The sequence below is a fragment of the Pteronotus mesoamericanus genome, unplaced genomic scaffold (assembly GCF_021234165.1).
Source record: "Pteronotus mesoamericanus isolate MK-2021 breed Mesoamerican mustached bat unplaced genomic scaffold, CSHL_Meso_final scaffold_85, whole genome shotgun sequence".
Taxonomy (NCBI): domain Eukaryota; kingdom Metazoa; phylum Chordata; class Mammalia; order Chiroptera; family Mormoopidae; genus Pteronotus; species Pteronotus mesoamericanus.
Window position 1 is genome coordinate 4,954,345 of NW_026555329.1, and position 124,797 is coordinate 5,079,141.

The 124,797-nt window shown below is 41.7% G+C and overlaps 2 protein-coding genes across 4 annotated transcripts; one reads left to right on the top strand and one right to left on the bottom strand.

The window, feature by feature from the left end:
• The first annotated feature begins 578 nt into the window (after window positions 1–578).
• On the top strand, window positions 579–104,289 carry IGF2BP3 (insulin like growth factor 2 mRNA binding protein 3). 2 transcript variants are annotated; one of them, XM_054564415.1, is made up of 15 exons: window positions 579–753; window positions 2,156–2,216; window positions 39,526–39,574; window positions 70,898–70,949; window positions 71,045–71,108; window positions 81,170–81,451; window positions 85,091–85,225; window positions 86,584–86,706; window positions 88,870–89,005; window positions 90,494–90,619; window positions 98,149–98,265; window positions 98,947–99,021; window positions 101,529–101,660; window positions 102,877–102,990; window positions 103,909–104,289. In XM_054564415.1, exons 1-15 carry the CDS (start codon window positions 579–581, stop codon window positions 104,005–104,007), a joined length of 1,740 nt encoding a protein of 579 aa, XP_054420390.1. In that variant the 3' UTR covers window positions 104,008–104,289. The 2 variants fall into 2 exon arrangements, with proteins under 2 accessions (XP_054420390.1, XP_054420391.1); XM_054564416.1 differs by lacking the exons at window positions 81,170–81,451; window positions 85,091–85,225.
• A 2,394-nt stretch (window positions 104,290–106,683) lies between these two features.
• On the bottom strand, window positions 106,684–116,145 carry MALSU1 (mitochondrial assembly of ribosomal large subunit 1). Of its 2 annotated transcripts, none has more exons than XM_054564535.1 (4): window positions 115,866–116,145; window positions 114,395–114,573; window positions 108,301–108,382; window positions 106,684–106,887 (listed from the first exon to the last, which is right to left on the bottom strand). In XM_054564535.1, exons 1-4 carry the CDS (start codon window positions 116,104–116,106, stop codon window positions 106,700–106,702), a joined length of 690 nt encoding a protein of 229 aa, XP_054420510.1. In that variant the 5' UTR covers window positions 116,107–116,145; the 3' UTR covers window positions 106,684–106,699. The 2 variants fall into 2 exon arrangements, with proteins under 2 accessions (XP_054420510.1, XP_054420511.1); XM_054564536.1 differs by having other exon boundaries at window positions 106,684–106,883; window positions 108,297–108,382.
• Window positions 116,146–124,797: the final 8,652 nt, after the last annotated feature.

Sequence of the window (124,797 nt, forward strand, 5' to 3'; positions counted from 1 at the left end):
CTCACGTGAGACGTTGATTTGTAGTTTGAACACGTGGCTCATTCAAAAAGCCGGACACTCGGAGCGGATTTTTTCCGCCTCCTCCGCCTTCCTCCCTCCACCCCGTCTCCCCTCCCTCCTGCCAGTCACCCTTGTGGGTTTTTTTATGGGGAGGCGGTGCCTGCCCTCACGTAGTGTGATATTTTCACAGTCCGCTGGCCGATGCCAAAGGGGTTGGGGAGGAAGAGACAAAAAGTAGTTTTCCCCCCTCCTCCTCCCCCTCTTCTCCTTTTTCTCGCTAATCCCGCCTCCTTCTCCGAGTTAGGAAGACTCGTTGATGCGTTTGGGTTGTAGGAAGGCTTTTTTCTTTTCGGGTTTTTTTTTTTTTTTTTTTTTTTAATACCCAGAAAGGGAAAAACAACCCTCGGATCTGATTTTTCTCTCCTCGTTCTTGTCCTTGGTTCTTACTGTGTTTGTGTATTTTAACGGCGAGAAGACAAGGGGAACAAAACCCGCCGGATCCATCCATCCCCTGGGGGTGGTTTTAATTTTTCGTTTTTCTCATAATTTTTTTTTTTTTTAAACCACCACTCTCCACAATGAACAAACTGTATATCGGAAATCTCAGCGAGAACGCCGTGCCCTCGGACCTGGAAAGTATCTTCAAGGACGCCAAGATCCCGGTGTCTGGACCCTTCCTGGTGAAGACGGGCTACGCGTTCGTGGACTGTCCGGACGAGGGCTGGGCCCTCAAGGCCATCGAGGCGCTTTCAGGTGGGCCCCGGCCTGGTCCCGCCGGGCGCCTGCCCCAGCGCTGCGCCTCCGCCCGCCCGGGCCTGCCGGGGTCGGGGGCCCGGAGTCAGGCCTGCGGCTGCCGCCGCTGGTCCACGCAGGGCCCCAAGCCTGGGCGAGGGCGGGGAGAGGGGCCGAGGCCCGGGCGCCCGCACGCGTGGGGTCCCGGCTGCTCTCGCAGCTTGGACTCCGACCCGGGACCCTGCCGCTCTACTCCCCGCGCCGGGGCTTTGCGGGCTCAGGGCGGACGCGCTGTCAAGAAAGCCCGGGCGCGGGCTCCGAAGGGAAGCGGGGACCGTGGCGGAGCCGGGGAGCGGGGCCGGGGGAGGGGCGCCGCCCGCGCTGGACCCGCCGCGCTCGCCCCGCGCCCCGCCCGGGCCCAGGCGCGTGCCCCAGGCTCCCGCACGCTGGGCCGCGGGCGCCGAGCGTGGACGCGGCTTCTCCCGCCTATCTTCCTTCCTTCCTCCCCTCGGCTCGTTACTTGGCGGTGTTGGATTCGCTGACCCCGATCCCACCGCAGGCCCGACCGTGGGCGAACGCAGAGTGGCCTCGACCCCACTGCGGAGCGAGGCCGCGGGCTGGTGCCTCGCACCAGCGGCCCCGCGCTGCCTCCTCACCCAGCGGGAGGCGGGCGAGTGCGACCCGGGTTCCAAGTTCCACCTCGCCCGTGTCCCACGAGCCAGAGGGGCAGGTGGGTGGGGGCGGCGGGTGGTCGCCGGGGAGGGAGCCGCCGCTCTCCGCGCCCGGCCTGGGGCTGCGGCCGCGGGGGGCGGCGGGCGCGCTCGGCGAGGACAGGGAACGCCCCAAGGGAAGGCTGCTCTCCGGTCCCTCCGGGAGCCCGAGCCTGTCCGTGTGGTGGGCGCCGCACCGCCCTATGCGCGTTGCCCATTCCGCGCGGGGCTGTGCCGCCGGCGTTTTCTCTGCGCGCACCCCACTGTCCTCCCGCCTTTCCCGCCACTCCCTGTTCCCCACGGGCCTGGGCTTGAACCTGGAGAAGGGCTCGGGCGCCCCTCCCCCAAATTTGTATCCCGCGAGTGTCGGGAGAGGTGCATGGAGGGGCCTCGTCCGTCCAGCGACGGTCTGGGGGTTGGGTGACCCCCTGAGGTGGGCGTTAGAGCCCGAGGGTCGGGAGGAAGAATGTGACCGAAGTAGCGGGGCAGCCAAGGGACTCCCCGCCCCACCCGTCTGTAAGTTGCACTGCTCGGAGGGGGTGAGCGGCCTTCCTCGCGCGGCCCCGGGCTTCTCCCTCGGCCTGGAGTCGCCTCCGGGGGCCGTTCTGGTTGTCAGGAGGCCACTGGTGTCGCCGCTAAGGCCGTGCGGGTCCTTCGGGCCCGGAGAGCCGCTGAACGCTGCCAACTGTCTTCCATCTCTTGTGTGTCCGCAGGTAAAGTAGAACTGCACGGGAAACTCATAGAAGTTGAGCACTCAGTCCCCAAAAGGCAAAGGTGAGTTTATTTATTCTGTTCTCGTCGATTCCGTGCTTACCCCATGATTGGGAGGAAAGATTGTCAACACAGCTGAAGACAACTTTTCCTCTTAATGCTTTTTGGGCTGCTGGCTCTATGGCTTGGACTCGTCTTTTTCGTTTGCATTTAAGTGTGTGGCAGGTGTGCGCGCGTGGGTAATGCTGCGAAGGACAGAGGGTTTGTTGGTGGGTCCTTGACACTCAATTAGTGTCCTTGGTGTAGAAGTCTCTCAAGGAAGCTCTCACAACTAAAACATTCCCCGGCAGAGGAAGGCAAGTTGCATCAGGAAATCGGTCTCAGAGGGCAGTTTTGGGGAATCTGTAGGACTTTAGGAAGCCAAGGGCGACCCCCTGCCCCCCTCCTACTTATAGGGGCAGGGCGGGCGAAAGCAGCTGCAGACACTCGCGAATGTGGCCTGCCTTTCCTTGAGAGGCCTGGGAGCCGCCTGCACGTCTGGGAGGGGAGAAGTTGCCTTTCCCCTGTTAGCTGGCCAGCGAGGGCTGGGACACGTGAGTGAACGCCTGGCCTTTTCCTGCCCAGAAGCGCTTTTCAGTCACTCCAGAGGTACCCAGGTTTCTGCGAACCGCCTTTGTCTCCTGCTCCTCTCTCCCCCGACCCTTTATAAAAAGTATTTTTGCTTACAAGTAACTACCCAGAGATCGTGAAGACTCAATATTTGGGCCCCTGCAGCCAAGGCATTGCACTTTTCCGAGAGCATGTGTAGTGTGTCACTTTATAGAATGTTTGGAGGCTGGGTTTTACCCTATGGAGCGTTCTGGAGATATGGCTCCTTTCTCAAGATCAAGCCAAGATCCCCGCTCGCTCGGTAACCCTAACTGGGAGGGTGCTGCTCCTCCCCAGGGGTGCTGGGGCTGGCCTCTGCCTTGCTGGGTTTCCCAAGGTGAGGTTGGGGTTCCTGGTTTTTTCCCTCCTATCTCCCCACTCCCAGCCCCGGCCAACGAATAACCTGGAAGTTAATTTAAACTAGGACTGTTTGTGTCTGATTAGGTATTGGTGATAGCGTGGGTGCTGGAGGGCAGGAGGGGCCTGCTACGTATTTCCCCCTTGCTGTGCAGAGAGAGAGGTGGACAAAGACAATGTTCTTGTTTGCTTATTTCTAGATTGAGTTCTCTTCCAGGTAAAGCATTTTCACCAACTGTGTTTTTGTTAGCAAGTTGGTTTGGATTTTTGTGGATTTCTCTTGTTCATGTACTTAATTTTCATTAGGATATTTGGAAAGACATTTGCGTGACCAGGTAGATTAAGTTCTAGTTGGGAATTTCGTAGGGGGTCAAATAATTTTATATAATAGAATGGAATTCTTTTTATAAATTTACTAACATAGTAGAATGTGTACTGAAAAGTATCTAAAGTGATCTTAGTTTAATAGGAATTAAAAAAATTGAGGATGAAGTCGTATTTCCTTAAAAAGTTTAAAGACATAGTCTGAATTGTTTACCCTGAGTGGGGGGGCTGTAAGCAGGTTCTGCAAATTCTAAATGGTTTCATGTTTAGCGAGTGTGTCTTAATTTTCTTCAAATATTGAATAAAAAAATAAGCAAATGATTGCGTTGAAGGACTGGCATTTTAACATTTGAGAGTTTCTAAATTTAAAAATCAAATGTCTATTGCTTCTCAGATATAACTCTTTGACCTGCATGCAAATGCAGATTACTTTCCAACTTGGTGTTAATTTCTCCCCATGTGTAGGGAATTGAATTTAAAACATCTGGTAAGGACTGCCTGTTTTATTCTTAAAGGCTTTTGTTTAACCTAAAAACATAACTTAGTTACTTGCTACTTTATAAGAGCAGGTTCCTCTTTATAGGAAGGCACATAAGGTAAAATGTTACCAGTGGATGCAAGAATTTATCCATGGAAGTCTCTTCAGTTTATTAACAATGTAGATTAAATTAAAATGCTCAGGATTTTAAATGATACTATCTTACTAGCAAAATAAATAGGAGTACACTGGAAACAACTTTTTACTGGTTTAGGGAATTATCAAGTAACTCCTTTGCTTGTATTGAGATGGTTAAAAACAAAAGTGGAGTTTTCTTTTCTGGAATTTTCTTAAGAGAAATTTTCTGGGAATCCATCTTATAATTTTGTTTGAACTGAACCTTGGAGCTGAGAGGCAGCTTCCCTTATCTGAACACCTCCCCAGTCTGAATGGGCTTTGGGAGAGGGCGGAGAAGGAACCCCAGTGACCCAGCGCCCAGCGCCTATAGGAAGATCAGGAGGAGGTACTGGTGACAGTGAGTTCACTGCCGCAGACCAGTCCTTGCCAAGTGCGCCTGCTGGACTTTGGGTGGAGTTCTTTGTGCTTAGCAGTCATTGCATTCCATCCCATCATCATGTAGGCATCTGAGGCAGGCACACCCACATATGCAGCGATGACCTTTATACCTGCTTTGCAAGGCATGTTGGGAGCCCTGTGCTGAAGAATGCTTATGGCAGCACTCTGAGATGGATGAATGGTCTTGCAGCGACTACACAGGGGAGCGGGCCTGGGAAGTGATTTGATGCTTGGCAGCCTCGCCCAACTCTGACTAGGAGCAGAGCTGGGAGGGGACCCTTTCAGGAAGGGGTATTGTTGAATTTGGTTCAGACCAGGCTTAGCTCCTGATTACCGAAGTCTCAAGGGAATGTGAAAGGAATGTTGCTTTTCTGCATTCAGATACCCCTCCATTGGGGAAGTTTATAGCAGCGCTTAACAGAGCTTGAGGTCCCCTGCATCCAGAGTGAAGAGAGGATTGCACTGAATATTGGTGATAGGGTAGCCTTTCTGTTCCAAATCTAGAAGCTCTAGCACATGGAGATGTGGCTTCACTCTGAGGTATAAGCTTAACCCTTCTACTTGGGGGTTAAGTTTAAGTTAAGGATGGGTGTGGAGATCGTAACTTTGGAAGACTGTAGCTGAGTTTGTTGGGAAGAGCCACTGGTATCTTTGTGGGACCTTGTATGTGCCCCTATGTGATTATGTAAATACTGCTGATATTTTTGTTGTTATGTTGTGGGCTGTTGGGCATGGGAGAGAGACCAGGAAAGTCGCTGACACTGGGGAACTGAGAGGATGGTGGTTTTACTTCACTTTCCATTACTTTTTTAAATTAAGAAAATGTTTTATATTTTCAGTGTGTTATTGCTTCAACTTCCTCATGGTTTGGCCGTTAAGATGTATCGATGAGGCTGTATAGCCAAATATATATTTGATTAGAGGAGAAAGCCACTAGGATATTATAGTTAATATTTTTTTCAGGAAGAATTTGTTAGACTGCGGTGCCTAAGCTCAAATGTCTTTTTTGTTTTGTTTCATTATTAAAAAAAATTAAAGAAACAACTCACTTCCATATTAGTCTTGTGTCTAATGTGTAAATCAGATAGAGCACATATAAAACTTACTGGGGTTTTCAGTGTACCTTACTTTAAATGGCTATTTAAATGCTAGTGCTGCATTGTAATAGCTTCGTACAGAATTGGTGGGTGCCATGACCAGCTGTGTGCCCCTTAGCCAGGACATATGACCCTGTTGTCCCAGGACAACAAAAGCTGTTTTTAATGCAGACCACTCAAACATAGGTGGGGAGAGCGGTGGGGCTTCTTGCTTATCAGACCGGTGCAGGTGAACCTTGTAAACTGGGAGATTTTTCACACATGCAGAGACGTGACATTCTGAACGGTAGGAAACCTCTGCGGCCGGTAAAGATTCTTACGCAAAGTTATCTTTGGCGTGCTCACTTTCAGATCAGCAATGCATGACTGCGTAAGTGATTGTAGCCAATGAGATTTTTCTTGCCTTCCTATTGTTTTCTCAGTACAGTTTGAAAGAGTTGAAAAGATTTCTTACTTTGGCCTTATTAGAATTTAAACAAAAAATAAATGTTAAGTGTGTGTGTGTGTGTGGCTGTCCACAGTAACAAGGAAGATGGTAGGGAAACATGACATGTGCCTGGAGCCGGTGAGGGCTGACACTCTTGACTTGTGTTTCTGGCTCTCCTTTTGACTTGTGTGATCTGTTCCTGCCAAATCCATTATAATAAACTAACAAGGGGCATATTTTGTTCTGATTTGCCATTCTGCTTGAAATAAATGAGTTAGCAGCTAAGGCGTAAAAAATACCTATTGGAATTACAGGGATCTGGGCTTTCCCCTGTAAGAAACTTGACTTGTGTTTCTTTTCTGTAGTTTGGTAGCTCAGTTGCTTGTGCACGTGTACCTCTTTCAGGCAGTCAGCAAGAGGGAAATGATCTTTGCCATGCTTTGAAATTCTTTTATGAGCCATACCACTGCAGTTAATGTGTTCTTACAGGTCTGGGATTTTGTATGAAAATGAAGCTGTTGAACTACCTTGATGTGTATTGAAAGCAACTCCATTGTAATTGTCTTTAGCAGCATTAAGACAGCAACTCTTCCAGCAGTAACATTTTTGAAAGGTATGAATTACCCATTCAGTAACTCTGGTGGTTGATTTGGTCTAGGAGGAAGGAGACAGGCTGTGCTATTCTTAGCTAAGTTTCCTTTATCGACTCTTGCCTTTGATTAGAAGCAATAAGACAGGAGGTGGCAGTGTGGTAGCAGTGGCCAAGGGGTGGATTGGCATTTTTAGTTAGGATCGCTGCCCCATAAATCTGACGTTTAAAAATTGGCTTAGACGGCCAGGGTTTTGCTTGAAAGCTGGTGGCAAACATAGTTTTCAGTGCTCTATTAAAATTGAGGGCGTAATTTCTCATGGTCTTAAATTGCTGTTTGGCAAGTGTTCAGTATTGGTAAATAAACACAGTTATAAATTTTAATATACTATGTGGATTTTGTTGCCCTGAAGGGGAACACATAGTACATAAATTATATATTTTAGAAAATTATCCTGAGACCATTTAACTTGATTAGGGAACAGTTTGAAATTATGTTAGAACTATTCTTGGAGGGCTCTAATTGAGCTATAAGTGGAAAGAGGCCTAAATCCTTAGACTATCTGGCATTATCATTTAATTGTTTAGGAAGTTGATCCATAACAAACCACCACAAAACTAGCAGCTCAAACAAGTTTTTCTTCCTCATGACTCTGCGGTCCTGCTAGGTGGTTGGTTCTGTGCCCTTGGTGCCGTGTTGGGTCAATTACTCAGCTGGGCGAAAAGGTCCATGAATGCTTCACTTCCATGCTTGACCTCTCAGTGCTCGCCCTCCTGACCTCTCTCCACGTGGGGTCTCATCACCCAGTAGCAGTAGCCTGCAGCTGGCTACCCCAAGGGAAGGCAGAAGCTGCTAGGCCTCTTACAGGGTCAGCCGCAAATGGGCACCATATTACTTCTGTCCCATTCTGTTGATCAAGGCAAGTCACAAGGCCAGCCCAGATGCAAGAGGGGCATGGAAATAGACTCTACCTCTTGATGATAGAGTGGCCTGCCAGGTGCAGAGAGGGAGAAGTTGACAGGTGTCCATCTTTGTACATTATCTTCCATCAAATGGAGGAGGGGAAGAGTTGTGGCTTCAGAATGCTTAGAACGTAAAATATCTGAAAACTGCATGTAGCGTTAGAAATGGAGAGCCAATCCCTGCTGTAATATCCTGGCAAGAGACAATGAAATTAGCTTTGGAGGAGATAAATAGTGGTTATTATCTGTGTATTTCTGAGGAACAGCCCATAGGATTTGCTGATGGAGTAGATGAGGGATAGGAGAAGAGCAAAGGATGATAAGAAGGCTTTTAGACCAGAACAGTTGGGTAAAAGGTGGTGCCATTTACCAAAATGGAGAGCATTGGAGGAAGAACAGATTTTGGGGTAGAAATCAGAAGCTTTATGTTGGCATACTGTGTTTCTGGTACTTACTAGAAATTAGAAATCTAAATGAAGAAGTTGAGTTGGTAACTGCATATATGATCTGTTGCTCAGGGAAGTGGAGGTGAAAAATAAGAGGCTTCATTAGCTTGTGGAATTTGAAATCATGGAATTGGACAAGGTCACCCAGGGACCGAGCCCGGGGCTCTAGGAAGAAGGAGGGACCAGCAAAGGAGAGTGAGTGAGGCCAGTGATGTAGAGGAAAGCAAACAGAGTGAACCATCCCTGGGAGACCAGTGAAGAAGCCTGTGGAGGAGGCTGGTATCACCAAATGTGTAGCACACCACTGAGAGTTTGTGATTTAGGTGCATGAATAAACAAGTGAGGGTGGTCTTAAACCTCAGCCTTCTGGCTCTGCTATAAGTAGATGGAGAGTGACTTGTGAATTTTGGAGCAACCTGAAGTGTGGCCTTTCTTCCAGAATTCATTTATTAGGACATTAGTTCATCATCTTATTTTTTTAAATAAAAATTTAAAAACTTTTTATTGATTTTTAGAGAGAACTGGGGTGGGGGGAGGGGAGAGACTGACTCATTTGTTTGTTCCACTTATTTATGCATTCATTGGTTCTTATATATGCCCTGACCAGGGATTGAACCCATAACCTTAGCATATTGGGATGACACTCTAACCAACCAAACTACCTGGCCAGGAAAGTGTTTCTAGAAAATCATTTTTAAAAATTTTCTAGAAACATCTATGAACACATTCTGTTTGGATGGAAGAGTCTAAGTTTGGGAGAGCCCCTTGTTTAATGGACAATGCTTGTTTATAATAGTGGGCCTGACCTCTGACATCTGTTCCAACATTTCTGGTGGCTGTGAGCCTACTTTCTTCTGGACAGTCCATTCAGCTTTTTATTCATGTGCATTTGGAAAACCTTCTGAATCTGTCCTAGGTTCTAAAACAATGTAGACCAAGTCCAGTGCTTCTATGGGGTTGTCTAAGTACTTGGTGATTTAACAAGCAAAGGTTGAAACTATTGGCGAAAAACACTCAAGGATATCACAGGCTAGGTTTTAACATGTTGGGTTGGCCAAAAAGTTCATGTGGTTTTTTTCCATAAAAGACACATTTTTCATTTTCACCAATAGCTTTATTGATTTGGATATTTTGAGTATGTCAGATATCTCCCATGTGGTATAACATTTATTGATCTCAATTAATGTCTCGATTCGATCGTTATCAACTTCAACTGGTCTACAGTACAGTGGAGCATCGTCCAGTGAGAAATCTCCAGCACAAAGCTTTGCAAACCACTTTTGACATGTTTGATCAGTCACAGTCATACTGAAGATCAGTGTGTTCTTCATATACTGCACAAATCTTTTTTTTGGATTTCAGTTGTGTTTTTACCTTTCTTGAAATAATAAAGTGTATATGCCAAAAATATCGCTTATTTTCTTCCATTTTCAATATTAAAATGGCTCACAAAAATTCACCAATTTTGGTAAGTTTTTTTAAAAATGCATGCTGTCACAATACAATCCAACAAAATTATTTCAAATGAAGTTAAAGACAACTAAGTCCTGCTAGAGCTATCTTATGGGGAAAACAAACAAACTTTTTGGCAAACCTAATATAATAGTCTAATTGCTTTATTTTAGGATCCTGAAATAAGTAAATCATTCCTTCGATTTTATTTATAAAATCTTAGCTATAAGAAGAAATACAAGAAGTCTTTTTTTAAAAAGATTTTATTTTTTATTTTTAAGATTTTATTTAGAGAGAGGGGAAGGGAGGGAGAAAGAGGGAAAAACATCTATGTGCAGGAGAAATATCAATCAGGTGCCTCTCACCCGCCCCCAACTAGTGACCTGGCCCGCAACCCAGGCATGTGCCCTGACGGGGAATCGAACCGGCAACCTTTCTTCTCAGGCCGGCGCTCAGTCCACTGAGCCACACCAGCCAGGGAAGATTTTCACTACTTCTGCAGCTTCTGCAGGACTCCATTAATATCAGGTCACTACTTCACCTCTCTACAAGAAACCTTTGTTAAGTACCCTAAATTTTCTCATTTTTGCATATTTAAAAATCTGATGCCTGAAGTAGCCATCTCCTCAAATTATGGATTCTGTCTTTTGCCACAGTAGTTACCAAAACTAGGTGATATGTTTGAACAATTGATTTTGGGGACAGAATAAGTCTTTTTACTTTGTGTCTACTCAAGTCCTTTGATCAACAGAGTACTACTTTCAACATGTTAAACACCTACTAACTTAAAAAAGGAAAACTGAAAAAAAATGAGGTAGCACAACAGGTTTTGTTTTGTTTTTTAATGGCATTAGTTGCTTTACCAAAGGCTTCTCCGGGAAGCCCTGAGAGAAGGAGTGGCTTGCCCAGGCGCTGCAGGTGCTTGGTGGGACCCAGTTCCAGGTCCCTGACTCTGCCTTCATTCCTCCCCTTTAAGCTGTCAAACCCTCAGAGGAGCTTATGCAGCAGCCCCATCATGTTTGCAATGGCAAGTCAGAGCAGAGGTGTCCTGTTTCTTCTTTCACACACAAAAAATCTCGTTTGGCTTCTTTGAAGGGTTGATTTGATATTATTGTCTTTCTGTAGGAAAAAGACAGACACTTACTCTATAATAATATATCTACACCCTGTCTTAAGACAGAAAATGAGGCTACTTTTCCTTTAAGGTAACTTTTAGCAGCTTCATCTTAACATAAATGAACTGCAGAGAAGGTGGAGGTGGGGAGGCTAAGGAGCTCTGTGAGGGGAGCAGAGGGCAAGGGGAGGCAGGTGCGTGGCTTTACCGCAGGCAGGTGATTGTGACTCGTGAGATGTGTTTGAGATTGCAAGAGGTAGCTGTGTCTGGATTGGAGTCCGTGGTGCCTGCCTATCCTAGCTTGTTACCAAGATTAGTAGGGTCCTGACTTGCAGGAGGAAGTCTCTCTCTCTCTCTCTCTCTCTCTCAAAGATTTTATTTATTTTTAGAGAGATGGGAAGGGAGGAAGAAAGAGAGGAAGAGAAACATGAATCAGCTGAGGATCTGGCCTGCAACCCAGGCATGTGTCCTGACCAGGAATCAAACTGGTGACCCCTTGGTTTGTGGGGATGAAGCCCAACCCGCTGAGCCACAGCAGTCAGGGTGCAGGAGGAAGTCTCTTAAATGTGGGACATTGTTAAGGATGAGAGAGAGTAGGAAGGAGAAGTTGTGGGGAAACCTCTTGATTAGGAGCCTTTAAACGGAAGGGTACAGCCAGAAGAACGTGGGATATGAGGTCCTAGATCTGGGTTTGAATCCCAATTCCACTTTATAAATGCATAATGTTGTTGGAGGATGAGGAAACAGATCCATGGAGGTTGGAGTGGAAACGTTGCCTCCGAGTTCCTGGGGGCCGTGTGGGCAAAGCATCAGTATGGCATCACTCGTAGCCGCTCCCATGGCATCCGCTTTTTTTTTTTCCCCCTTGAGATTCAAATGCAAAGGATGGAAGTGGATTATATTTGGTGATAACAGAAATACGGGAAAATCTTTGCTCCAATTTGGGATGTGGACTGATGTAAGTAGAAACGTGTGGGAGATGTCTTTTTGTTTTTATATACACTGAACATGTATTACCTTTTTTAAAAAATTAAGGTATACTCTAGATACAATAGCATATGTGTACAGTAAACAACGTACTTAATTTTTACATATGTATACATTCAAATTCATTCAAACCGCATGAAGTATAATGTGAACATGCTTGTTTTACAGTCCTCTCTATCCTCAGGTATTTCCCAGGCCTTACAGCTGGTACCTCGGTGTATTATTTTCTAGAAATTCTTTTTTTGCATGTATCTACAAACACCACTTTTTAATTATATAATGAAATCAGTCTGTTTATGTAATTTGTGCTCTTACTAAGTTATGTGTCCTGAAGAATCTTCAGTGTTGGTACACATAGTTCACTCTTTTTTAACAGTTGCATTGTTCAGCATAGGTGTGCAACAAAGTCATTGTTCTTTTTGTAGTAATTTTAATCGAGCATATTTATTTCATATGTATATCATAGGACTCTTGGGTATGTATTTTTATAAGGTAAATGCTGAGACCGGGAATTGCTGGGTCAAAAGACCTGCACATTTAAATTTCAAAGCGCTCTGCCTCAAATTCTGAGGTAACATAGAGTGTCTTGGTTAGTCATAACGGGACAACGGAGATAGCTGTTTCCAGTGAAGTGTGCAGTGAGACAGTTTGCTTAAAAACTATCTTTTCAAGCATGGAGGACTCTATCGTTCTAGGAACATCTTATTCTCTCTACCACGGTGGTTGCTTGCGCTAACTCTGACGACAGTCCGGGTCCCGATTCATTTGTGCCCCTGGTAGCAAGAGTGAGGTCAGTAGCTACAGAGGTTTAGTTTTGACACCTTCTAGCTCAAAGACCTAGTGCTTATGTTCTCCCGTATTTAGCACCTTGAATTTTGGATCTAACCTCAGAAACGAATGATATTTGCTTGCACTGGAAACTTTACTAAATCATATTTTGAAGTTAAATTTGATAAAAAAATTAGTTTCCAAAACAAAGTGCTGCTCAGCTTGCCACTGGCGAGGCAGACGATGATTGGAGAGCGTAATGAAGAGAAGCTACGATGCGGTTGAAACTGTCTGAGACGTGGCTGGGTTCTCCCCAGTGATCCCCAAATGTCTATTTTTAAAAAAGTGAGCGGTTGTTGCAGAAATAAAGCAGCTCTTGCCTTTTCTTTGGAGAAATAAGTGTGGTTGAAAATTATAATTTCCATAGTTTTGGGGGGGGGTGCTAGTTTACCCACTTCTGCATTTTTCGAGTTTCAGAAATGAATGTATTCCCTGTGGTTTATATCAGTTTTAGTTTAACAGGCATAGATTGAACATTTGTGCCTATAGTCCATCTCTGCAGGTAAAGAGAAGTTATGAACGTGGCACAGGGTATATGGTTTGCCCCAGAACACGGGGGGCGGGGCGGGGCGTCAGGCTTAGTTGGGTTTGGTAGCCCCGCCAGGGACAGGTTCAGACAGGGATGTGCAGGCAAATTGAGGCTAACCTAACCGTGTACACTGGGCATGGAAGAGGCAGAAGGGACCGCAGGAGCCAAGGCATGTCAGTGTGAAAATACGCTAGTGTGTGCAGGGAACTACAAGCTGTTTGGGATTAGAGAGGCTCATCTGTGAGAGGACGGTGGTTGAGGCTTCGTGCTTGAGGAATGACTACACAGGGTGGGGCAGAAGTAGGTTTACAGCCCTGGCTGGTGTGGCGCAGGGGACTGAGCGCCAGCCTGCAAGCCTAAAGGTCGCTGGTTTGATTCCCAGTCAGGGCATATGCCTGGGTTGTGGGCCAGGTCTCCATGTGGGGACATGCGAGAGGCAACCGACAGATGTTTCTCTCCCACATTGATATTTCTCTCCCTTTCTTTACTTTTAGAGAGTGGGGAGGGGAGCCCCTGTCTCTAAAAGTAAATAAATAAAATCTTTTAAAAAAGAAAGGTTTACTGTTGTTCGCATGGAAAATAATACATTAATAAATTATAATACAAGAGTATACTCGGTTGTGTTTCTCACACTTACCCCTGTAACCCTCCTTTTGCCCCCACCCTGGATTATTCTGATTCTTCATGTGTGTAACTTCAGGGGCTCAGTCAATGTAATTTATCAGATGGTTATTTCGGATTATCATGCAAGACTTCAGGCGTAGGTTAATTTTGGGATCTGCTCACCAGAGATCCTGTTGAACTTTTACCTCTTGTTTTTTGTGGGAACTGCTGTGCCCCAAAGACATTCCATGGAATTTGGAGCTCTCCTTGGTGCACCCTTTGGCAGAGTAATTAGGGTAAACAGTGCTCAGACCAAGGAACCCTGTAGTGAGGCTGACTAAGCCTGTGTGATTTTTTTTTTAAGGTCAGCTCTGACAAGACAATAATCAGTAGTGATGATGAAAGCACCTGGTATTATTTGATTTTTATTAAGGCCCCTCCAATGAGGTTAAGAACCTTTGGAGAAAGATGAGGTCAAGGCATCTAGTTGCACACACTGTGAACGGCAAAACAAGGGGGTAGCAGCACTTCCAGCACACTGATGAGGAGGCCCCGGGGGTGCCTGGCTTCGACTCATCAGCACCTCAGTTGTTCAGCTCTGTGATGCTTGGAAAACTGACAAAACTGAGCCTCTCAGTTTGTCTGTAAATATGGACCATAAAACCTATTGCACAAGATTGCTGGGAACTAAATGATAATGTTTGTGAAGGACTTTTTGAAGTATCTGGCAGCTACATGGCATTGTCTTATATTAATAAGCTTGTATATTTACATGTGACAGTTAGAAATAAGAGGTACATATCTATTCCTTTATAACCCGGTGGTTTGTGTCTCATATGTACAGATACATAGGAATATCTCATGTTTCCTTGAGGAATATAGGTTAGGCGTTGTAAGTTAAGAATTTGTACTTTTTGTTTAGATGCGTAGGTCTTAGGATCCCTAACATGGGTCTAGTTTTGAAATTATCTTGGGAGATCACACAGTTAAGAAGAAAAAGACTAGGGGATAAAGAATCCCTGTTAATTTCAGAGGTAGACAACATAGTTCAAAAATATACAAAGGATAAGAAGTAGAGGTTCAGAAGGGGATATCTTAAAAGCTAATCTAGTGTGGAAAAGACACCCATTCTTACTAGTTATTAGAAAAATGCCAATTGGGAAATGTGAACAAGATTGGCACTACCTGGTGTGGAATGGACTCAGACAGCCAGAGAGTAAATTGTCAAAGGCTTCTTGGCATGCCACTTGGCTGTGCCTGTTCGAATTTAAAGTGTGAATATCCTTTATGTATCACAGAAAACAGCTCAGTCCCCATGATAGTGTGTAGTCTGTAAGCGTAGTTTTAATCAGCAATATGGCAAAAGAGCTCCAAATCACCAGGCAGGACTTTGTGAAAAGGTCTCTGGGTAGGAGTCCATAATACATGGAGATAAACTTGTTGGTTTTATTACATCACTCATTACATTTTAACAGGTATTATACTGATAATCTGGAACTTTCACCATTGTCTACTTTCCAAGGAGCACATTGGAAAGGAGATGCCTAGCCCTAATTTGACTGTCTGAGGCATTTTGTAATTACCCATTTTTGAGCTTTAGAAGATAGATTTTTGAAAAGGAGGAAGATACCTAGAACCTTCTCATCTTTCGCATTTTTTTCCCTTAAAAGCACTTTGAAGTAATGTTAAACAATTTCTTACTTTTAAGCATGCTTACTGTCTCCTAGCAATTTCTGTTATTAAAGAAATACTTGGCAAAAGACTTTTTTTTTTTTTTTTTTTGCAGCATTGTCTCATAGAAAATTGGAAATAACTTACATGTCCTTCCAAGTAAAATGCACCTTATTTTAAGAAACTATGCTGTGGTAGATTTTGTGGCAGTTACAAAGAATGATATTAATTTATATGAGCTGACATGGGAGAAGCAAATTGAAAAGCAAGTTATGGGATAGCTCTTTAAAAAGATAGACATTTTGGGGGAAAAACCCCTTTCAGATGCACATGTCTGTTTAAAAACAAAAAGATCTGGAAAGTTATCCCTGGAAAAGAGTGGTTGGTTGTCTCTGCAAAAGGGAACTGAGGTAGAGGCTAATGAAAGATCTTTGGTTTTATGTCTTATTCTAATGGTTCTCAAATGTTGGTTTTGACCCTTTGACACTAAAAACTGAGGACTCCCAAAGAGCTTTTGTTTGTTTTTATTTATTGATATATACTTCATCAGCAATCAACTAAATATGTTTAAAATTATTTTTAAATAACTACAATAAAACCCATTTCATGTTAACATAAGATTTTTGTTAAAACAACAACAAAAGGCCTGGCCAGTTTGGCTTAGTTGGTTGGAGTGTTGTCTTGTAACCCAAACGTTGCAGGATCGATTCCCAGTCAGTGCACATAACTGGGTTGCAGATTTGGTTCCTGGTCTGGGTGCTCGCGACCCTCTTACCCCTGGTGCTGACCCTCTTATCCCTGGTGCTCGTGTGTGGGAGGTGTGGGAGACAACCAATCGATGTTTCTCATTTGCATAAATATTTCTCTCTCTCTAAAAACAAAGAAAAAAAAGCCCTTGGGTGCAGGTATAACAAAACAAAACAAAACAACAAAAACCGTCCTAAAAGCCAAATAAAAATTAGGATAGTGGGAATCGTTTTATGTTTGTGTAAATTTCTTTGATGTTTGGCCTAAAAACCAGCTGAATCCTCATAAGTACTTCTGCATTCAGTCTGTTGTAATTATTGTTTTGGTCAAAGTATGTGAGGAAAATCCAATCTCTATGCCTGGGTTGCGGGCCAGGTCCCCCGCTGGGGACATGTGAGGGGCAACTGATTGATGTTTCTCTCCCTCTTTTTCTCCCTCCCTTCCCCTCTAAAAAATAAATGAAATCTTTTCAAAAAAGAAAGAGGAAAGGATTATTTTAATAGTCTTTTTAGACAGTTGTGGATATTCTTTGTTCCTACACAAGTGGTAGTTTTTTAAAAGCTAGTTGAAATGTGGAATCTGAAATCATATCAGTGAATTTTTTTGTATCCTGTTACATTAAAATCCATTGGTCTCTCCACGCTTTGAATGGTTCTTTTATCCCTAATATTGGGAAACTGTCAAAGCTCATGGTGGTGGATATGCTTGCCAAAATTCAAGTTTTTACTTAAAAGCTCAAATTTAGTCATTAGTGACAAATACTGTTAGGTTTTCTAGAAGCAACTCGCTGGCTTTATTCTGTTTTGAGCAAATGTACACCAGATAATCTGAAGGTTAAACAGCCATACTTTGTCGATAGCATTTTTAAGTAAAAATGGTTCTCCATGAAAAAAGCGGCAGGTTCAACCTTGTGCTTCAGACAGCCGCACAGCGCTTTTTCTGCAGAGCGCCCTGGCAGGCAGCTGCACGCACAGTGTGCCCCCTGTTCTCTGCAGAGATGTGAACAAGGTGTGTGTGCTCCAGGGTCATTTAAGAAAATTAATAAATTTTACTGCTTCATCTAGGACACTTAAAAATGCAACTTGAATTATATTTTACTGCAAGTGAAGAATACGACTGCTCCTACAGCTTAAGTGTTACTGCCTTGATTCATTTTGCTCAGGTGCCTCAGTTTACCCACCATTGCTTTTATACCATCAGTGCAAATGTCAACATGGTGAAAAAACAAATAACTTAGTAGTATAAAAATAGTTTTTGACTTCTTGGACCTCTTGAAAGAGCCCCAGGAACACCCAGGAGTCCACATACTATACATCGACAATTATTGTTTTACACTCATGTGATATTTGAAATTAGTTGGATTAGGTATTTCTGTGAATACGTATTTACATCCTCATACGACAGATGGCAAGGACGAGTGAGGATTTTATGCCACTTCATGGTGTGTTAGCCTCAATAGGGAATTTCACACAAGTCAGTTTGTGAAAAACAGGTAATGAGAAGAGAAAAAAGGAAAAGGAAAAGGGAAAGAAACTAAACGCAAAGAGTCTAGGTGTATGAAAGATAACATTTAAAGAGTTAGAGACCACTTACAACAAATGCACATGGACAAGATGAGGTGAGTTTTATCATTTGGGCACCAGAGTGAACTGTACATGTTGACTACAAGCTTTGCCTAAGGAAATGAACAGCGTTCAGTATCTTTTGTTACTTCTAAAACATTAAAGAAATTTACTTAGGACCTGCTGATGTTTCTCTTGAGGAACTTTCTCTTTTTTTTTCTGTAGGCGAGAAGCTCACTTGTGGCGGCTCACTGCATTTGTAAGGGTGGGCGCAGGAGGAGCACTACCTCTGATACGTTGGAGTTGGCTTTCCTTGCCCTTAGTAACTGTTAGTTAGCTTTAAAAAATAACTACTTTTGTTCCTATCACAGGAGAGGTACTTTTCTTGTCTTAGTCGATATTTTTCTCTCCTCCAGCAATTATAATACAACAATTACCTTTCATGGTATTTCACCAAGTCTTTTCTATTCTGTATATAAATTTTTTTCTAGTGTGAGAAAGCTTGGGAGCTTGCTAGTATGTTTTCTTTTTCAAATGGCTGTTTCGCTGATCTTGGATTTTAGCAGTTTTTAAATTGAACAAATTTGAATGTTTACTACATGCCAACGTACTGCTCCAGGTTCGTGGGAAGACAGGAACTCGCTCTCATAAGGACTGAGGTCTAGGACTGCCCTGTGCGCCAGGGCGACCGCTGGCCACATGTGGCTGTCACACATTTGAAATGTGGCTGGTCCAAACTGAGTTGAGGTCTATGTACAAAATAGACTGGATTTTGAAGACTTAGTTCAAAAAGAGAATATGAAATATCTCATATTACTTTTACCTATCTTTACTCGAATTGGCTGCTGGGAAATTTAATATTATGTATGTGGCTTACATTTGCAGCTTTTGTATTTCTGGTGGACAGCACTGACTTACAGAGGAGAAGTGGGCGCTAGAGACGTAATGTGAGGCGTGTTCAAGGCTATAAAGGAAAATAAAACGGGGTTAGGAGGAAAGGGGACAACGGGCAGGGACTTGGGTTTGGTTACTTCATATCAGATGATCACAGAAGAGCCTCCCCCGTAAGGTTCTGTGTGTGAGCAGAGGCTTGTAGGAGGCAAGCGAGTGGGATGAGCAGGTAGACGCCGCCAGGAAGAGCGACCCAAGCAAAGGGGGACAGCGAGCCCAGAAACACCGAAGTCCGTGCGTGCTCGCTGCCCTTCTCGTCAACAAGGAGGCCACCGTGGCTGCGTTAGAGCAGCAGCAGGACAACGGTAGGAGGCAGATGCCTAGGCTGGTGGCAGGAATGGCATGGGAGGGAGCCATGGGTGGGTCTTTAGAAGGGACAGTTCTGTTGAAATTCAGGGAAGTCTCTGCTGGGAATCGACCGTGTTGGGTGGATACGGGAGAAAACCACACGTACACTGGTCAGTGGCGGTGGTGGTGGGCCGAGGGCTATTGGGGTGGCTCGTGCTCATGAATGGATGAGACCTTCTGTTCTGAAGGGGGAGCCACCAGCAAATGTGGGGGGACAGGGTGTGGGGAGTAGTGGGGCATCCAAGGGTGCCTTGGCCGGTTATGGGATAAGCCATTGGAAGGATGCAGTTTCCACTAATTGGGATGAGCAAGATGGTGGGAACAGCATGATGAGGGAAGGGAAGACAACGAGTTCAGTTTCGCTGGGTTAAGCTGGGATGCCTGTTAGACATGTGGAGATAGGACAGTGAATACACAGTAAGTGGAGGAGCGGGGGCAAAGGGATTGTGGGCAGGAGACAGGGAACCAGACATGGAGTCCAGGGAGTAAGCCCCTAAGGCAGGAGGAGCATCTTGAAAGAGGCACCTGGCAGTCCATGTGAAAGTGTGTGAGTAGGGGAGTTACCAGGTGTGGCAGTTGCGATAGAACAGGGAGAGGATGGGGCTGGCGGCATTGTTGACGTTGGTATCTCGACAGGTGCGGCTTTGCTGGAGCAGCGGGGCCGAAGCCTTGAGCAGAGAGGGTTTGTGAAGGAAGGACGGGTGGCGAGGAGCCAGGGATAGTGGGCGTGGGTCGGCTCTCACGCAGTTTGCTGTAAAGGCATTAGAGAAATGGGATGGTAGTTGGAGGGGTTGTGTTTTAAGGCTTTTTATTTCAATGTACAGGAAAGTTTTAAAAAACAGTACAGCTTATTCTTATATACTCCATCCAAATGTTAATTTTAAGTAATTTTTCTGGAACATTTGAGAATACATTGCAGAACTGCCGTTTCCCGCTCAATATTTCAGTGTGTATTTCCTAAAAATAAGGATATTCTGTTACATGAACACAGTAAAGTTACCAACGTAAGATACTGAAACCCTAGTGTTTTATCTGCAGATGTTATTCACATTTTGCCTGTCGTCTCCCTCATTTCCTTTTTCTGATCCCGGATCCAGTCCAACATGCATAATGCACTTAGTTGTGACGTCTCTTTGGTTTCTTTTAACTTGAGATAACACCTGAGTCATTTGTCTTTCAGGACCTCCATGATTTTGAGGACGATAAGCAAGTTATTTTGTAGAGTGTCTCTCATTTGCGTTGGTCTGCCGTCTCACCATGGTGAGAATCAGGTTGCGCATTTTGGGAGGAACGCCACAGAAGTGATGCTGTCCTCAGTGCGCCGAGTCGGAGGTTTGAGATGTTGATTTTTTTGGTCCAATAGTGAAGAAGTTAACCTTGATCAACTGGGTAAGGGAGTATCAGCCAGGCTTCTCCAGTGTAAAGTAACTGTTTTCTCCTTTGCATTAAGAATCTTTTGAGGGTGCATTAAGAATCTTGTGAGGCATCATTTAAAACAATGTAAAGATCTGGGTTCTCATCTTACTTTCACTAATCGAAGCAGTTCACTAATCTAATGCTTAGCTTAGTGAAACTAAGATTGCTGATTCTCACCTGAAACTGTTGTGGCTGTCAAATGGTGACTTTCTGTTTCTGTCATTGTCCTACATTGATTAGTTGCAGTTTTACTCTAAGGAAGTGCTTTCTCTTCTCCACTTAGTTTGTTTATATTAATGTGGACGCATTGATTCTTACTGTGCAGATTATAGCACGTTACTGTTAATTTGTTTCTCCGTCAAGGTGAGGGTTAAGGTAAGAGGCAGGGTAGTATGGTGGTGAGCGGAAGGCCCAGATGGGACAATGATTTGGACACTCTAAGGTCTAGTTGACATACAGCATTATATTAGTTGCAGGTGTACAAGATAGTGATTAGGTATGATGGAATCTTTGCGAGCTGGTACTTTATTGTGGATGAGCAGCTTCGTACTTCATTTGAAAATGGACTTTAGCTGCCTAAATGCAACAAACCTGATGTATTTGACTCTCTTCTGGTGATGTTTCATAATTTGTGAAAATCAGGCCATTCTTTTGTACGTGACACATCCCGTTTAAATTCAGGTCCTGTGCTGTGCACCTGCGAGTGGGTGATAACTGTTGTCTAGCCTGTGCATCACTTGTAACTGATAATCACAGGTAGGTTGTTTTCTCCCTACTAGTCTAACTTTATTTTAGCTTGTGACCAGGCATTTCCCCGTCTGTTGCATTTTGATGCACTGACTATAGTAAGGGCGGAATTGGTGGAACATGGCTGTACATCTCTTCAGTGTTCCTGTTTAATCCTCCGTCTCTTGGCAAGTGGTGTGCGCACTGACACAGATCGAATGGAATCTTAAACTATCTTCTTGAGGTAATTTAAGATACTGTATACAAACCCCGCACAGGAGTTAAGCAGAACTAGTTTTTTCTATGGTAATTTAAAAGGTTGGAAGATTAAAAATATATGTAGTTACCTAGCAAAATTTAAACCATAAAAATGATTAAGGTGATCTTTTTCTCTGTCCCCAAATGCAGTTACTGTGTAGCTACTCCTTGTGTTTAGAGGGAAAGATTTGGATACATGTACAAGAATCTATGAATGTATACTTTTTTTAAAAAAAAACACTACTTATTCAGCTCTGCTCCTTATTGTCTTGAAGTTTTAAAAAGCTGTTTTAAAAGTGCCTTGGAAGCTGGAGGGTAGGACATTGTGGTAATATAGTAGTTTAATACTATTAAAATAGCAGAGTCTTGATTTAAGAGTAAAGTATGTTTACCCTTATCTGGGCTGGTTGTATATTACAACTTGTTTAAATGTCTTTGTTATTAATAGGATATTAACAATATGGTAGGTTTCATTATTAATACTCGTTACAGATAATTCTAATTTTCTGAAAACTTCAACGTGTGGTTTACCTCCATTGTTAATATGGAAAGAAGAAACATGTTTTACAGCATTTAATCAAAGTGAGGTTTTCAGAGGTTGGGGAACCTTAGAGCAGTCCTTTTAAATAACACATACGTAATACACTATATAGTAACTACAACTAGTTCAGTGCTCCAAATTTCATTTTGTTTTTCTTCCCGCCAACTTTTTTGTGTTCTAAAACTGCTTAAGTAGTTCTTAAACTGCTTTTTTGGGGTTCTCAAAATGCTGTCTATTTTTTAAAGTATTTTTTTAAGTAATTCTTTTTCAGTTGCAGTTGACATATACAACATTATATTAGTTTCAGGTGTACACGATAGTGATTAGGCATTTATGTACCTTGCAAGGTGATCACCCTGCTCAGTCTAGTACCCGTCTGACGCCACACGCAGTTATTACAATGTTATTACCGCAGTCCCTGAGTTGTACTTTGCATTCCTGTGACTATTTTTATAACTGGCACTGTGACGTGTTGTTTATTTTTAAAATTAAAATTTTTACAGAAAAATTTCATTAAAATATTCTGGAAAACACTGAAAATTGATTAGTATAAGCATAAAGAAAATAGTTCAAGATTTTAAAGAAGGAAATTATTTTTAGTTTTTACACTGTTAACAATATAAATATTTTAAATTGAAGTGCACATTAGTGAAAGTCTAAAACTGCACATCGAAGTGGCTGATTCTAAATTTATAGACTTGTTTAAACTAATAACTCTTACATAAACTATATAATTAAGTGCTAAATATCTGATTAATGGAATTACAGCTAGCGATTCAGTCACTGGATAATACAAGATTTGTTGTATGTCTTGAAGTTTAAACAAGTTTAAGTTTATTAAAAATATCACTTTATATTGTCTAAATATCATCTGACAAATTTCAGTTGGTCATTTTAGTTAGATTTGTGTATCAGTATTCGTATTTAGCTTTTTCAGAACCAGTTTTAAATTTTTGTGATAGTATAATCAATTTAAAATGTTAAAATTTCACTAAACTGCTTCCAAATGGCTTGGTCAAACATAAAACTCTAGTTAGCTAGTTTTTTTGTAATTTTTAATTTGAGTTTAATCACTGCCATACTAAATCTCTAAATTTAATCAAAGGACTGGATGAATATTTTAATAAAATAACAGCAAAATACCTGAAACAAATACTTAAGCTTACAGATTAAATTTGAAACACTTAAACTTTTTAAAATCAGGAAATTGATCTCAGGCAAGTCTGAGAATGTATAGTATTATTTCTTGTTATTCCAATAATGAAAAAACACACACAAATGCTAAGAATTAAGATTTCTGAAAATATAATTCCTGTAGTACTAGTTTTGAATAAAACTAAAAAATCCCCAAGATGACATTAACTCATAGCTAACTGATAATAAATTTGTTCCAAGAGATTGTATTTTAGAGCTATTGATATTTGCACTTTGACCTTTGTGGCTTATTTGCAATTTTATTTTCTTTCAACTTACCTGTTGAGCCCTGCCGATGACAATGACAGCCAGTGTACCCAGGTGCTAGGGAGAGAGAAAAACATCATACCATTTTGAAAGAGAAAAACGAACATTTTGTAGTAATTTCATTCAAGTAAGAAAACAAATGTATATGAGCGATATGCATTAACATATTTTTGGCCATTGTCACAATTGGCAGTAACTTGAATTCATGGCTGGGCTGAGCCTTTGGGCTGCCTGGTGAGGTGGTTTGTGGTTTCTGGAAGAGGTGGGAGCTGTGAAGATTCTGAAAGTTTCTTTTTTTAATTTACAGAATATTAAGATGTGTGTGCATGTGTTGTTCCTAGTAAGTCAGATCTGGTTCTGGTTGGTTGTCTTGATAGTATTTGGTTTTATAACTGTGATGACAATTTACAGGCTCTTGAGAAGACCAGACTATTATATGTCCAGCATTGTTTCTGCTTGTATCAGAATGAAGGTAGAATTCTGCAACTAGTTTTTTAGTTAACCTCTTTGTGTATTTAACGCCATCTCAAATCCAAAAATACCTAAAGTTATAAACATAGGGGTAAATAATTATCTAAATAATGTCTAACAGATAAATCGTACCGGGAGGGTATTTAGAATTGCAAATGTTTGTAATTGATATCCTACTCTTAAATTTCAGATTTGTTCTAGTTTTAATCATCAGAATATGCTAAATGCAATTGTTTATGTATGCTGTAGGAATGTCTTTTTTTATTAAAAAAATGAAAACCTTGACTTTTTAGTTAAAAAAAGGAACAGATGTCTTGTGGTTAGGGGTGTATCAGAGTCATGGTGTGCTGCCCCCTGGTGGACAGTCCTTCCTGATAGCTTACCTTTTGCACTTGTTTCTACAAGTCAGTCTTGAGGCAATTAATTAAAGTGCTTGTCCGGCGTTTAACGCGTTCTTAAGTGCTTTGAAATGCCTAAGCTTTTATTTCAACATTTTTACAAGGTGTTAAAGTCTAAAGCCCAGCCCACTAAAATTTAATGCCCTGTACAGATTGTTAATGACAGGTTTAGTTTGTGATGGCTTTCCTAATAGTAAAGCTTTCAAAAGGGTTAGAGCTCTTGAGGGTGGGACAGGCCATTTAAAACTCTTGGTATCTGTGCTATGGAGGAAGCCTGAGGGCTGGCAGACATGCTCTGGGTACACGTTGAGGGTGAACGCTGTGCAAAGGGTAACTTTGGTGCTCAGTGCCCTCTCTCCTTTTGGCTTATGTTAAACTTTTTGACCAAAGACATCAATATATCAAGAAGACCAAGAGTTTCTTCCCTTGAGAAACTTGTGTTCTCCATGGCTTTGGAGATGGAAGTCATAGGTAATGTGTTCTTGCATGTAATCAGTGATTATAAGCATGATAGTACATTCTAGGTCGTTTTAACATGTCACTTGTTAAATTGAACTTGAATCATATGTAACATTTTTTAAAAAGATTCTATTTATTTAGACAGAGGGGAAAGGAGGGGGAGAGGGCGAGAAACACGGATGTGTGAGATGCATTGATTGATTGCCTCCTGCATGCGCTCACCTGAGGGCCTGACCGACCACCCAGGCAGCTGCCCCAACCAGGGATTTGAACCAGTGACCTTCCAGTTCGCAGGCTGGCACTGAGTCCACTGAGCCACACCAACCAGGGCTGTAACATTTTTTAGAATGTAATTGGAAGTGGGAATATATCATATTTTGCCATGGAAAATGCACACTATTTCTGCCAAAATTTTTGAGGGGAAAATAAGGATGCCCATTATACATGGGTAGTACTAATTCCATATCTATATAAATGTTTTTAATTTTTATTTATGCTTATGCATTAAGTGTAACTCTTGAAAGCAATAATGATATCTGTATGCAAAATAATACCATGGAATATGATAATCGGTTTTGTTTTTAAATATAAATAAATAAAAATTGAATTAAAATATTAAAACATGATCTTTTTTTTTCCCCCCTGAAAGTTTGGGACAAAACTATGGGTGTGCATTATACACAGGAGCACATTATGCACAGCAAAATATGGTTATTTAGAAATGTAAAGTACAATTACTGAAGTTCTTATTTTAAAGCTTATTTAACTTATTTAACTAAAAGACATAATTTTTAAGTTAGTCTTATCTGTCTAATAACTATGTAAGTATATAGAGCCCTTGAAAGCACTTCCTGGTAGAGGGGAACTTCTTGAAATATCCTTTCTTGTCAGTTGGTACGGCTGTTTGTCTTATTCAGGTGTCATGCTAGCTACTAGGTGAGGCTGGAGGTTTTGTTACCTTGAAATGATCATCTATGATTATATTGGACAGTTGTCTTGGAGATCTCTCGGTCCCCCCTCATAGGGAAGCCAAATAGCACACTTAAAATTATGGTAGAAATAGCACGAAAATTGGAGTTAGAAGTTTGAATTTGGTTTTTCATTTACCTACTTTTTGACCTTGGTTAAAATAATCTCTTGAGACAGTTTCCTTTATACGTGAAGTGGGAGCGCTAGGGCCTACTTAGTTCGGTTGGTATAAGGTACAATGAAAATGTATTTCAAGTGCCTGGTGTGGTTTTTTTAATCCATTAGGAGTCCCTGGATAAATCCGAGCATTTTATCATTCTTATTCTCAATACAACTGTCATTTAAAACTTATTGTTAATTTGTAGTTGTGGCCGAAATAACCTGGTAATGACTAATCTTTTTCTGGATGTTACTGCCTTCAGGCTTTCTAGTAGAGGGTGCAACTTTTCTGCAGCATCTCTTATTTGTATCAGAATTAAGACAGATGCGAATTGCATAGAATTTTTTAAAAAATTTTATCTATTGATTTTGAGAGAGAGAGACAGACAGACACCAGGGATGGAACACATAACCTTGGTGAATTGAGTCCACAACTTGGGCATATTGGGATGACACTCTAACCAATCGAGCTACTCAGCCATGTCTAGAATTGTTGTCCTAATGTGACAAAGGATTCATTTTAAATGAACACAGATAATTTCATTAATTTGCATTAAGTTATAAAACAAAAATTTTGTGAATATCCTGTGTTTGAAGTTACACTGTAGTTACAGCAGCAGAATGAATCTTAACTGTATAATCACCCCTGTGTATTCTCGGGAAATTGGTTCCAGGAACTCCCCTCAACCCCAGACACCAAAACCTGAGGATAGTCAAATCCCTTATATGAAATGGTGCAGCATTTGTATATAACCTACACACACCCTTCTGTATACTTTAATCTCTAGATTACTTATAATACCCAATACAATATAGATGTTGTGTAAATAGTTGTCATACTGTGTTGTTTAGGGAATAATGACAAGGAAAAAAAAGTTTGCACATGTTCAGTACAGATACAGCCACTGTAGGCTTAACTACATAGTACACATCAGCAACAACAGAACATTTTTTTCCGGAACATTTTCTGTCCGTGGTTGGTGTAATCCACGAATGTGGAACAGAGCGGCAAGTGTACTATCCTTCCCAGGCAAGAGAAGGAGATTGCTCTCTGGGGCACCAGTCTTAGGACTTGCCACTGTTTCCGCAGTGTGGAAAAGGCTAATGTGACTGAAGGTGATGTGTGACAAGTTCGTGAAGGTTCTTTACTACCAGGCAGTCATGTAAACATAAATCATCTTTTTCTTTCAGAATTTTCTTTCTGATGGTATAAAGAATTAACAAGCCCAGACTTTGATTTTGATGGAATTTATCACTTGTGAAGATGGTAACTTCTAGATTTTAGAGCGTAGGGGAAAAAATTGAGACATTTCAAAAATACAATACTATAGGAGAGACAATAGGACAATGCATTCTGCTATACCCTCACCTAGTTTCAAGAATCACCAGCTGATGACTGGCCTTATTGGATCTCTGTGCCCCAATGCCAACCACCCCTGCCCCTGAAGATTTTTGAAGCAAGTTCAAGACTTATTACAGTCCTGAGTTCTTTAGACTGTATTCCTAAAAGATAAGCACTTAACACATAGACAATACCATTATCACATATAAAAAAATATAGGCTCTGATTCATTGATATTAAATACTCCAGTCTTTCCTGGTTATCTAATTGCCCGAACCCCACCAGTTTATTTGAATTAGGATTTAAGTTTCATACACTGTGATTGGTTTATAGGTCTTAGGTTTTTTCCTGTCTTAATGTCTAGGTTCTTTATCTTTTTTCTTTGAAATTTATTAATTACAAAACTTACATATTTGTGCTGGAGAGTTTCCTGGGGTCTGCATTTTGCTGATGTGGTGTCTTTTAGTGTGTACTGCACCTCTCTCCCCGGAGGACGTGCTAGGTCTAGAGCAGCAATTTTCTACCTTTTCCATCTCATGGCACACATAAACTAATTACTAAAATCCTGCAGCACACTAAAGAAATGTACTTTTTGCTGATCTGACCAAAAATATAGGTATAATTTTGATTCATTCACATCATACATTTATTGTGTTTTGGCTGTTGTCATTTTTTAATTTGACAGTCTAAGGGAAAACGAGGTCAATGCTCTGACTAAATAGTCAGGTATTGTATGTTTTAAGAATTTTGTGGTACATTGGTTGAAAATCACAGGTGTAGAGACTTGATTATTTTCAGGTTAATTTTTTTTTTTAATTGGCAAACATAATAGCTAAGTCATAGCAGAATTTTAATATCTTGGCTAAGGTTTAATTTGTTTAAAGGAATAACAGGTTCAAATAGTTTATCAATGTGAGAGTTCAAGTTGGGGAAAAATTGATATAGATGAGGAAGCATGTTACATTTAAGTGAACATGTTACATTTAAGTGAAACGGGTACTAACGTATTCTCCCTTAAGTAGTGTAAATGTACTTTTTTGTTTTTAACCTTACTAGAAGGTAAAATAGCTTATTAAGCAGGAAGAATGTGCTGCTGTCGGAGACTGCTGTGGTAGTATTGCATTTATATTAAGCATTCTGCTGGGAGACGGATTCTCTGCAAAGTCCAGTGTGGTGATGTCTTGAAAGAAAAGCAAGGGTTGAGTTGCCTGGGATGAGGAATGTCAGGTATTTGGATCCAACTTGCCTACCTTCTGTGTTGTTGCTGTTTTGTTATGTAAGAATCCTTTAATGACATGAAATAGAATTTTCATTTTGATTCTCTTGTGAGCAATAACAATTGCTTATTTTATTTGCTTGATTATACAAAATATATTAAAATTGGAACATATTAAAATTGGAAATATAAACCATGTGGGTTGTATAACTACTTCTTGGAAACAAGGAAGCATCTGAACTCTCTTCCTTCTTTCGACTCTCAGGTGGTGGAATTATGTAGTTTCTGAAGTTGATGAGAAGGTGATAGAACTCAATCAAGTACAACTTTCCCACTTAAAAAACTAATTCAAGAATTTGCCCTAGAAAAGGACCACATCTAATTGACAGTAATGTGAAATAGAAAGTGTTAATATAGAGATACCCTATATTCAAAATACAGCACTTTAAAAAATTTTGTCATCTTAAAACATCTCTTCCTGCAGGTACAGTTCACTTAGTGATGGTGAAACTTTGTTTCTTAATTCTTGAAATTTCTTTGACAAAACTTTATCAATTAGTTTTCCCTTTGAGTATACTAAGTATACTGTTTTAGATCAGCTCTGTACAATTGAAAAAATGTGAAATTTTATATACATGTAAAATTTTAACCTTTTTAGTAGCCACAGTAATATGTAAAAAATAATAGGTGATTTTTTTATATCTCATACAACCAAATATATCTAAAAATTTAAATTTTTATCATGTGATCAGTATTAAAAACTTGAAATTTTCTTTATTTTTGGTGCTAAGTTTTCAAAGTCTGTTTATATATGTTACACTCATGGAACAGTGCAGTTTGGACTGAATTAGCCACATTTCAAGTACTCAGAAGCCTCATGTGTCTAGTGGCTAGTCCATTGGATAAAGCAGTTTTAAGATATTTAGCTTTGAAAATTACTCATTAAAAGTATGATGTCGTGCTGGAAAAAAAATGCAACGAAATTTATAAAATTAGTTTAACTCTGGAAAAATATGGGAATGATTAATTTTCAATGTGACTCAAACGAATTAGAGGTTTCTATCCGAATACTTGAGTCCCTTGTGACCACCCAAAATTTCAAGGAAGAAGCTCTGTAATCGGCTCCATTGTGTTAATGTTATGCTTTTGAAAGAACTACACTTGTGAGTTACATTCTCCCTGGTGTTCAACTCCCATGTGTTTCTGTTGTTGGTTGAAGTACTGGGAATATCTTTTTAGGTTAAAGACAATTTTCAGCTTAAATCTTAGTATGATAACTACAGAACTCTTTCGATTATTCAGGAATCAAGGATCAGTTTGTGCCCTATTAAATCAGCTATTATTTTTTGATCAGTATTCTGTTATTTTACCTTGCACATATCCTAAGGAAGTGTAAGAACTTGAACTGTCTTCCTCCCTTGAAGGGACATTTAGTTTCCTAAGAAAGAGAGATGGCAGCGTGTCCTTGCCAACGTCAGTAATAGGAGCAGCACTTAGAAGAACATTCAGTCTCCCTTGGACTTGACCAGCCCGTACCCCTGGCTTCAGTCATGTTTCCATCCACACACTAATGGTTGTCAGTCTGTTCTAGATAGATGATGATGAGAAGGTGTGCAGCTTTGAAAGATAAATATACTTTTGTTTTCACTGAGGATAAAACATGGATGTTGTTTCCATGGAGATCCCGGAGCTGGTGGATGACAGAGGAATCACCTTAGATGCTCACTTAGAACTATAATGTTTAAAGAGACTTTTCTTCCGTTATTCCTTGTTTAAGCAGTGTTGAGTTATTACCCATTATGAGCCAGGCAATCTGCTAAGCACTTGAATATACAGCAGTGAATAAGATAGAAATAATTTTGCCCTCAGGGGACCTGCCCTGTTGCAGACCTCGCTTGGTCACCCAACTTCAGTGTGAAATCACTTTTCCCACTCCCCACCTCGAGGTTCTGATTTTGGGAGTCTGCGCTGAGCCCTGGAACCTTCACTTTCAGTAAGCCCCCGGTGCTTCTAATATACATGGCTCTCAGCCCACGCTTGGAACGTCGCCTCGGCCTGTGCTGTGGAGGGGACAGCATACGTTGTTTTTCCCTTTCCTCTGTCCGGTATTCACTAGGATCCGACACCGCCTTTAACTGGTGCACAAACGTGCTTTTCTTTACAGTACGTGTGCTCTCCTGTCAGTCCAATAAATGGGATTCGATCTCTCACAGGGATTCTTTTAAACCTTTTTTTTTTTTTTAATTAAATGCTCACCTAAGGATATGTTTTTAAAAAAAAATTTATTTTAGAGAAAGAGGAAGGGGGGAAGGGGAGGGGGAGGGAGGGGGGAGAGAGAGAGAGAGAGAGAGAGAGAGAGAGAGAGAGAGAGAGAGACATAGATGTGAGAAACATTGATCGATTGCCTCCTGTATGTGACCCAACCAGAGATCAAACCTGCAACCTAGGTGTATGTGCCCTGACTGGGGATTGAACCTGCAGTCTTTCAGTGTACGGGGTGATGCTCCAACCAACTGAGCCACCCAGCCAGGGCTCACAGGGATTCTTAATCCAAGGTCTGCCTGATTTACTCCTAAATCTCAATGTTGTGTCCTCCTTCCTACTTTTTGCTAACACTTCTTTGAGACTGTCCTAAAGTGTCTAATTTCTTCGTTTAGACTGTAAAATCTTTGGGGAAGAGAGAGAACAGGTTACAGAGCCAGTTAGAAATCTCAAACCTATGGCTGGTTTCTCTTGCTTCATTGTGTGTTTTACTGCAGGTTGGAAGTAATACATGGCTTATTTCTCCCTTAACAATTGGTAAAGTGTATTTTGTAAAACACAAAAGCAAGAGGAAATTGAAAATTGCCTATGATTCTCATCCTGGTCGTTATTTTGGTGCTATATCCCTGCTTCATTTCTCTGTGTATGTGTGTGTACATATACACTCTTTCTGCTTGGGGAGATTTTATTTATTGTGGTAACACACACATTTTTAAATGAGGTCATATTTCATGTTTTGTTTTTGTAATGCACTTTTTTCAATGAAAAATGTCATGAACATATGTTCTCAATTAAATATCCTTTCACATTTATGCTGTTGCTATGATACTTTGTTGCATGTATTGTAATTTATTTAGCTAATCCCTTTTACTTAGACATGTAGTTTTTTCCTAGCTTTACCTATTTACATACTTCAGGCTAAGTCTGTAAGCATGTTACAGCTTTACTAAGGAAATGACACAGGAGAGAATCCTTGAATTCGAGACTGCACCTCCAGTCAGGATTTGATAAGAAAATGCCAAGTCAGTAATGAGGCAAGATTATTCCAGTTGCCAGTTTTTGCCAGCAATGTGCATTAAACTTTTTAAACATTGAGGTTGACCTTTTAAAGAACCAATTCTTTTCTTTACTGCTGTAAAAAATTAATTTTTAAAATTAAAATTTTTCAGTTATTGTTGAGATACAATATTGTATTATTTTTAGGTGTACAACGTGGTGATTAGATATTTATATAACTCACAAAGTGATCATCCTGGTGTGTCTAGTATGCATCTGACGTCATACACAGTTATTACAATATTCTTGATTCTATTCCCTGTGCGGTACTTTACTTCTCCATGACTGTTTTTATAGTTGGCAATTTGTACTTCTTAATTCTTTCCCTTTCTCACCCAATCCCCTATCTCCCTCCTATTTGGCAACCATCAAAATGTTCTCTGTATCTATGAGTTTGTTTCTGTTTTACTTATTCATTTATTGTGTTTTTTAGATTCTACATACAAAAGAAATGATATGGTATTTATTTAAAGAGCTAATTTTTAAATGTATAAAACAAGAAAGAATAGGTATAATTATATTGATAATATTGACAGTTGTAATTACCACCAGTAATTAGCACTGTTGAATTTGGCCAGGTTGAACAAATTCCTCCTTGGGCATAGATTGAGTTGGTTGGGCCCAGCTGGAATAAAAATCTGCAGCCAGTACAGAGGACCCCTCCTCGCCCCCCACCCCCAGTGGCAGGTCGAAGAGGCCTTGCTATGCGGTTCAGAGTCCACAGGCTTGGCTTTCTCTTTGAAAATGACCATGTGTCCAGTGTGGACCATGGGTCCCAGTTCTTTGCATAAGAAAACAAGGCAAAGAGGGACAGGTTACAAGCTAGATTGGGCTTTCTCTTCCTGTCTTCAGCTGGTATTAGCGTTGGATCATGATATGAACCTTAACCTCTTTCTCTACAAAGCGGGAAAACAGTGATTCCTTTGATTGTGTAAGTTAGTAGAAAGAAAGGGGCGAGACAGAGCCTTTCGGGAGAAATAATAAAGAAAATGTACATTCAGGACTTGCAGGTAGTTTGGATGGAAGGTCGCAAGTCAAAGACATTTCTGTGTGTTGCATTGAGACTTCCCATGAAATGACTGGCTTCACACGTGCCTGTGTACACATTTTTCATGATATCTTGAGGCAGTTGAATTAGCTGAGTTTTTAGCATAGCTGCCTTCCCTTATTGGTATTGATATGTAACCTTGTCCACTTAATGTCAATATTGAGTCTTGGTATGTAAATTATGGTTATTTAAGATGTGGGGTAAAGTGAAAATTTAGTTTCAGGATTAGCATGTCCTTGACCTTTTGGCTTCAATACTCAACTTGTATTTTTCTGAAGTTATTTGATATGGTTACATTATTGGTTGGATTACAGGTGAGATCAGTAAGACTGACTACAGTGCAGTTGAGAGGCCAGTCCTGGACCCTGCGTGCCCGGGTGTGGATTCTGACCTGGCCACATGTTAGTGTGTAATTGGATAAGTTAAGCTTTGGTTTCCTACTTATAAAACTTCAAGGGTTAAATGAGATAATAGACTTTGTCTTAGGCAGTTTGGGCTGCTATAACAAAATACCAGGGACTGGGCAACTTAAACAATTGACATGTATTTCTCACAGTTCTGGAGTTGGAAAGTCCAAGATCAAGGTGTGAGTAGATTCACAGGGAGCTTGGTGAGGGCCCTCTTCCCGGCTTGTAGACAGATGCGTCCTTAGCTGTAAGCACATGTGGCCTTTTCCTCAGTGGGTGCCAGTGGAGAGAGTGCTGGTTTCTCTTCTTAAGAAGATAATAATCCCATTATGGGAACTCCACTCTCATTAGCTCATCTAAGCCTAAGCATTTCCCTGAGGCCCTGCCTCCTACTACCGTCATTGGGGGTTAGGGCTGCCACATGGAATTTTTTTGGGGGGGAATGCATAAAGCATACTTGTTTATACTGTTGTTGAGCTTTGCAGTGGAAGAAAAAAATGCGAATATCAAAGACTTTGGGCAAAAACCAAGGAATCTAAAATTTGAATGGGAAATAATCATTATGAATACGTGGTTTCTTTCTCTTTCAAACATAATTTCTAGCTCTGCTTTAGGAGCAATGACCCAGGAACAGTGAGTACCCTAGTGACCAGATTGTGTGTGTCTGTATGATTTCTGATTAAAAGAGATCAGTGCTACGTGTAGATAAGGCTCACTGCAGATGGCGGCAGGAAGGGCACAAGGTAAAGCTGGATCCCACGTCATAACAGAGAGCAAAAGAGCTCTCCGCCATTACTTGAGTCTCATCAAAAGTTGCAGGGACCAACGTGAAGAGGCTTCCACTGCTGCATCAAAGACAGGGCAGTCTGAGCATCAAAAAGAATTGGCGCAATGGATTGATACATACCAAATATCTACGAATCCATGAATTTATAATGATACCAAAAAACCAAAACAAAAGCCAACACAGAGGACATTTGGTCATCTTCGCACAGTGCCAGGGCACCAACTGAACATTTTGAAATACTGATGTCTTTGAACTCCTGAAAAAAAGAGATTGAGGTGAGGACTTGCCCGAAGCTGGTTTATTTTGGAGATGGTTTCAAGGAGTAAGAATGAGGGGAAGAGGAGAGTGAAATGGGGAGAGGAAAAGCAAGTGAAGGGTATTTGACTGAGTTTGCAATAAGGAAACGGGGCCTTAGAGAAAGGTACAGAATGGCATTTATCTACGGGCTCCCACCCCCTTCCCCTGTAAATTGCAGTTTATCTTATGGGCTTCATCTCTCTGCCGCTTCTGGGCTGCTCCTGTCCTCTTCTGACACTTTGGAGAAGCCCTGAGGTAACAAGGCAAAGATGTATGCTTGGGGTGTGTGCTTAGGGGTGGGAGGAGGCACACCACGGCAGTGTGTGCGGATGAAACAGGTGAGCGAATGGATGCGACAGGGGACACAAAACTGCTACAGAAGGGAAGGAAACAAGTGCTTATCCTGCCTTCACTGTACTCACTGTGCTTCAGAGTATCCAAATATTGGATAAGGGAAAGTTGTTCTCTGTGGGAGAACTCCAGCGTAAAAAAACACAGAAGGCATGGCAGAATGAGAAAATCAGTTTTCAGCCTTGAATGAAATGATGTATTTAGGCACGATCATTAGGGGCTGCACCGTCTTAGGGCGGCAGCCAGAGAGAACTGGGTCTCAGCCAGGAGTATGAGACACCCCTGGTGACGTATTATTGACTCTCTCAAACAGCAACAAAAACCAAATTGGGTCTTCAGATCTAATTACCACTTTTGTAGGTGACAGGAACATATTAAACACCACCACAGGGGTTTAATTAGCAAACTCCAGACGGGCCAAAGATAGGTTTTTGTTTTCTTCCCCTCACGTAAGAGGCCAGAAGAAAGAGGAAATGCATAGATTATGAGACTAGAGTCATAATCAACCAAATGCAGTGTATGGACTTTACTCGGACACTGAACAAACAATTGTAAAAAAGATTTTTTTTTTTTTTTTAAATTGTGGCAGTTTGAACACTGACTGGATTTTCAGTGTGAAGTTTTGTTCACCTTTAAGGATTGATAATAGTATTTTGTCTACTTAGAGTCGTTTGAAGAGATACTAATACTTACAAGTAAAAGGCAGGAGAATGACGATAAATTGGGGGTGATGGTTACATCCTGGGAGGCGGCGGCAAGGGTAACTGCAGTTGCCTTATTCTGTTTGGTGAGGTGCGCTCATAGGTGTTTTATGCTTTATCACAAAAAATTATACATTCTGTATCAAATTCAACGTAGTAAACAATTACTAAAATGACAGGGGATGCAATGGATAAAATCCAGACTGAGTGATTGTGCAGGATTTATGACCTGGACTGCCAAATAAATGGTATGAAAACAGTGAAGGGAAACTTGCATGAAAGAGACCTGAAGGGATATCAACTGCATACGTGTGTGTCTTGTTCGAATTTTGATGTGAACAAACCAACTGTAAAAAGACAGTTATTAGGCAATTGGAAATAAGCAGAGCGGAAATACATGAAAGTCCTTGATAGCAAGGACTTTTTGTTACTATTGGAGCAATAATGGTGGTGTACGATTGTGGGGCTTGTTGGTGTGGTGTGAGTATAGATAAGAACGGGCGATCATACTTGATCATTGAAGCTGGTGTGGGCATATGGAGGTTGATTTCATGAGTTTGTCTAATGTGGTGTCAGTGTGAAAATTTCTCTAAAATAAACTTAAGTCAGCTCCACTGATTACCAAAGATCGAGCCCTTTGGAGTGAGTCTATGAGCTTTTCTGTTGGCTTGTTATCCTGTCATCTAAGTTGTTTTTAATAAACAACTCGTATTGAATTTTCATGGTAACTAATATTTCAAGCACAGAAAATGTTAAACTTTACCTTATTTTTCTCTCTGGGGGGGAACCCTTTGAATTCTATACGATTAACTTATAAACAGATTGTGTTCGAGTTGCTTTTTGTAAAAAACAGTAATTAAATCAGGATTTTTCTGGTTGTTATTCTCAAACTTAAGCGTGGCAGTTTTCACTTCCTTTATAATTTTTATGAAAATCATTGGAAATGTTAGTTTCTGGATGGTGGATCTGTGAGTCTTGTTCTTCTTCCCCTTCTTTATATTATAACAGAATTGAATTAACTGGGTGCTTCTCGGGTGCCAAGCCCGGTAGGTACCAGGTTCTGAACACAGCAGTAGATGAGGTCGCCTAAGTATCTACTCTTGTGGAGGGTGTGTCCTGTTACTACTGCTCTTTGTTTTAGGAGGAGGTGAAACTCCAACTTATTTTGCTGATAGTTAAGTTGAACTTTAATGATATGGTAATCATAGAGTAGAAACATACCAATATCCATTTTGTCAATTCTTAAGTATTCAGAGTCAAACCTAGATATAACTGAATTCTAGGAGCTCACATGGGAACAGGCACTCAGAGAAGAGGTGGCAGTGTTTTAGGAGCTTACAGCTGACTTGGAAAGCACAGCAGAGTGGTGTTGATTTTTCTCTACTACTTCTCAGACTGGAGGTTTGTTTTACATGTGGGATGATTAGAATTCATGCCGTTGTTTGGTCCCGTGTAACTTGGAGCATTTTGACTCTTGTACTGACTGATAAGAGTAGAGTTTGAGGTTAGGAGCTGGAGGTGAAACTGAGAGTTTAGGATTAGTTACTGAGTAAGCAGAAAAGAACAATTCTTTTTTTCTTTTTTAATTTATTTTTTATTAAATTTTTTCCCATGATCATTTATCCCTGTTACCCCCCCACTCCCCCGCAATTTTTTGCATTTCAATAGTGTTTTAATTTGCATTGCTTATGATTTTACTGTGATTGAGTATATTTCTACATGTTTTTCACATTTTTAAAATTAAATGTATCGTGGTAACATTGATTAATAACAAATTTCAGGTGTACACATTATAGTGCAACATCTGTAGAAAGAAATTTTTGATGTCATAACACTAATTGCATGAAAACAATTCTAATGTTTGTCTAAAGTGAAACTCGAGAGAATCAGACAATGAAACTGGACAGCCATTTAAGGGAAATAGTTATTCTGGAATAACTTCCAGTAAGTAAATGGGTGTTGGATGTACATTTTGAAGAATACATTGGGAAACATGGTTAATGGATTGCTTCTCATGTACAAGAGATGGAATTCTATTTAAAGAATTTATTGGGAGTCATGTGAAGTGGATATTTATTTTTGTAATATGAATAATTACTGGCTAGTTGACCAGAACTCTGTATGTACATTTACATTTGTACTTTGGGGGAAATTTTTCAGTAATATATACCCAGAAAACTTAGTCCAATGGTGATGAATGCTTAGTTTCTTAACATTGTGCTGCTAAACTAACCCTTACTGGGTCAGATGTTTGATTAAACAGATTAGTAACTTGCATATGTGTAGTAATTCTTACTTCCTTGGTTACCCAGGGTAAATATTTACATAATTTGAGTAGCTTTTCTGCTAGCTAAAGCTCTCTCTATATACACATGTGTATATATGTATATGTACACAACAGTATCGAAACCTGTGTGTTAGAAATCCTTGTATTACGGTATTTTTTAAGGCTTTTGTAGAAAATATAAAAACTTATACAAAAACTGAGCTATCATGCATATCCTGCAGCTTTTACAACTATGAGCACATAAGTTATTTTGAAACAAATCCCACACTAGCATTTCATATGTAAATTCTGAGCACTAGGTGGTGTTTAAAATCTTTTTTTCTTTCTTAAATTGACATTCTCACTATCTCTGTGGTATATTGCTCCTGATGATTACACTTTGTTTTATTGTATCAAAAATAATGTGAGAATGCTCCTTCCTTCCCCATTTTATGATTACACACAGGATGTACCTGATTTTGGCTAATCTGCATATTCTTTCGAGTGTCCTAAGGGACAGGTAGTACCTGTGGCACCTATGTGTTCTCATGTTTTGGGAGGAATAGCAGGGACAAATGGCTCGGCTATGAATCTTGTTTAAGGTGGTGTTTTGCTGTGGGACTTTAAAATAAGTGGGTTATTAGACCTGGAAAGGAAAACTAACTGTGGTTCTCATTCTAGAAGTTAAGTAATTTATTTCACTTGAGATGTCAAGCTTAATTACTGGTCATTTTTAAAATAGCCAGTTGACTGTGAATTTGTTTGCCTTCTACAGGTTTGACTGGTGTGTGGCATCTTCTATGCTATGACCTCATGTCATTATTGTTCCTCCCCTCCCCATATGTTCCCCCTCTCCTCATCTTCCTCTCTCTGACAGTGTTGAAGAGAGGGAGAAAAAGAGGAGTGTGTGAGTGCACGTGTATAGTAGATATTATTATATACAATATATAGTATACTATATGTGCATATTTACATATGTGGACATTTGAAATAAAGTGGGTTTCTTAAAAAAAAAAAATGTTTTCTATACTGAATACTCCTTTGACAGCCTGAAATGTATGGTGATTTCTCTTTAGATGTTTTTTTTTAAATTTTTATTTATTTATTTATTATTTGTATTTTTTAAAATTTTATTTTTATTGATTTTAGACAGAGAGAAAGGAGTGGTGGTGGGGGGGGAGCGCGGAACATCTGTTTGTTGTTCCACATCCTGATTCCTTCATCGGTTGGCTCTTGTGTGTTCCCTGATTGGAGATCTAACCGCAACCATGGCCTGTCAGGATGATGCTCTAACCAGCTGAGCTCCCGGCCAGAGCCTCTTACAGGATGTTTTTAAATGCGTAAAATAAAACACACAGGATTATGAGGAAATCAATTATTTTGAAATATAGTTAGCAAAATGTTAGAACTCATAGTAACATGTGCTTCTGAACATAATAAGTAACAAGCTCTCCCAACACATCTAAATTTCAGAGTAATGCGTGTAGATCTGCAACAACAATGTGATATGAAAAGAACTGATTTATGTGGATGTCAAAACTACAAGTAGCGTAATTCTGCTGTGGCTTATGCTATCATTTATAATTGAAAAGAGGTGCGAAATTTCAGGGGCTAGTGAAAATAAATGGATGGTTTCCCCCACGCCCAGCTCTCTCATCCAAGGCCCCTGAAGTGTATGCATGAACCCACCTGGCTGCAATCTCAGATTAAGAACATTCTGAACTAAGGCTTTGTTTGTGTCCTGCAGTGCTTAATGTGAGGTTAAAGGGTTTGAACTTAGAATATAGTCATCAGATGAAATGTGTTGCAAACATTATTATCTGCCCATTTTAGTGGCTTTTAAAATGAGCCATAACAATCTAATGATGTTGGGTCTCCAGACAATCTCATTATGCGCCCTGTGACGGACTCTTTTTTTTTTTTTTTTTTTAATTCTAGGGCTGCATTTTCTTACTATATATTGGTGTGTAGTTGGTATAAAATTAATGTTTTAAGTAGTTTCTAAACATCCACATTGGCTGTTAATGTCTCTTGCTTATATGTTTTTTTTTTTCCTTTTAAAAAACATTTTAATTCTTCTGCAGGATTCGGAAACTTCAGATACGAAATATCCCGCCTCACTTACAGTGGGAGGTAAGAATTTCTATATTTAAAATTAAGATTTTAGTATCTAAGCCTACTGTTAGCTCTTCCAAAAGTTGCTCTCCTTCCCCCAACTCTTGTGCTAGGACACAGTTTTTCTCTTAAGATTTGTGTCTTGCTGTGGGCTGTGCTTTGTAAGCACACCCTACCTCTTCTGAAAATTGCTCTTTGAAATACTTAAAAAAACAAAAAAGAGTTGAAAAAGCCTCTTGGGTATCTTCCCCATTCAACCTCATCCCAGCAGAACCTTTTTCTTTGAGATCTTCCTGATGAGTTTGCCAATTGTATTTAAATGTCAAGTTCCCTCCTCGGGAAATTTTTTGAAAGACAAATACCTGCTCCTTATGCTTTGCTTTAAAATGGTACTCTGCTTTCTTTTGCTCAGATGGTGGCACTGTACGGACTGGGTGTAAACACAAACTAAATATTTAGCACAATTGATTAGCCTGTGCCAGCAATGTTCAAAGCATAATAATGATGTCATGGGGGAAATTTGAGACACCCGTGGTTGAAGAGATAAAAGAAAATGTTGACTCTTCCAGATGATGGGACCTGAAAGTACTTAAAACCTGCCTTGAGAGAGGGCACAGGGAGAACTGGTCAGCTCTTACGTATTTGTAATATAAAAATCAAAAGTAACTAGCTTGGTGTTATGCACATTCATCTCTTAAAATGACATTTGATGAGTCACTAAACCAGAACCTTCATCAAAATGCCGAGGATGGTTAAAAGGTTTCTTTGGTGGTGAGTTGTGGGAAGTTGGTCTGAAGTCTGATTTTCCAAGGTCCCAGATGGTTAACAAATCATTTGTGCTCAGAGTATTTTACATAGCATTTATATTCAGAACAGTATTACTTACTGAGTTTAATATTTTGTAGGGTGAGTTGGTTCTTTGGAACATGCTTGAATATTTTTCAAGCTATATTATGTATAAAAAGTATGTTTTTATCAATGGAAACAGTGTAAACAAGGTTAAGCTTAATGCGTTCTTCTGTTTTAGATTAACATTTGTTTAGGGAATTGAGTACCTTGGCGGATGGGTCCCCAAATCAACTGTTATGGTTTGATCCCTTTGTTTTAATATGGGCCATGTTAAATATGATTTTTCTGCTTCTGTATTGTGGTTTTCAATGAAATTGTCAAATGGTAGCAGTCAATTTTAAGTATATGAATTGTTAGAGTAGTAGTATATCACAGTGATTTTGAACCTCTTTCATCTCATGGCACACATAACTAATTACTAAAATTCTGCAGCACACCAAAAAATATAATTTTTGCTGATCTGATTAAAAAAAGGTATAATTTTGATTTATTTATGACGGACAGCCATTGTTGTGTTGGCTGTTGTCATTTTTTTTTTATTTGACAATCTAAGGGAAAAGAGGTCGGTGCCCTTAATTAAATAATCAGGTATGGCATGTTTTAAAAATTCTTGTGGCACATTGGTTAAAATTTGCTGTTATATCAGATACAGGCAAGTGGCAACTTCCTTTTAATTGATTCATAGTATCTCTTCAAATGTAGATTGCAGTAGCTTCTCAAACATTTAGTTTATTGTATTTTTGGTGGCTTTTCAAGTTTTTAGTTTATTGCATTCTTATTCTGGGTAAAATTTAACCTCACTCATGTGTCTAAATCTTTATTTGCCATATCTAACTTTTACATTGCATTTTACCCTCCCCATAGTCCTTTGAGGTAAGGTGAAGTAGGTGACATCTCCATTTTTCAGATGGGCAAATGTGGGCTCACAGGGTTCAAATAAATAAGCAAGAATACATTGAATTCTAAGAAGTTTGGTACTAGACTTTTAACTTTCTTCCCTTAACTTTCTTGACTTTCACCTCTTTAAAAATTTTTAAATGATTGCTTGCACTATTGATCAACAACAAAATTTACTGAGAGCTTCCCAGGAGTAGGATAAGCTAGTATGATGTTTTCTTTCCTTGAACACCTGAATTTGAGACAAGTCACTTTGTAGAACTTACATGCACACACTGAATGTGCTGGCTGTTGCGTGCCAAAGCCTTATCTTAGACAGTGATGATTTTACACTTACATGTCTAGACTCCCTTTATATTAGCAGGATTAGACTTTGAACTCACTGATTAATCTTAGAATCACTGAATGTGGAAAGACTGGATATTAGCTGCCAACTGATTTGATGCAACAGGAAATACATAGACATAAATGAAATATTCTAGCCTAAAAATTAGAGGTTTGAGTCCCAGCTGGTGGGGCTCAGTTGGTTAGAGCATTGTCCCCTGTACCAAAAGGGTTGGGGTTTTTATTCCTAGTCGGGGCACATACTTAGGCAACCAATCAATGTTTCTCTTTTCACATTGCTGTTTCTCTTTCTCCCTGTCATTTCCACTTTCTATAAAATCAATAAACGTATTTTAAAAAATAGAAGTTAGACTGGATTCACTTTCAACCTAACTTTAAGTTTACAATAAATGTGGAAGATGGAGGCACAACTTAAATGATGTGACCAAGAGACAACTAGCCAAGTTCAGAATATGGGACGTTCCATTGGACGAAGAATACTATTTCACTAACCAAGCGGTAGCTTGTTAAAAGGGAAGGAGGCTGTTATGGAATTAGACTTATTAGAAAAACAAAAAAGCCAGTTATATCTAAATAAGTTATTTGTAAACTGTGTAAACAGTCCTTTGATATAGCATGAAGTATCTAGAAAGGCCTGTTTTTTTCTGGGTGGCCTTTGGGGTCAGACTCGGAATTGTATCCCAGATTCACAACTTTCTAGTTGTGTGATCCCTGAAGACATTTTCTGCCTCATCTTCCTCATCACTAACATGGGGTGATGATAGCAGTCACCCCATTGGGTGGCAGCAAGCATTAATAGGCTTATGCGTGCAAGAGCCCTTAACACAGTGCATGGTACATGGAAGTGCCCACTGCGTTTTAGCTATAACATGAACACGGCGCTCACCTCCTCTTGACCTTGTTCTCGTCTTAGGCAGATCCAGCCTGGAGCACAGAAAGCACCAGGCATTTCACTGGGGGGGAAGTTAATGTGGAGAATCACACAGGTGCTGGAGGGGCTGCAAGAGCAAAGAGGGACGCCAGGGGTGGTGATGCAGGGAAGCAGGGTTTGGGCAGGAAAAGCTTTGGGGAAACGAACTAGCGAAGGACCTGCTGTCAGGGAAGCGGGCAGTTTTGTTTTTCCCCACATATGTGGAGTGTAGACAGGAGATTGAGGTAACTGTCTCTTCTCCAGCTGCCACCCCCGTGCCTGAGGTGCGTGAAGAGGAGCTGTGACTAGAGCCAGAAGGGCTTCCCTGTGAACAGCCCTAACGGCCGGCACACCTGGTGCTCGGAGGCCCGGAAGGCGGGCTGCTGTGATGAGGACTGAGGGGACATCCCGGGCGAAGGACCCCGAGGTCGGGGGTGACGGAGCCCCAGCATGATGCTTGACTCTAAGTACCTTGGAGAATACTCTTTTTAAAGCATTATTCGGTGTCCCAGAGGGGCCCCCTTTCTAAATTCAAAGAATATTTTTCTGCATTTAAAACATAAATTTCTAAGGTGTTAGGAAAGGATTTCTTTGAGAGGTTTTTCCTAATCTTACTGTCTTACTACTGCTCTCATCAAAATATTCAAAAGTCCTAATAAGCACTCATAAAATGTCCCATGGGGTGCCCTCTCTGAAAGAAATACAAGACCCATTAATTATGTAAATGAAGTGTCGTAGCGGAAAGGGCAAGTTCAGTTTCCATTTTGGGGTCAGGTGATAAAAGTCGCGTGCTGTTTCTGGAGAGTTTCCTGTGTGAACGGTCTTGGTCACAGCATTAATTAGTTGTCTGCGTCCAGAGGCTCTGGTTGTGCAGTTCTGTGTGCTGCCAGGGTGCGGTGTTGCGCATGCCTGGAGTCACTGTGTTTTCCGAGGCAAAGATTTGACTCCATGGGCTGACAAATCCTTACGAGGAATGCATACTTTAAAATCACAGTCCTGGTCGGAAACTTAGGATGTATGTTGGCTTTCCCTCAAGGACTGGATATCCAATTTTTCTTGGATTTAGTTGAGCTGAGAAAATGAGTGTCTTGGGAAGAAACTCTCAGGAGGTTCGTGCAGTGCAAGACCCGTTTCTTCCACGTGTGTGGTCTGGTGTGATTGACGAAGGGAAGCAGAAGCTGTCTTCTGGGCTAAACATAGGGGACCAAACGGGTGGGTGGTGGGGTCAGCCCTTCACGACTGCAGCATCCTCCAATTGCATCCAGCTTTCTGACATTCATGAGCTGGTCTCTGGTTCTTGATGTGGAAAGCAAGTAACCAGTATACTAAAAATAAAACACCAAAGCTACAAGTTGGAAACTGCAGCATGAAATATTGTCTCCCCCCGCTCCCAGAGCAGAGTTACCCTAATGATTTCTTTCAAAGGTCTTTTTGGTGCTTCTATACAAGCTTGAAGCAATTTTTGGAAGTAAGTGGTTCTTAGTAGGAAATCTGAAAAGGCCCTTCGTTTGTAGGGCCAAAAGAGTGCCCTCCCATAACACTTCAGGGTTTGGCTTGTTTTAAATCCAGCTCCTAGCAACCAGTTTGCAGAAAGTTGGCTTCTAGGGTGCAGGGAGTGTTGGAAAGCCATAGGCTTCCTTCATGGCTGAGACTTGGTAGTTTGGCGGTGGCCGGTGTCATGATGAGATATCTCAGGTTTTGACCATGTTTGGAGATAGGGTCTTCACAGAGATAATCGAGGTAAAATGGGGTCATTCGGATGGGCCCTAATCCAATACAACTGGTGTCCTTAGAAAAAGGAGAAATGTAGACGTACACACCCAGAAGGTCACATGAAGATTGAAGTCATGGTGCCACACTCTTTGGAAGAGAGGCTAAAGCTTTAGGAAGGTGCCAACATTTCAGATTGTAATGAAAGATGCATTCTAATAAATAAGGTGGAAACCTCCCCAAATGGGCATTTTCTTCTGAGATGAGGCAAGTACTTATAATGGAGAAATTATATGATCCACATTACACTTAGAAGGATGCTGGATGAGGGTGAGGTGTAGAGGTCAGAAATTTCCAAAAGGTTAATAACAGCTTCTTAAAACTGGTGACATCTCAATGAAGTCTGTTATTTTCTTTCCCTACATACTCTGAGTATAGTAAGATAATTACAGGAGACCTTCGCTGGCTGTACTAGGAAGTAGAAATAGTCATATCATTAAGGTAGGCTCTGGCAGAAGGGAAACCAAGAGAGTTTTTATTTAGAAATAAGGAAGTAAGCAAGAAAGTAGCGATGCCCTGTGATCTAGTCTGGGGAGAAGACAAGAGAGGAACGTAGTTAATGTAAAATACAAGGCCCGGCAGAGGTAAGGCCTGCTTGAGTGTGGTTGGTAGGGAAACAACATGGGTGTAATAATTTGTAGTTTTCATTTGAACATTTCACCTAAAATGTCATATGGTGTGCTTGCATGTGATATTTTGTTATGTTACAGAATTGTCTGCTTATTATTTTGTAATAAAAGATTTTGTAATAAAAAGGGGGCGTTATTTGTGACGGACTCTGTAGTTCAAGGAGGGCCCTCACGGTGTCGCTTGCGATGCCTGTGTGCTGGGAGTTAGAAGACTGTCTCGGAGAGGAGCGAGAGGCGGAATGACTTCCGATTGAAGAGATTCAGGCAAAGGCCGTGGGATCTGTTGGGTGAAGTCCCTGGCAGATGTTGACATTTTTAAGGGAAGGAACTGCTGCTCATTTGCATCTTCCACATGCAGATTGCTAAAGGATTGCTGCTTCCCGCTCGGGTCAGATACTGGCTCACGATGAATTTGTGAATGACTGCAGAATAGAAGCTGGGTGAAACCAAAGCATTTAAGTACATTTGACAATGTAGAGTTAACAATATGAGATGCTTTAACTCAATCAAACAGAAAAAGACATCTGTAGGAGCAGCTGGGGTTGACATTAACCAGGTCCTGAACAAGAACTCACCAGAGGCATTGATGTGGAATGTTTAGAAATGACCCTTTTACCGGTTGCCTTCTGCAGTAGGACATCTTGGAGTTGTAAAGAAATTAGTAGCTGATAAACAGTGTTCTGGGTGGGTGCCTTCAAAATTCTCTTTCTTCAAAGACGATGATACAGCTGAAGCCTGGTGTGTGAATACTGACAAAGGCAGAGCTGGTCAAAGGTAGTATCGCCTTGCCTGGTGGTTCCCTGCTTGGTCCCCAGGATTCCTCTGGGGAGGTTTCGTGGGACATTGAGAATCACTGAGACATCAGCGGATTTGAATGAACAGTTGTTAGAGGTAGTTGATCTTAACCAAATAATTTTGAAGGGACGTAATAGGCAATTTAAGGAGACTGTTGATGCAGATAGGTGATCTTCACCACGGCCAGACTCCAAGCACTGGCTTATAAATAGCTGACATTAGTAAGTACCTGTGTGCTGGGTGCTGGATTAACTTACTTACTTTCTCATCAGCCCCCTGTCCCACTATACAGATGAGGCCACTGAGATACACAAAGGTGAAATAACTTGTCCGGGGTCATGCAGACGGAAAGTGGTAGAGTTTCTGCTCTTACTCAGGTTACTCAAACAGAAAACTTTCCCCAAAAGGCAAGTTTATGTTTCTTGTAATTATCAACATTTATATGCTTTCTACATGCCCCTGAGAGTTTGACAGTGAATCCAATAGAAACTGGATTCTCCCCAGGGCTAGAGGAAATATGTGGTTACATGTGATGAATGGACTTGGACAGATTATGTGAGGAAGTTGTTGGTAAACTCTTCCTTTTAGAGAACTGTGGTCAGTAGAGTTCTTTATGCATCGTTGCTCTTGGATGGGTCGGACTTTGCCTTATTAGCAAATGATCTGGTGAAAGGTGTAGGGAATACCAGGGCTTTCCTATGGCTTGTATGTGAAAGTATTTCTGCTCCCATGTGTTTACCATGCCCTTGCACTATGGTGCCTGGGCATTTGTCCCATGCCCCCATATTTCTTCTGAGACGACCATCTCAAGGTCTCCATGCCTTTTATAGAACCCTTCTATTACGAAAATATAAAACATACACAAAAATAGAGAGGCAAATATGACAGTTTCAACATCATCGGTATATGATCAGGGAGTCTCATTTTGTTTTTCACTCTACCCTCTCCACCTTTTGCAAATTATTTTGAGGCAAATCTCAGACATGTGACTTCATTTAGTAAATACTTCATTATGTGTCTCTAAAAGATACATGTCTTTATTAGTTTGCTAGGGCTGCTATAACAAAATACCAAAAGTGGATGCCTTCAACAGCAGGAACTTTTTGTCTCACAGTCCTGGAAGCTGGACATCTAATAACAAAGTGCTGGCACTTGTGGTTCCTCCCAGGACTATGTGGAAGGGTCTTCCTGCGACTATTCTCTTCTGGTAGTTCCTTGCTGTGTGGCACCACATGGCCTTCTGTGTGTGTACGTCTACATTTCTCCTTTTTATAAGGACACGGGTTATACTGGCTTAGGGCCCATCTTAATGACCTCATTTTAACTTAATTATCTATGTAAAGATCTTATCTCTTAATATGGTCCAATCTGAGGTGTTTCATCATGACTTTTAAAAAAATATTTTGTTTATTTTTAGAGAGAGAGTAAGGGAGGGAGAAAGAAAGGGAGAGAAACATAGATGTGTGAGAGAGAGATCCACTGGTTACTTCTTGTACGTGCCCAGCCAGGGATCTGGCCCATAACTCAGGCATGTGCCCTGACCAGGAATCAAACAGTTGACCATTTGGTTTGCAGGCCAGCACTCAGTCCACTGAGCCACATCAGCCAGGGCTCAACATGACTTTTAGGGGGACACAATTGAACCCCTAACAGTCTCTTTTAAATGGTCACATGTTAAATTAATAGTAACTCTCAAATACCAAATCAAGCCATTTACATTTCCTTGATTACATCAATTTTTAAAAAATGATTTTGTTTGAGTCAGGATCCAAACAAGATCTTTTTTAAGATATTTAATCAATAGGTTCCCCTTCCCCACCATTTTTTGTGCGCAGGGTATTTGTAGAATGTTCCACACTCTTAGTTTGCTGAGTTACATTCATGCGTGATCCCGTAACATGTTCCTCTGATGCCTGGGGGACTCGGATTAGACTCAAGTTCACTTTCTGTGTGGACAAGACAGAGTAATAGATGGTCATGTACTCTTCCAACAGGGGGTACAATATAATGTTTGTGCTGTGAAATGTCATTGATCATTGCTTACATTCATTACCGTGTGCTTGCAGGATGGTAATATTCCAATTCTACAAGGCCTACATTTATTAGTTGGAAGGCATTTGTAAAGAGGAACTTGTCGGTGATTTGACAACCCTGAGGTAAAATTTGAGACAGGAAACACGCTTGATTCTTTCCATTTGTTTTCTGCCTTATAATATGGGTGCCAGTCAGTTTTCGGGTATGTAATTAGGAGCTCACAAGTGCAAATATATTTGGGTTTCAGAATTATTGGAATCATTCATACTGATACTCAAATTATTCTAACCTGAGAGCCACTGGAACTTCAAGGCAGTGCTAGTGTCCCATTGATGCCACCTCAGTGGTTGGTAGCTTCCTTGATTTTTGGTTCAAGAAGTCACAGGTTGATCTTGTATGTGCTCTGTTCCAGGGATGGGAGTCAGCCCTTTCTCCAAGGAGCCCAGCTCCTTGAGAAATGGTGTTCAGAGACCACAGTGCGATCGTGCTTCTCTTGGTACCAAATCCATTAGCCTTTTCTTGGTCGTGTGTTTTCTCTGTAACATTTATGCCCTCAGTTCCTCTCTGTGCGGGGTTTTGTTGCGGCCATTCTTCTCTGTTATTCTCTGACACGTGCTTCTCTGCTCCTAAATGTGAACATTTCTCTTTTATTTATTTACTCTTTTTGTTTTTCACTCTTGAAAATGCCACTCATTTCAACTTTTTGCTTCCTGCTCAGAAGCAAACATCCACTGAACAACCCATTGAATGTAAGGTGTCTAAACCCAAATGTCTTTCCCTCTCAAGTCATTGCTTTGTTCTCTGAATTTTAATATTGCTCAGGTCATGTGGGCTTGGCCTTGCGGTCACCCTTGAGTCTCCCTCTCTCTTTTGCCCTCCGGCCACAGGACACCAGGTGTCCTTAGGGTTGATGTTCTTTCCTGTACCACCAGCTTGCAGAGGAGTCAGTCATCAGTCAACAGTTTTCAGCGTCTGCCCCTGTGGAAGTGGGGGAGACAGCAGGCAGGCACAGCTGCCAAAGATTGGCGACCACAGAGGGCTCCTGCTCGGTGTCCTCAGCTGGGAAACCCTCTTCAGATGAGCGCTAACTCATCTGAAGATCCTGTTTTAGTAATGAGATGTGAACTTGCTCTTTTAATTTCATTATCTGCAACTGAGTGCTCTAACTCTTCTAATGAAAACAACTGGTCACTTCTGTTTGAATTGTAGTAAACTCCCAACAGCCACAAACGGATTGTTTATGGTTGTAAAAAGAGACGTCTTTGGTTTCAGCAGTTTTTAGTTGCAGTCTTCGGCACACCCGAAGGAGAAATACGTGGTAAATAAATCTCTCAATTGTGTTGCAGGCAGGGCTTTTTACGTGATTCCTACACTCTTTCAAAGTTCAGATTGGCACTTAGGAATAAGTGTGGTCCCATGAACAGAGATTCACAGGAAAAGAAGTTAACTACTTGGGGGTGGGAAATAAAATTATGCAAACTTTAATATTCCATGGCCAAACAGACAAACAAGTAACATAAAAGCCTGTTTAAAAGCTGTCACCTCTCCTGTGTGGGACTGATGGATTCAACGTGCTGAACTCGGGGCCCTCACAGCTCTTGCTGTTTTCTGTGCGGAGTGGTACCTCACGCGTGAAGTAAGGCGTTTGTCGAACATCAAGTGAGGGGACCTGTGTCATTTTTACTTACAACACTTCTGACACCAAGTATCGTTTTTTTGTTGCTATTTTTTAAATTAGAATTTACATTCAGTATTTGTATTTGTTTCAGATGTATATAGCATAGTGGTTAGACAACCATATACTTTGAAGTGATCCCCCCAGTATTTCAAGCACCCACCTGGCCCTGTACATAGTTACCACGATATTATTGACTATACTCCCTCTGCTGTGCTTCACATCCCTGTGACCATTTTGTGATTAAAAATCTGTATTTCTTAATCCTTTCACCTTTTTCACCCAGCCTCCCCAAATATCTTTTGTGGCATTTTTTTCTAATACCACTTCTATTCTCCAGCACCAGGTTGGTGTCCTACAGTTCAACTCAGTTCAGGTCCTGAAGTTAAGGGTTGGTTCCACCTCACAAAACCACTGCCCACTTCAGATGCCGCATACAGTGAATGTCTATGCTATTCAATTTGTACCTGGCTGACGACAAATTTGGAGAATACTGTAATGTTCCTTCTCAACCTGTTGATAATTCACTAGACTGGCTCATAGAACTTAGGAAAGTGCTGTAGCAGCTTTTCCCAGTTTGTATAAAGGATACAACTCAGGTACAGCCAGATGGAAGAGATGCTTGAGTAAGATACGGGCAAAGGAGCGTGGCGCTCTCCTGCCCTCTCCGGGCACACCATGTGATTCAGCTCTGGAGACATGTATGCCATGCTAAAGAGAGATCACTTCAAATTTAAGTGTATAAAAACCTTCACTTGTTGCCCTTTTCCTATTGCCTCCCACCTCTAATGTTAATGGGCCAAATTTTTTGGCTGTGGGGGAAGGAGAAGTCCCCAGGCAGGGGGTTAGAACAGTAAACCAACTGGGAATGGCAGAACACTCGTAATTCTATTTCAAAGTTTAGCATCAGCAAGCAGAAAGCAGGGGAGCCTCAGCAGTCAGAACATATTCCCCTTTTGTGTTTTTGCATTGCTAAATGGCCTACTTTGTCTTAATCCCAAACATAATCTTACTATTCAGAGTTTCTTCCCATGCATGGATGAGAAAGGGTATAATTCTCTGGGGTCTTTCCTAGATGTGTAGTGCACATGCCCTGATGTCTTCTCAGAATTCCTCAATTATCAATTGGTCCTTGTCTGGTAGACAAAAGGAAGTGTTCAGTGAGCATTGGTTGAGCTGAGAATATAATGTGATGCTTTTCAGAACATGACCAAATCCAGACAGAGATCTCTGTGTTTATCTTGTGAGATTCCTTCTTGTCTAAGGTGGTTTGGTGTCACGCCTCCTCCAGGCACAAGTATCTGTCAAAAGGATTGAAATTGTTCAATTAGCTTACTCAGGTTGATGGTAATGAATTGATTTTTCAGACCTTTTTTTTTTTTTTTTTTTTTTTTGAAGCAAGGCCTATATTTGATTGTCCCATTTTCTCTTTTGTGCTTATTACCACTTTCCTAGTTCTCATTTCCTTTTTTACTTGAATACCATGCATTTATGTTTTAGATCAACTTTAGTAGCATGGAATGGGTTGGCATTTGGCTCTTCCAGCCCACCCTAGATGTAGAAAGGAAGTAGTGCTATTCCCACCTTGAGGCAGCCTGACCTAAAGCCCCCTGTCTTAGCCACTGCTGCATGTAGTTCTGTAAGTAAACTGTAAGTAGTTCTGTCATCTCATATGTGAAAATAAGAATGACCTTTAATATCCCCTACAATCTATTTATGGTTTTGAACACCAAACTTTGGGGGCAGGGACTATACCTGACTTTGAAGACCCAGAACAGTGTCTGATGTGAACTAGCTGGTCAATATTCACACAAACTTTTTCAACTCCATGATGTTTTGTTTTGTTTTGTTTTTTTATAGTTCACTGGATTTTTTTTCCTGGGGGGAGAGGTAGGGATGGTAGGTATAAGAAAATGGAATGTAATTTTTTTGTCCTAGATCACTGAGTGCTATTGACATGGAAATCACTGTGTTCATCTTGTGAGGTTTTTTTTTTTTTAAATGCTGTTATTTTTGTTTGCTTTTTGTTTGTGGTGGGTGTGTGTGTGTGTGTGTGTGTGTTTGTGAAACAAATAGAAATCTTTAAAGCTCTGTTGGGCCCTGCACTAGTATGGAACACATGTTTTAGAAAGCTATCTTGCAGCTATGCTGCTTGTTTTAATGTTTTAAGTAGTTTAGGTGTTTTGGGTTAGCCTTTCTAATAGTATTTTAGCTTAAGATTCAACTTCCTGTTTGAGGGAAGCTCAGTTTCTTATTTTTCTTTTTAAAGAGAAACCTCAAACCTTACTGTTGAAGAAATGAGTCACAAAGAAGTCAGACACCTCGTTGGGTATGCTCCTTATGGCTTTGTTATTGGGCGGGCTGTTCTCTGAGACGCTGGCCTCATCAGGAGGGATTATGCTAAGCCCTCCTGAGTTTACACCCATCATTACCTCCATATTCTTCTTTCTCAGCAAATCTGATGTCCATTAACTCGGAACATGTTCTGTGCTCTTCCAATATTCCAGTGTTGGTGAATGCTACTTGAAGTTGCCCAGCTGAACAAATATTTCTGATTTCAAATAATCTTCATCATCTTTTTCCCATAAGAGACATGACCTAATCATGTTAGTTTCCTTCTTGCTTAACTAAAGATGGGCAAGTCTTTCATCAGACACAGCTTTGTTTTTGTATGCTAGGATTTTATCCTGACTTACTGTTTGATTAATGTTTGTTTAATAAGAGGACCTTTGCTCATAGGCTTCCTTCTGCTACTAGAGACAGAGCTTTGTTGTATGTGATAGTGTTAGTTACTTTCTATAGACTATGTCATCTGTTACTGAGTTTAAGGGTCACCTCTACCTAACAGCATACGAGGTCTATCCAGAACATATTCAGTCATGTAATATGAAAAATAGAAATGTTTATTGAAGAAGATACAAGAAACATTGTACATAGGACAATGACATTTTAGTCCCCTTCAAAGTAGGCACCTTGGGACCTCACACAATCACCATCAGCTGCCCAGTCATATTTTCCTGAATCTCATCAATGGTCTGCAATCTCTTCCCTTTCAAAGATGACTTTAGTTTTGGGAAAAGCCAGAAGTCACGGGGCACCAAATCTGGGCTGTAGAGGGGCTGAGTCACCTGGATGATTTGATGTTTTGTCAAAATACTCTGTATGAGACGTGATACATGAATAGACGCAGGCATGTTGTCATGATGAAGCTGCCAGTCCCCATTTGCCCATAGCTGTGGCCTTTTGAATCATCTGAATAGTTTCTGGAGGAATGTTTAAGTATAATGCAAAAGCTGATAAAGATTCATTGCTCTACTTGCTCAGTTATTTTTTTTAATTAATTACATTTTATTGACTATGCTGTTACAATTGTCCTGATGTTTCCTCCTCTGCCCCCCTCAACCTTGCACTCCCTACTCCCTCAGGCAGTCCCCCCACCATTGTTCATGTCCATGGGTCATGTGTATAAGTTCTTTAGCTACCCCATTTCCTATATTATACCTTACATCCCCATGGCTGGCTCTTCTGTAACTGCTTGTATTTCTTAATCCTCTTACCTCTTCACCCATTTTCCCTCCCCCACCCATCTGGCAACCATCTGGTAACTAACTTCTTTTATCTTGCTGCTTTTAAGAGTCTCTCTTTATATTTAACCTTTGGCCTTTTAATTATGATGTGTCTTGGATCGGGCCTCTCTGCATCCTACATAATTGGGATTCTCTGTGCTTCCTGAACTTGTGTGTCTATTTTCTTCACTGAATTAGGGAAGTTTTCTTTCACTGTTTTTTCAAACAATGTCCAATTTCTTGCTCTTTCTCTTCTTCTGGCATCCCTATGAGGCAAATGTTGGACCTCTTTAAGTTGTTCCAGAGGCTGTTTATACTATTCTCATTTTTTGGATTCTGGTATCTTCTGGCTATTCCGATTGGTTGTTTTTTGCTTCCCTATGTTCCAAATCATTGACTTGATTCTCGGCTTCATCCCCTCTACTGTTGTTTCCCTATAAATTTTTTTTTATTTCAATTAGTGTATCCTTTGTTTCTGACTGGGTCTTTTGTATGCTGCTGAGGTCTTTTCTAAGTTTCTTGAGCATCCTTATAAACAATGTTTTGAACTGTCCATCTGAAAGATTGCTTATATCCATTTCGTTTAGCTCTTTTTCTGGAGTTTTGATATGTTCCTTCATTTGGGCCATGTTTCTTTGTCTCCTCATTTTGGCAGCCTCCCTGTGTTTGTTTCTATGTATTAGGTAGAGCTGCTTTGGCCCCTTGTCTTGGTAGTGTGGCTTAATGTAGTAGGTGTCCTGTAGGGTTCAGTGGCATAGCCTCGCTATCACCCAAGCTGGGTAATCGAGTTGCGCCCTTCATGTGGACTGAATACACCCTCCTCTTGTAGTTGATCTGCTGTTGGCAGATCAATGGGAGGGATTTACCCAGTCCAGTCAGCTGTGAAGACTGGCTGTGACCACTGACCACCCATGTCCACCCTTCATGGAGGATCCACGGTGCAGGGGCAGGGTGTTGGTGCTCTGATGTGGTCTGTAGTGGTCTGTACTGGCCCTGGGGTTTCCTGGGTCATGCAGGGCAAAGTCAGTCCCTACTTGTATTTTGCCTCGGGCCACACTGCCTGAGGTATAAAGCAATCTAACATGGCTGCTATTTGTGCTGGCCTTGGAGACTCCCAGGCAAAGCCAAGCTGTGAATCTAATCTGGCTGCCCATTGAATCTAGGGCCCACTGAAGCCAGTTGTTGCTTCTTTAATAGGATTTAGAAGCCAAGACCAGCCACTCTTATGGAAAAGCAGGTTGGTCCCCATAATTTGGATGGGCAGAGCCTCTGGGGATGTCTAAGGTGGATCAAACAGTGTTGGCCAGGTTGATGGAGTCTCAGATATGGCAAAAGCTTACTGGCTCTTTGAGGGGAGAGTTTAGCAAAGGGACAATGGCCTTTACTTGCCTTGATGCCAGACACATCAGTTTCTTCCTGCATGCCACTGGTGCCTTTTAAGCTGCTACTCTGGTGCTGGAACTCAGAAGGAGCGAGTCTTAAGTAGGTGAGTTCATGTGTGGGTTCTTTAAAAAGAACTGCTTGGGGCTCCAGGAGTTTCTTCCCCTGACTCAATACCCACTGGTTTTTGCAGCCAGAAGTTGTGGGGACTTATCTTCCTGGTACTGGAATCCTGGGCTGCAGGGCCTGGTGTGAGGTTGGGACTCCTCGCTCCTGGGATATCCGTCCCAAATTTTTATTCATGTGGGTGTGGGACCAACCTGTTTCACGTCTTTGCCCCTCCTCCTACCAGTCTGGATGGATGTCGTTTCTTTAATTCCGTAGTTGTGTCAGGCTTTCATTCAGCTTGCTTTCTCATGTTCCTGAGTGATAGTTGTTCTGTATTTTGGTTGTAATTTTGGTGTGGCTGTGTGAAGACATGAGCCATGTCTGCCTACACGGCCATTTTGACCGGAAGTCTTGCCCAGTCATTTTGAATGCAACTGCCACACAGTACACACGCTCACTCAAAATTTTTTATCGCCCCCCATTAACTAGTACAGTAAGTTGTCATTGTTCATGCATGCACAGGTCAGTCCACTCTCCTTGGCTGCTAGGTTACATCAGTGTTGTGCAAACTGTTCTCGTTATTTAACAATGGCTGTGCTTTTTCTGGACAGACCTCATATTTTAGGGTTTTAACTTTACTACTGATTTTATACTAATTTTTTTAACCTTTGATTTCCCCTGGCTTTATTTTTCTCTTATGGATATTAAAAAAAAATTTTGTGTTAGTTGTCTGTGGTAGGTTGCTTCATCCTTTTGGGAAGTAGTTGTTGTTTTTCAGTCATGCAGGTTTTTCTGTAGCTAACTAAGAAAACCTTGGTGTGTGAACGACATTCATGCTTCCCTACCTTTAGAAAAATGAGACTCCCAATAACTCTAATTAGTTTTTAACATTAAACAACCCATTTATGCACCCAAAAATATTCTGGTATACACATGAGTAAGACTCATTGTTTATTCAATTTATCAAAAATTCACAAAAACACCTATGGATTTGTGTACCCTGTTTCATAACTACCTCCTCTGAAGTATCCAATCCATTGATCAAGGATCAGTGATGGAAAATGTATGGTACTTGGATTCCATGCCTCCTCCTTTCCACGGCAGGAGGGCCTCTTACAGAGAGAGCTATTCCCATTGAGCCTAGATTAAGCCTCAGGATCCTTCTTAAACAGGACTCTGGGTAGTCACAACCAATCATTTGCAGCTGGATGCAGGGAGATCATTACTCCTCTCCTTGGGCTTGATGATCTGTTAAGAGCCTGTCCATTTGACTTCTGTAAATCCCGACTCTCCTGGAGAGTGCCTGCAACCTCTTTCACATATACGAATCCTACTGATGTGTGAGGAGAGCGCATTTACAGGGCACATCGTTCATCTGAGGTGCACGTCTCCAGGTCCCTCCTTGTGCCTCCTCTGAAGCACGTCCCAGCCCCTCACATCTTGTTCCCCTCGCTGGTTGGGACAGGGCCGGGCCAGGGTAGGGTGGGGACACAGTTTTTGTGTCTTTGAGGGTAGGGTGTGGAACCAACTCTAGGATTCGCACCTGAACGGTGCTTACTGCAGTGTAGAACCTTTCCTCTCTTTGACAGTTGCTGACTTTTGTTCAGTGAAGAAAAGGTTGTTATATACCCCCATTCTCAGGGCTTGAGACTTTCATTCATTACAATTGAACTAGCTTTTAGGCATTAAAATAGTAAAGTATTATTGATTTGCCTGTTCAAAGATACATGTGGTGTCTAACTAAACGGTGTTGCCTGGCCCGAACACGAAGGGCGGGACTGTTCAGAGCGATTAGTGGTGAAGTGATGGATGCAGGCTCTCTGTGGGGCAAGGGCTCCTCTGGAAGGCCACCCCTGTGGGCAGAAGGCAGGCTGGGATTGGGTGACAGCGAGTTCTCCTTGGCTGTGGAAGCTGAAGTGCGTTGACTCCACGCGTGGTGATGAGACATGCGCAGTGCCCACTGAGGAGCTGAGGAATTGAGTTATTCTCACTGTGAACTCCTAAGAAATTGACCATAGGCCATCTTGCAGCAATGAGTATTGTCCATTTGAACTTTTTAAATTACACATGTTTTGTATTTATTGTAGTGCTGTAATGCTGTCATCCAGAGGTCACTGTCCTTACTGGTTGAGTCTTTTTGTTCATTTTTGTCCCATAGGGTGAAGCTAGTTCACTGTCCTTGGACTTTTCCTCCAAAATGGCTTTCCAGGGTTATGGTACCACTGTCTGAATCAGCTTGTCTTAGGCAAGACTTTGTGCTCTGGGACTCATTGACAGGTTCACTAGAAGTGTTGCCTTTCTCATTTGAGGGTTAGTCAGGCCTTGGGATCCTTCAGCGAGGAAGGGTCTGCTGGTTCTGCTTTCTTTCCGGCCACATCTACCATTCCATGGGAACTATCGGCCATCCATTTACAAGCAAGCAGCAACGGTGAGTATAAAGGAGAGCAATTTGTGTTTTTACCCCTCCCCAAAATCATTTCTGGGCTCAAATACCTTGTCTTCATCTTTTTGGGGGATAGCTAGGCTCTGGAGAGTGTGTAGCAGACACCACCAGTATTGGGCATTTTAATCTGAGTGCACTCGACTTTATGTCACAAATATCCTAAAATGGCTGTCAGTGAGATTGGGTTGTTCAGTTTTAACTTTGTTTTCAGGTGCTTAGCAAGTTGTGGCTACACATGATGCTTAATAAACATGCCCATTGAAAACCATTAACATTCCCTCTCCTTGCCTCCATTTCTTACCTTGATTTTTATTGTTCTGCCATCTATGTGTTATAATGTATTCAACCACAGTGTTTATTGGACTTGCTTACAGACAGCTGTCAGTGTTTACTTTTACCCACAGAAACATTGTTTGTAGTCTTTTGGATGAAACATTTCTCTGATGTTCAGCCTTGCTTTGGTGATATTCAAATGTAGGGAAGGCACCTATAGTGTCTCGATCATTGTAACACAGTTCCCAGTTTTTAGTTTTGCTAGGGGCTTGGTCCTCAAGAAGTTAAAAGTAGATCCAAATGGGGTTCCAGTAATAGGTCAGAATGTCTGAGTGTCTTCAAAAGCCCATCACGGCTGTCACAGGTGCTCCGGCCCCCTCCGCCTCAAAGTGAGTGTTAAGGAGAGGCTCCCCTGCCATATATGGGTGACATAACTCCTATGTCAATAGCAGCAAAATTGCAATTGAGAAAAGGCAAACACAAACTCAAGATGAAGTGTGGAGGGTCTCGTGTGCTGAATAACTGGCCCTTTGTGCTGCACACACCGCCCATGAAGAAGGGGGGTAAGCGGAAAGGATGGCTGTGTGCTCGCGGCCCGCGTGTTTGACTCCCGCTGGCAGCTGAGGGGTTTTGTTCATGTGTAAGAATGGAATGTCCTGGAGGGGTTGCCTGCCGCCGGAAGCTTCCATCAAGCTCCTCCTGATAGGGGTGTAGTGGTGTGCCTCAATCTAATGGTGCTCTTTGCTTGCTTCATCTATATCCTTCCTGTCCTGGTTAGGCAAGGGACAGGTCAGCTCTTGTTTGGTTGGTATTTTCAGTTGAACTGCTTTTTTAAAATGAAGCTACAGCTAAAGAAATGACTTAACTGCCTCTGCTCCCATTGTAAGTAATACAGATTCATTGGATTAGACCTACATTCACATACACGAATGGACATGAGTTTTTAAAGGGCACTATTCAACCCGGTACAGGGGCTTAACCAAGAATTGGAGTTATTAGGGTTTGATAAAGTATAAAAAGACCTAAAATGTGTTCCATTTTAAAGGTGGCTACTAAGGAATTCGTTGGGAGTGGATAAGAGATAAGGTTGGAGAACAATACATGATAATAGCCTTGAACCATGTTAGATTACATGGATTTTCTCCCCCTTGAGAATGCTGGGGAACCTCAAGGGTTTTGAATTCAAAATTCACATAGCATAGTGGATTTTTGTTGTATTCATGACTGAACATTAATTTTGAACTAGCCTTTCTATAGCTCTTCTTTTGAGGAAATTACCAAGTTATTAATCTTAGAACTCACATTAGGATTGGCATTCAAATGGCCAGACCTCTCCCCACTACCAGCCCTGCTGCTAGGATGTATGGAGCTGGCCGCTGGCTGGCTGCTCAGAAACCTCTGTAGGAGTTTGATTCAGTTGTGAGCAATCATAGAGATGCGGAGTTGCAATGTGGATATATGTTTTGAATTTGCCAAGTAGAAGCCACAAGAGCATACAGTTTCCAAACTACTCATGTGCTGGGAGTGGCGAGCTGCAGAACGGGAAACCTGCCACTGGAGAGGGAAGTAGCCTGGGGAGGAGTAGTTTGAAGATTAGAAATTGAGGTTGGTTGGTTTGTTTTGTTTTTGCATCAGCTTTAAAACTCGAGGTGAATTGGATGGGTGAGAAAATAGTCTCTAAGAGGTGAACTTGCTGTTTTATAAGGTTGATTTCCTAAAAAGTGTGCAATTAACAAAATTGTCTTCTCTTACTATAACTTTTCCTTGACTATTGATGGACTTTTGTTACTTTTTAAACCTTTAAAATTATTCGAGCATTCCCAATTCATCAGTGATAGGTACTATCCAAATTGGTACTCAAATCTCTTCTAAAACAGCATGAAGCAGGATCATGTAACAACCTGAGGGGTTAGGATCTGTGTGATAAACTTGCTAAATAGAATTTTGGACCAAAAGCTGTACTCAAGGGCTTAATAAGCAATTTTTAAGTACAGCAAATACATGGCTGGGCTCCAAGGAACACTCTGATCTTGGATACTCACTACCAGAGACTGAGCGCGGCAGGTGGGTTTGGGAGGCCCCGGTTTGCGTAGAGGACCTCCTGGCCCACCTGGCCAATACATTTAGAATGGGGGAAACTCTCAGGGCATTTGTATGGGCTACTTTTTGTCACTAGCTTGGCAATACTGTGGTGATTCGTCCACCCCAAAAGCAATTGAATTTCTTATGAAATACACGTCCGTCATGGGAAACCAATAGTAGTGGATGGAGAGAGTCTACTTGACTTTTGTCCCCCGTCCACTCCCTTCTAGGACTCTGACCTTGTCTCAGCAGGGTTCGGGTCTGCTACAGTGGGTAGGTGGGGCAGGCAGCCTGCTTCCTCCGAACAGTGCCCGAATAAGCCGCGCTTCGGTTTCTGCCCGTTGTTCATTGGTTCCTCCAGTGAGAGATTTAAGGACAGGAGAGGAGAACTTAATTTTCTTGGCACCACTTTTTCATGAAAGAATTTAAAGGCCAATACAATCCAGTCTGATGTTCTCATTTTTTTTCTTGATTGTAAAATGTTCTTTGTAGAAAATAGGGAGAGTGACTAGGAAATAAGAAAAGTCTTCCAATGGCAACATGGTCATGATTCATAGTACAATCTAGTATGACAGGTGTTCTTCTGCACAGCTGTCATGTTGTAGGTATAAATTTATATCCTGCTGCATCTTCAACATCTTCTTTTTTAAAAAAAATTGAGCCATAATTTGCATACCATAAAATTCACCCCTTTAAAATGTACAATTCAGTGTGTTTTAGTACATTCACAGGTTTGGGAACCATTACCACTGTCTTAACTCTGGAACATTGTCATTATTCCAAAAAGTAACGCAATAGCTATTAACAATCACTGACCTTCCTGTCTTCCAGCCTCTTCTAGGCCCCTGGCAACTACTAATCTAATTCCTGATTCTGTGGATTTACTCATTCTGGACATTTCATAGAAATGGAATTATATAATATGTGGCCTCTTTCACATAATATTTTCAAGGTGCATCCATATTGTAGTATATGCTTCATTTCTTTTTATGGCCAGATAATATTCCAGTGTATAAATATGTCATATTGTTTATTCATTCACTAGTTCCAGGTATTTTATTATAAGGCTTTATAGAGCCCAGTAGAATAACTAATGCACATCTGAAGGGGTAATTTTTATGGGAAACATTCTTATCAGTATTTACTTTGGAACCTACCTTTCTTCTCCTTTTCTAGCTATTTTTATTTCTTAAAAGTAAACTTTAAGCAAGGGAAAGTGGGGGAAATGCCAGCCTCTGGGGTAGTCTGCCAGCACTTTGGGGGCTACTTAAATTGGATATTTTTCACCTCATTTAGATAAGTTACTTCTTAATCAGTGGCTGTACCCAGAATGGCATTGGAATTGTAATTAGGCTTTTGAACTGCTGTCTTGCCTCTTTCTTCTAGTCATTTGCAGCTGCTGAGACAGGTAATCCCTGTGGTTCTGCGGAAGGAATGTTAGTTATTGAAACTGGGGTTTGCATCTAGGATTCCTGCCCTAGCCTTTGAATTTCAAAGTCAGGGGTGGAGGCCTGGAAGCAGGGCTAGGCGGGCAGCTGCTGCCTCCCGGTTCCCTGCTGCACTCTCCTGGGGGGCGGGCCACACGGGGCTTGGGGATCAAGGACTGGGGGAAGGCCGTGACTGCGGGGACTGAAAAAGGAAGAGATTGGTGGTCGGGGCTGTGGAATTCCAGGTGGCAGTTAAAAAGAATAGGCTGAATTTGTGTTTGCCAACATGGATTGGCCACCAAGATGGCAGATGGCAGGGCGGGGGGCAAGGAGAGTAACGCCATACTAAGCAAGTTACTTAAAATCGGCCTCAGTTGATTCACCTGCAAAATGGGGATAATAGCCACATTCTGAGGAGTAAAGAAGAAGCTGTATAAAATGTTTAGGACAGCAATTAATATATTAGTTTTATAAAAATTAAAAACTCAACCAAGTATGTCTTCTATAGGTGCATGTGTGAGTATGTAAGCATATACATGTACTTTTTTAAAAACTTGAGTTAAAATTCACATAATCGTAAAATGTTACCATTTTAAGTTGTGCAGGACAGTGGTTTTAGCATCTTGATGCTGTCGTGCACCGTCACCACCAACTCCAGAACGTTTTCTTCACCCCAGGAAGAATCTCCCTGTCCGGTGGCGCCCGCTCCCCATTCTCTTCTCCCTCCAGCCCCTGGCAGCTGCTAATCTACTCTCTGTCTTTGTGGATTTACCTTTCTGATAAATGGAATCATACAATATAGGACCTTTTATGCCTGGCTTATTTCACTTAGCATGATGTTTTCAACGTTCACCCACACTTTAGCACGTTTCAGTGCTTCATTTTTTCCCGTGTGGCTGACTAATATTCCATTGTGCGTATATACCACATTTTGTTTATCCAGTTGGGTTCCCCTTACCTTTTGGTGATTGTGAATCATGTTGCTGTGAACATAGGTATACAACTACTTCTTCAAGTCCCTGCTCTCAATTCTTCTGAGTATATACCAGAAGTGGAATTATTGGATCATATGGTAATTCTATTTTTAAGTTTTTGAGGAACTGCCATATTGTTTTCCATAGAGGCTCCACCATTTTACATTCCTCCCAGCAATGTATCAGGGTTCTAATTTTTTCATATTCTTGCCAAGGCTTATTACTTCCCTTAAAAAAAAATTAGCCATTCTAGTGGGTATAAAGTGACATCTCATTGTGGTTTTGAAATGCATTGCCTTAGTGAATAATGATGTTAAGCATCTTTTCTTGTGACATACATACTTCTGAAAACATCTGGAGAGGCACAGCAAACCAACAGTGGTTTCTTTTAGGGTTTGGGGGAACTACATAGTTCGGAAGCAGGTGGTCAGAAGGAGCCCTATGTTTATATTATTTGGAGAGTTTTTACAAATATTTCTGTTAGTAAAATATAAAGCAGGTTAATGCTGGTCAGTACCTTCATCTGACTGAGTTATACAGAAATAGAGCATCTAGCACCCGGAACATGGGAGTTGATGAAATTCTTTGTCTGCCCAAGGATTGTGATTGTCCTGCAAAGTAAGCCTTGAACTGGTTATAGTTTGTATCATTATGTTTCAGTTTAATTGTATAAAGCAATGAGGCAACTTAGTCAATCATGTGGTGAGGTGCCTGGGCTCTGGCATCTGACAGTTTGGGCTTAAATCGTTCCTTAATCACTTAACCATCTGTGCCGTCAGTTACCCGTCTAGGAAACGGTGTTACCTCATGGGAGTGTGTGGATTAAAGGAGTTAAAATAGAAAAACTGTTTCAGACAGTGCTGCTACGAGAAAGCACCCAAATGTATCTCCCATGGGTCCTTACTCAAAGGCCAGTGTAGCTGGAGAGGAGAGAGTGGCATTAGGTGATGAGTGGGTTACGTGGGCCTCCAGACACTTCCTAGGGATTTGGGACGCTATCCCAAATACAAAGGGAAGCTCTTGGAGTTTAGGGTGTGAGTTGATTAGCCTCGCTTTAAAAAATCAGTCTAGTCCAGCAGCAGAGAGATAATGCAGGCCACTTATGCAATTTAAAATTTTATAGTAGCCATGTTTAAAAAAAGTAAAAAAGAAAACAGGTAAAAATTAGTTTTTATAATATTTTGCTAAACCCAGTATAGCTAAAATGTTACAATTTGAACTTGTAATCAGTATTTTAAAACTTTTTTTATTAAGTCTTCTAAATATGGTATATATTTTACACTTAAGCACATTTCAGGTGCCCAATAGCCACATGTAGCCAGTGGCTATCACTTGGGTAACACAGGCCTAGCTGTTATGAGAACAAGCAATTGGAAACAAAAATGAATCTGGGGAGACACCTTAGGAGTGTGTTGCAGTGGTCCAGAGAGAGAAGTTGGGGGCTTGGTCTAGTGGCAGCTGAAGAGAGAGCAGCTATAGGCCCGGAGCAATATGTAGGAGGTAAAATTATATAGGTGGATTTTAATAATGAGCTTCAGGAAAATGAAGGTTAAATTGTTCAGGTCGAATGCAAGATTTCTGGCATACTTACGTAGATTACTCGCAACACACTGGACAAAGTCACATCACTATAGTTAATAATCACTAGTCTAGTGGGAGAATAAGGATCATGGAGAGATTATAAAATGACATTGCTTTCATTTCCAGGATTAGGTGAGCTCGGGTGCCATGGAAACCGGGTGCTTTACCCTCCCTTGAGGGTGTGACTGGAGTGTAGGTGTGGGGAAGCATATTAAAGACAGGGGAAGAGGTAGGCTGACCAGAACACTGATGACTTCCTACACCATGTGGCAGTTTGGACAACTTCCATTGGCATTTTGGAGCCACTGAAGAGGAGTAACTTCTAGGAGGAGAAGAGCATGGGGCGGTGCGCGGGGGGCAAGGATGTCAGACCCTAGGTTCAGGTAGTTTGGAGGTGGTGGACCTGAGCAGCTGTGTAAAGAATCAGTAGTCGGGCCTGGCTGGTGTGGCTCAGTGGATTGAGTGCTGGCCTGCGAATCAAAGGGTCCCCAGTTTGATTCCCAGTCAGGGCACATGCCTGGGTCGCTGGCCAGGTCCACAGTTGGAGGCGTGTGAGAAGCAGCCACACATTGATATTTCTCTCCTTTTCTTTCTCTCTTCTTTCCTCTCTCTAAAAATAAATAAATAAAATCTTAAAAAATAATAAAATAAATTTAAAAAAAAATTAGTAGTCAGCAGGAAGTTTATCTGGAGAGCGTGAATGACTCCATGCCCACAGGCGACTGGGTGAAGTACAGCTTGTTTTGTCACGGGTGGAGGTGGTGGTGGTGTGGCAAAGGAAGTCTGATCGTGTGTGAGGTGCAGTGCTAGTTTTCCAGCCACCTTTATTTTGGTGTTTTGTGTATGGATAATTAGGCTGCTAGATTGGAGAAGGGTATGAAGAAACTTATTTTGATCATGGTGATGGTTTCATGAGTACATACATGATGGCAAAACTGATAAAATGTTATGCCGTGTATTGTATTTAATATTTAATACTTCAGGGGTTAAAAAAAAACCCCTAGATCATTAGGTAGTATTATTGATCCTAGTTATTTTTATGTTTTATTGAGATATAATTCGCATATCATATAATTGCCCCATTTAAAGTATGCAATTCTGGTTTTAAGTGGCTCACAGATAGGTGCAAGCATCACCACAATCAACTTTAGATCATTTTCGTCCCCTGCAAAGGAACCTTTAGCTATCACCCTGCCTCTCTGACCAGCTCTATGTGACCACTCGTTTACAAGGGGGATCCCCCAAAAATAAAAACCTGGAATCTCCCACAAGATGAGTGTTCTAAGTCCCCATCTGTATCAGTGTACCAGCTGGCATTGTTGTGAGAGGCTGCATTCAGCTTCAGTGACATTTTTGGAAGACTCTTTCAATGCATTTGCCCATTTCATGATGGGTGATTTACAAGTGCACCTGCTCACACCGTGCTGAGTGTTCAGTGTTTGACCCAAACTAGCATGACCGCTGTGGGCTCCCCCTGCCATTCACCCAGTCTCACCCCACAAGACTTGGTTTTTGTTTCCCTGTATGAAGAAGTCCTCAAAGGAAAATGTTTTGCCAATATGGAAGAGGTGAAACAAAAAACCCCCAGAAGCACTAAAAGCCATCAAAATCAACAAGTTCAAAAACTGTTTTTGAGCAGTGGAAAAAAAATGTCTCAATAGATGTATTGCATCAAATGGAAAGTACTTTGAAGGTGACTGAAGTTTAGACATGTAAAAATAATTTACACAATTTTTATGAATAAATATCATTTTTTTGCACCCCCCCCCCCACCCCCTGCCCCACTCCTCGTACTTTCTGTCTCTATAGCATTCCTTGTTCTGGACATTTCATTTGAATGGAATCCTGCAATATGGGGTCTTTTGTGACTGGCTTCTTTCGCTTAACATAATGTTTTCAAGGTTCATCTATGTAGTGGCAAGTGTCAGTACTTTATTCCTTTTTATGGCCAAATAATTTTCCATTGTGTGGCTTTACCACATTTTGTTTATCCATTGATCAGCTGATGGGCAGTTAGATTGTTTCCACTTTAGGTTATTATGAGTGATCTAATTCTTAACCAATATGTTAAAGAAAGCGGTAATCGTTGCATTTAATCATGTGATTCTTTCTTTGCTATTTCTAGTTTTGGATGAACTTTGGATAAGCTTTTCTTTTTTTTTTTTTAAGTGCTGAACATTTGAGATTTTTCAGTTTTAAATATATAAAAAGGGGAAATCCACCAAGGCCTTTCCTCTGAGCTTTAATTTGCTTTCATAGCTTCTTTTCCTCCCAGTTGGAGTTTAGACTTATCTAAGCATAGAGGAATGTTTTCTTTCCGGCTGGAGTAAAAGAAATTCATTTAGGAATAAGAGTTTTGGTTTGTTAGGAGATTGTGGAAATGTTGGAAATGTGCAGTGGAAGTATTTTGGGTTTTGTTTGTTTTTACCATTAAAACAAGGCTGTTTCAAAAAAAAAAACAATTGAGATAGATAGGAGAAAAGACTAGACACTCTAGGAACTGAGAGAAGGCAAGAGCCTAGGTAACAGGAACAGTTGCCTTATCTTCCCAGCAATACAGGATGAGTCAGAAGGGCAGAGTTTACCAAGAGAAGTATTTGCTCGGAGAGGTCAGTGGGTAGGAGTGGCAGGGTGCAGCTTGGTAGGCCTGCTGTGCAAGCGCATTTAGACACAGATGCCTTCCCAGTAGGTTAAAGGAAAACTGGTTACTTAGCATGGCTCAGTCGCGTGGGAGTTGGAAACCCTTCTGGGATTTGTGGAACCGATTTGGCTATATGGGCAGTCTTTCCCCCATCTCTCAGTTGTGATTACCCCCAAAACTTGTGCATAAAACTTGGAGTGAAGACCTCAGAGACCCACTGCAATCCATCCCTGTGTCTGGGTAAAAACCCACAGGTTGTCTGGTTAACTTGTCCTCAGCTAGGCACCAAGATTGATGGCGGACCTATTTTTCTTTTAAGAATTATAGTTTGCTTTTATGTTTTAAAGTCAGGTTTATTGAAATATAATTTACATACAATAAAATTCACCATTTTCAGTGCATAGGATTGTAGTTTCTAACTATTTTTCCAGAGATTTTACACACAGGATAGTTGATAATCAGTAGCATTTTCTTATTACTTAGGAATAGAATGTTTACCAGCAATTTTGTTTTGAACATATTAAACTTTATGCATTATATGCAGTGAAAATTTTATGTACATTTCCTCAATTTTTAAGTTAAAATTTTTCTTGTATTTATTTATATGCCTCTGTGTGTGTATTTATATATACATGTAAATTTATATGTACATATAAATATACATATAAATTTACATGTATATTTGTGTGTGCATATATAAAATAAATGTGTATATAATTTATGGCACTTTGCCGGAGGGCCTTTTAGAGAACATTAGTTTCATTAGAATTATTTCTGCAGGTTTAGTCAACATTATTTATAAATTATGGGCATTTAACTTTGTAATGTTTTCTCTATAGTAGCAAAAGTTAAGGAGATAATAAGCTAAACTATGTGGAAAGTAATGTATTTAATTACTGAACAAACTACTTTTAGGAAGAAGTGAGAATGATGTTTATTGAAATTAACATATTACACTGGCAGTTAGCCCCATCCCACTCCCTACCCCCTCTCCCCTCCAGCTCCACGCCCCTCCACACCCCTGCCTGTCTAGATACCCAAGTTGCCTTAAAGTGGCTTTCATTTAAAAGTTAAGTTTTAAATGGTAGATACACCTTTCCTGCTGCTTGTTACTTGAGATGGAATGAATTAAAATACCTTGTTAGAATTCTGTTAGGCTACATATAAAACATTTCTGGTATTGAAAAACTTTTGTTTTAAAAACATAAGTAGGTTTTATTATTTTTTAAGATTTTCAGGCATTGCATGTTGCACATTACCTCTTTAGATGGCATTATAAGAGGTTTCCTATTTTTTTTGTCTTTATAAAATGTCTGTGATCAACATTGCCTGTGTATCAAATTCACCTCTGAAACTATTAAAAAGAGTACCATTCATAAGAAGCTTTACTAGAATTTCTTCCTGAGAAAATTCACTTATGAACTGGTTAAATGTCTTTTTGTGCTTGTACATTCTAGGTGCTAGGGATAATACACGGAACAAAAAATTCCCGTTCACATGCATTGTTCATTCTAGTGGCTGAGCCAGACAAATGAAATTATATGTATAGTTAGTTAAGTGCTCTGAATTAAAAATTAAGCTTTATGATTTAACAGTAGCTATAATTAGAGACAAAGATTAGTGTGCTTCTATTAATAGGTCCCACTCAAAGGAAATTCACCATGCCAAATCTTCACTATGAAAAAATGTAACTATTCCATTCACAAATAGGTACTAACCTTATTTAAAATGAAAAAATAAATAAATAAAAGCTCATTTCCAGATGAACCTTACTATGTATTTCAAATTGGAGTCTGTAGACAAATTAAAATCCTGAAAGATACCACATAAGATTGATATTCCTTCACAAGAAATTGCTTAAAGTTTAGTAGAAAATTACTGTAAATATTTAGTGTATTTCTTTTTTTTAAATTATATTTTATTGATTATGCTATTAGAGTTGTCCTGATTTTTCTCCCTTTACCCCCTCCACCCAGCACCCCCCATTCTCTCAGGCAATGCCCCCACCCTTGTTCACATTCATGGGTCATGTGGGTCATGCTTCTAAGTTCTTTGGCTACTCCCTTTCCTATACTGTACTGTGCATCCCCATGGCTATTCTGTAACTACCTATTTGTACTTTTTAATCCCCTCACCTCTCACCCATTCTCCCACACTCAGCCTCTCATGTCTTTTTCTTTAACCCCTGACATTTTAATTATGATGTGTGTTGGAGTGGGCCTCTTTGTGTCCATCTTGTTTGGGACTCTCTGTGCTTCCTGAACTTGCATGTCTATTTCCTTCACCAAAGTAAGGGAGATTTCTTTCATTATTTTTTCAAGTTGCTCTCCAATTTTTTGCTTTTTCTCTTCTCCTGTGGCACCCCTATGATGCAAATGTTGGGTGGCTTAAAGTTGTCCCATAGGCAGCTTACACTAACTTTGTTTTTTTGGATTCTCTTTTCTTCTTCTTGTTCTGATTGGTTGGTATGTTCCAGATCATTGATTTGATTTTTGGCTTCATCCACTCTACTGTTGTTTCCCTGTAAATTGTTCTTTATTTCAATTGGTGTATCCTTCATTTCTGACTGGATCTTTTTTATGTTGTTAAGGTCCTCACTGAGTTCCTTGAGCATCCGTATAACCAGTGTTTTGAACTCTGCATCTGAGAGATTGCTTATCTCCATTTCATTTAGCTCTTTTTCTGGAGTTTTGATCTGTTCTTTCATTTGGGCCATGTTTCTTTGTCTCCTCATTTTGGCAGCCTCCCTGCATTTGTTTCTATGAATTAGATAGAGTTGCTTTGACTCCATGTCTTGGTAGCGTGGCCTATTGTAGTAGGTGTCCTGTAGGGTCCAGTGGCACAGCCTCTGCTATCACCCAAGCTGGGTACTCAAGATGCACCCTTTGTGTGGGCTGACTATACCCTCCTCTTGTAGTTGAGCCTTGGTTGCTGATGGCAGATCAATGGGAGGGATTTACCCAGGTCAGTCAGCTGCAAGGGCTGGCTGTGACCACTGATCACCAACTTCCACCCTCCGTGGAGGATCAGCTGTGCAGGGACATGTTGGTGGTACTCCAAGGTGGCCTGTAGCTGTCCACTGGGTGTGCTGGCCCGTGGGGTTGCCTGGATGGTTCAGGCCAAGGTCAGCCCCTACCTGTGTTTTGCCTGGGGCCACCTTGTCTGAGTTATAAAGCAATCCGACATGGCTGCTACTGAGGACGGGCTTGGAGATTTCCATGTAAAGCCAAGCTATGAGTCTAGGCTGCTAGTGTTGGGTCTGGAATTCACTGAAGCCAGCTGCTGCTTGTTTAAGAGGATTTAGTAAGTTGTGAAGCAAGAACCAAAGCTGTTCATATGGAAAAGCAGCTTGGGTGGGCCTATAAATCGGGGGTGGGGCAGGCAGAGTCTCTGGGGGATCTCCAAAGCAGGTCAAACAGTGTTAGCCAGGTTGACGGAATCTTAGATAAGGTACCAGTCTGCCCGATCTGTGGGTGGAGGGGCCAGAAGATGGACAATGGCCTCTTCTCGTCTTGATGCCAGACACCTCGCCCTCCCTCTGTGTGTCTCTGGTGCCCCTCAGGCTGCCACCCCATTGCCGGAGCCCAGAGGGAGTGAGTCTGAGTAGGTGAGTCCATGTGTGGGTTTTTTAACAGAAACTGCTTGGGGCTCTAAAAGTTTCTTCCACTGACTCAGTGTCCACTGGGTTTTGCAGCCAGAAGTTGTGGGGCTTATCTTCCTGGCACGGGGACCCTGGGCTGGGGTTCCTGGTGTGGGGTGGGACTCCTCACTCCCGAGATATCCTTCCTAAATTTTTATCCACCACACAGGGATGTGGGACCAGCCCACTCTGAGTCTTTGCCCCTCCTACCAGTCTGAATGGATGTTTTCTTTAGTTCTGTAGTTGTCAGACTTCCATGTAACTCAATTTCTTTCGGTTCTGAGTGATGGTTATTCTGTATTTTAGTTGTAATTTTGTTGTAGTTGTGCAAAGAGGCAAGCCATGTCTGCCTACACTGCCATCTTGACAGGAAGTCTGTGTATTTCTTAATGGTTTTCTGTGTTCTGGGGGCCAGAAAATATTCTCAAGGGACTGTCCTTTAAATTATGCAATTAAATTAATGAATAATTGGTTCACTCTAAATTAATAGAAACTTATTTTGTTTTACTTTTCAAAAAAAGCTTCTTATACTTATTGTAAGCTAAGGATAGTTGGATTTGGTTTATACCAATGAGGCGTACACCTGCAGTTTATAGTATAATAAAATTTAGTTACTATTTTAACGGCTCCGTAGAATAACACACACAGTATAAGAATGTGGTTACAGGAAAGATGGTAAAAATGGAGACAGTTTAAAACTGTACATTCTGTAACCTATATTGATTTAGAAACATTCACTTCTTTTTTTATACTTTTTACTGTCTAAGTATTGATATACCACTTAGCTTAGTCTTTAGTTAAAGATTCCAGGTAGATTATCTGTGATGCTCTTTATTCATTTTGCAAGCCTCCCTTGAGGGTAGTCTGTTCTGGTATACCCATTATATCTATAAAAGGAAGTTCTTTGAAAAGCAACATCTTAAAGATGAAACTTAACTCGGGCTCTTGTCTTGTGACTTTGTCTACAAGGAGGAAGTACGATGATGTGTTGGAGTATGTATGGGAAATAGATGCTTGCTTCCCCTCCAGCCTCAGGAAGCAGGCAGCTGTGGCTCTGAACACTTGGCTGAGCTGCCTTACTCCTTGGCAATCCACAAGCAATGAGCTGGAAGTTGGGGACCATGCGTAGGAGTGGAGAGATGCCCACTCACTGGATGCTCTCTCTGGTGCCCTTCCCTCACTACCAGAGCACAAAACCCCAGGAAAAAAAATTTTTTTGGCTCTCTTTCATCACAGTTCTTTGTGATTTTCAAACATATTTCTGCCCTTGTTAATAACTTGGGAAACTGAAAATCTGTAATTTTCTCTCCCCCTCCTGATAGGTGCTGGATAGTTTACTAGTCCAGTATGGAGTGGTGGAAAGCTGTGAGCAAGGTACATGTCTTCTCAATTGCTTTCAATTTTGTGAAAGGAGCGAAGTAAAAAGAAAACTAACTTTTTTTTCCCTCTTCCTTTTTCTCTCCCTCTAGTGAACACTGACTCGGAAACTGCAGTCGTAAATGTAACCTATTCCAGTAAGGACCAAGCTAGACAGTAAGCAGTTTGGAACTTTTTTCTTATCTATTTACAATAACTAGTTAAGTATAGTACTTATATTTTGGGCTAGCCGATAGCAGGAAAAACCTTTATTTTGCAATGTTTGACCCTGCAAATCTTTAACAATTGAATGCATAATAAGAATTTGCATTGGTTAAAGTTTTATTACCTTTTCAATATATCTTTAATGACAATTATAGCTTGATATGGTATGAAACTGAATTACTTCCTATTTGCAAAAAGCTGTAGATCTGGTATCATTAAATTACACAAAGATTTTTTTTTTCTTATTGGTATGCTAAATTGCTGGTTTATCCAAAGCCGGTAAGATGATCATGTGTCAAGCTAACAAGAGTGTTAAATGTTTTTTTGCTCCCTGATTTTTCTAATCATTACCATGGTCATTTAGGAGTGTACAGACATTGAATCAATGTAATTTGCTTTTAGATTAATGGAAAAAATATATTTCAATGCAATGAGGGGGTACAACTTTACAGATCAAAAAACCTCCCTTAGGAAAAGGTAATTCCTGAGGCTTGGGAGTGATCTAATGAACAGACTGAGCACTAGAGAGAGAGAGAATGAGAACCCCACCGATGTGGCTTTGACATTCCTGCTCAGATTGCAAACACAGAGCAATGGCGCGCACGGTGCTCGGCAGTGCAGTGCTGAGTGTGAGCATCCCGTGGAGGCCTGATCACGTCCAGGCACCGCGCAGGCAGGAGCAGCCCATCTGCTCTCTGGCTGAGAAAAGGGAAAGGAAGGACCGTGCTGGCTGACCCTGAGCCCGAAAGGGAAATGGTGAAATCAGCTGCAGAGTGGGAACTGGGCCAGTTTACCAAAGGCAGTACCTGGTCCTGGAGGAACTGTGAAAGGAGAGAGATGGCTGCGAAGGTGGGGGAGGGGGGGCGGCGGGGAGACTTATAGCACACAAATGGAACTTTATCTTTTAAGTTGGTGATATTTACATGGTTCAAAATTTTAATGGTACCTTCCTCCCAGTATTGTTCCCCAACTTTCTTGGAGATAACTATATGTAAGACGAGGGAGAGAGGGAGGAGAGAGAGAGGGAGGAGAGAGAGAGAAGAGAGGGGAGAGAGACCTCCTTTTTACACAAGTGATACCATAACCTTTGAGTGTTTTGTACATAGAAATCTATTTTTAATAGAATTTGATTGTGTGGATATAGAATGACTTAGATCCAAATTGGCTGTTTAGCTTTTTCTGAGTCTCTTGCAGTTATGAACAACGCTACAGTGCAGCAATTATCAATATTTTTCATCTCATGGCACACATAAACTAATTACTAGAATTCTGCAGCACACCAAAAAATATATTTTTTGCTGACAAAAAAATAGGTATAATTTTGATTCATTCATACCAGATGGCTATTATTGTATTGTATACAGATGGCTGTATATTGTATTGTATCATACCTGTTGTCATTATTGTATTTGACAACCTAAGGGAAAAGAGGTCAGTGCCCCTGACTAAATAGTCAGGGGTTGCATGTTGTAAAAATCCTGGTGGCGCAGCAATGGGCAGTCACTGTGGTAGCGGATCTCTTTTTGCACATGGCATTGTGCACATGTGTGAGTGTAGCTGTTGGTTAAATTCCTACAAGTAGATCTGCTGAATCAAGATACTTGTGCCTTTTTAAAAATTTTTATTAGTTATTGGCAAGTTATCTTTCATAGAATTTGAACTAAATTTCTGTCCATACCAGGTGAGTGCACATTGCTCTGTGCTTTCCCTAATATGGGCTTTATTGAACTTGGCTGATCTCGTGGGTGAAAAGTAGTGTCTAATCTTGTCAATTCCTTTTTTCCCCTAAAAATTGAGTGAGACCTCTGAGATTCATTCATAACATTTTAATGAGACTTTAAAGATGTTTAAAAATATTCTAATTTTTCTTCTCTTTGTGTCTTTCACTTATTTTGTTTAAATCAACAGTTTATATGAAGTTTTTTGACATCTTAGAAATTGTGGAATACATTGTAAAACTGATTTTTGCAAACTTTATTCATCAACCATATTCTGTAAGAGGAAAGAATGGAACATTTTCACACATTGTGCCCCAAGTAGACGGGAGCGTGAGCGTGAGGGCAGTGAGCACACAGCCGCTCCACCTGTCTCACATGCCTCAGGCTCCACAAAGGTCTACATTTTACAATAAATAATTGGTAGATCCAACTCTGTTGGATGGAAAATAGGGGATAACATGATAGACGCAAGGATATTTGGAGATTGTCAGGGGCCTGTCCTAGTTGTCTTGTTTGAAAACTTATGTAAGGATAGCTAGTGAAGGTGGGGGGAAGTGCTTAGTGTAGCAGTTATTTAGTCATATGGGAGAATGCATGTTGGAGACATAACCATCATCGCTTTGAACTTGAGTAGGAAATTCGTTGACACTTAGCACCTCCTCCATTCCAAGCACTGAGAGCACACACACACACAGGAAGCGAAGACCGGTTAGTCAAGGCCGAATTACTGCCGAAAATAATTCTAACCTGACAGCAAAGTGAATGTGGAGACATTTTAGTTCTAAAACTGTTGTTAGAGATTGGTAGCATTCTGTTGATACCAAGGAGAAAGGAAAAGACTGTTAGGAATTTGTAATTTTGGTAACAAAGTAACCTATACAGATAAATTGGGCATTTAAAATAAAAAGATTTTATTTATTTATTTTTAGAGAGAGGGGAAGGGAGGGAGAAAGAGGGGGGAGAAACACCATCAGTTGCCTCTAGCACACACCGCAAGCGGGGACCAGGCCCACAACCCATGCATGTGCCCTGACCAGGAATTGAACCTGTGACCTTCTGCTTTGCAGGACAATGCCCAACCAACCCACCCTTGCTGGCCAGGGCTAAATTGGGTATTTTAATGAGGGAAATGGTCTTTATTTCTCTTATTCTAATAGTTATCATTTAATCAGCAACAATTAATGACCAAAGGTTGCCAATGAATAAAGACAAAAATCCCTGTCCTCAAAGATGTGCCTTCTGGTGATGAAAGAGTATTTAGAGAGGGATTACCTGATTTTAATTCCTGCCCAAGTCGAGTTTCCTTATAAGAATATTGGGTTTTCTCTCCCTCAAAAATTCCAAAGATCAAAGGAAATTAGGAAGTAATTCTGAGAAAGTTAATAGATTTAAAGAATAGAAAAGTCAGTCTTGTGGTACAGTGTCATGATTTTCTATGAAAGTTTTCTAATAAGTTTAAAAAAAAAGATGTGGAAGACATTCTCATTTCATAAGGATAATTAATTTTATTCATGAGGCACTGCACGGAGTGGAGAAAGCGTGGGTGGCCTCTGACGGTAACCTTGACCGTTCTGAGCTTCCCTTCTCCCAGCTACAAACTGAGCGCTGAAAGGAAACAGACACATCCACTCATATAGGCACATAGTTATAGAAAAACAGTATTATCAAATGGCCTGGCACATGGGCACCAAGGAAATAGTAGCTCCTGTCCACCCCCCTGGTTCTGGCTGCCTGCAGAGCAGCGTGAGGTGCTTTGGGCTGGGAGTCTGGTCCCGCCAGGACGTGCCCCCTGAACCCTGCACGCCTGCTCCCTGGGCCCCGTGCAGCTATCTGCTGCCTGAATTCACATGGTATGGTTTTCCGTGCCCTTTCCCTGGCAGCCCATTCAAAGCTCATCTCTTCAAGTGACTAGGGCTGAGTTGACATTCTCAGTTGCCTTCTTTTCCTCCCTCAGCGCCGGTGACTTGGAGGCTGTGTGACTGGGATGTGCTTGCGCAGGTGTGGGTAGGACGTGAAGGGTAAGAGGATACATTGCAGAGTCCGTTCTGTGGAATGGACCCTGAGCCACTGCTTTCCCAGCTGTGACTCGGGTCAGGTTAGTCTGTTTTAGTTCACACCCCTCTGTAAAGTGGGAATAATTACACTTCTTAACTCATGAGGCTGTTGAGAGAACCTAACATAGTGCTTCCAAAAACACTTATCATAATACCAAGCAAGAACTCCAAAGTTAGCGGCTATTATGCATTTTCCAACATTATTATTGCTGTTGACTATACTCTCTTCTTGCTCTGTGTACTTCATTTCAGATCATGACTGGCCACTGATCCTCAGGAGTTTGGGACCTAGTTTAAAAGCTTTTGTGGCTGCTTCTTTTTGTTACTTAACACTCTATAGATCCCACTTTTGAGAAGGCTGATTCTTCAATAAGGCTGTCTCTCAGAATTTAACATGGAAATCCCTGCCACCTTGTGGCTAAGAAACAGCCAAGGTTAATAGTATTATATTGCTAGGAAATACATATTTATTTTAACCTTAAGTCTCAGATTATTAAATTTATTAAGATAATGAAGTGAGTAAAAATAATAAAAACAGAAAAGTCATTAAAAACAGAAGTATGTATTTAGTATCTCTTGTTCCTTGGAGCAAGAGAGGCTTGGGCTTCTGGTACACCTTCCGGACATGCTCAGATAACACTGTCAAAGATAGACATTACTCATTAGAAGATTGGTAGCGTGTGGCAAGGATAGAACCCTTTAGAATTTGTAGGCATTTAGTTTTTATATTTCTTTTCTTTAGGGTTCTTATTGCTGATGTTTCTTTTTGTTAGGGAGTCAAAGTGTAGTTTGTTTATATTTTGAAGCTATCATTGAAGATCCTTCTATGTCGGTTTCAAGACCTGTATCAGGCACACACGATTATGGTTAGAGGTGTTTGGAGCAACTTGGCTGATGGCTGAGGGGAGGAAAGTCACCCTTTAACTTTAAAAATTAAGTAAATGGAAGATTTATTCTGGAAAAAGAAATAACAGGTAAAGAAGTGAGACAAAGGAATTTCTTGCCATTTTGCCATTCAGGGATATCCAACATTAAACTTGTCATCAAGTTTTGTAGACTTTGTCCCATGCCTCATGACTTTTAAAATTACAAAGATCATTCTGTAGAGTTTTGAGGGTTGTCTTTCTATTAACTATACTTATACTGTTTATAATCTCTAAATAATATTTCATCCCTACCACAGCCTATGTATCCAGTCTTCTGCTGCACACCTAGGTTGTTTGTAGGGTTTGGATGTGGGTGTGTGCACTTTTAGAACCAGTTTAATTAATAAAGCTAGTTGGCCCTGTCTGGGAGGTCATTTGGTTGGAGCATTGTCCTGTAGACCCAAAGGTCGCGGGTTTGATTCCCAGTCAGGGCACATACCCAGGTTGCAGGTTCCATCCCCAGTCGAGGCGCATACGGGAAGCAACCAATCAGTGTTTCTCTTTCACCCCCCCCCCCCGCCCTCGTTTCCTCTTTCTCTAAAATCAATAAGCATGTCCTTGGGTGCGGATTAAAAATAATAAGAAGAAGAAGAAGAAGAAAACATAAAGTCCTTTTTAGGTAGTTCTTTGTCCACAATTATTTCCTTAAGATGTGCCCTGCAGCGGTGTTCCAAGCCTTTCGGTGATTATTACTGAGCTGTATGTTTCAACCTCTTATTCTTGGTACAAGCAGAAAACTGAATCATATGACTTTGCAGTCATGGTTAAACCTCATTTTGTTAGAACCTATGTTATATACAGCAATGAGGTCTGGGAATAAGAAAAGGAAAGTTTTAGACGTGAAGTTTTAGTGGTGAAAGGGATCACAAATCTAATCTCTGAGTTTTGTAGGGGAGGAACCTGGCAGTAAATAAGAAAATGGCCTTTCCAAGGCTACGTGGCTACTTACTGTTCCTGGTGGACCCGAGTTCCAGCTGCGAGTCCATCCATCCTCTTTTCACTGCTAAGATCTGTGTGGGCGCACCCCTGGATGAGTTTAACGTCATTGGGTCTCATTTCTTCTCTCTTCCCCTCTGCCTCATCCTTCATGTAAGCTGCCTATCCTCCCTTTCTCTCTCAGGGCCCTTTTGGCTCTAAACCGTGACCTACCCCAATAAACTTGTCAAAACAGTTAAGTGCTACCAACTAGCAAAACCACTCACTGTCTTCTGAATGACTCCAAATAGTGCCGGCGCGGAGTCGGGTAGTGAAGGGGAACAGCGCCTGAGCAGTGCACCTGTTGGATAAACATCCTTGGGTTCTGTTGAAGTGAATGCATAGGCTTTGTATAAGTATGACAATTGTTCATCATGATGTCTTTTGAAATTTTTTTTTTAAATTGAGGTATAAAGGATGTATAACATTATCTTAGTTTCAGGTATACAACAAAATGATTTAATATTTCTATACTTTGTGAGATGATCACCACAATAAGCCTAGTTAACAGCCATCACCATATCACCATACATGTTGTATATACAATATATTTAGTGAAAATACCATAATGTTTTCTCCATGGACTCAGCAAACCACCAAAGGACATAGCTGAATATTAAACTTTGTGCATAGAAAGGTTTTAGTGTTTCACTTAACAATCAGGAGTTTCGAATCTTCAGTCCTGAGAAAGTCATTGCTTGAAGTTAGGTTGCTCCTGTACATTCTCAGCTTTGTCCCAACGTGGAGCGTGGTGGTTGAGGGGTCGGAAGCCCGGCTTCATTGGCAGGTAGTCGGCGGACACACCGTGAGGTCCGCGGCCAGGAGCAGCCCAAGCCTGGGCTTCTGGGGCCCAGGCTGCGCACTGGCCACCGGGCGCCCTGCCTTTCGACCTCCTGGCAGAGAGAACCTCTCCTTTTCTCCTCATTAAAAAACAAGAGAGAGAGGGAGTGAAAGAAACAACAACAAAAAAATATTTTCAAAGCAGCACATTGAAGCTTGGAAGTTACAGTTTTCTGCCAGATTGAGAAAGCTGTCCCTTAGGACACGTGACTATTTAGAATACGTAGGCGCTGCTACTGACTTGCAGGTCATCTCCATGGAGAAGGATGTCTACCAGTGGTCCTCAAGCTCACTCAGGGAAGAAGAAATTACTTTTTTGTAATATTATGGACTGAATTTCACAGTCAGAGCTTACTGATTTTCTTCTGAAGCCAGCAGTACTGTTTTATAGTAGGAAAGGATATTGCAGTAAACGATGCTGCCTGTAATGCCCGTGGATACAATTGATTCCTTCACTGGGTTCGCGGTTCTGTAGTTTTCTGCAAGAACCCTTGGTGATCTGTTTCTTCTAGCCTTTAAGATGGTTTAAAGTTGTCTTGAATGAATATCTAATTGGTTGAAACTCCTGCAATTCCAACTTTTATAAAAAAATACATCATAAATATTAAGAAGACTTCTCAGTGGTTATCTTCCTTCAGAAATAACCAAAATATTTAATGCCTTAATCCACGTCCCCCTTAAGGAAAAGTGGGGGAAGGAGAAAGCAAAGAATAAGGGTGGTGTCAGGCTCTGTGTCGGGGACGTTGCTGTGAGCCACCCCATGCCCTAGGAAGCTTGTGACGAGAACGCCCTCTGACAGAGAAACCGCATGGAAACATCCCAAGATATGTCTGGAAAAAGAAGAAAAACAAAAAATTATGTCCATGATGATTCCACTTATGTTTTTGAGAAGGCACTGAACACATACACACGTATGTAAGCATATGGAAAGAACTGGTCTGTTTGCAGCAGTTACCACGGTTACAGTGATTCTGGAAGGCTCTTGGAGAGCAGGTTATGGTGACAGAAATGTCTTTTACTTCGTATTTCCGTGTGACTTGGGTCTGTTGTGCTAAGAGGTCCTTTGTGGTGTCGGCGCTGTAGGGCAGTGATGTGTGAGAGGATGGGGTGAGAGAGAAGGGCAGAGTTCTGGGTCCCGGCAGCATCAGTGTGCTTTGTCTGGTTGTCTAGACTTGAGTTCCGGTTCCAGGCTTCTGGGGCCCTTTTTGGTGCTAGGACCATCTCTTTTCTGTCCCCCTCTTTCCATCTAAGTCAAAAATGGAAAGATTTTCATGTACGGAAAACAATATGTGAGCTAGAAATGACCACTGAGCAACAAGAGAGAGACTGCTTCGTACCTGCTTTTCTTTCCCCTCCTGGGCTGAGCTCAAAACCTGCTGGAACAGAATCTGAACAAAGAATCTGAGTAACCTTAGGAAAAGTGTGGGGCCTTGATTTGTTTGTAATTTTATTGGGTACTTGGGAGTGTGCATTATTAAAAGCGTGTTTGCATGTGCTTTTGAAATCTTGAGGATATCTTTATCAATTTCTTACTGAGTTCCCCACTTTTACCTTCCTGAAGTATTTTAAAACAGCAATGACAACAACAACAATATGGGCGAATCTTACAAACCTGGTAAGTAAAAGATGTCAGACGTGGGAGAGTACGTATAACATACATACTAATCTGTATTTATGTCTATAGACCTTTAAAACAGGCAGAATTAATCTGTGGTGGTGGAAGGCTAGGGGAGGTTCTGGGGGGCTTCTGGGGCTTGGGCCTGCGTTTGGGTCTGCATGTCTACCTTACGGAAACTTTTTGAGATGTACGCTTAAGATTGGGTACTTTTCCATATTCATGTTCAAAATGGAAAAAAACCCCCCCAAAATCCACAACAGTAAATCACCTCTTAAAATAGAGGGATGGGTAGATAAGATAGAAAATAGCTTCATTTTGTTTTTTTGGTTCATCACCACCCCTGCATGTCTGTCCCAGATCAGACCATCAACGCTAGAAGGTCAGGGGCTGCTGTTTTTTGGGGCACTGGCCTGTGATAGGTACTGAGAACTTACTGAGTGATTATCCTGAGCATTAAAATCCCACCAATCTCCTGTGAGTATTTTAGAGAGATTTGTCCTCTGATGCTTAAGATGTTTTAATATTTGTATTTTGTAAGAGGACAAAGTGAAGGAGGTGTATATTTCTTTTTTTTTTTTAATTAGGAGTATTTTAAAAAAAGGTTTTATTTACTTATTATTAGAGAATGGGGAAGACAGAGAGAAAGCGAGGGAGAGAAACATCAGTGTGTGGTTGCCTCTCATGTGCCCTGCACTGGGGACTTGGCCTGCAACCCAGGCATGTGCCCTGACAGGGAATCGAACTGACGACCCTTTGGTTTGCAGGCCGGTGCTCAATCCACTGAGCCATACCAGCCAGGACAGGAGGTGTATATTTCTAACATCCTTTCCCTTCTGATTTGGAAAGACGAGACTGGACTGCCCCTTACTTGTCTGGCTGTTTGGGCACTCCTAAACAGTTACTAACCTCTTGGGTAAAAGTTTAATCAAGATTTTCCATTGCAGCATTACTTACAATAGCCAAGATATGGAAACAACTTAAGTGTCCATCAATGGATGAATGGATAACAAAAATGTGGTTATATATACACAGTGGAATAGTATTCAGTCATAAAAAAGGAATGAAATCTTGGCATTTACAATAGTATGGATGGATCTTGAAGGCATTATGTTAAGTGAAATAAGTCAGGAAGAGGTCAGAAAAAAACAAATTCTGTGTGGTCTCACTTATATGTGGAACCTCCAAAAACAAACAAACAAGCTCATAGATCCAGAGAACAGATTGGTGGATGTCAGAGATGGGTGTGGGCAAAATGGGGGGAGGGAGTCAAATGGCACAAATTTCTAGTTATAGGTAAAACACGAGGATGTAATGCATAGCCTGGCATTACTACTGTATTGCATACTTGAGAATTGCTGAGAGTAGAATTTAAAATTGTCATTACAAGAAAAAAATTCTGTAACCACGTATGGCGATGCATGTTAACTAGACTTACTGTGGTGATCCTTTCAAAATATATACCAATATCGAGTACTAATGTAATGTTGTATGTCAATTATACCTCAATTAAAAAAATAAAGTTTGATGAATTGTTTTTTCTTTCTATTTTTCAGATGGCAAGTATGTTTTGTTCCCTTTGGAAACTTGTCACTCTTTTCTTTCTTGTGTGTACCTCAAAGGAAGAGTGGGGGAGAGAGGGAGAGATGCGGGGGGGGGGGGAGAGAGAGAGAGAGAGAGAGAGAGAGTGTGTGTGTGTGTGTGTGTGTGTGTGTGTGTGTGTGTGTTGGGGTGTTGAATGTGTCCTGTGTTGTTTGCTCTGTGGCTTTATCCTGAAGTTTTTGGGCCAGTGATCCTGAGTGGAAGAAATGGGCATTGCTTTGCTGAAAGGTTTATAACATAGCTCAATTCCTTTTCTGACCCCGTGCTCCTTGTCAACTTTCAGAGCTTTAGACAAACTGAATGGGTTCCAGTTGGAGAGTTTCACGCTGAAAGTGGCCTACATCCCTGACGAAATGGCTGCCCAGCAGAACCCCGCACAGCAGCCCCGTGGTCGCCGTGGCTTTGGGCAAAGAGGCTCCTCAAGACAGGGGTCTCCGGGATCGGTGTCCAAGCAGAAGCCATGTGACTTGCCTCTACGCCTGCTGGTTCCCACCCAGTTCGTTGGAGCCATTATAGGAAAAGAAGGGGCCACCATTCGGAACATCACCAAGCAGACCCAGTCTAAGTGAGTGCTCTGAGTGTATGGTGCGCGCTCATGTTTTCCCCTCAGAATCTTAATAACCAAGTATGTTGTTCTGGTACCTGATGTTCTTGTGAACGTGGTTATGAGCCCTTCTCATACTTGGGAACCTGGAAAAACCTTGTGATTTTGAAATCTTAGTGTTTATTTTATAAAGATATGGGGCTAAATCCAAATCTCAAGGGAACCACAAATTTCGACACATGAATGGTAAACAAATGATACCTAATCCACTTGTGATAGAGGCGGCCCTGGAGAACCAAATGAGCAGCCTCTGGGTTATTCTCCGCTCCCCCCACCCACAGTGATACCTGCCTTTTTGTTTTTGGGTGTAATTTTCTGGGTGCAATACAGAGATAGTTTTTCAGTCTTGCTTTACCTGAGTAAAGAGTCATTCAGCCTATGGTCCAAATTTATCCCATGAATAAGCCATGTAGCCAGAATGGCTTTTTCTTCAGGATCTTGATTGGGAGTTTTAACCTGCAGATTTTAAGGGATTGGGAGATTCTTAGGCAAACACTGGAGCCAGCTTTTCAGGAGAAGAAAGCAGGAGCTATGTGTTATGGTTGACCACTGTGCTGAGCACATTGCCTGATTTGAAGAAGGCTCTCGTATTTGGCAGAGGAGTCAAATTAACTCCACTGTATCATATATTAGCTGTTTCGCTTTATTAACCATCCTGTGATACCATATGACTATTTTGATCCAGAGAAGCTTGGTGATGGACCGTCCCCACTCTGCTTTTATGGAGCACTACCAGGCACACCTCTGGACTGTTCCTGCCATATTTCCTGAAGAGCTGAGTGTACCAGGGAAAAGAGGCCATGTACAGGCTCTCTTGGGTCAGTTCCGTATACCAAAGGGTGGGGGAGTGACCTTGGTCCAGCTTCAAAGATAACTGCTGATTCTTTTGTTTTTTAAATTTGATAAGGACATTGATTTCATTTCATGTGTTCCAAGGAATTAAGGAGAGGGTATTTTTCTGAAAGTACAACTATGGCACTGTGCTTGTTCCAACAGGCTTCAGAGGATGCCCATAGTCATCACGGGCACCATGCTTGCTGTAAACTCGTAGATTTCTCATGCAAAACCAACGAGGACTGTGCTTAGCGGTGGTGGCGGGCCCACGGCACCTGCAGGATGGTGTCTGATCCTGCCTTCCCCTGCTGAAGCAGGAGATGTTTGGTGCTGGGTACCTCTGTGCAGATCAATGGCCTTTGACCTTATCACGTAGGGACTGGGGAAGACAGTTGAACCATTGCCTACATCACTTCTGATGTTAAATCTGCCTGGTTTTAATCTTGAAATTGAAGAGCTTCTTGCTTCCCTTGATTCGGCATTACCCGCAGAAACTAATTATTGAATGGTTTTCCTTCCTTGTCGCGTGGCGGATTAGAGTTGTTCCTTTTAAACACTACTCATTTCCTCATCTGAGGAAAGAGCTTCTGTGATTTAAGTTGAACTGTTAGTTTTATTTAAGGCAGGAAGATATGGAGGATGGAGAGGGAAGGGAAGCAATTTTTGTTATATCCGATGATTCATTTGCAGAGCTCAGCCAGTGGATTTAATTAACTCTTGCCATTGCAACTAGTCATCATCAGACCCTCTGTTCTGGACCAGCCTCAGAGGGTTCCCCTAATCTGTAAAGCAGCAGTCCCTCTCTCCGAAGAGAAGACAGCTCACACAGTGAATGGTGACGATAAGTGGGAGGAGGGAGTGTCACAGGGCGCCTAGAAGATCAATGCGCACGGCTGGGGATTTCTGAAATAGCGGTTCCTGAGATTGGGACTGTTCTCTCGCTGCGCTGTTTTTTAAGTAGTTATTTCTAATTGGCTCATATTTGTTTCGTGTTCACATTGCCCTTATGTTTAGTGATAGGTGCTACTTCTGAAATAGATCTTCAGTTTTCAGCGCACGTCCGGGAGAATGAGACCCGATGAAGTGGCCATTCTCATCGTGAGGGATTATGTAGCTCCTGGTCTTCTGGGCTCCAGGGGCCAAAGGGACTCACAAATACCCAGTTTTCTTTCTTGTACCTTTTCAACCACAGCAAACTTATTTTGCTTTTAATTAAAAATGTACATGCATGCAAATGAAAATAAAAACAGTTATCCTTCATCTCACCCCCAAGTGTTGCTTTAAAGGAGAAATTTCCAGTGTCACTCCAGTAAATTTAATAAATACATAAAAGAAAAAATACATAAATAAAGAAGAAATCTATCATGGTATGTATTGCATTTTTCCGCAGAAGATCAATGACCTCTTATAATGTTGGTATTTGTAATTATAACACGTTTTTAAACAGCTGTGTGATATGGAGATACTATTATTTAACCATCTCTTCCTGGTGGGTCTTTTAAAGATAATCCCAATTTTCTTTCTGTTACAAATAGTGCTACAGTGAATATTCCTGTGCTAGTGGTTTTCAACCAGGGGCAACCCCCCTCACCCCCATAGACATTTGGCCATATTCGGAGACGTCTTTGGTTGTCACCCCTGGAAGAGGGATGTGCTGCGGGCACCTAGCGGGTTGCTGCTAACACCCCACGGCACAGGATCAGTCTGGCCCAGGATGTCAGCAGTGCTGACGGCGAGAAACACCACTCTCGGCACCCGTGTGGGACTACATCTGTAGATGTTACAGGAAGTAGAAGTCTTTTTCTTTTAAAAATTATTTATTTATTTATTTTAGAAAGGAGGGGAAAGAGGGAGCAGAGAGGGAGAGTAACGTATGTGTGAGAGAGAAACTTGATCAGCTGACTCGTGCACGAGCCCCATTCCCCAGGCACATGCCCCAACCAGGAATCAGACCGGCGGCCCTCCACTTTGCCAGTCGATACCCAACCAACTGAGCCACACTGGTCAGGGCAGGAAGCAGAATTCTTGAATCAAAAGACAATAGACCTTTTAGCTTTGATAAGACCTGCCAGTTCTACACACCCACCAAAAGTGTGGGTGTGCCCAGCTTACCCATTCTCTTGTCAATACTTAATTTTATCTATCAGACTATTTGCTGGTCTGGAAAAAAATATGCCTTATTTTAATTGGTATGTATATAACACTAGTGACGCTTGACAAATCACATGAACTGACCACTTGCTTTTCTTTGAAGTAGAATGGCTGTCTCTTTGGGTTTTGTTGTGGACTTTCCTCTGTGAAGGAGGCCAAGTGTAGGAGGAGCCTCACAAAAGGAAACAGATGAGCGAAACGCGCGCCTCCGATGAGTAGTGAGGGAGCACTGCCGAGTAAGAGGTCCGACTGGGTCGGTGGGACTCCAGCTCCTGCCCCCTGGGCATGCGCTCCACTTCCTGTTTGTTTTAGAGCAGAAGAAAGCCTTTGTCTGAACCTCAGCCCCTTGACACCAGATGGTTGTCCTGTGCCATCAAAAAGGAAGCTTTAAGCAGAATGAAAAGATGTCCCTGCTCAGTCAGACTAAGGAAAGAGAGGGAGTGTTCCTGGAATTAACGTTGTCCTCTGAGGCATCCTGTTGACAGTTTATCAGGAGTTTATGCTCTTGAGGGAAGTGACTCATCCTCTCTGCCCAGAAGCTCTGTGACATTATAAACTCGCTGGTGAATGCACGCTCACAGTTGTCCTTCTCTCTCTCCTTGCGCCCACCCTAAGAATCGATGTCCATCGTAAAGAGAATGCAGGTGCTGCTGAGAAGTCCATTACTATCCTTTCCACCCCTGAAGGCACCTCTGCGGCTTGTAAATCTATTCTGGAGATTATGCATAAGGAAGCTCAAGATATAAAATTGTGAGTAAAGACGATGAACCTACAGAGAGGGTGATGTTCGTGCTGTTTTGTTTTGGATTCCATGACACAGTTCTTGAGGAGTTGCTGTCCTCATGCACTGCAGTGGTTGGCTCTGTTGATTTGGTTGTAAAGCATAAGTCCTTAAAATACTTTCATTTGTGTTTGGATATGGGATGAGGGGCAGTAATGAGCAAAGCCCAGCTGTAAAAGAAGGTGACTGGGGGACAGAAGCCCACCTGAGGTCCAGGAAGTATCACCCTTGGGGTTTCCCCGAGGCACGGCCCGAATCCTCGCTGCTTTATCTGAGCTCACTGGGGCTCTGTCTTAACTGTCTGCGCAGCCCCACCCCGCTGCTGCAGCTGGGCGCGTGGAGGTGGGGGAAACCCCTGACCGTGTGCTACAGTAGCCTGGGGATGTATTTGGATATTCCAGGTTGGCACTATTCACTGTTTTCCACAAGAACTTTGAGCAGAGGTCAGGTTTTGCACTACTTTTAGCGTTTGGCACAGTGCTGTGCATAACGTAGAATCTTGAGTAAGGTGCTGGAGTTAGCCTCGACCTAGTCACCGGCACTTAATGTGCAGGGACCTTTGAAGTATGTTAAATATATTTCACTGATAAAGTGTTACATGGTGCTATATTATGAGATTATAATTCTTTTTTAATATAAAGGAAAAAATATCACTCAGATAACGCCAATGACATTTTTTTAATTGCATTTTTTTCCCATGATCACTTATCCCTCATACCCTCCCCCCATCCCCACCCCCCTGCAGTCACCTCACTGTTGTCTGTGTCCATGAGTCCTTTTTCTTTTTCCAAATGACATTTTTAAACAGTGATATGTGTATGACTTAGAAATTCAGAAAGGTACAAAATGAAATGTGAACCCTCCTCACCCCCTACCCCTCCTGCTCTTAAGTTCCCCCCCGTACCCCCCGAGTGTAACTAACCACTGTTGAGTTTCTTCTGTTTCCTTGTATAAATTGTGCATGTATTGCCAGGTATGTATTTTAAAATTTATACTAGCATCATATTCTTTTGCATTTGTACATGTTCTGGTATTGGCAGGGTTAGGGATAAGAATTTGAGTAGGAACAGTTTTCAGAACTCACAAAAGGAAACAGTTTTTAAAGATTAACTTCTATCCAAATGCATGTTAATGTTTTTTTACGTCTATTCATGCATTGCTAGAATGTAGGCTAATGGTCAGCCAGTTTTAAACTCTGCCTAGCATAACGCTTCCTATATGGTAGGTAGGTAGGAAGTAAATGTTTAATGAATGAATATTGTCTTTTTACCCAAGAGTAAGTTTACTTACCCTGATTTCATGACCATTTTTTTTTTTTCATTTACAGCACAGAAGAGATTCCCTTGAAGATTTTAGCCCATAACAACTTTGTAGGCCGTCTTATTGGTAAGGAAGGAAGAAATCTTAAAAAAATTGAGCAAGACACAGACACTAAAATCACAATATCTCCGTAAGTGCTGCCTTGCTTTCTTTTGAATTAGAAAATTTTCATACACCATGATTTAGCTGTAGCTTACATATGAAGCATAGCTCGCCCCATGTGACAGCTGTTGGAACTAGCCTGCACTGCCATACTGATTCTTTGTTTCTCAAGTTCAGTCCACCGTCTACTTCCTATCTGTTTCTAACCCATACTGAAAGCATTATCTGTTCCCACTAAAGAAGCAGAGTGCACTAAAAACTTTACATTCATATTTCCTAGCAGAAGTTTTGGTCATGTTTTCTGATATATACTCTCTAAATGGGTATACAGAGCCCAGTTTGTTATCCATTGATATGTAAGAAATTATCCCAACATTTGAGAGCTTAAGCCAATAGTAAATGGGTATTGCTCTCCAAGTTTCTGTGGGTGAGGATTTCAGAAGCACCTTAACTGGGTGCTTCTGGCTCAGGCCTCACGTTTCAGACAAGTCGGCGTTGGCTGCTTGGCATGCGGCCTCCGTTCCTCACCGCAAGGCCGCTTGGGTGCCCTCAAGACATGGCAGCCGTCTCCTTCCAGAGCGAATGATCCAAGAGAAAGCGAGGCAGAAGCGGCCATGTCTTTTGTGACAGCGGCTCAGGAGTCATACCCGATCGTTCTTCTAATGCTGATCACACAAGAGTGCTCTGTTCAGTGTGGGAGAGTGCACGTCACTGGGCGGGGGGTCACCCGGAGGCTGGCCACTGCACCCACTGTCCACAAATGCTCCGGAATGATTTGGGAAGGTTTTTCTTTTTCCGAGAGTGACTGTCCTTAGTTTCCAGCCCGAAAATGACAAGGCGGGAATAGATGGCTGAACTAACAGGGAGAATTGAGGGCACGGGGGTTTGTGGAACAAGGAGTTTTCAAAGTTTTGCTTGATTGTAAAGAAGGAAAAAACCCACAAAGTGGTAAATGTAACAGATGATCCTACCCTGACTCAAAGTTTATGCTCAGACAGGGGAGGGTTTTAAGTGAAACAAATCTCAAAAGCTATTCTAGAAGCGGCTATTTTAAAAACTGTAATATAAAAGCTTGGCAGGGGTGAGGCAGGGTGAAACTGGAGATTAGAAGTGCACTGCTTTAAGCAGTCTAAGACCAATCACGTGTAGATACAATTTTAGCAATTTGGAGGGAAAAAAAGGAATACCATCCTGTTCGTTTGTCTCAAGTTTAGCTTAAGTCACTGTGCTAGTCTTGAAAATGACAATCGTAACTCTTGGGGATATGAAGGAGAGCTATACCAATATTCCACATCCTTTCGGTCTGTGCGATTCTTTTCCATGGAAAATATTGCAGTTCCCACCATTTCCCTGCTTAAGGCTGAGGACTGACTCCGGCGAAGGTGGCCTCAGGCGGCCTCAGGTGTCTTCCGTGTAGCTTTGAAGCTTCAGCGGAACCTGGGTCGAGCAGGGGAGTTGCTGACTATTGCTGCAGCTTTCTGATTTTTTCATTGTCCAAAGTGGTCATGCAGGGACTGTTTTCTTAATTTAGTCAATATGGATTGAAAAATGTTAGGAGAAAAAACTCAAAACTTAAAAAAAAAAAAAAAAAGACATAAAAAAGAAAACAAACAGATTGATTTACATTATTCCCTCTTGTGTACTTTGATCCAAATTCCAAAATCACTGGCAAAATGGAAGTTTAAACACATGAATTCTAGTGTGCCCCTTTGGAACATGTCCATGCTTATTCCTTGCTTGGTGACCCAGAAAATTCAGTTGCATGAGAATGCCAGTTATGCCTAGAACTGGTCAGTGCAGACCCGGAACTTACTAAAGTTTATGTGCGTCTGGTTCTTGGTGTCTGCTAAAACCTATCCCTCCCATCATTTCCCTGACATCTCACCATTAAATTGTGATCACCATAAGGGGTCAAGAAGTGCACTGTGTTTAAAACATGAACTTAATTGCACTATTAACCCCTGGTGATTTTAATCGAGCAGGTGGGAGGGGAAGTATTTTCTCTCCCGCAGCTTTGCAGTGTTGGGAATCCTGTCTTTTGGGGCTTACTCATTTTCATCATGTCTAATCACCCACTTTACATTTTGCCAGCCCCACAGTTGGGTTTTAATGCCATCTGTGGCTGAACTCTTACTAACCGTCGTCCTCCGATAATTTCCATTCTCGTCCTTTGCCCCTTTTCCACCGGCAGACTGCAGGAACTGACGCTGTATAACCCCGAGCGCACGATCACAGTGAAGGGCAACGTGGAGACCTGTGCCAAAGCCGAGGAGGAGATAATGAAGAAAATCAGGGAGTCTTATGAAAATGACATTGCTTCTATGAATGTTAGTTTTAATACGAAGGGCGTGTCTTTAATTTGATGAACAGTTCAAAGATATTTTCAGTAGCGTTGATATTGATTTCTTTAATGGTGTCATCATTAGACTTAGGTTCTCATTGATTGTTAGCATTGCAGGGAGGGTCCTGGGAGAGTTGGGAAGACCCAACTTTCACATTAGCTTGGCAATCTCTGTGATTTTAGCAAATCATTTAGTCTTTGAGACTTAGCTTCCTTATCTGTGAATTAAGGCTAATACCCACCTTAAAAAGGTTAGTATTTCCAGCGCAATGTTAATTTGAGGGAGATTAGTATGGTAGGAATATGGGCTTCAGAGGTATGTGAACTGCAGGTCCATTCTCTTGGACAACTTATTCAATCTCTGAGCTTCAGTGTCCTCATCTGTAAAAGGGAGCTATGCTTCCATTGCATGCCTGTTAGAATGACAGTGGATAGCCATGCACACAAAAACTACTGCTATGACTACAAATGTAAAATTTGGTTACTTGAGATGAGAATAATGTGCAGTGCAACTGAGACGAAAGTGAATTGCTGACATTCCTTAATGGACGGAATGGTGCTGAGGATGCGACCTTTGTAAGGTTCATCTTGAATTTTCAAGTAAATCGTTGCAAAAAAGTCCTCAGTTGGGCCTGCCACCTGAAACATTACGCCTAGAAGGAGGGAAATGTAAGAATGGGATTACCACCGCGAGAAGAGCTTAGAACGCAGGCCATCTTCACCCCCTTGACGCCTGTCCGCCTTCACATTGTCGTTGCTCTTCCTCGCGTTTGAGTTAATTGGGAGTAAATCCAGCTCCATAGGCCTTTTAAAAGTATCCTCAAGTAAGCTCAGCTCCCACTTCTCTAATCTCCACCTTACTTCCTCAACCCTTACAAAATTAAACCAAAACAAAAATCCCCCTCCTGGCTTCTGGCTCCACTCCAAAGAGAAGTTTAATTGTAGTAGTGACACACGGTTGGGGGCTGATTTCCGAAGGGCTTGACTTCGTTTTAGGCCTTTAGACCCATGACTAGCAAATTTTATTGATAAGTAAGTATCTCTTAGTAGCTGGTTCTCTATCTCTGGTATGCTTTTTAGTGAACAGACGTTGTTTGCCTACTTCTTTCACTAATGCATGATTCTGTCTATACTTACCGTGGGCCTACAGCGTAGAGTGCATATTTGTCTGAGCACTGTGAGTTGTTCATAAAGGACAGGAAGCCTGTGTCCCTGCTTTGAGAAACTCAGTGTGGCTTCAGATCAAGGAGGAGGCAAACAAGCACACGGATTTTAAAATACAAGAAATATAAACAGATATAAACTATATGCTCAAGTGTGGTCACAGGAAACATCTGCTTTGTTCTAAAATTTGTGTGATGTTTTTGTTTTAACGAGACAAGAGGTCACAATCTGAATATTGTCACTTTTAAAATGCCCACTTACGCTTGATCTTTTAATTGTGAAATGAAAAGGGACCCTTTTACCATTGCAGCTTCAAGCACACTTAATCCCGGGATTAAATCTGAACGCCTTGGGGCTGTTCCCGCCCACGGCAGGGCTGCCGCCCCCAGCCTCAGGGCCTCCTTCCGCCATGGCGCCTCCTTACCCACAGTTTGAGGTAAGATGGTGCTCTTGGGCTTTCTTTCTGGTGGAGTGAGACACAGTCAGACTTTGTTGCCTCTGAGGGGTGTGGCATGAGATGTTTTTTGTGGGGAAAATCTTAATGTGACACCTGGTTCCCACGGGATCGGGAATTGGTTTAGGGCCAGCATGTGCTTCCTGGTTTTTGTTAGTAGAACCTTCTCATCTATCCCTTTTATAGCCATGGGTGGGAATTATTACTTTTTGGTGTTTTGAGGTGGTAGAGTTATCAACATGCGCTTTCAAATATCAAAAGTTTGAGACCTTGGGGAGGGGGAAAGACATTACTTACTTTTAAGTATTGAAGAAAAGGATTTTTAAAAGTCTTCATCTTTTTCACTTGGAAGTTAATTGCTTGGAAAGGTCAGTAAAGATTAGACATGGTGTTTTGTTCTGGTTTTTTTTTTTTTTCCATTTTGAGTACTTAAAAAAATTTTTAGAGGTTTTATTTATTTACTTGTAGAGAGAGAGAGGAGGGGCAAGAGAAAGCATGAGAGAGAAACACGCTCGGCTTCCTCTTGCACGTGTCCCCGCTGGCTTTCACCCAGTGAGTTTAATGTCCATTGCTGACATGGGCCCAAATCACGTATCACTGCCTTAATGTTGTCTTCTACATTTCCTAGTTGACAGTCTTACATAAAATACCGCTTTCTCTGCTCTGTGCCTTCAGGGAGAAAAAATGGTTGTTGCTAATTACATTAGAATTTCCCCAGACCTTTTGAATTGGATTCACTTCTCCCTCAGGCCCGGGGAGGGAGTAGGGGCGTGACCCAGGCACCGTCCTTTTGGACAGCTCCTTGGATGACTTCAGTGCAGAGCCAGGGTTCACAGCAGCTACTCTGCTTCTTAACCGCTGAAGACCCTGTGCCCCACCTTAGTCCTAAATGAATCAAAATCTCAGTAGGAGTAGGTGGCTGCCCAGACACTTGTGGTTTTGTAAAGGTCACTTGGAGATTTTTGTTAATTATTCACTGTCAAGAACAACAGTTCTAGAAAGAATGTGTTACTGGTCTGTGGTGAGTGGACCTAGATGTTGGAAAGAATATCTCCTATCAAGACTAAAATGTGGAAGATAATATTTAGGGTAAGCATAAACACGCCACTCATGTATGTCCCTTTTTCTAACTTGTATGAGGCTTCACTTTAAAGTGTAGTGAAAAAACTCTCCCCCTTTTCCTCTCGCCACCTGTCATTCCAACTCGTAGGCAACTCTCAGGCCAAAACTGTCTTGGGATGCGGCCACATGTCTGTTTTCATGCTTCTAAGTATATTTTGGCATCCTATATTATCAGGATTAGGTTTGGCTGGGTGTTTGGAGTTAGAAAATGTGGTTTAAATGAATTTTCCTTTTTTAAGAGAAGAGTTGAAGGGTAGGTAATCTGAGTAGTTCTGGTAGTAGCTCTGCTGTATCGTCTGGGACTGGCGCTCCTACTGGCTCCGCAAACCAACCCTGGGCCAGCAGAACTGCTCAAGCCCCAGCCATGGAGGCCGACTCCGCCAGCAAGGAGGAGGAAGGATCCAAAATCAGCAGTTGCCTCATTTAGGGACACTGTCTGGGGATAGCTGTTCACACTTCCACCGGTAACAGTGTTTGCTAGACCCTTCTACCTGCAAGGGAAGCTGGGAATCTGAGTCTGTAACTAAACAGGTGACTAGATGCCGGGGATGGCTGTTTGACTCTTGCTGCCTGGGTTGAGCCGTACTGCATGTTAAAGGAATCTCTCAGAGCTTGGAAGGGAGGAGGTAATCTTTTAAGGTCTCCTCCCACTCCCCCCAAAAAAGCAAACTCTAAATTCTGGAAAAAATGTCATGTTCCAGTTCCACTCCTGCAGATTATTTTCATCTAATAACGAGAGAACCCCATTTTCAGAGGATTGTACTCTCTCTGGATACCAATTAGAGTAAAGTCTACTTCCAAATAACTGTCAGGTAGTTTTCTGGTTTGATGTTTCAGAGAACAATCCTTTTACCAGTTTTGTGTTAGTGTGTAGCTTCATAGGGGAGGAATACTTAGTTGGAATAGCTTTGTCTTCACTATTAGTATATTAGTAGACTTTGTTCCTCTTCTAAACCCAAATTACTAACAAGTGGTCACCATCCTTTGAAACACAAATAAACTGTTGTTTTCAAAGGCAATTGTTAAATTTATCAAAGCTTTTTTTTTTTTTTTTTTTTTTTTTTGCTTACCATTGCTTCTTACAGCCCTTTCATTCCCTTTGGCTTCACTTTTCTTCTTGCTGAAGAACGTAACATTGAAGGTCTGTGATGTTTTTAAAACCTGAGCCGGAGGATGCAAGGTGGGCAGGTCTTCGCTGTCAGCTGGTGGCCGCCCTCTGCTGCAGTCAGGCATCCAGGCCGCTGCCGCCGAGAAGCTTGCTGCTCCTTAGAAAATCGGGTCACTTACTGAGATCACCTCTTTATCCTCGATGCCCTGTAGGTTAGCGGTAAATCTCTGCCTTTCCTTTAAATGTACATTGCCTGGCAAGGAGTAGGTTTTGATGACTAAATGTTTCAAAAAATCTGACCCTCTTTTTATGTACTGCTTTCTCTTTCTTTTACAGTTGTTTCATCTTTTTCACTGCCTGTTTTCTCACTTCTGCTTTATAGCGTGAAAGGAGAATGGGGGCATCTTGTCTTTGGATAAAGATAAAGCCCTTGCCTCTGTTCCATTCCAGAACTGTGCCCACCTCTCCCCCAGCACACCCTTCTTCTTGGAGCCGGCCGGGTTGATCTTTCCCATACAGCCAAAGAGTTGGTTCTTCCAACAGACAAAAAGTCTGTAGTTCCTGCCTAGCAGCTGGCTCATGCAGCACTTAATTGGCAAACTTGGAGTTTATAAATGACAGGAAATGCTCCTTTCAGAAATGCTCGAATAGGAGGGAAGAGGCAACTGGCAGCTAGCGAGCAGAGCAAGAGCCAGAGCTGGCACGCAGCGACACCCACACAGCAGCATCCGCAGCCTGACGGCGTTGGCAGCTTGCTTTTGGGTTGGCAGAAGTTAATCTGAGTGCTGTTGTCTTAATTTTGGTAGCACCTTTGAAGCCGCCTCAGAAGTCTCCAAAACAATAGCATAACCTTAAAATTGCTTAACTTTCTACTTACAGAAGAGGCAAGAAAAGTGAGCAGTTCCTTAGGTCTTAGCCAGTTTGAGGTGCTCTTTAAGAATCAAAATAGGAGTTGAAAGGGATCTTGGAACAGATGACTGTTCCGTGAGGTCTCTTAGTCCATTTTAGGATTTCTTACTGTGGGTGCAGCGCTTTTGTCAGTGATCAGTGTCAAAGTAGAAAATTCCTTACACACATTTGTTACCTTTAAGAGGCCTTGGTTACTTGTTATGGGGGTGGGAAGAGGGGAGGTTCTTTGCCTTTTTCCTTTTTTTAAGACTTCAATATTCTTTTCAGGTCATGGAATTGAGTGAACTTAATCCCAGTTCCAGACCAAAATCCATTAAAACAAAACAAACAAAACAAAAAACCTCAGGAGTATCTATTTTACAAACCCAAGGAAAACACTGGCATCCGTCCAGGTTCCTGGAGGCTGTTCTCGTTGGCTGGCATGCGTGTCTCCATGCCTTTGTGATGCCTTAGATTCTGTTCCCCACAAAGTAAATACACTTAACCTTACTGTTTACTCATTCTTGTATCTCCTCACGATAGATGATTAGGAATTACTCAATTGGCAGACTTCACCAGTTATGCAAACTTTCATTTGAGCAGCTTTGTTCTTTTGTTTTTTCAAGCTATAACATAGAGTCTGCCAGCAAGTCCAGAGGAAGTTTTGCCGATAGGCATCTGGCAGAAATCCACTGGGAAGCAGCTTGTGTCCTGTGACTCTCCTTCACCCCTGAAAGTTTAGGAAAAAGTGCTCAGGACCATGCAGCTGAACATTAACTTAAACGCAAAGAATGTGTAACAGAAAGGTTCATGCTGATGAGTTTTTTCAAGCTCCATCTCAGAGCCTTAATTTACCAGGTGGAAGAGGCTTATCGTAACCCATTGTTCTGGCTTTAGTTTTGCAAGTAAACATGAAGTTATCTGCTTCTCTGAGGGTCCAAGTTCTGAAAGCCCGGCTTGCTAGGCTGAATCCCGCATAAGAATGACTTGTGCCAGAGAGCCAGTTTAATGATTGTCAAATGGACAGGATGTTTATGTGAGGTGTATTCCCAGAGGAAAATTTCCTTGAAAAGTAATTTATCATCAGGGAGATGCCTGGTGGATATGGAATTGGAGCAAAGGGAATTGGGTGATGCTGCGAAATGTCTTCATCAAGCCTCAGACATCTCGTGAGTCAAGCTTTCATTAAGGCACTGTTGGCACGGGTGCTCCGATTGTCTACCAGCCTAGGGCCCCACTGCCTGGTATGCTTAGTCGGCTTCGCTTTAATGCTTTTTGTCCTTGACAGGTTCTGTTGCTTCTGTTTTCACCCTAGTGCAGAACATTTTTCTGTCTTCACACTGATTCTTCTTCTGGTCTCTGCCCCTTCTTTCTGTTAAAATTTGGTCCTTTGGACCCTTCTCTACTGACCTGCGTTCCTTTTCCAAACTTAACACAACTTTTCTCTTAAATGTATTTCCTTAATCTCCGAATTGGATTTCTTACCTCTCCTACCCCATCCTCAACCCCCACAAATGAACAAAACAGGTGCATTGATAGCCTTTCCTTGCTGCGGGGGAAAGATTATTTAGCTTCTGTTTGGCCATTGAGGCTGGGACACAGTCCCTGCCTCGTGGCTTCTCTCGCGCCGCAGTGGCCCTCAGGTTGGCAGCGCTGAGATGCGCGCTCGAGCTGCGCTGGCTAAACTTGCGCTCTGAGGCTGGTGCCTGTGGCATCCATCCTCTGAGGATAGTCAGGGGCTGCTCTCTGGGATCAGTCACAGGAAAAGTAGTTTTTATTAAGCAAATGAATCGTTTTTCTCTTACAGACATGGTAAATCCTGCTCCTGATTTTTCTTTAAGAGGTTTTATTTATTTATATTTAGAGAGCGGAAGGGAGGGAGAAAGAGACGGAGAGGAACATCAATGTGTGGTTGCATTTTGTGCACCCCCTGCTGGGGACCTGGCCTGCAACCCAGGCATGTGCCCTGACTGGGAATTGAACTGGCGACCTTTTGGTTTGCAAGTCAGTGCTCAGTCCACTGTGATTTTTCTTTTTCTTTTTTTAATTACCTGCTAGGAAGCTTTGAGTCAAATTTGTATAAGAATAGTATTTTGGCTACATCTTTTCTGTTCAGGTCCCTGTGCTTTTAATTTCTTCACCTCCTTTGTTTTATCTTTCTAGATTATGTGCACTTTGTAAGCAGCATAAAATCTTTCTGAAACAAGGCCCAGAAAACAAATAATTATACAATCATGGCAAAATACAATGGAACAGACATCTGAGCAAGTTACACATTAGATTTAGGCCGATCATTTAAAAGGTCTTTATCACTGCCAGACCCTGCACCTCGAATATGTATATATATTTCGTAAGAAAATGGTATGAATGTTCTTGGCGACACAAATATTTAGATCCTATCTGTACTTTTTAAAAATTGGTTAAAATTAATGTATGAGTTTTAATATAAGGACCAGAATGACAAAATAGATGGTAATATTGAACACGGGTTTGTGTGTGTGCGCTTTTTAATCCTCACCTGAAGATATGCTTCCTGATTTTAGAGAGAGGAGAAGGGAGGGAGAGAGGGCGAGAAGCATGGATGTAAGAGAGCAACATCAATTGGTTGCCCCTCACACGTGCCCCGACCTGCAACCTAGGCATGTGCCCTGACTGGGAATCGAACCCATGACGTTTCATTTTATCGGCTTTCGCTCCCACCAACTGAGCCACACCATCCAGTGCTTGAACACAGTTTATGGTCAGTGTCAGCATTAACTCAGTCAGTCTATCTAGTTATTAAAATAGGGCTTAATGTGTCCCTCTGGAATAAACAGTGTAGGGTAACTGCCTAACACACTCGCAGGCTATGAGGTATGTGCCTAAGAAAGGCATTTTTCGTATCACTTGGAAATACCAGAGAATGAAATAGTTTTATTTGGTGCTCCTGACAAGTAGCAACAGAAGTCACCGGGCCAAGCTGTACAGGACAGGCCCCTATTACAAATCTCCACAGCCAAGAGTTTAGTGATAAAGCAAAGTCTTCTGGTGTTCATTCTAAGAATGTTCTAGAGCTACAAGACTTCATTTAGCTGACAACTGCTAACACAGGGAATACCAAAGAAATACCAAACTCAAAAGAATATAGTACCTCTATTTATACAATTGCTGTATTTTTCAGAAGTGTGAAAGGCATGGTTTGAATTAAAATGATTCCACCCTTTAATATAGTGACTAAGATAAATTTATTAGCATACTCATTTGGAAACATCTGTCAGTTTTAAATGGTCATGTTCTGATGCAGCATTTCTAGTAACATAAAATCTAGAAATATTGGTACAAGGGCACAAATTTATATTTAAAGATTTGACTGTGGTATTATGAATTAGTGCAAAATTTGAAACCAGACTTTCTGAAGGTCTTTAAAAGTAGCATCCTCAGATATATAACAAAATAACTGTCAGGTAAAGGTGAAGAAAGCGTGGATTTTTTTTTTCTTGACTTTTCTGTGATGTGGTTATTTTATTCTCATAATTTCATTTATTTGTGAAGAACTTCATTTACACCCTGACGGGTGTGGCTCAGTTGGGTGGGGTGTCATCCCGTAAACTGAAGCCAGTTTGGTTCCTGTGCCCATACCGAGGTTGTGGGTTTGATCCCTGGTTGCGGAGTGTACAGGTTGGGGTGCATACAGGAGGCAACCAATCGATGTCTCTTTCTCTCCCCCTCTCCCTTTTCCCTTCCCTCCCTCCCTCCCTCCTTTTCTAAAACAATGAAGAAATGCACCTGAGAATAAAAACAAAAAAAGAATTTCATTTACTTGTCAAGAATCTACCTTGGATATAGTGTGTGTGTGGGGGGGAGAATCTTCATTTTAAATACAATCTTATTCCTCTATTCTAATATATTTAAACTTTATAACATTCATATCACTTTTAAACCCATAATTTGGTGACATTCTAAAGTTTAAGAAAATTGTGTACAGCCCTGACTGGGTGGCTCAGTTGATTGGAGCATTGTTCCGATATGCCAAGGTTGTGGGTTCGATCCCTGGTCAAGGCACATACAGGAAACAACCAATGAATGCATAAATAAGTGAAGCAACAAGCCAATGTCTCTCTTTCTCGCTCCCTCACTCTCTCTTTCTGTGTGTGTGTCTGTTTCTCCCTCTGAAGTCAGTAAATAAAATTTAAAATAATTGTGTGCAGAAGTGACATTTTACATGGCAAATGCTTTCTGGAAGAGTATATGAGATCCTCTTGACCTATGTAAACTCATGTCAACCTACTGTGGTGTTTTTCCTAAAACTATCCTGACATCCCTGCTGTATGCAGATGCCCCCATCCCTGTGCCAACGGTAACAGCCTGATCTGTACCCAGTAAGCACGAATGTCCTGTGTTTCTTTCCCAACAGCAATCAGAAACGGAGACGGTCCATCTGTTTATCCCAGCCTTATCTGTCGGTGCCATTATCGGCAAGCAGGGGCAGCACATCAAACAGCTTTCTCGCTTTGCGGGAGCATCTATTAAGGTACTGCTCTGCCAGCTGCGGCTGTCCTGGTGCCCCATTGGTCAGTCTCAGAAGCGCGAGTCTTCTTGCCGCCTCATAATGTGAACTGAAGGTGCAGTCTCTCCTGAGGTTACTTAGTTTATTTCATATTAATGTTAGTTTATTTCGTATGCTACTCCAGTGACCATAATTGGGGGATATTTACTAGTTGTCTTAAATTGTGAACTTAACAGTTCCTCGCACACACAGGCAGCTTGCGGGGGGTGGGGGGCGGCATCCTGATGCACGAGGGCCAAGACCACTTCTGCGTGCCAGCGGGTCGGTGACTAGGAACAAGGGCCGTGGAGCTGCATACGGGCCCAGCTCTATGAGCTGTGCGTTCATGGGCCTGGCCACTCAGCGTCCCTAGACTTCAGCTTGTCCACGTGTGATGGAGAAGCAGTGCCTCATCCAGTTGTAGTGAGGGTGGGCTGAGGGGCTGCAAATGGACTTTTACATTAGGACCCGGCACGGTGTAAGGATGAGTATGTGGCAGGAGCCATTACTAATAAACCCGCATCAATCACTGCCTCTTCGTGGCTTCCTTCCAGAAGGCTTTCATTCTGCATTTTAGTAAGTCCCATCAAATGTCAGGCTTGTTTGGGGAACCTGCCTATCACTGCCACCTGACAGTATCATAACCCCTCGATGGGTCTGTTACAGATCGCTCCAGCCGAAGCGCCAGATGCTAAAGTGAGGATGGTGATTATCACCGGGCCCCCAGAGGCCCAGTTCAAGGTATGTGCTCCAGAGGCTGCGCACAGGCAACAAGGTGTACGCCGGAGACTGTGAATGCGCTCTTTTCAGGAGCTCCATAACCTGGCTGCTCCCTTAAATGTGTCTAATACCCAGCAGGAACAATTTCTCAGTGGTCCTAAGCCTAAGAACAGAGTAGAAACATACCCCCAATTACATTTCAAAAATAAACCAAAAGCCTTTGTTTTAATTTTGAGAGCTCTCCAGTGGTTGTTGGATTTGGATTTACCTATCCCCGCCCTTGAAAGAGAATTTGCTCAGTGCCTCCTTATCATGTGTGAAGGTGAGACCTTAAGGTGGAACTTTACAAACCTGCCTGGTTAATGTGCCCTGGAAAACTTGTTCCCAAGTTGTTCTTGTCCCTGAGAAGCCTTACCCTTGAATTAAAATGCTCCCTTTTCATCTTACCCTTGGATTGACTCTTAGTCCTTGTCCATAGTTTCTCCATGAAGTTACTCTAATCCTTCAAACGTTAGAGGCGGTTGTGGCATTGGTCCTGTGAACCAGTGCTCATATTCACTGAGGTTTGGGGCCTCTGGAGTTGGGATGCGTCGCAGTGTATACTGAAAGGTGGTGTAGCTGGGTGATAAATAGCAGACGCTTGGCAGCCATGTTGCTAGTTCAACTCCTAGCTCTGCCATTTACCAGTCTGTGACCTTGTGCAAGCTACTTAACCTTTCTCTTGCTAGTTCCTCATCCATAAAATGGGGATTTAAAGTTTAAATATATATAAGTGCTTAGACTAGTGCCTGACACATAGGAAGCACAATATAAGTGTGGTGGTGGTGGTGGTATTTAGCAGACTCGGGTGAATCAAACTAAGCCCCTGCCAAATCCTCAGATTCACAAATACATACCTTTGAGTTTATAATTTCTCCTATAAAACTTAGTATCTCTGTCATAGGCAAAAAGCAACTACTGAATCCTAATGAAACCGATGTACCCAAAACCCCTATTATTCTTATCACTTCACTGCTGTGCAACAACTCTTAACCTTAAACCTTTGTTCCCTTAGCTTCTGCTGTGGCTAAGAATAGTGCCTCCACTCCCCTCCCCCCTGTTTTAAACCCTCACTTTCTTTGACCTCTCTTGTCAATGGGCCGTTTTTCACCAAAAATACAAATTCACTTCATTTACAGGGAGAACAGGAAACAAAAGGAGCTGCTTTGAGATGTGGGTGCAGGTTGTCTAAACTCAAACTCAGGTCAACAAGTTGACTCCTTCACACCAGCCTTGTGGTCCATCCAGGCGGTTCAGATTATGTCAGAAATGTTGAAAATTGCTTCCTTTCCTGAACCTACAGGGTCAGTCACTTAGTTTGAAATCTTAAAAGACAACTATCAGGTATGACATGCTCCTCCTTGGGGGTGAGCTCTTCCATCTTGCAATTTCTAGGGTGTTTGAATGCTGGGAAGTTCAAAGTTTGCTTCCCTGTACCCTCCAGTGCCCACATTGTTGCACAGTTGTCTTAAATGGAACATTTAAGAAGAGTTCTAATGCTTAAATCTCATTCATGTGACCCGTGATAATTACAAATGAATTATTTTAGAGATCTAAGGAAGAGTAAACCTCCTAACCCATATTTTTCCTTCTGAATTCAAGATCTTCTGTTTTGGAGGATGATGTAGATCCTCAGTGTCTTTTATGCGAATAGCTACATCCGTGGCCTGAAACTGAGGATAAATGGAATATATACCAAGACTGGTATTTTTTCTCTCCTGTAACCCCCTAAAATGAGCTTATCATTTCTGCACCAATGAAAATGTGTTGCATACTTTTGTTGTGGTTTGCCCGGGCAGCTGGTCAAATTAAACCAACTCTGATTGCTTTTTCCTTTGGTGCAGAGCAGAGCAAATCAATGGCTGTACATCCTAGGAGAGGTTTCTTATGTGTAACTTCTAGTTGTATGCAGTAGGTGACAGGATGTCTTGACTGCAAATATCAGAAGTATATGTTAACTTGACTTTGTAGCCTTATCATTAAAAGCAGAAACCACCTGGCAAAGAGGAAGAAACTCTCTCTCTCAGCAGGTTTCTCACTGACCCGTTTAGACAAAAGCGGGCTTCCTGTGAGCCTGGCACAGCCCGCTCTGTGGTTCTTCCTTAGTCTTTTTTGCTCAAGAAAAATACAATTACTTCCTTATTGCCTGTAGGAGAGGTTTTCACTTGATGGAGAGCAAATGGCCATTTGCCCACAGAAATGGTTTACTTTTAGTTAGGATGACTACTAATTAACTGCCTTTAACTGCTGTTAGAAGAATTTGGTTTGTTCTTCTTTCATCAGTCATTCGGCCTTGTCTATGATGTGCAGTGACTGTCAACCTTTCCTAGGGCTCTCTCACTTCTCTGTCTCTTAAGCAATCTTCAGTCTATCCAATGCCGACATATCACTGCGAAGGCCCATTCCAGTGCTTCTGGGCCATCTTTAATGTTCATGGGCCTTTTGTGTTTCCTACACAAATGATGCTGACAGGATGTTTTCATCTGTAGGCTCAGGGAAGAATTTATGGAAAAATTAAAGAAGAAAACTTTGTTAGTCCTAAAGAAGAGGTGAAACTTGAAGCTCATATCAGAGTGCCATCCTTTGCTGCTGGCAGAGTTATTGGAAAAGGAGGCAAAACGGCAAGTACTTCAGCAATACCTGTGCAGTGGTATGAAAGGGAGAGCATTGAAAGGTACTTAGGAGTTCCAAGTCCCTGAATTTTGGCTAATTTATAAAAAGCAGGACCAGCTGGGCCAAGGTTTGGAGGAGATCGCCTTTTGTTCCTCCTGTCTGAGTGCTGGAGTAGCTGCTGGTCAAAGTGATGCCTCTCTTTCAGACCACTTTATGTGAGAAGACTCTCATGTTTATAAGGGGCATTGAGCATTTTTTGTTGTTGTTGTTGCTATAACTCAGCTTTTTAAATTTTTATTGCACAATGAAATAAAAAAACTTTAAGTTTCGTCTACCTAACTTGTACCTTTATAACTGAAGAAAATTGTTTCCAGTTTTTCTTTAACACTGGGTTGGCCAAAAAGTCCATTGAGTTTTTTCTGTAAAAAAAGACACATTTTTCCGTTCTCACCAATAACTTTAATGATTTGGATATTTTGAGTATGTCAGCTATCTCCTGCTATTGGCTTCTAGTGTGAGGAAGCTGCTAAACGTCTTCCAATGCATAACACAGCCCCACAACAAAGAATTATTTGGACAAAATCTCAATAGTACCAAGAAACTTCACAAATCACTTCTGACACGTCCAATCAGTCACAGCACTGTCTTCATATACTACACAAATCTCTTTGCATTTCAGTTACTTTTTACCTTTCTTGAGTAAAGCATAATACGCCAAAAGTGTTGAATTATCTTCTTCCATCTTCAATGTTCAAATGGCTGCACAAAAATTCACCATTTTTTTTTTTAAAGGCACCACTGATATGACAGCTGTCACGATCTAACAAAATTGTTTCAGATGAAGTTAAAGACAATTAAGCACTACTAGAGCCGTCCTATAGAGAAAACCAAATGAAATTTTTGGCCAACCCAATACATGTTAACTATGTTGTTTTCAAAGCTATTTACAGTTTTGAAGTGGTTGGGAGCGAACACTTTGGAAGCAGACCGTCAGGGTTTGAATTTGGTTTGCCAGTCCCTTCTGTAACTTTCAGCAAGTTAATTTCTTTGCTAAGCCTTAGTTTTCATCATCTTGCCACGCAGACAATATTAATATCCGGACAGAGTCATTAGTGGATTGGATGAAATTTGTGAAGCCACAGCTAATGTTTGGCACATAGTAAGTGCTGAGGAAATGGCAACTTAAAAAAAAACAACTTAACTATTTATATTAATCTTTTTCAGGTGAATGAGCTCCAGAATTTGTCTAGTGCAGAAGTTGTTGTCCCTCGTGACCAGACGCCTGATGAGAATGATCAAGTGGTGGTCAAAATAACTGGTCACTTCTATGCTTGCCAGGCAAGTGGGTTCTAACGTGATACGCAAGCTTTTTTGCTTCTTTCTCAAATGGAAGCAATTTTCCTATGGGTCCCCCCACCCCATATAAATATTTATGATTGTTTAGTGCCACTTAAGAGTTTTAATTTATTGATTTTTATTTTTTTCAAATGAGTCGGTTCCAGGCGGTACAGAATTCAGGATAGAACAAAGACTGAAGAACACACTTTGACAGGATTCTGGGCTGGGTTTACTCTGATTTCACAGCTAAGGTTGAAGTGGCAGAGAGAGAAGAACTAAAGAGATGAGCCACTGCATGATGATGATGATGATGATTTCTTTTCTACACAAGTTTATTAAATGTACGACAGGCTCCAAGACAACACTTCATTCTAGCTGTAGGTGGCAAGAGATGTATGACAAGGAATCCAGATGTTAAAACAGGAATGGAATTAAGGATCACCATTGCCCCAGGCACCAGGAAGAGCTCACTTTTTGCCAGATTTTTAAATTCCACCTATGGCCAAGGGGCTTTTAGCTCCTGGAGTTCCTTCTGCTCCTCTTTTGCTTCTGCTTGAAAGCCTATCTTCCTCGTCCATCTCCTTGGCCTGCTTCTTGGGCTGCTTCAGGGGCTGCTTCTTGCCACCTGTGCTGCAGGACGTGGCACTGCCACCCCTCCCCCGGCCCCCGCCTCGGGAAGCTGAGCGTCCCATCCCACGCCCGTGCCTATGCCTCCAGTGCAGGGCCCACCGATTCTAGTGCCACACACTTTTAATCCCTGTTTTAGCAGTGATTTCAGAGACTCTACTAGCAAATTAAATTAGTATGTATAATTAATCTTCAAATAGACTTCTATTTGAAGTTTTTGAAACGGAAAAGTAGTACAACTTTTAGTAACTTTTGACCAGGTAGAAATTTCAAAGCGCTGTCCTTTTGTAGGTTGCCCAGAGAAAAATTCAGGAAATTCTGACTCAGGTAAAGCAGCATCAACAGCAGAAAGCTCTGCAAAGTGGACCACCTCAGTCAAGACGGAAGTAAAGGCTCAGGAAACAGCCCACCACAGAGGCAGACGCCAAACCAAAGACAGATTGCTTAGCCAACAGACGGGCGGCTGACCCCTTACCCAGAACCACACGCACACGTTTTTACCTAGCCACTTGTTTTTCAGGACCAGGCAACTTTCGAACTCCTGTCTCTGTGAGAATGTATACTTTATGCTCTCTGAAATGTATGACACCCAGCTTTAAAAAGAAAAAAAAAAAAAAAAATAAAGGGGGGGAGGGAGGAAATGAGAGGAGCTCTGCACTTCCCTTTTGTTGTATTTTTCAGCATAACAAATATTCTAATTTTTCTTAATATTCCCCTGTAATGCAAGAGATTGGCTTAATGATGCATTCACTAAATTCATCAAATAAATACAAATAGATTGCTCCTAAGTCAGAACAGATTACAGGAACTTAAATATGTTAAGCTATTAGCATAGAAAAACTGTCTGTTTTGTTTTTATCTAACACTAACATGAATGACAGAAGGGAAGTGCTGAATGGTGTTGGCAGGGGTATTAAATGTGCATTTTTACTCAACTACCTCAGGTATTCAGTAATGCAATGAAAGCAAATTTTGTGTTTTTTTTGAAAATTTTATATACTTTATAAAGATAAAAGTCCAACTGTTTTTTAAAAAATAAAATTTAATTAGCTAACAGGCAAATAACTGAGAAAAATTTTACTTCTGGTGACAGTAAAGCTGGAAAATTAATTTCAGGTTTTTTGAGGCTTTTGACAGTTATTAGTTGGAAAATCCAATAAATGTTCAATGACGTGGAGCAGTGCCTATATTTGGAGAGCAGCAATACCATTTATTTTTTTCTTTTATGGTAGGGAAAGTTTTCAATGGTACTAACAGAGCAAAGTGGTTGCAGGTGGTTTTGGAATGGCTAGTTTAAATGGCTTCAGGAGACTTCATTTTTTTGTTTGGCTATGTGATTGAATGCATAAATGCTTTGTGCTTTTGACTATCACTACCTAAAGAAAGTGCATCAGTGAAGAGATGCAGCCCCTGTGGACTTCCACCCGATTGGCAGAGAGCAAGCCTCGGCTTGCCTTAGAGGGCGCTGAGTTTGCCAGTGCCCCTCCGAGCAGCTGGTTTCCCCTTTCCGCAGGCCCCAGGAGAATTGCTTTGTGAGGACCAGTGGGGCAGTCAGATGGTGTGACCGTGTTTAAGGGCAATAAAAGGCGATGTCTGCAAGTGCCAGGCACTGTCATGAGCCTCACTAAGCTGTTTTGAAGATTTTTAAACGATAAATCAAGTAAAATGAAAGGCCACCTAAAATAATACATAAAATGCAGCAGGATTTCTGTATTCTCTGCACCCAGTTATCGTAAGAAAAGGGTTTTTGGAATATAATTTGAATGACTGTGATGAGACATTTAACCTTTGATACTGAATTCATTTCTCCATTCCGTAACTTGATGGCAAAGACCAGGAGGTACAATTACGTGGTCGTGAGTGGTCTCCAAGGCCACACTGCTCTCAGAATTGTTGCTTTTGTTCATGAAACGATCACAGTCATCCTGTTACATGGACCTGAAGGACACACATAACCCCTTAAAAAATCATTTTGCCTCATTTGTATTTCAAGATGAATTTCTACAGACTAGGTAAGTTTTTCTGATGACCAGCATATCAGACATTTTGAAAATGACTTGAAATGTTTTCCTAAATGTTTTCAGAAAACCAGTTTATTTTGTAGTTTTAGCCAAAAAGTGCCCTTTTTGTCACGGAATTCACCTAGCATTCATAATTTTTTTTCCCCCCAAACAGTAAGTTGCTTAAAAAAAATCATGGACTGGCTTTCTGGTTGGTTTTTGGGTGAGATGTGATGTGCTCATGGCCAGAGCTCTTCCTCAGCATTTGATTTTTCCAATATTTGTTGGGTTTTTGTTTTTTGTTTTTTTTAACTACAGATAGGTGCTACATTTATATCTGCTGGTTTAAATTCTGTCATATTTCACTTCTAGCCTTTTAGTGTGGCAAATCATGTTTTCCTTTCAATTAAGCATTGGTAATGGAGTATCTGGTAATAGCTAGGAAATAATTCTGTAACTGAGTTTGTACTCACTGCATATGGATCATTCCTCATTTGTAATGTGCCCCAAATGCAGCTTCACTTTCCAGATACCTTGATACAGAATAAAGTTTTTCATCATTAGGTGCAGCTTGATTTGTAGTATGTTTTATTTTTGGTCTTTTCAAATAAATGTGAATATAATTTATAAATAAACAGATTTTTAGAAATACTATGTAATCGAGTTAAGCACCAATAACTACTGGTAAATTATTTTCTCCATTCCATGGTACTTTAATGTAAATCTTGATAATACTGTTGGATATGAACTAAGAACTATAGGCTTTAAGTAAAGTTTGGCTAGTCTGTTCTACATAATACTACTTACCCTTTAGCTCTCTGCTCAGATTTTAATTAATTTTGCTTAAGTGAAGCACAGGGACCCCAGATAGCTACAGGGAACCTGCTGGGCTAGCAGGAATAAAGGCATGGTTAAACTGTAGCTGGCGGTCATTCACTTACAGTCTCCACATCCGGATGTCAGTCAGCTTGAGTGCCTGGAGTCGGAAGACTTGTTTTGACAACTTACCCAGTTAGGTGGTGTTTATGAGCTATATTTTGAGAAGTGATTCAATCTCAATCTGAAATGACTAAAACGGTATTTTATTCACATTTGAACTCCACTGGAGTCAGGGGTGAAGTGTCATCTTCTATTCCAAGAATGAAGTCTTCAGGTAATATCTCAGGTGCTATCTGAGCTAACTGGTCATCATAAGAACGTAGGGTCCATAATTTCTCTAGTTCATACTTTTCTCTGGTTTCTGGAAGCATCAAATGAATCACCATGCTGCCTGTCAAGGACAGATAAGAGTTACAGTGACAAAGTAGCCTGTTTGCTGCTATTTTTGTGACCTCACAACCCTCTGTGATAGTTTATTACTCAAAGTGTAACCATAGGAACTCGAGCAGTGGTTTTCTAGGTGTGGACCACAGAGGAGCATCAACTGGGAGCCTGTTTGACCTACAAACCGTGGACCCCATCCAGCAAAATACCATGGAAGTGTAGCTGTGTTTTTGTCAGTGCATTACACAGAAGGTACATGCAACCAGTGTGTACCATTACTAGTGTTAACTTCAGTTTGACTTCATCCAAGTGACTAAAGGTGAGGCCTGTTAGCTTTCTTTTGGGAGACAAGTTTCCAAATGTGTCCATTTCTGCACATCCTATGAGTGAAGCACTGCCTACCTTTTGTTCTAGGCTTTTTCAAAGATGTTTTATGGTGACTAGCCTCAGAGAGATACTATCTCTCTGGAGCAAAGAGCAGGTTTGCTTGCAGCAGTGGTTCTCAATCTAGGACATTTTTGATTTTCACAGTTGGGGGCGTGGTTAGAGAAGGGGAGGGATACTGCTAAACACCCTACAATGCATAGGCTATTCCTACCTATTCCCACTAAAATTTCCTGGTCCAAATGTTCATAGTGACAAAGCTGAGAAACCCTTACAGCCTTGCCAGAAAAGTGTCTTGCACCAGAGCGAATGCATGCCTGCTTCTTGCCCATTACAAACCCTGACCTCAGGGTTCCTCTGTCACAACTGAGCGGGAGGCCCTGCGTTGCACTACAGCAGCTGGGGCACAGGGAACCTGGTGTGGAAGTGCCGCAGCTGGCTACCGCTCCTGGGAGTACGTAAGAAACTGCCCTTCCACTCTCGCCCGGGAATAGTCTTGGATAGTCTTGAGTCTTTTACCAATATCCACAAAACTCCCCAGCTAAATTGTTAGTTTACAAGTAAGATAAAATCTCAGACCCCTCATAGTTCTCCACAGTTACTTTTTCCTCTTTGTAATTATCATCTTGTGGGAAAATACTTTGAAACTATGTATATATCAATACCCAAATCTGTTAGGTCTTTCAAACTTCCAGTCCTGTGCCTGGAATGCCCTTCAGCTTCAACTTGGCCAGGTTCTTGAAGACAAGGATATGTGTACCCCACGCCTTCTTCGGCCAGTAAGGGATCTTCTCCCATCTCTACCCTGTTATGCATCCTGGTCTGTGTCATCTTTCTGACCCCTGTGACTCATTATATACATTCCAGTTTAGGTGAGCATTTCACAGGTGAGTAAGACCACCTGGCTTATGATGCAACAAACAATTCAAAAATTTTACATGGAAAAAGGATTGATCTCAATCATTTTGCAACTGAAAACAGTTCAAGGTTAATGCATGCCAAATGTTTATCTGTAAAATGTGCCTAAATAACTTACCAAAGTCCACACACATCCAGTCATCAGTCTCCTTTCCTTCAATCTTCACATGTGGTTCACTTTTACATTTTAGGAATTTGTACTGAAAAAGAGGTCATATATTAAAGGGGGAAAGGATAAGAGAAATCTGATCTTACTGAGGGTCTGATGGTATTTTTCCTTGGTCTTAATTTGGGACCTAATTTGCAATGTTCCTCATACTTGGACCCATAATAATAGGGAGCCCTGGCCAGATGACTCAGTTGGGTGGAGGGTCATCACATGCATCAAAAGCTTGTGGGTTCAGTTCCCAGTTGGGGTGTGTATAGGAAGCAACTGGTCTGTCCCCCCAACACCCCCACCCTCCTTCCCTCTGAAATCAGTGAGCATGTCCTCAGGTGAGAATTGAAAAAAATATATAAAAAAATAACTCAGGGAAACTAGTTTTCCCCCTAAATCACTCCCCCCTCCTACACCTCTCTCCTGAATCCAGGCCAAATCCATCTGATAGGGCCACTCCACCCATTCACCAGTGTGTCCAGTGCACAGAGAGGCCTGGGCTCATTCAACGTCAAGCTCACCCAGATCGCCCCTCCTGTCCGTGCCAGCCTGCCTTCCCTCTCGGGGCAGGTGCTGCGTTCCCGCTTTAAGGCTAGGTCTTCTCAGTCCATTTCAACTACCTCTATGACAATGTCAATGGGACTTTATCATCCCATGTCCCTATTCCCAACAGATACACTAAAATCAGAAAATATGCTTTAAGTCTAAAACTATTACAAGAGACAAAGGACATTAATGATAAAAGAGACAACTAACCGAGATGACAGAACCACTAAGAACATATGCACCAAAAGTCAGAGCTCCTAAACATAAAACACTGACAATTGAAAGGAAGAGATGGTAACACAAATATAGAAGATTCTTTCCAATAATGGGCAGAACAACCAGACAGAAGATCAATGAAGAATAGAAGACTTGAACACTACAGAGCCATTGGACTTAACAGACATTAACAGAACACTGCACCCAACAACAGCAGAATATATATGTTTAAGTATACGTGGAACATTTTCCCAGATCATGATGTCAGACAAGTCAATAAATTTTTAAAAATTGAAATCATAAAGTGTATTTCCTCAGCACAATGAAAAACAAGACATCAACAGAAGGAAAACTAGAAAATATACAAATAAGTGGAAATTAACAGACTTTCAGGAAAACAATGGATTAAATCACAGGAAATATCTTGAGACAAATTAAAAGATAACATACCAAAACTACGGGATGCAATGAACAGTGTCAAGAGGGTAATTTATAGCGATAAATGCTTACAGGTGAAAAGCCCCCAAATTAAAAACTTGAACTTAAACCTAAAAGAACTAGAAAATGAGGAACAAATTAAAACTAGCAGGAAGAAGGAAATAATCAGAGAAAAAATAGGGCAAAAATCAATGAAACCAAGATTTGGTTTTTCAAAAAGATCAATAAAATTGATAAAACTTTAGCTGGATTGACAAGTGAAGAAATTGAAGATCCAAATAACTAAAATCAGAAACAACTGAGAGGACATTACTATCAAGTTTAGAAAAGGAGAAAGGATTATGCTATGAATGATCTTATGCCAGCAAATTGGATAACCAAGATGAAATGAATAAATTCCTAGAAACACAACCTACGAAGACTGAATCATGAAGAAAAGTAAGTCTGAACAGACCTATTTAGTAATACTTACAGGACTGAGTCAGTAATCAGAAACCTCTCAACACAGTTATGTCTCAATTTTAAAAAGCGGGGGTGTTGGGGGAGTTTGACCAGTGTGGCTCAGGTCACCGGGCATCCTTCAAAGTGAAACATTGCTGGTTTGATTTCCAGTCGGGGCATGTGGCTGGGTTCAGTCCCCTATTGGGGCACTTATGAGAGACAACTGATCCATATTCCTTTTTCACATTGATGTTTCTCCCTCCCTCCCCTTTGTAAAGATAAATAAATCTTTAAAAAAATAAAAACATACAGGGGAAAAAGTTACTAACAAAGGCTTTGCTTGTAAATTCTAACAAATATTTAAATAAAAGCTAACAAATATTTCTTAAACTCCTCCTAAAACATACTGAAAAGAACACTTCCTAACTTCTCTGAGATTTGCATTACCCTGACACCAAAGCCAGACAAAGACACTATTAGAAAACTACAGACCAGAATCTTTGATGAATACTGATGTAAAAACCCTCAACAAAATACCAGCACACCAGTTCAACAGCATATTGAAAAATATATACACAACCACGTAGGATTTATTCCTGGACCATAAAGATGATTGCACATGAAATCAGTATAATAAATCATACAAACAAAATGAGGGACAAAAACCACAGGACCATCTCAAATTTGTGTAAAAAAAGCTTTTAACAAAATTCAACATCCTTTTATGATACACTCAACCAGATAAGAATAGAAGAATAGAATATCTCAAGAAGATAAAAGCTCACAGCTATTATATTCAATGGCAAAAGACTAAGTTTTCCCTCTAAGATTCGTAACAAGACAAGAATGCCCCACTTTTGCCCCTCTTATTCAACATAGTACTGGTATTCTAGCCAGAGCAATAAAAAAATAAAGGTATCTAAATTGGAAAGGAAGAAATAAAATTATCTCTCTTTGTAAAAACATGATCTTACATGCAGAAAATCCTAAGGATTCTATGAGAGACGGCCGGGGAGCAGGGGGAGAACCATTAGAACTAATCAATGAATTCAACAAAAGTGTAAGATTAAAAAAATCAACACACAAAAATCAGTTGCATTTCTATAAACAATGAAAAACCTGAAAAAATTCCATCTACAACGGAATCAAAAGAATAAATACTTAGAAATAAACTTAACCATAAAGGCCAAAGACTTGTCTGCTGGAAACTACAGAATGATGCTAAAAGAAATTAAAGACACCAATAAATGGAAATACCCTGCTTTCATGGATTGGAGGACTTAATATTGTTAAGATGTCAACATTTCCCACAGTTACCTACAAATTCAATGTAATCCCCATCACAATCCCAAGTGACTTTTTTCCCCCAGAAAAAGTTGATTCTAAAATATGTATGTAATTTAAAGGACCCTAAATAGCCAAAACAATTCTGAAAAGCTTACATGGTTAGAGGTCTCAAATGTCCTGATGTCAAAACTTAAAAGCTGCAGTAATCAACTGTGATCAAGGTAGACATATAAAATATTGAAATAAAGAAAGAGCCCGCATGTCCAAATGATTTTCAACAAGGGTTTTAAATCCCTTCAGTGGGGCAGAGGCAACCTTTTCAACAAATGGTACTGAGAAAACTAGGTATCTACATGCAAGAAAATGAAGTTGGACCCTTACCTCCAGGGGTGTCTCACCTGCAGGCCACAGGCCGCGTGCAGCCAGGATGGCTGTGAATGCAGCCCAGCAGAAACCTGTAAACTTACTTACAACAGTATGAGATTTTTTTTGTGATTACGTGTTGCAGTGTATTTAACATGTGCCCCAAGACAACTCTTCTTCCACTGTGGCCCAGAGACACCAAAAGGTTGGACCACCCTGGGGGTTTACACTGTCTACAAAAACCACTTCAAAATGGAGAAAGACCTAAACGTAAGACCCAAAACTATAAAATTCTTAGGAGAAAACACAGTGGAAAAGCTTTGTGACATTTGATCTGGCAATGACTTCTTGGATATGACACCAAAGTCAAAGGTAGCAACAACAAAGATAAATGCACTGGACTTTATTCAAGTTAAAACCTTTTCTGCATTAAAGGACACTATCAACAGAGTAAAAAGGCAATCTACAGAATGGGAGAAAATACTGCAAATCACATTTGATACCCAGAACATACAGAGAGCTCTTAAAACTTCCCAGCCTGATTGAAACATGGGCAAATAACTTGGAGAGGGATGTCTCTATAAAGATATACAAATGGCCAATAAGCACGTGAAAAGATGCTCAGTGTCACTAATGACTATGCAAACCAAAACCACAGTAAGATACCACTTCACGCCCATGAAGATTACTATTATCAACAAGTCAGTAAATAACAAGTGTTGGCAAAGATGTGGAGAAACTGAAACCCCTATGAACTGCTGGTGGGACTGTTAGTGGTTCCTCAAAAAGTGAAAAATAGAATTATCATGATCTGGCAATTTTACTTGTATTAAAAGCAGGGACAGGACAGTCAAATGGTGGAGTAGATAAATCCTGAACTCCCTCCCATGAACAAATCAAAATCACTACTAAATTATAGAACCATCATCACTGAGAAGCACCTGAAGACTAGAGGAACAGGATTCCTCTAAGGATACAAAGTAGAAACCACATCAAGGTGCAGAGGAGGGGCCAAGATGTGGTGTGAACAGGTCCCACACCCAGGGTGTCACAACCAATAAACAGGCTGTCCAAGCCTCCTGAGCCTGGAGCAGCCACGAAGGGTAGGAGGAGCACATAACATCTGGATCTGGCTTTGAACACCAGCAGGGATACATCTGAGGGAGACCAGGAGCCGCGGGGGACTGCAACACTGTTCTTAAAAGGTTCACGCACAAACTCACTTGCTCCGAGCTCCAGCGCAGAGGGGGCAGTTCAAGAAATGCCTGGGTCACTCAGGGAAGCATTAAATCGATGAACTTTAGGGTGGGAACTCTCTTGGGACAAAAAGACCTGGCACGTGCCACTGTTCCTTTGTTGAGCTCTCCTCCTGCACAGCTGGCAAAAATCTGTCCCTCCCCATTAACTTGGCTGACACCGTTCACCTGGTTCGGGCGTTTCCCGGAGACCCTGCCCCACCCAAGCCCCTCTCCCCGCTGGAGTCTCCTCTGGAGACTCCATTCAAGTCGCTGGCCTCGATGGGCACTGCAGTCTCTCCCACGCCCTCTCGGGCTCGGCACAAGCTGTGGCTCGACACTCCTTGCACTGCCGCCTCTCCCGAACGCCCTTACGCTCGGCACAAGCGGCAGCTGCCCACCTCAGCTTGCACTGCAGCTCCTCCCGGGTGGCCCCAAGCCCGGCCCGAGTGCGGGTCAACCACGGCTAGCGCTGGAGCCTTTTCCGAGGATCATCACGCTTGGCACAAGTGCTGGCCAGCCCTGGCTCACACTGTAGCCTCTCCTAAGAGGCTCCAGATGCCACACACCCAGCGGCTGGCCTCAGAGCGACACTAAAACAACTCCTGCTCCACAGGACCAGCCCCCCAACAACAGCTAGTCTCCTGTACCCGCAGCTGGTCCTCATGGGGTTACTGTTTAATGTGTACAGGCACCAAGCTCAGTTTCCAGCCTGCTTGTTTTACCACCCTTCTCCTGGCAATCCCAACTATTTTTGGGGGTCTTAATTGTGCCCTCTATGACCAATTTTCAACAAGGCGAGAGACATATGTTTCCCTGTAAAGTGATATAAGAATCAGGTAAAGGTTGTCAAGTACATTTTCTTCCTCATTCTGATTCATGTTCAGTCCAACTGGAAAATGAACGGCCTCCCCTTCCCTCATCTGTGAATTCAGGGGGGCAAGGACTAAATCTTTTTCATTTTCTTCTTCCCAATACCCAGCGCAGTACTTGGGAACACCGGACATGCTCAGAACTAAACTCTAGGTCAGCACTGTCCAGTACAACGTTTTGGAATTACAGAAATGTTTCACCGTCACGCTGTGTGCTATGGCAGCCAGCCATTAGTCACACGTGGCCAGTGAGCACCTGAAATTTGGCCTGGTACAACGGAAGAACTGAATATTTAATTTTAATTTATAATTAAGGAGTCACATGTGGCCAATGGCTATCGCACTGGACAGTGCTGCTCTAGAACTCCCTCTGGGGTATACTGCCGTCTTCTAGTCTGCCTCAGGTTATTTTTTAGTATTGTTTTCCTTGTGGTCATTAGACACAAGAATTAAAAATACCGTGATTCACTAGGGCTAAACATTGGTCCCCATAACCTTCACTATCAAAGAATATAAAACACTCATTCAAATTCTGAAAATTCGGGTTTCTTATACAATCTCATTGACGGGTTTACTTTTCACGCATTACTCCTCGACCTTTTGAACTCACACCATTCCACCAGTTAACGGTTCCAATAGGAAAAGCAAGCATCCTACCATTTTCACGATGTAGTAGACCACGGCATGTAAGTGTCGGGTAGAAGTTCCACTAGCAACCACAAAGTAATCTGCATATTTCATTTCCGGAGGAACCTTGATCACACAAATGTCTCGTGCATTTTCTTGCCTTAGCAGTGAGACCAGCGTGTCAATGTCAAACTTGGGGCCAGTGTGATCTGAAATGCACAAAGGTTTGCTTGTGTCAGGTGGATGAGTAGGAGACAGGGTGCGCAGGCGGCGACACAGGCAACTGACAGTGAAACTGCTCTTCCATGAGGGTATTTTGATTTAAAATGTTTCGAAAGACAGCAGGGTCCAGGCCTCCTGGAAGCTGAGCCTGGGCAGTGGGTTCCTTCACATAGCACTGCTCTGCTTTTATGGGAAGGGTGCTCAGGCTACACAGAGCCATCCTTCACTACTACCGCGTGCAAATAGACCCGCACCAGCAACAAATGAGTTTTTGTTAATTAGTACTTGAGGAAATGAGCAATATACCTCTGACATAGAACTGTCAGAGAAAGAAAGGAAAAGAACAGCACAAGTGGAGTGGGGGGGGGGGGCACGGTGATATTCTGGGGCATATTAAATTGAATCCCAGACATAAAGGGTCACAAAACTAGTATTGTGAGCTGGAAGGGCACTTTTTAGCTGGTTCCCAACCTTCACTTGATGAAAATGCAGGCCGAGCAGATGACGTGTGGGCCCTCAAACCAACCAATGGGAGCTAAATGTTTAAAAGCAATTCTTATTTTGAACCTTCAAGTTTTTCTTATAAAGCCATTTGGGTTATGGAACCACCATTATCCGTGAGAGCCTATCCCCCCGCCTCCGCGCCTCCCCGCCCCACCCCCCCGCCCGTCCCGTGGAGCTGTAGATATTTTGCTCTTCACTTTGGAGTATTACAGCCTCTAAGTTTAGAGCTTTACGTTCCACAGCGGACTCCCAACGACCACTAGGTCCCTTAGTTAGGCTGGTCCCTTAGTTAGGCTAGTCCCTAACACCTCCCTCTCTCATACCCTAGCCTTTCGCAGATGTGATCTATTTACCACCAAAGTTTCTAAAAGCCTCGCGTGATTAGAGGACCTTAAATTAGCCCCACATCCTCTCAGCGCTTCGTACCCCCTTAGCTCCCCGCCCCAGCACTCTGGACAAACCCATTTCTCAAGCCCTATGAAGAGTGTGAAGGGGAGTGAGGGCGGTGAGGTTGTGATGCCAAGGGCCTGGTGTGGCCCTTCGCAAGTGCTGGGGTGTCGGAGCTCGCAGCTCATCTCCTGACCTCACAGTTTCTCCACTGTGAAATGGCAGAGTTGGCGCCAACCACCTTTCAAGTCCATTCCAGCTCTGAATCTGCAGGAGTTTCGTGACTCCAAGAGAAATGCATAAGGAGGGTAACTCAGAGCCTCCTGAGCCGCGATCTGGCTTCCGGCCGCCCGCAGGGGAACGCGGCCGCCTTCCCCCGCGCCCGTACCTGCAGGGCGTGATTCCGGGCGTCCCTCGCTGACTGCCCCCAACGTCTGCTCCTCCAGGGCGGGCCCGCCGAGCAGGCCGCGCGCACGGTCGGGGGTCAAGCAGGCCCGGCCGAGCGCTGGTCCCGCGGGAAGCTGCCCCGAGGCCAGCAACCGAAACCGGGACGCAGCGCCCACAGGGGAAAGGGCCCTACAGCCTAGCAGCGTCCAGAGCTGCCGAGCCACAAAGCCTCTCGGCCCCATTGCCGTCGCCGCGAGGCGACTCACGGGGCGGAGCTTAATGGAGTCAAAGCCGCTTATGCAGCTTTCGATTGGCCAGGTCCGGGCGGTGCGGCCTGGAGTATCGACGTAAGGAGCGTGGGCGGGACCAGGTTCCGAAGGCGGGGCCGTGGGCGGGGTCTGAGCCCCAGCGGTGGCCCGGGGGAACTGACTCGGTCTGACTTGTCGTAGGAGTCTGACAGCTAGTGATTCCCCACATTGCTCTGCCCAAGGTCATAGTGCCACACAAAGTCATCCTTGCCTTTTTCTGGATGTAAATTTCACGAAGGGAGGAATTTTTTTTTAAATATTTTATTTATTTTTAGAGAGAGGGGAAGGGAGGAAGAAGGGGAGAGAAACAGCCATCGGCGGCCGCTCGCACATGCCCTTAACCCTCCCAGACAACCGGGAATTAAACCAGTGAGCCTTCTGTTTGGGGGACGATGCCCAACCAACCGAGCTACACCGGTCAGGGCAGTGACTCTTTTCATACAGTAATAAAGTGAAGGAAGGCAGCAGCCAGAAGCTTTGAAACACAGCTCGTCCGCTGAAGCGGTCTTGTGTTCAAAGCCGAGCTGTGTGCCGTGGCCCAGCGCGGAGTCAGTGACTGGAACGCTTCCATGGCTGCCTCTCTTGTTAGGAGGTTCCAGGGTGATAGAAGCCATTTCATAGATGAGGTGAAGGACATTTTGGGCGGGTGCCATCAACAGCCACTGTGAACCCAACTAGAAATAACTTCAAGTTGGCAGGTGGGTTTTGTAGAAAAAGGCAAGTAGGTCAGGTCTTGAGGCTTCAAAGCTCTAGGCAGTTTTGAAACGAATCGCTTAAATTTCATCCGTATGAGGTTGTTCAGACCACACATGAGGAAAGAAAAGATTTAATAACTCATTCTTTTAAAATATTATTTTAAACAAACTTTCCAACATACAGAATAGTGGTGAGAAAAACGTGAATTTCCCAGAGTTAGCACATCTTTTTGCCATATTTTCAGATCTCTTTCCCTTCAGAAATAAAATGTCACAGATTCAGCAAACGCCCCTTCACAACCCCCTCTAATCCCAGGCCCTTCTCCATTGTTAGTGATGACCACTCCCCTGAATTTGATGTGTTCCATTCCCATGCACATTTCTATTCTTTAACTTCCTATGTAGGCATAAACAATTGAGAGTATGTTTTTAATTTTGTTCAAATATCATGCTGTACTAATGGCTTGTTGTTGACATATCGCCGCTCTTTGTATTTGCATTTCCCCAGTTACTGGTGTGGTTGGGCATCTCTTCACATGTGGATTGGCATTTGGATTTCCTTCTCTGTGGGTTTTCTGTTCATGAAACTTTGCCAGTTTTCCCCTATGACTTGTGATTATTTAAAGATTCTTTTAGACGTTATTTCATTCCACTTAAAAAAAAAGTAAGTGATATTTGCAATGTACTGAAGAATACATACAGCGTATAGATGAAGTGTAAAGAAGAATAAAACAAACCCACCAGTCAGCTTAGCAAAACAAGTCCCCCGATTGCTGCTTACACAGCCCCCGTTCCTCCTCCCTGGAGACATCCACTGTGCTGAATTTCATGGAGTAATTCTTTCACCTTCTATTCTATAGGCTTAAAATGTATGTTTGTGTACATTCTCATTTTGTTTAGTTTTCCATGTTTTTGAATTTTTAAATGGTATCATATTGTGTATTCTTTGGCAACTTGCTTTTTCTGTCAACATTACATTGAGGAAGAGGAAGAGGTGAAAGTCTTCCTCTTGGTGTTTATAGCTGTAGGTTTATTCGTTTTCATTGATGCATGGTATTCCATTGTTTATCTCAACTGTTTTATCCATGCTACTGTTGAGAGACACTTGGGTTGCTTCTCATGCTGCTCTGAATGTGCTTGTCCATGTCCCCTGGAGCACGTGCAAGGGTTTCTCTAGGGCGTTCGATACCCAGGAGTGAGATTGCAGGATCATAGATACGTATATCTTCAATGTCACCAGATAATGCTAGATTATTTCCCAAAACCACTGTTCCATTTTAAACTCCCAAGAGCAGGGTGTATGTGTTCTGGTGTTCTCACTTTCACCAACACTTAATTTTGTCAGATTTTTTTTTTTATCTATGCCAGTCTGAAATGATGTCTCATTGTATGATTTGTGTTTCCCTAATAATTTTTTTTTGTATAATCTAGGCACTAATCTTTTACCAGTTACATGTATTGAAATTATATTCTTCCAGTCAGTGACTTTTCATTTTTAATCAACTTTATTGAGGTATATTTATATAAGATAAACATAACCAATTTTAACCCTAAAATTTAATGATATTTGGCTAGTGTATGCAGTTGTGAACCATTACAATTGTGGTATAAAATGTTTCCTGTGCCTCCCAAAGTTCCCTTGTGCTCACAGTCAATCTCCTCCCCCAACTTCTAGTCCCAGGCAAGTACTGATCTGCTGTCAATCATTATAGTTTTGCCTTTTCCAGAATATCATATAAACAGTCTCATTCATTATGTCTGGCTTGTTTCATTTAGCCTAAAGCTTTTGAGATATATCCACATTGTTCCATCTATCAATAGTATGTGCTTTTTTTATTGTCAAGTAGTGTTTCATTTTATGGACATATGACATTTGTTTATCCATTTACCAGTTGGTGGAGATTTAGGCTGTTTCTAGTCTGTGACTATCGCAGATAACATTATCATGAACATTTAGGTACAAGTTGTTGTATGAAACTACATCCTAATTTCTCCTAAGTAAAGACCCAGGAGTAGAAAGGCCAGATTATGTGGGTACGTGGTTACCTATATATTATCTTTATTAAAAAATTGCCAAACTATTTTCCAAACTACTGTTTCCCATCTTGCACATTCACCAGCAGCATATGAGAATTTTGTGGGTATTTTTAAACAAGAAGTTTGTGGTGTCTTTTTCATACAGAACTTTAAAATGTAAAATAATTTGAAATATCAATCTTTTTCTTTACGGTTGGTTTTTTTAGGGGATTTATGAAATTCTTCATCATTTGCTTTTCATGTTGTGATTTTCCATTTTGTAATTTCTCCTGAGAGGATTATCAGATTTGTTTTTCTTCAGAAAGTCTTTTTAGACATTTTCCTATAGCTAACTTGGCAACAAACACTTCACTTACTTTGTCAGATAGTACAGTGCTTGTTGTCATTATGGAATAATGTGACGTTAGACTGAGGGTAAGAGCTGCAGGCACTCAGTTAAGAAAATTATATTTCACATAATTGAAGATCTCTGAAGGATTCTTGTTTTCTCAGTTCAGTTCAGAATGGAGTTCAACAATGCTTTCAAATAGTTCAGCAGACTTCTTTGTAAAGGACGAAATAGCAAATGTTCGAGTCCATGTAGACCATACGTGACCACTGTGCCAACCACCGGACTCCACTGTAGAGCAAAGGCAGCCACTGACAATGAATAAATAAATGGGTGTGGTTGTGTGTGCTAATCAGCTGTACTTATGGACACTGAAATGTGAACTTCAGGGAATTTTTATGTGGCACAAAATAATATTCTCTTAACTTTTTTCAAACAAAAAATATAAAACTGCAGGGGGAAGGGGATGGGTAGAGGTGGCAGAGGGTATGGGGGGATAAATGGTAATGGAAAAATTAAATTAAAAAAAAATATATCTCCTAACTTTTGCTTGTGGTGCAGGGAATTAACAGGCGGAGAGCCAGGTGTGGCCCGTACACCACAGTGCCAGCTGTTAATTTAGGATATAATCCTCCTGACATCACTGTAAGGAAACTGGGTAATATCCTCCCGATTTTGCACAAGCATTCGAGCTCAGGGACCTTAGAATTCACCAGTTTAGCTTCCCTCTCTTCCTCCTTCCCTCCATTTTATAGATGAGTTCTCAGTGCACCAAGGGACAATGCCTGGCTTAAGCCCTCCCTACCTTCCTCTACTCAATTCCAAAAACAAAAATTTAAAACTATATCCACAGCCACAAAATCCTTCTGCCACATTCTCATCAGTAGTTAATCTTTCTTTTATAGAAAGAATATGCTAAAGGAATGTATTCTAATAAACACCTTAAAATAGCCCTAGCTAGTGTGGCTCATTCAGTGGATTGAGTGCTGGGCTGCAAACCAAAGGGTTGCTGGTTCAATTCCCAGTCAGAGCACATGCCTGGGTTGCGGGTCAGGACCCCAGTAGGGGGCACGTGAGAGGCAATCACACATTAATGTTTCTTTCTCTCCTTCCCTTCCCCTCTCTCTAAAAATAAATAAATAAAGTCTTAAAAAAAATTGAAGGACTCATTAAGCTCATCTTCATATTTAATTGTATCATTAAAACCTGTACAATGCAGTCAACAGTGACAATTGCATTGTAAATTTGAGAGAAGTTTTGAGTAGTGAGGTAACATGATACTATCTCTGGGAAAATTATACAGAGAATTAAAATTGGTTAAATACCAATACCAAAATTCCATTAATGTACTAAAATCCCAAAAAGCCTATAGATCTCCAAAACAAATTTTACTCCAGAATTTCAAGGACAAAGGGAACCGCAGTTCAGTTATACAGAGCAGAGGAATTGCTTCTGAAGATGAGGTTGAGGTCAATGGGGTTGGCGCAAATGGGTGTGTGTCAGCGCATGCGCACGTGCAGAGGGCGGGGTGGGACGGGCTCCAGGCCAAAGGTCAGCGCTCACTGCAATGAAAACTTGAATCCAAGCTCCAAGCAGAGTCCTTGCCTCTCATTCCTTGGTTGTGTCCTCTCCAGACCAGAGCCTGGGACATACTGGTGCTCAGTCAGTGATGGTTGAAGGATCAAAATCAGCCTGCAAAAGGTGAGAGTCTTGGGAACTGGCCTGAATTTTTAGGGTACCATTTCCAGCAGCTAAGAGACAAGTCTTTAAAAAAAAAAGAAAGAAAGAAAGAAAAACCTTAAAGGATGTTTCCCCAACCAGGAGCCCCATTAGAAGGTGATCACCTCCCCCCTCAACCCCATGACTGTCTTTTTATCTGCCCTTAGCCTGCCACTAACTTTTGAAGTTATTATACACCCGAGGTATAATGAATGCATTGACAATACTGCCTCCGAACCGCTGAACAATTGAAAATTCAACTAGGGCAACCAATGTTTGTAAGTGAGTCAGAAGTGTTTAAAATGCAGACATGCATAGGAAGTCCTAGGAATAAGAAATTCCCAGAATAATTTATCACGTTCGCATTTCAATTTTCTTGGGGAGTTCTAATTCTCAGCAAACGTTAATTGTCAGCCCACTATCTTTTAGGTTATTCCCCCACTTTTACAGATAGCCATTCAGCGGAAGTTAAATGACTTGTTGCCAAGGTCATATGGAGAATATAAATCTAAATAATTCATGATTTCAGCTCGCTCTCTCCTGCTATTTGTTAGATTGAAATGTAGGGAGGCTTGATGAGGATTTTGACCGTCTCTCAACCCGCTTCTTCGGTGACCGACCGGATGTTTGCTGCTCTCTGCTACCCCCTGTTGGTAGGAGATGGAAAGTTGGGATCGCAAGATCACAGTTCTCAATGTTAGGTGCTGACAGCATTACCCAGAACTACTGAGAAATCCAAATTAGGGGGCCCCACCCCAGAACACTGAATTAGAAACTTGGGGGGTGGGGCTCAGGAGTCCGTTTAAGCAAACCTCCAAGTGATTCCGCTCCAACATGGAAGTATTTTTCTGCATAGGTACCAGTGTCCTGGCCTCCTACTCATCATAAGAATGACGAAGCATCTTCCCACTGCTTCTGTCCCCAGGCCTCATGTATGATATGTATCTCTGTGGCATACACAAAGGCCTCTCATGCCCACTCATGCTTTCAGATAGGCCTGCAGCAGCCCTGAGCAAGAGCGAATGAGGGACCACGTATGCATTTTACAGATGAGGAGACCGAGGCTCAAGGAAGGCCAGATAACTTGTTGAGGGTTACTCACCTTTAAGTGGCAGGGCTGGGCCTGCATCCAGGTCTTCTGTCTTTACATCCACGCCCAGGGTTTCTAACATTCTGGACCAGATAATAGGGACTGCTCTGTAGCCGGGGCTGACCTGCAGCGTGTCGGAGGTTTAGCAGCGTCCCTGACCTGTACCAGCCAGATGTCAGTGGCATCTCACCCTGGGAGTGACAACCAAAAATGTCTCCTGATGTTACCAATGTCTCCCCAGGGGCAGAGTAATGCATGGCTGAGAACCGGCGACCTACAGCCAACACACAAATGGGGAGAAATTTCACAATTCCCATTCTGTAAATGTACTCTTTGGAGATGATTTCAGAATAAATAGCTTATTTTTGGCTGCTAGGCAATCTATGAAGTGATGGTACTAGACTAAATGTTGATCTCCACCACTCCTTATGAAATTCTTCACCATTCCTTTAAAAAATTCACAATAATTTCATAATATCACCTGGCATCCAGGATATATTTATATTTCCCTTTTCCCAAGAATATCTTTCATAGCTTTTTTTTTTCTTTCCCCATGCAGGATCCAATCTAAACTCCTAACTTGCTTTTAGTTGCTGAGTGTCTCTTATTTAATCTAGAACAGGGGCCAACAAACTATGGCCCATGGGCCATATCTGGCCTCCACCTGCTTTTGTAAATAGGCATTTGCTGGAACTTATTCTTTCATCTATGTATATGGTAGCAATTGAGTAGTTGCAACAGAGACTGTACAACTCACAGAATCTAAAATACTTACTACCTGGCTCTTTACAGAAAAAGCTTGGTAATCTGTGATTTACAACTTTTCTCTTTTATTTTCTTTTATTAAAATATATTTTATTGATTATGCTATTACATTTGTCCCAATTTTCCCCCTTTGCCTGTTTCCACCCAGTACCTCCAACAGTCCCTCCCTTAGTTCATGTCCATGGGTCATGCATATAAGTTCTTTGGCTACTGAGTTCATTGCCATTTTAGTGTTCGTAGTTTTGATCTTCTTTTTCTTAAATAAGTCCCTTTAACATTTCATATAATAATGGTTTCGTGATGATGAACTCCTTTAGCTTTACCTTGTCTGGGAAGCACTTTGTCTGTCCTTTGATTCTAAATGATAGCTTTGCTGGATAGAGTAATCTCAATTGTAGATCCCTGCTTCTTATCGCTTTGAATACTTCTTGTCAGTCTCTTCTAGCCTGCAAAGTTTCTCTTGAGAAATCAGCTGATAGTTTTATGGGGATTCCTTTTTAGGTAATTCTCTGCTTTCCTCTTGCTTCTTTTAAGATTCTCTATCTTTAACTTTGGCATTTTAATTATGATGTGTCTTGGTGTGGTCCTCTTTGCACCCATCATGTTTGGGACTCTCTGCTTTCTGGACTTGCATGTCTATTTCCTTCACCAAATTAGAAAAGTTTTCTTTCATTATTTCTTCAAATAAGTTTTCAATTTCTTGCTTTCTCTCCTTCTGGCACTCCTATGATTTAAATGTTGGTACATTTGAAGTTGTACCAAAGGCTCCTTACCGTATCCTAGTTTTATTTTATTCTTTTTTTCTTCTTGCTGTTCTGATTGAAATTTTTTCCTTCCTTGTGTTCCAAATCATTGATTTGATTCTCAGCTTTATCCACTCCACTGTTTATTCTCTGTACATTTTTCTTTAGTTCACTTAGTGTGAATTTTATTTCTGCCTGGGTCATTTTTATGCTGTTGAAGTACCCAATGAGTTCCTTGAGCAGCCCTAGTAACCAGTGTTTTGAACTCTGCATCTGATATCTCCATTTTGTTTAGTTCTTTTTCTGGAGTTTTGTTCTGTTCTTTTGTTTGGGCCACATTTCTTGGTTTCCTCATTTTGGCAGCCTCCCTGTGTTTCTATGTATTAGGTAGAGCGGCTTTGGCTCCCTGCCTTAGTAGTGTGGCCTAATGCAGAAAAGTGTACCTGTAAATTGGATGGGGCAGAGGCTTAGGAAATCACCTGGATGGGGCAACCTGTGTGAACCAGGTTGATGGAGTCTCAGGTATGGTGGCACCTCTCTGTGGCTGTGTTGGAGAGGGCTCAGAAAAGGGACAATGCTGCTGCCTGTCCTCTGGAGTTTTGTCTGGGAGGGAGCTGTCCCCCAACTTTTGCCATGATGCCAGACACCTCAGTTCCTCCCCATGTGCCACAGGTGCCCTTCTAGCTGCTGCCTCGGTGCTGGAGCCCAGAAAGAGTAAGTCCTAAGTCCGTTGCAGACCCTTCAGGAGGAGATGCTTGAGAATCCTGAAGTTTCTTCTGCCACCCTAATCCCCACTGATTTTACAGCCAGAAGTTATGGGGACTTATTGTCACTGGAACCCTGGGCTGAGGGGCGTGGTGTGGGTCTGGGATCACTCGCTCTCAAGATACCCCTCCCAATTTTATTCACCACGTCTAGGTGTGGGACCACCCATTCCACGTGTCCTTGTCTCTACTGCTCTACCCCTCCTACCCATCTGAATGAATGTAAATTCTTTAATTCCTTGGGCTGGTGCACTGTCATGATGAAGCTGCCAATCACCAGTTGCCCATAGCTGTGGCCTTCTGAATCATCCAGATCATTTTTGCAGAAGACTGTTCAAGCTTAACACAAAATTGGATGCAGATTTGTTGCTCTACTTGCTCATTTTGAATGCGACAGCCACACAGTACACATGCTCATTCAACAGCATCCACCAACCCCACTGACTAGTACAGTGAAGTCATCATTGTTCATGCATGCACATTC

What these genes read in the sequence shown, in the direction of transcription:
- IGF2BP3 (XM_054564415.1), top strand. Translation starts at nt 579, where the DNA reads ATGAACAAACTGTATATCGGAAATCTCAGCGAGAACGCCGTGCCCTCG. An exon ending in TCAGTCCCCAAAAGGCAAAG is followed by an intron (nt 2,217 to 39,525) that starts GTGAGTTTATTT and finishes ATTCTTCTGCAG; the next exon opens with GATTCGGAAACTTCAGATAC. An exon ending in GGTGGAAAGCTGTGAGCAAG is followed by an intron (nt 70,950 to 71,044) that starts GTACATGTCTTC and finishes CTCTCCCTCTAG; the next exon opens with TGAACACTGACTCGGAAACT.
- MALSU1 (XM_054564535.1), bottom strand. Translation starts at nt 116,106, where the DNA reads ATGGGGCCGAGAGGCTTTGTGGCTCGGCAGCTCTGGACGCTGCTAGGC. An exon ending in CCCGGAATCACGCCCTGCAG is followed by an intron (nt 114,574 to 115,865) that starts GTACGGGCGCGG and finishes TGTGCATTTCAG; the next exon opens with ATCACACTGGCCCCAAGTTT. An exon ending in CTGGATGTGTGTGGACTTTG is followed by an intron (nt 106,888 to 108,300) that starts GTAAGTTATTTA and finishes TGTCCTTGACAG; the next exon opens with GCAGCATGGTGATTCATTTG.